This window comes from Perna viridis, chromosome 3 (genome assembly GCF_037379345.1).
Source record: "Perna viridis isolate PV_CMFRI_1.1 ecotype Kerala chromosome 3, ASM3737934v1, whole genome shotgun sequence".
Lineage (NCBI taxonomy): Eukaryota > Metazoa > Mollusca > Bivalvia > Mytilida > Mytilidae > Perna > Perna viridis.
Window position 1 is genome coordinate 45,251,458 of NC_142447.1, and position 144,179 is coordinate 45,395,636.

The following is a 144,179-nucleotide window of genomic DNA, read 5'->3' on the forward strand; positions in this document are numbered from 1 at the left end:
GTAGGCGGGTCTCCTGGTTGGTTAGCCATACCATACAAGGTGACACATTGGCAGAAAAGTTCAAAACCAGTCTTATAAGCTGCTGCTGTATTTGCACTAATAGAAGCGTTCCATAACCATTTCTTCACATCATCAAATCTTTCCACTGAATACAAGGTGTTTGAAATTGATCTGCCCGTGGTGCTAGCTGTCTAAATTTTGCAGTCTTTGTTTATAATCGCTACTGTAGACATGCTGTCGCAATGAAATACTGTTCTATGCCTAGCCCAAGTACTACCCCACAAGGCTATAGCCATAGCTATGGGATATAACTCAAGTAAGGCCATAGAAGCTTCTTTGTTGTGCAAAATCTGTGAAGGAATCCTCCCTTGAAACCTCATGGTACCATCAATACCCCCAAAAGCGCAGTCTGTAGCATCAGTGAATAAATGCAAATCAGTTTCTGGAGTAAGATTATAATTTAGAAAGAAAGAAACGCCATTCCACCCAGACAGGAATTTCAGCCACATTTGTTTATCCAATCTACATTCTTTGGTAAGATAAACATGGTGATGCAGTTTTTAACAGTTGAGAAGAGCTTAATTAGATACGAAATAAATGAACGTCCAGTATAAATTAATCTGCATGCAAAATTGAGATGACTCAATAAACTGAGTAATTGTCTCTTTGTACATGATTTTAAAGTTAGACATTTCTCTATGATTTCACAAATCCATTCGATTTTTCCCTGGGTAACTGAGCTTCCATATATTCGGTATCTAATATTACACCTAAATATTCCAAACAATGAGTCGTTCTAACAGTCTTATGGGGTGCAATTGGAATGTTCAACTTCCTGAATAACAAAGTTAATATTGTCATAGTTCTATCAGTTTCGTAATTTGGCGGGTCAATTGTAAGGAAGTCATCTAACAAATGTAAAATGTTATTCACTTTGAATACATTCTCAGCTATCAAGCATATTGCAAGAGATATTTGGTCACATATTATTTTTGGACTTGACCGACTACCAAAGACTAATCTAGAATAAAAGTAATATTTATCTCCCAATGAATACCCTGAAATGGCCATAAATGCTATTGGCACTAATTGAATGCGTCAGAAATATCGGTTTTGCATAGCCATTTTATTTTATTTTTAAGTAGGGAAAAAATTCGACACGAGTATTTTTGTGTTTTCTTTTCTCTTTGCGTGGTTTTAATACTTCGACAAACTAAATATTGTTAACAAATGTCTTGATACAAAGGCTTTCATGGTATAGATATTGAAGCATCATAGAAATATATCACAAGATTAATTCGTTTTGCTTAGTTGACTTACATTGAACTAACTTTATTTTGCACTTACGGTTTCCGTGATATGCATGTAGGAATTTTAGAAAAGTAAGCATTCATCTCAACAGCCGTATTGTTTAAACAAATTTATTCTCAGGGACGATTTGATAGACGCCGAACATACAACTTTGAAATAGAAAAGAGGGCGATGCACCTCATAATATGTGGTTATATTAAACCACTGATTGTTGAAATCTACAAACCTTTTATTTCTTAAAAAAAACTTCAAGAAGGTCAAAACATATCAGTTAATTTATGCATTAATTAAACAGTGAAATGCTAATAAAACTTGAAGGTTCGAATGGGAATTCCAAATCTGATTTTCTTAACATTTCAAAAGAAATACAAACATATCTTACACTAGCAAAAGTGCCATACATGAGAATCATATGGTTTGCATCATATGATTATCATGTTTCGGTATACATATGATTATCGCATGATTATCATATGATAATCATGTGTTTTTCACAAACACATGATTGTCATATGTTTTTAAGCCCAAATTACCATATGAGAATCATATGATAATCATATGACTATCATATGTTCAATATCATACGATTGTTATATGATTACCATATGATTATCATATGAATCGAGCATCATATGATTATCATATGTGACACATTTGGCAGTGTAGAAAAGAACAGTGGCGGATCCAGAGGGGTTTGCAGGGAGTTGGCACTCCCCTTTTTATTGGAAAGTTTGTCATTTCCTTGTGTAAAATATACAAAAATGGCAAATAATGTCCTAGCACCCACCTTTTTCTGGAGAACCTCGCCTGGCACCTCTACTTTTCAAGGTGTCTGGATCCGGCCATGTAGAACACACGTAACAGGAAGTTGTATATTAAACGAAATAAAAAATAAATTATGATTAAGCAATATTCAATGAATTAGATAACGAATGTCCTACTTGTATAAGGTTTTAAGGAATACAATATATACAATTGTAATATAAGCAAGTTTTTTAGTGTTGAAAGGGAAACAATTTTTGTCACGCCACAGTAATTAAAATTTAAAGGAACACACATATAGCAAGCAAAATGGCAAGTATCTCGAAACAGGCAATAACTCAAAATTCATTATAATAAAATCAAAAAGATGTACTTAAATATGAAGTCGTCAAATGAAATGTAGGAGTGATAACAATGACAAGTTATAACAGAAAACATGTTCTATAACAACAAAATTACAATAAAAAACAAATGCTGAGTTGGCGTACATGTCATGTTTTTTCAAATTATATCATGTTTTTCTCTGAAAAAAATGATACAGTTGAATAAATGACAGACAGTCTTAAGAAAGGTACTTGTAAAATCACTGCTGTTCAGAATCAATTAATTTCAATCTGAACCATTTTTAATCAGTCATCGCAGAAAATAATGACATTATTCTATCATCTTCGTTGGATCTGTGGTACAAATATAATTACATAACACAAAAAATGTGAAATTAATTTGATATTAGATTGGTGAAAAAATCATTAAAATTAATTTGCAGCATATTGATGAACATGATATAAAGTTGGATAAACGCAGCTTTATCCTATTCCCTCCGATCGTAAATATGTTTGTACTAGTTGCTTCTCAATCAGTGTCCGCAAATCAGTGTCTTAAATAAAAAAAAAAGTTCTTGCACTTTAAGACAACGTAGCTTAAGATAAAGTAATATATAAGTCATAGTTGACTTGTACGCACGAACATGCTATAATCATGCAAGTAACAAGTCATAAAAATGCTTGATGCAACATTTATTAGCCTATAATCTGTAGCAAATAAATGACTGAATTGTACATCACCGTTTTGTGTGCAGTACTGAAAGTTGAAATAGCTGTTTCAGCTTTCATTTTATAAGAGGTGGTCTGTTTTAAAATACGCGTAATGGAAAAGAAGTTGTTGATTTCAATAACGATTATTGACACATTCCCCGTTAATTATGGGAACCATTTCTGGCCAAAATACTTACATACTTCTTTGATTTTGAACGGCAAAATTTGAAGACCGGCATTTAATAAAGCCATTTTAACCAGATATATTGTCATGGAACAATCACGGATTTTGCAATTGTGTAGTATCAAAAGTCTCTCTGTTATAGTTGTTTCGCATTTTAATTGGCATATATTTATTTGATCGACAAACGCGACGAACTTTGAATTTTCCAACTCTCATACATGAACTACTGACAAATAACGATTAATTACACAAGAAAACGGACTTGTATCAAATATGAGCATTTTGTCTACTTCTTTTGATGATATCCATCCATACAAATACAGAGCTTGCAATTCAGACGCAAGGATTTTTACTTTTTTATTCAATCATGTATTACTCGTGTTCCTTAAACTCTGTTTGTCTCTTTGTAAATTAAGGAAATAACAATTAACTTCAATATTTTAATACGTTTCAATTGAAATATCAAACTAACCATTGGAAAGGGGTTTTCAACTTTCTTCTGTTAAGGGAACAGATTACTATTCCATTCAGTTGACTTTCTTGAAGAGCAACCGTCATAAAGGGAAAGTTATGCTTGCATGAAATGAAGACTCCTGTCCTGAAGTATCTTCTATACTTGTTACATTGCTGCTAAGGTTGATTAAAACGTTTAAGCAGACGACAGTGACGATGTAACATCAGGAAGCTCTTGAATATCGAAACGACAAAAATCAATACACAGGAATACATGTGTTTTTACCCCAAATAAGAAGGAAATGGTACTTACATGTATATGGAATGTAAGTCATCCCTCGTCACATGTAAGTTAAGATTCTTTGTGTCATTTAAATATCAAAACCTGATTTCACACAAAAAAGAACAAATGTGACATTTTAAAATCATAGGTGATTATCAAAAATGGTAAAGTTCTAATAGATCAATAGGGGGAATGCATTTTGGGCTTACTCTACTTTTTGTGAAACTGACAACAGAACTTTCCTAGTTATTTAGTGCAATGAAGGATAAACACATAAAATATTTCAAAAACACAGATGGGCTAAATCAAAATCATTTCATTTTCAAATAGTTAAATTTATTTATAACAATACATCTTTTATAAAATGATATACATCAGGCATTTGTACAGTATGTGTATCACAATCTTCAACACAAGAATTCAAATCCACAGTGGTATGATTATAGTTCTTTCATTTTCAGAATTCTTCTAAATTATTCATTCAAAGTAAGCATTACAATATGCTTGCATGTGAGAAGACAGTTCTGTGAACCCAATATTTATGACTACTGAAATGTTGGTCTAACTTCATATATTAAAGTTTTGGCATAAGGAGACAATAAGATAGTGTGGGAGGTCTTACCAAACAAAAATTAAGATCCCTTTTTCTACTCAATGTCAAGTAACCAACAAATACTTAACATCATATTTGTATAAATGTATAAGATTAGGTTTATAGATGTGAAATGGTAAACGTGCAAGTTTGACATGCAAGGATTGCACACAATTTTGCAAATTTATTTTTTTTTTCTTAAATTCAGTAAATAATAACCACTGATCATTCCTACATTGGGCTTAGGAAAAAAACACTGCCACTAAACTTTTAACACTCATACAACATTTAAATCTGCAAAAGATACAAGCTGGGCAAGCCAATCTATTATGCTCAGTCAAACCATTGCAGCAAAATGCATCTTAATCTAAATTCAATAAATACTATAGTGCTCTGTAAACAACTGTAAACTACTGACACTCCTATTATAAACATTTTAGAGGTGTAATATATTTAGAAGATATTTCAATACTTCTTTTTCATTGAGTACTTCAAATAAGGACAAATTTATGTCTCTGGTAATTCATTCTTAACCTTTATATTTTTCCAGTGGTTTCTTTCCTGGAATATAGATGTCCTTACATTTAACATGATCAATAGCCTCTAATTTAACACTTATTTTCTTATATTTCATTAACACAAAGTTTATATGTAAAATAATGAATGAACATGAAAATTGTTACCAAGTGTTTCACACAGAAGTATGTAAAGGAAACTATAGAAGCAAGGCACTATACAGCATTAAAGCAAGATTGAAGCTTTAACAACAAACACTACACCATAATACTCCATTATTTCACATCCACAATTCATACCACTAACACATTTAATTCAGGGGTAAATGTTATTATATAATAAATAATGCTGGATTACATAATTGTAAACAAGGGATAATTGTTGTCATATCTGTTCTTCAAATCAGTAACATATAAAAGGCCTGGAAACACAGTCAAACATTTCCAATCAACCCCAAAGACTAGTCTGAAGGTATGTGTAAAACAAGAGGTGACAAAAATAATTCTGCCTCAAATCCTTATATGAATATTAAGTTGAAGTAACAATAAAGAATTAAATATGGTTAAATCAGCAGTAAAATATTATACACCAGAAAAAGATATTTTGTTACAATTCGAAAAAAGGACTATACTATTGGTGTAAAAATACTTGAAAATTAAAAAAAAAAACAGCTTCTAACCATTTGTTCTTTGATGGAATTCTTTTTTTCTTTAATAATTCTAATCTTAAATTATATAACTCAAGTCCATATTTACCAAATGTATACTGACATGGTTCTTATAAATATTACTACATACACCCCCACACTTTGCAAGTAGAGGGTGTAAAAATGAATATCAAGAATGAAATTTCCAACTAAACTATTTGCAAGATAATTCCCAACTGTTATATGAAAGTGTATGGTGATTTTGTATACAATCTTTTATGCTAACATAAATTCTGTGCATAAGAAGAATAACAAACAACCTGTAGCTATGAATGGAGAGAGACTAAGGAAGGAATTCATGCCAATCATATTTTGCTTATCTTTATTTTTTCATTCAGAAATTTAATGAAGTTTTTTCACTGAATGAACTAGCATATAACAGATTGAGTAAATTAGTTGTTGAAAATAAATGTTTTTCTTTTCTATATGAAAGACAACCATGGAATTCTACAGTTAGAAAATGAAACAATGTGTAAAAAGACCACAATGATATTAAGTGATATTATAAAAGCACCACATTGTTACTAATAAGCACTTATATGGAATAGAACAACACTGGAGTTTACAAGAATATTTGAAAAAGGAAAAAATAAATTGAAATTCTACTTCCTAGTCTAGCTGATAGATTTTATACTTGATTTGGTTGATATTCTTCCAAAATAAAATGAATGGCTACTAGAGCTGATATCACGGTTAGCGTCACAAGTACGAAATGAATACAAACATGGCATACACTAAAACAGTATTCTTTCACATAATCATGCATCCAAATAATACAAGTGTATAGTTGAGAGTCATTATTACATGAATATATTACAAATATGGGTGGGAAAAGCTGTCAACTCATAGGGAATTTTAAATGCATCTTAAAAGATCCACACAAAAATAAAATCAGCATCATAAATTCAATCACTACTGCAATTAACTTATACTTGCATTACAAAATTAAATTAAGTGCTTCACATAAGCTTTTCCTGATGTTAAACAAGTAAAAGGAGACAATTCATCAACATAATGAGACATTAAGAGATGAATCACAATAGAAGTACATATTGGAATTTCACTGATCTTCATGCAGTTCTATGTACATTAAGAAATGCACCAAAATATTTTCTAAACTTAATCCATTTGCATCCATACTGAAGCCACTAACATACCTAACAATAAAAAACTTATGAAGCATTAGAATCATTTTGAATGATCCATTGCTTTCCCTCTTCTCTTTTTGCTTGGTTTTCAATGTTTTCTGGGCTTCAAAAATCTTAAATCAAATTGTAATGTAAGCCCTAGTTTTGACCTTTGACAAAATAAACACTATTTTACACCTGTATACATTTTTTGTCCTATTTTCTCTGTGACCAGGTCAAGATTAAAAAAAGAAGTGAATTAAAACAAACAAGTACTTATTGCTAGTAAATTGCCTTATATTTCAACACTTTCAAATGTACAGTGTAATCTTGACCAAATTTGCCTACATTTTTGCAATTATCAAACTTCAAGGAGAAGACCATGTTATTGTGCAAGTCATAAATATTGAAACTAATATGTTAAATGTTCATGAAAATTAAATTTAAAAAAAGATAATTTCCTGTTCCTAACAAAGTAATCACCATTTATAATAAGAGACTTTGAATTTCCCATGCCTGTGGGCATCATCCAGGTCATTTGAGCAGTGACGTCACGAAGTTGGTTTGTAAAGTGAAAGTGAAAAGGTAATTGAATAGGATGTCTGAAGAAAGCGCAAATTTGGGACTTTTCTCCTATAATTTCGAACTAAAATATTTAGAAGAAGAGATTGAGGCACAATGTGTAAGCAAATGTCAGTCAACATTGACAAACTGAAGGATTTGCAGTTAGAAAGCTAACTTATGTCTGAGGAAAATCTGATGAGTGTTCGTGAAACTTTTAGAATATATCTCTATTATCATTTGTGCATTCGTAGGCTTGACAAAACAGCATGTTTTGGTGAGAAAAAAAACAGGAACGTAGAAATATTTACGGAATATTCTTTGTATACACATTACATATTATTTGTGCAGTACTTGTATCAGTACCAAACCGACTAAGTGATGCCACAAGCCAATTCTAGGTATCAGTAAAAATCAATGAAGCTTGCATATGATCTTCCTTCAAAAAGAAGTCCTGCAAGATGGCTATCCACATATATTTCAAAGATTTCGAATTTTGCATAGCTTTGTGCATTATACGAAAGCACATTTTACATTAAAGGTCAATTATTTTTGTGAACGTGGGTATGATTTATCATAAGAGCCCAACTTAATGCAGAGGTGGTCTTTCCCTTCAAATATTGCACTGATATATTGGTTGATATAACACATTTTGTTTTTTAAATAACTAAAAATTTCTCATAGAGTTTTACTGATGCATATTGTAACATTATTTAAATAGATTTTAATTTATTTCAAAACATTAAGCCATTCATTCAGTGTGGGATTATTTGTCATATTTTGATATTAACAAATTTAGTTAAATGAAATATAAATATTTTACTAAATGTGTAATACATAATAGTAAGTTTATCCTTTTTGAGTATTAATATTATTTTCAAGAACAAAAACCAGCTTCTTATGCTTGTAAAAATCTCCATAAGAGTTTAAAGAATCACAAGTTTAAATAAAAAATAATGTCTCATAAACAAAATTTATAAATAGATCAAAACAATATAAAAACATCTTTTATCAGATTTCTATAACTCCCCATATAATATTTTCTAAACTTGTCATTCAATTCACAATTCTAGAAAAAAACTTACACATTTGAATGACATTCTCCAGCACAAAAAATCAAATACACAAAAAACGTGTAAAAAATAAAAAGAACAATAATTACTATACAGTTGTTGCCCGTAAATTGTTCAATTTTTCTAGAACTTGTTTGAATGTAGGGCGTTGGTTTGGTTTGATCTCCCAGGCATTTAGCATTATTGTGTAGATTTCCTGTGGACAACCATCTGGTGCTTCCATTCTATATCCACGCTCTACATGCATTACAACATCTGATAATGGCTGAAAAAAAAAAGTGAAAACACTGTTAGCAGAAAAAAGGAAATGTTTTAATTTATTGCAATATGAAAATGTTTAGGATACACAAAACCTTGCAGAGTTTAAAAAAATCATCCAACAGGAAGTTAAAGCCAAACAGAACTGAAAAATATGGACAACATGCAAAACACTGACACCATATTCCAACCATCATTCCCCACCCCAAAAAAAAACACAAAAAAAATTAATTTTGTGTCATAGAAACAATGATGTAACAAAATGGTTCAGATCTACATATTCTTGTAAGTATGTCCCATCACAATGGCATATCAGGACACTTCAAACATATCATGTCAAAGCTGTGTTAATATATATATAGCTTTGCTAAGTGCAACATAATACGACCACAGTGGTCAAACCCTAAACAGTTGGGGCAAGTGTGGACACAATATTAGTTTTTTACACACTTAAGTATAGGGACTTACAATTCATTATGGACACCACAACTGGTTTGGAAACAATATAGCACAAAATCTAAAATTCAATTAAAACAAAAAAAATTCAGGTGTGGCTCCTTTAACCCCTTACAACTCGAAAACTGTAAAAGATATCTGTAAATATGATAGAAAAACACAGTCAAGGATTTTCAAGAAATCCACCAAAAAAAATTCTCAAAATCGGACCAAAAATATACAAGTTACTGTCTTGACTTCAGGAAAATGCATGTTTCTGGCCCCCCTTTTTGGTCCTTGAAAAGTAAGTCTTTACCCCAAAATTAATCCAAGTCTCACCATTGTGGTATTGATTATTGTGAAACAATATCAATATCATTATCACCCCAAAAATAAATACCAACCTTCCTTTTGTGGTTTGAATTTTAAAAAGATCAACTAACTAGTTATTGCACGAAAACCAAGTGTCTACAGGCAACAATGACAACGCAACGCTATACCAATATAAGACCACCAAATTTTTGCTGTCATATAAAAAAATGATTTCATTCTGTAAGAAGTGTTATCTAAATCATTAAATTATTTTAACAGACATACAAATGGACCATTGAGAGTGCAATATAAAAGTCAGCATGATGCGAAAGAAAGTGTTGTCTAACAGGAATGTCCAGCATGATGTGAGCGAAAGTGTTGGCTAACAGGAATGTCCAGCATGATGCGAGCGAAAGTGTTGGCTAACAGGAATGTCCAGCATGATGCGAGCGAAAGTGTTGGCTAACAGGAATGTCCAGCATGATGTGAGCGAAAGTGTTGGCTAACAGGAATGTCCAGCATGATGTGAAAGAAAGTGTTGTCTATCAGTAAAGTGAAGCATGATGTGAGCGTTGGTCAGTTGGTTTTCTTTTTCTTATTTATATCATTCATTGTTATTTAAACACTCTTTATTTTGAGCTAAACATTACCTTACACTATGGACTTAACCATTTATTTACTTACTATTCTTGGGTATGGCACTCTACCAAATGAGTAAACTTCCCAGAGCAATATTCCAAAACTCCACATATCAGATTTATTTGTGAATTGCTGCAAAAAAAAACAACAACAAAAAACATGATGAAATGAAAATGACTAAACTTCCTGGACAAAAATTTGTTGTAATGTCAAATGATATGGGATTTAGTTGAAACCTTCAGAGTACAAATATCATAATTGATCCCTCAATTTTTAAATGCACGTGCAAACATCATTTTACAGATCTAAATTACAATTTTCATAGTTAAAATTCAACAGTTTTAATTGATTTGTTGTGTTTGAGATAAAATCTTTTTTTTTATATATTTTCAAAGCAAGGTTTCTACATCTTCCAGTAAACTTAATATCAGAAATTAATGACCTTGGTCAAAACAGAAGAGGTAACTAGCAAGTATATACACAGTAAAGAACCCTAACGGTATATCTATATCAAAAATCAGAAATCAATTTTAAAGCTAAAGAAAAATCTTGTCTGCAGTTATCAATTCTTACATTATCTCTAAGTGCTTCAGGAGCAGTCCATTTTATTGGAAACTTTCCACCTTCAGCACTGTAATCTCCATACTTAGCTAAGCCAAAGTCTGATACCTACAATACATTCTTAATTAATACACAATGAATGACAAAAAAAGCTTTCTTCTTCAAAGACAAATGACAGGATGCAAACAAAGCAGAAATTGGCAAAACAAAAAAAAATACATTCAAAGAAAACAGTATAACATGGATTTAAAGATACAAAATTCCACCTTTATAGAAGAAGAAAATCATGTCTGACACCACTATCAGTTTAAATTAAATTATAATGTCCAAACTGCTTTTTTTAACAAGATTTGGGACTTTGAATCTCCCTTAATGACCTATATCAGGCTACAATGGCACATTTCTATTAATACTCAAATTTATAATATTACAAATCAAATAAAATGGTTGTACATATAAGTTCCAAATGTGTTCCAGAATTACTAAACAAGAAGTTATATTTCCTTGAATTTTAAATCCTAATCAGTGCTTCTTTTCTTAATTTTATTCCTTAATTCATAAATTTATATGGGTGATTGGCATCATTCTATATATAAAAAAGCCTATTTAAAAGGTACAAACACATTACTTGCTGTTTTATAACATTCAACATAATATTGAATAGGGGCCACATCCCTTCTAATCTGACTTGTTTTATGTTGTTACTGACTTACCTTAGCAGTATTATTATCATTAACTAAAATATTTCTGGCAGCTAAATCTCTATGTACTAAATCTTTACTCTCTAAATACTGCATGGCTGAGCATATATCACTAAAATTAAAAAAATATATATAGGTGTAAGGAGATTTTTACCCTTTCTTGTAAGTCATAACAATAAAATATTTGCAAAAAGCGCCCTAAAAACAAGAGTAAAATGTGAATGAATTACTACAATTTAAAGCTATTATTGAGTTAAGATAATAAATTTTTAAGACTTTCTTATCCCTTTTTTTTTCTCTCTCACTTCATTCTACTTATCAGTTAAATAGAAGGTTTTGGAAGGACTTTTAATTGCAGCTGCCTTTATAAGGCTCATCTCTCCTTGTAGACACTTATACTACTGTGAAAGTACTATTGTCCGTGGGGTACCAATTTTCGTGGGTAGGCCTAACCACTAAATTTGGCTCCCAACAAAAAGGAGATTTTCATTGATGTGTGAAAACTTCAAAACCACGAATTCAAAAATCCATGAAAAATGGTATCCACGAATTAAAGTACTTTCACAGTAATAAATATCTTTCTAATGCGCACCAACATATGATGCCTAAATTTCCTGCAAAATTTTATTGAACTATTTAGGAGAAGTCACACTTAACAAAATTCTCAAGTTTTATTATCTCCCTATGCAAGCATCTGACAATATTTATCATTATATTTAATTAAATACTACAATAATACACACATCTACATCCATCATTAATATTAAGTTTCATAAAAAAAAATATCTGACAAATATTGGCTACTAAACAGTGATTGAAATCCTGGTAAATTTTTTACTTGGCAGTTTAATACAAATTTGATATATCACTTAGATACTGTGATTACACCTTTTGTAATTAGGATACCAATTCTAGTGGGTCATTTAAATTCCAAATTGTCAATTTTCAAAAGAAAGCATTGCTATAAAAGGGCATTCATAGATGTATATAGTACACGTAAAAGGCTTCAAAATCAATAAAACTGAAATCTCCTCAACAAACATATAAATCTTACGTTGCAAAATTTATTTGATCCTTTTTTGTAATGACACTTCTTCCCCGTGAACGTAAATATTCCACCAAGTTGCCTTTACCCATAAATTCTGTTACTAACTGTATAGTGTCACCTATCACTACTCCAATTAACTGCACCAAATTTGGATGTCTCATGGACCTGTCAATAGAATCAGTAATACTAATATATTAAGAGTCACAGCTGGGACGATACGTATGTCCTTGACCTAGCAGGCCAGTAAAATTCAATTAGTTTTAATACAGACTACGGCTGTAAAATTTAAAGCTTGCATCAATGTTTACTTCAATGTTTACTTAAGGCTTCCTGAACAGAGTTACATTGCATTAAGATTAAAATCATCACTACAAATGTTTCCTAGTCACTTAACCCTACCAGTGTACCTTGTTCATACTCCTAGATTAAGTAGAACCTAGATTGCTCATTTACATATGTTTGTATGTGTATTGTTTTGCTTACATCATGTTCTTTGTTGTGTGTGTCTATTTTATTTATCTAGTCTTGTAACATGAATTGAGATTTTTCCTTTGTTCTTTTTCTCAAATAAATATAAGAGGAAGACCAAATATGCTTTAACTAGAAATCTTGTATATTGCATGAAAGGTCACATGTTCTCATATATAATTCAATTGGAAAACAGCCATGCAATATCCAACCTCATTAGCATAAATATTGCACAGGAACAACTCTGCCTCTGACAAAAATTGAAAGCCATCTGCCATGGTCAACTTTTAAATGCTCTTTAAAATTATGCTGACTGCGCTGCAGCAGCTAGATGTTTACCGCTTAACGAGAGCACAAGATACATGTGCTTGTATATTTCAAATTGGTAGTCAATTTATGTCACAAATCATGTATACCACTGCTTTGCTTGTTATCCAAATAGACTTCTCGCCCTGCAGGCTCAGAGTCTATTTGAATAACCCATAAGATTGAGCTATAAATATAACATAATTCCTGGAAAACGTGTTTTTTTATTGCCGTACGAATCTTGGTTCCCTTAATTTCCCTTTCCATATATTAGAAAATAAAAAAAACATCTTTTCCTGTCAATTTTACTTTGCAACCATAATAATCACATCATTTAAATATTATAATTATAAAGCCTTAAACAATCACTATGATTAATTTTGATTTAACCTAAACAAGTCTCAAGAGTCCCAATAATAAGGGATGGTAATAATTACATAGAGACAACACTTTATCAGGTCCTGCTTTGGCTTCAAAAATTCTGTCGCCAGCTGCCATTTTTTGTCACCAATTTTCAATAATTAGAGCCAGAGGGTGCCAAAAATATTATAGTATTAAGTCTACTGATAAATTATCTTGGTCAATTCATCATAATAACTTCTCAATATTCATGACATACATGCATGTACCAAGATTCACTATTGATGTATGTATAAAGCAGGTTTTTAGCTCTAGTATGTCACTTTCATATGCATAAAATGATAAAGTATTACTCCAGAAACAGGTATTTTATTTCTATCAAGGACTTTATATAACTATTCTCATATAGTCCCTGATTTTATAACATGTTCACCTTTGTCCTTTATGGTCTAATTTATCTTATAATATAATTTGATTTTTTTTATTTTTAACAAACTTGATTCTTTTTTTCAAGTGATAAAATTTCTAGCAAACTACATTTTGTACCATGGACCATTAATTTTGTCCCTGTGAAATTATTTTGATATCTGAGTAGTATTTCCTTAATTAGATTTTGGGAATCACCATTCTATTTGTTTATCGATTTTCCCGCCAAAAAAAAGTCACATGGCAAAAGTGTAAACAAACGTCATCCATTTTCTTTTATCAATTCTTTCATTTCGAAGTGTTTTAGACACTTCCTGATGGGATAATCATAGTTAATTGGATTTAATTTATTCTGTTATTAGGTAAGTCTGTTTCTGAATGTATCACAGGGCTGTGAAGCTTGTACATGTATGTAGCCACGTGCACATGGCCATAATTGTATTTCCCTTTGACCAGATGATGAGAGTTTTGATTGGCTCAGTAATATATTTACATATGATTGACACCTCCCATGAGGATATTGTCAGTCACAGTCGCCTGGTCTAATTACCTTTAATTGCCTTCAGTCGTTAATTGGTCATAGTCAGTTAACTCTGACCAGGTGTCAACACAATTGTGTAATTAGAGAGAATATCCGTTGCTGATAAACTTCCTGTCAATTTTAATATACAAAACCTAGGCGCCATGAAAATCGCCAACTGGTTATTTTTGTCGCCAGATAAAATAAAAAATCGCAAATTGCGACGTTGGCAAAGCCAAGGGCGACCCCTGCTTTATAACTCACGTCATTACAGAAGCCTCCTTTAGGAAAGCTTGACCAGCACGTTCTTTATCTTTCAATTCTTTTATTGCTACATCCTGGTTTTTATATCTGCCCTTATATACATCTGAAATTAAATATATACATTTGAAAATTCAACAATTGCCTAAAACTGCCTTTAATGTCTCGGTCAAAATACTATTCATAATAACGAACAACATTGCTTTGCTAAAATTGAAATAGGGTATTCTTCACTTGGGAACAACTTCTGATTTTAGCTCACTTTTCCTTCCTTTTATGTGTGGGTAGATTTAGATGTAGTCTTTAATACTATATCCAAACTTCAACAGATGAATTACCTTTTTTTTTCTTTTGGTTTTGTTATTCAAATTAGCCCTTCATTGTGAGATCTTTTTACTATCTACATATATATATAGATGAAGGTCTATTTAAATTAATCACAACAAACCTCCAAATTCTCCTTTTCCTATCAATTCAAAAACCTGTAAATCTCTTTTTTGGATGACCCAGCCTCCAGTCTCAAAATCCTGTACTGACACAGCGGAGAAACTAGATCCTTTCTTCTGTAATGGCTGAAGTAGTCTTGTACAAAGACCATCTGCATCTTTAGTATAATGCTGTCAGACAAAAAAATATGTATAACCATTTGGAATTTAGTTTCTAAAATGAATTTAAATATCAAAAACTTAATTCAAAATGTTTAATAGTAACAGTCCGTGTGCTATGTACAGCTAGCTGTTTCATTTACTATTTTTTTGCTTAGAGCTGTTTCAGAATATACTATGATTCCCCTTTTTCAAAACTTGTTTGTAGCTAATATATCTGTTTTTCAATTTATACATTCTTATATGGGGCAGTTTTTTCAAGAACAGCACTTTGTATTGTTCATCACAAATTAACACTATTCTTTTCTTCAAATATTTATACCATCTTCCATAGTTACACATAATGAGTACCTGTATTGACTATGAAAAGATTGAACAATATTTTTTAACTTTTTGCTTCTCATAAAATTCTTCAGGAAAAATTTTTTTTTGTTGTTCTACAATACTATAAACAAGCCAGTTTAGACCACACATTTCTACTTCATGCAGAACATATCATTCAATAATAAAATATAATCACACCCTACTTTCTACACATACATAGAAAATCTAACTGAAGAAATCATATCAAAGCTTTTCTAACTCAAACTTAGGAATAAATTTTTAAGAAATTTCGTCATTTAAAAACAAATTTTACAACAGAAAGGTATTAGGAGACAATATTTAGCCAACACCACAATAAATAATGATAATAAATATATACATGTATGTATCGCAGCAGGATAAAATATAATAACACCTTCTATACATTATTTACCATAACTGATTGAAGAAAAAAGCATGAAATTAAAGGCAGAAGCATTCATCAATCAAGTTTGTAATCCTGGTCTTTTATTTTTGACAAACAACTTGAGTGTTTAATTCATATTTTAGTAGACTTTCACTAGACTAGTAGTAAAATGAATCAAGCAAAAGAAATTAAGCATGAGACTTCACTAGACTGATTCTCACTGCTGTATTTCCTACCATGAATTTGAACCAAATACTTCAAGATATAATGAATTAAACAGGCAGGGTGTGGGCTGATGCTGCTTTGCTAATTTCTATGTTTTCAGGTCATTTTTTGGCTGATAGTAATCTTTACTTTCACAACTGTAATTACATTTTTAATTTTTTACATATATATCATTGAGATGAAATCCTTCTACGTGGGCCCCGCTGTGCTAAAAATGCTGTACATCAGCATTGTATAAAATCATTAATCTGACCTTGAGATCAAAGATCAAGGTCAAAGGTCAAAATCCACTGTATGTGACTGATTACCTAGAGATGATCTAGCCTCATGCCATATATATAATGCCTACACCAAAAAATTACTGCCCAGAAACAATTTGTCATTTTCGGAAGGACAGCCAGTCTGATTACAACAGGGCATCTGCCACATTTAAACTTCTTTGAAAAATTATGAAAAATGTATTAACACACGACATGAACGTAGCGGCTCACAAGCCGGCTGTATCACTTCAAATGGTAAACTAATAACAGTATGTCATCCATAAATAATACAAAAAGGAAATATCTACCTCTACTAGTTGTGCTAAATTTTCAAAATATGATTCCTCATCGATTGTCATTTTGTTGTGCTTGTAAATTATTCTATAATGTTCAACTTTTTGTTTATGGCAAACACTAAGAGTAAAGTCCCCTGGGTAGTTGACACTTTCACGGACAAGGAATAAGCCATCTTCTCGAGGTTTAAGTAATTCCTCTGAATCCTCACGTTTTATTTTACCATGGAACCATCTAAAACATAAAATTCATGCAGCGTGCTAAAATACAGAGTACACAAGAAAACAACAACACAAAAAAGTGTTGAAAGTGATACTGCTATAGGATATATCTAACCTAGATTAATCACAGTGTATTCATCTCAAACTTCAACATTCATATACTCCAACTTATCTACTTCTTAATAAATATAAAATTTAGAATTAACTCATTAATTAAGCTTATAATTCTTAATTCAAATGATTAACAAATAGAGAAATAGAGAATTATGTTATGTAATTGAAACTTCAAAAATTTGGCTGGAGTCAATAAATGTAGAAATTTGAAGGCAATCTGCTGTGAAAATTTGCATTGTTTTTAAAGATACTACTCAAGTCTGCTAGAACCAACTGCTGTGAAAAGTAAAGCTATAAAATTCAAAGCGTAATACAAATATTAATAATCATGTAAACTGTGAAGTTTGTACAGTCAGAATTTAAATTTTGAATAGAAGGGAGAATTTATAAGGTAAATTAAGGTAAAACAGAAGAATCTTAAAATACTGAATCATCCTTCTACCAACTATGGCTTTGAGAAAAAATAAAATAACTTTTGTAAAAGTATAAGTCCTTATAATGTATGTATCTGCAGGTAGAATTCTTTCTTCTTAATAGTTAAATCTATCCACTACACATGACCTGATATAATGTTGTGTTTTTTACTTTGCTAATGTTATGTTAACAAAAATCTTATTTTAAAAAATCTAAATCTTAAAAAAAAAACAAACAAAAACAATTCTATAGAATATTTTAAATATCTTAATAAAAACTTTTTTTTATAATAAATATTTACAAATATTTAAGAGTATCCTGAAATAGTTGACTAATTAATCTTCACAGACTATTTGGTTGAAGATACTGAATGTTGTTATAGTGTTTAGTTTTTTTTTTTCATAATTATTTGGAACAGACTATAGGAAAGTTAGCATCTGTAATAATAAGTATACTCTACATGTCAGAACGTTCACGTATTGTCAAAATCGAACTCGTTAACTAGTTCAGATATTTTGTAAAAGACAGAGTATGTGACAAAATTACACAAATTCCAATATTTATCTTAAAATAACTACATAAATAAGTTTTTTTAGTTTATTTTCGATCTGAGCAGGTAAAAGACTGACACAAACATCTGCTGAAGTTTGATAAAATGACCAGCACAAGCTTTCAAAATTTCCGGACCCTTGCTCTCATCATAACAATTACAAAGTAAATGACCAATTTTGCTTACTTAGTACATTAAATTTGGTGTTATGCAGATGATAATTTTAGCCAAACAAATAATCAAAATAAAATTTAAGAAAACATAGTTACATAAACCAACCACAACAACTTTGTTATCAACTGAACTAAAACTTAACTCCAGGAATGTGAACAAATTTGGAAGTAAAACAAAAGAGGGAAATCAAAGTTTAAATTCTTCATACTGTACAAGAGCAATGTGAGATTTCAAAGAGAAACTACATATTTATAACTGTTCATGCACTAACACCATTCATAGCTACACAATATCATTTTCAACACTGGTTAGATTCTGAAACAAGGAAAACTGAACTGGGTTTGTGAGTCTAGTGGTCACATGACAACATCATCCAATTAGAACCATCTCAAATTTCAAATACATTGTATATGTTATTTCTTCTTATTTTTTTTTTCATTTCGATTTCCCCCTTCAAGTATGGAATAGTTTTAAACAAATATTATATTTGAGATGATCCTTACAGTAAACACCATATAACTGTACACAATGCAGAAGAAAGCTTCTAGTAAACATAAGTATGGTAAAGTAAATCTTTTAACAAAATAATTTAATGTTTGTATTTTTTGTTTATCATCTAAAATCTATTGAGATTTTGCTCATCTATCTTACCAGAATTTAAAGTTAAATGAAATCAATACTTTCTTTTTTCTGCAATGTATTTTATTTGTACACAATTATACACCATCTAACAAATGGAAGCTGAAATATAATCCATGCTGGTCATTATACCTCAACCAGGTCAAATAAAGTGTCAAAACGGCAATCTCCGCCATCAATCTCCAACTTGTTTTGCCGCAATATGACACGATAATGCTCAACTTTGTTATAGAATACAACAGACAGTGTGTAATCACCACGGAAGTGAACACTGTCTCTAACAAGGAACACACCATCATCCTTGAACTGGAGTAAGTCCTCGGCATGCTCTCTAGTTATACTACCATGATACCAACTACAGAAAGAATTCTTCATTAGCATATTTATACATGGAATCATTTCCTTGTGTTAGCCCGGATTCTACTGAAAAGAAATTTTTCAACAATGCACAAAGAAAACTTGAATGATCTTCATTCAATATTTGCTTTTTCACAATAATTTTTCCCCAAAAATTGTGTTAATGTTCAGTCAGATAATTTTACACCTGGATCTTTCAGAAAGTTTCTGGACAAGAGTAAACATCATACAGTTGAAACGTAAAAGGGAGATATAAACCTGCATGTAAACTTCTTTAACTTTACTTACGGCATAGCATGAAGTTGTACTTCTTTACGTTTCTGTAAGTAGGTTGCAGGGACCATTCCTTCTTTCCCTTCCTCATTTTTGGCTTTATACCAGTTAACATCCTGTAAAAAAGACTCTAATCTAATCTCTAATCATATCAGTTTTGTCTAGAAACAAATCCTTTATTCTATTTTTTACACTTCAATTAATTTGTTGCCAAAATTAGACACAACATCTACTGGATCACTTTCTAAAATACATTTCCTCTCTTTTAAAAAACTATGTTCCAGAATCGTCAGGATTTTGATGAGATCTAAAAGGATGTAGAAATTTAAATGAGACTTCAAGGACAGTTATTTTGGTTTTTTTTTCTCTCATTTTCATCACATAAGCAACTACATGTATTTACAAGATCTACAATCAACTTTGGTGCCATTCAAATGTCTTGGAGATATTGGTAGCTGTATTCCAAGGCATCATTCAAATGTCTTGGAGTCAAGAGATATTGGTAGCTGTAACTACAGAGCACCATTCAAATGTCTTAAGGATATTGGCAGATGTAATTCTAAGGCACAATTAAAATGTCCTGGAGATATTGGTAGTTCTAACTCCAAGACACCATTCACATGTCTTAGGGATATTGGCAGATGTAATTCCAAGGCAATATTAAAATGTCTTGGAGATATTGGTAGCTGTAACTCCAAGACACCATTCAATCATCCTGGAGATATTGGTAGTTCGAACTCCAGGACACCATTCAAATGTCTTAGGGATATTGGCAGATGTAATTCCAAGGCATCATTCAAATGTCTTGAAGATATTGGTAGATGTAACTCCAAGACACCATTCCATTGTCCTGGAGATATTGGTAGCTGTAACTATAAGGCACCACTCTAATGTCTTAGGGATATTGGCAGATGTAATTCCAAGGCACCATTAAAATGTCTTGAAGATATTGGTAGCTGTAACTCCAAGACACCATTCAATTGTTCTGGAGATATTGGTAGTTCTAACTCCAGGACACCATTCAAATGTCTTGGAGATATTGGTAGCTTAACTCCAGGACACCATTCAAATGTGTTAGGGATATTGGCAGATGTAACTCCAAGGAATCATTCATATGTCTTGGAGATACTGGTAGCTGTAACTATAAGGCACCATTCAAATGTCTTAGGGACATTGGTAGTTCAAATTCCAGGACACCAATCAAATGTCTTGAAGATATTGGTAGCTGTAACTCCAAGACACCATTCAATTGTTCTGGAGATATTGGTAGTTCTAACTCCAGGACACCATTCAAATGTCTTGGAGATATTGGTAGCTTAACTCCAGGACACCATTCAAATGTGTTAGGGATATTGGCAGATGTAACTCCAAGACACCATTCGATTGTCCTGGAGATATTGGTAGTTCTAACTCCAGGACACCATTCAAATGTCTTGGAGATATTGATAGCTTTAACTCCAAGGCACCATTCAAATGTCTTAGGGATATTGGTAGAGTAACTCCAAGGAACCATTCATATGTCTTGGAGATACTGGTAGCTGTAACTATATGGCACCATTCAAATGTCTTAGGGACATTGGTAGTTCAAATTCCAGGACACCAATCAAATGTCTTGAAGATATTGGTAGCTGTAACTCCAAGACACCATTCGATTGTCCTGGAGATATTGGTAGTTCAAACTCCAGGACACCATTCAAATGTCTTGGAGATATTGGGAGTTTCAGAAACTGAAGTTTGGAAATTGCAAGATTTTTTTTTGCTTCTAGTCCATCTTTCGACTTGTAAGATATTGCTTATGGTACTTCCTACAAATTTAATATAGTTTAGGTATTTTTGGTTAATTTTATTGGCTTTTCAGAGGTTTTTTTTTCATATGGAGACATTAAAATACATTTTGATGAGTTTGAATTTGTAAGAATGTTTGTTTCCATTTAAAAGTGTTTGTGTGTCCTTCAACATGTAGACTTCCATATAGGATTAAACATCTATTTTCGGTCATTCATACATCCATGAACAACCGAAAATAGCTGTTTAATCCTTATAATTCTATCCCAACATTTGTGATTTTTTTGTTTTAAATGTGTTGAACCAGTTAATGTATTCATAGAATCTACTGGTAGTTCTGGGACAATTTAATTTGGGGGCAAATTTACTTGTGCATGTAGTTAGATTTTAAGCATTTATAAGTTTCTTTCCTTGAGCTGACAATTACTCTCTGTAAACAAACTTGATCGGTAAAATCAATGTCGATGTAATGAACTATTCTTATGGAACTACACGGCCGCCATATTGGTTTCAATCTGACCAGTGTCCATGCATGTATAAACGATCTGAAGAAGTTCATGCAAGTTTGAACTTTCTGGCAAAGACGTTCTTGACCAATCAAAAATGGCTATAAGCATGAAGAATCTAATGATTGGAATTATAACACTCTCATCAACATCATGAAAATGTTACATTAACATGCACTGTAGACTAATTAGCTCAGGACATAATCAAGAGGGAGAAATGAGCAAAATCTTCTCCTTGTTTGCACTCATTTCTCCCATTTGCATTTGACAGGGAGAAGTTTTGTAATAGATTTTATGGACAAATATGTAAATATTGTTATTTTTCAAACATAATTTACTATAACACTCCCTGTCTTCCATGTCTAGAAAAGGCCCTGTAACAAGCTTTGACATAAATATTACCTTAGTGTAGTTACCATTTTACACCTTTTATTTCCCAAGCAGACTAAATGGCTGATAAGTTAAAAAAATCTGAAGATTTATTAACCAGGAAACCAACGCTTTAGTTTGAGTTATCCAAGGTTTACATTAATAATATGAGAGAAAATTTGGTTCATTATATTGTGCTTCCATAATCTTGGCTACTCTAGCTATCGGAGGTCAAGCAAATGAAGTTTGAATATAGGTACACTTTGTTGAGAAATTACATACCCTGGTGGGTTGAAGGATGGTGAGAAGGTCACCTTTTTTGAAAGGAAGATCTTCTTTTGATGACCCAGGAAAGTTATAATTAGCTACCACCTGCTGGCCTTTCTTCCAGACTTCCTACAATGGAAATCAGTTAATTTAGACTTAATACATAGCTAATTCTAATACATGTATTATGAAATGGAGAATGGCAGTTCATCTATTACTGCAATGAATTTACTGGCAAAAATGTGAAAGTTGTTCTGTTTTTTTAGTGCAGGGAATTCAAGGACACAACTACTTTTCATAAAACATGTTGAGCTATATTGGTATTTTTTCTCTATACATCATTTGCCTTGTTGCATGAGTACAAAAAAGGAAACAAGAGGCTCCCAGGAGCCTGAATCCCTCATGTGGTTAAATTTTGTCTTTCAATGGCATTACATTTTACAAGAAGTTATCTAACAATTTTGACTCAAGAATACTTTGGTAGGACTTATCATGAGGATCATTTCAGCAATTAAAAGTTTTTATCTATTATAACTCAAGACTTTGGCTGAAAACTGTAAAAAAAAACAACATTTTTTTAAGAAGTAATTTATCGCCTTTCAATGACAATAACTCTTACAAGCAGTTGTCTGACAACTTTGATCCCTGGAGACTTTTATAGGCCTTATAATAAGGATCATTTCAGCAACTGAAAGAATTTGGCTAAACCAAACGGTTTTAGAGATATAATGTTAAAAAAATTTCTGTCTGACCCTTAGATTCTATTTTTAGTAATGGCAGTCATGTTTTTGGACGGATCAAAACAACTTTTGTGCAAGATACCAGAAGGAACACTCATACCAAGTTTGGTTCCAATTGGTCAAGTAGTATCAGAGAAGAATATTTTTGAAAGAAATAATATTAAAAAAAAGCAAAGAAATGTCGTAAAAGGACACAAACTCCAATATGGCTAATCAGATTAAAATGAAAATTTGACCATAGATAGATCTCATCATGCTGAACACTTTACCCAAGTCAGAATTTGGCTACACCCTGTTTTGAAGATATATGCGAAAAACTACTGTCTGATCCCTATGTTCTATTTTTAGTAATAGTGGCCATGTTTCTTGACGGATCAAAAATCTAAACTTAGCATTTGTGCAAGATACCCCAAGGAACATTTATTCCAAGTTTGGTTCCAATTGGTCAAGTAGTGTCAGAGGAGAAGATTTTTTTAAAGAAATATTATTAAAAATAGAAAAAAATGTAGAAAAAGGGCAGTGACTACTACATGGCTTACAGATTAAAATGAAAATTTGACCACAGATAGATTTTATCATGCTGAACACCTTTACAATAGATCAAAAATCTAAACACAACGTTTGTGCAAAGTTTCATATAATTACCCTCAGTAGTTTCAGAGAACATGTTTTCAAAATTACTAACAGACAAAGACGATGACAACGAGGACAACGACGGATGCCAAGTGATGGCATTAGCTCACATGGCCTTCGGCCAGGAGAGCTAAAAGTGCATCTTTCTAAAATACCACTTGTATTTTATATTTCACAAATGTAACTATTAACTCTTTAGTTTTGTTATAACTAATATTTTCCCTATAAGTGTGATCTCACACAGTGCTGAATGGTAAAGAACAGTTATCAAAATACACAATGTAGCACAGTTCTCTTTATAAAGGCAACTAAATGATTTTAGACAGTACGGTGCTTAAAAGTATAAAGCTTTACAATACAGCACAAGGATGGTCAGTAGCTTTTGGACTTGACTATGGATATTGAAAGTTTACCGGCTGATTGTTTCTGGGTGGTTCCATTGGCATAACTAGGCATTTATAGTCTGTAGTAACTCACAAAGGAAGGAAATCTGTAACAGAAAAGGGAAATCTTTTATGATATACACAACTTTTCAAACTACTCTTCAGGATACAATTCTGAGAACACTATTCTACCATACTTTAGTTGTCTAAATAATAAGAATGACATTAACTTGTCTTGTACATACTAAATCTTCATCGAACCTATTAAAACATAGAATGGAATGCCTGATTATCGTACAGACTAAATATGCAAATGTACAAAGTCTGTTAAATATCTATCAAAAGACTAAGGTTCTAGAGTGTCCACAAGGATTCTGTGGAATGGACTGAGATAGCATTGTAATATTCCTAATCAACCTTATTTGTGAAACAATCATAGCTTACCCAACTTAACAACTTCATATGGCATGTAAATACGACTATTAGACAATATTTATCGTCAACTTATTCAGCTCAAAATATCCCCCTACAAAAGTGCATTTGCTAAGTGTCATTGTAAAACTTCCCTTGACCAATATTACCCAGTCATAAAAGACTAAAATTCTTTATCTTATACCTGTACATGTAAATGTACATTGAATCAACAACTTTTCTATGAATATGAAAATATGTATGTATATGTATACAAATACATAATGTGGAATGTGATGTGTACCCTCTTGAAGTTGCAAGAAAACCTGACAACCAGTTTCAAGAATTATATATGTTTCCTTGATATCATGACTAAAATGGAATGAGTCATTTAACATAGTTTTTACTATAAAAGGGCATGAAAATGTACAATGTACAATGATTGTATATACAGTCCATTCTTAAAATACAACATATACATTTCTTATTGTATTATGTACAGTTCCACCTATAAGTATCATGCAAATTGGATATTACACCTAAACTTACTGTGAACTTACTAAAGGAGCAAAAATCAGCGAGAATCTTTCAGCGAGGTACGCCGATGATAAGACTATCAAAAGGAGTTGTATCTTAGGTATATACATGTAAGAAATAAAATTGGTTAAAATACATGAAGCTTAGTCAAATTTTATTTTAAAAAAATTGTCTCACAAATGGTTTTTTTTCCACTACAGATGATCTCTATGTAACCAGTCAATAACCGAGTCATTTTTATCTCTCTACTTTCTCAATCTTCATTAATTTTTGGTTCTCAAAAACTGATGCCATCATGGGACATACTGGATGCATTTTCACTCAACTGACAAAAATAGGTTCAAAGATTTTGCCATCAACTGTATGATCCATAGGGGAATCATAACTTATTTAATGTATCCATGGTAAAATTCTTCATTTCAAAATCATTCTACATAGTATTTTGTATTTAAGACCTTCATGTACATGTGCCAAGATATTTCTTTTGCACTATTCATTTTTTTCACATTTATATTTTGAGAGAAGAATACATGACTTCACCTTACAAAAAAAATGCCCCCAAAACAGCAATGCATGTAAGAAACTATCAGCAAGATATACACTACTTGGCAAGTATATTCCTTTTTAGATACCAATCTCCTATATCTAATTTTTATACATATTTAAAGAGGTTTGCATTTCCAGATAAACTATTTTGTACAATTCTTCCTCCTTTTCACAGTAATCAAAATCAATCATCAATCAAAATTCCTCCTAACATATGTAAATCTGACAACATCAGTTATACAACCAGCAAAAAATAACTAATTACTCCAGCAAACCATATGCCCTACCTAGAATGATAAACCACTGCAATTTGCACCCACTTCAACAAAAATACTTCTAGGCTTCAAGTGCTAACAGGAAATATCAATGTAGTGGTTGTCAACACTAATAGGATTTTCCAGACATATTCATCTCTTTCCTAAATTATATTCTAATTCAATTAGACTTAGAATGCCATAGGATGTGAAAGTCATTCATTGCACCGTGTACCTTGTATAATGGATACGTTCCACAAAATGCACAATGTGCAGGAAGTATTAACAATGAAAAGGCCTGATTGTTTTAATTGGAATATCTCAATCTGGAATTTTCAACTGACATATATATTCAAGGAGGTCAATTATCCTTTACATTACCCTTTTTTTAATCTTAAGAATAAATAACATAATATAAGGATCTAAATAATTCAAAATGAAAAAAATATTAACCCCCTCCTCCCTGTTATAATATGGTCTTTTTCCTGTATATTTACATGTACATTTCATTTAGTTTATCCAAGTTGTACAGATAACAGTTATATAAAGTCTCAGACCTGCAAATCTATTACATCACTATTTTATTTAGGAAATACATGTTTGAATAAATATTTTCAAAAATCTGATAAAAATTCTTTGACATTTTCCATATGTTCATCATGACACCCACACAAGGATGACTACAAAATTAACAATGCATAACAAACAGCCTAAGGTTACATGTTAATTACTGATCAGATCAAATCACACACACAAAATCAGGTGCCCCTACTTGTACACATCCCTCATATATACAGCTCTGAGTTATTTTTATATTACAAACTTTTTTTGTCAAATTTCAAATTGGAGAAGTTAAAGTATCTGCTTTGTTCAAAAGTTATTATTCATTTCACTTTGTATATTATTATGTCCAACTCAAAAAAAAATATTTTTAGCCTTTTCTAGCACAGGTCAAATATGGTAAGTGTGAACAATGAACAAATGTACATTAATGATTACAATATAATTTCCAAAATTGTTTGTTGAAAGATGACTTACAATGCACCAATCACTATCATTGAACCAATAGCCAAAATAGGTATTAAAGAGGTAATGGCAATGAGACCTCTAAATTTGCCAGAAAACATCATGACTAACCCATTAAAGATTTAAATGTGTTTTAAGAGGTGCCATAATCTAAAAGAAATCTATGATCCATAACTGATCTACATGTATGGTCTAAAATGAAATGACTGCAAAATGAATTGACTTAATCATTTCCCAATCATACTTTTTCATACAATGCACTTCACATCAGATGAAAGTTTACAATTATACAATCACAAAATTTTAGCAGTCATATGAAAAATCAGAATGAAATATCTACATGTAGTCAAAATTATGGTAACTCCTCATTGGCTGGTACAGGTGGTGTACATAGTGTTGGAGCATAGTGCATTGAGATATCTTACCAAAACAGCTTTGAATAACATCTCATTTACATTTCCTTATAAATTCAATTCACCCAATATATAGACAGGCACATGCATGTATATGAGCATAAATTTGAATATAACCAAATGTGTGGTGTTTTCTGTATCATTTGCAACAGTGCCAACTCTCACATTTCATGTGAGACAGGTATTTTGAGGATGATCTGGCGGCAATTTCTTTGCATCATAGATTTTTGCCTATGTAAGTTTTTCAAACTTTTTCCAAATGATCTCACACACAATGTAAGTACTTCGTGCACATTTAACTTTAACCAACAATATTACCTTAAAAATGAAAACCTTCCACAATTTAGGTTTGAACCAAGGCTCTGGAAACGGTAAAAAATGTGGTTCATTGACTGACAAATTTCGCAAATGACCGATAACCATTTTCCAATATCCGACATAAAAAACTGTCAACCGTAATGAATTCCAGTCTGCACAGTTTTTGTTAGTGTCTAAACACCCTGTCTACCAAATGTTTATTGGAAATCAACTGACAGATATGCATCAATTGCAGTTACCTGTGATCGTGATTTACCTGTTACTGATTAGTTGATTGCATGATTACATTATGCTACACATGCCTTCGCCAAGGCACATTACGTCAACAAATGTATTGAAGTCACATGGAATAATTTTTAAAAAATATAGAAAGCATCCTTCGGGAATTATTTTATAACCAGATTTTCTACTGTTGAAACCGACAACTGACTTGTATTAAGTTTATACCTACAGTTGAACTTAACTCCCTCGACCTTGGATGGTTTGAACACCCGGGATTTCTCAAACACAATTCAAAGTACCAAAATTTTCTCCTATATAATCAATATAAATAACCTTGGATTTCTCAAACACTCGAACTGACTAGTCAGTCTGTTCGGTAATAAATCTTAGAGAATAACCCTCACTAACTCGAACTTGTCAGCAATTTGTCAGCTTTGGTAATAAAAGGTGTGAAAAACTGAAACCCTACCATTAATCAGTGTCATTTTAGTTAGTTACAGGTAAAATTGAAGTCATCACTAATTAGGTAGTTTTGATCTTTAACATATCACTGATTGAAGTTCGAGAAAGTTCCGAAGTCGGTATGATAAAAGAATGAAAGAAAATCGGATGAAAACAAATTATTGACCAAGGAACTCAAACTCTGAACTTTTTTAAAAGCGAACACAGCATTTTTAATGTTCACAAATCAACATAATCTTCCAAAAGCGAACGAAAAAGATCCACGAACTAAGACAACTTTGTAGGAAGTAGGTAATTTCTAACGATAAAGTCGAACTCAGACCGGCACCGAAAAAAATCCAGAAATATACGAACTTCAATTTCTCAAACTCCCGATAACTTGAACACATTTCAATGGTCCCTTGGAGTTCAAGCTACCGAGGTTTGACTGTATCATACTTTCAGGTACTTCAAATGGGAAAAAAAATGTACTTACATGTGTTTATCAGAATTTTCTACCTTGCTTTATTACCTAACTTATTATTGTGCAGATGTTGTTAAGTGTCATATTTGTCATCCCTGTATTTACAAGTAAGAGGTTTTCATTCATAAAATTGCAGACTCTATTCAATAAAAACCATTCTGTGGTTCTTAATTGGAGCTTGGGTCACAAGATGAGACTTACAAGCCCTACTGAATACCGTTTTTAACTTGAGCAAACGAGGTCCAATTGGCTGTATGACAATGAAAAATATGTTATAGACATCACATCAGAACTAGAATGGTCAGACTTATCATGCAGAGGCCTTCGTGACACTGTTACAAGTACATGCATGTATACACAAAGGGATACATATACATCTGTATCAAGATGAATTTGGTAGAACAACATTACATAACAAACAGATAACAACGTCATGGACACAGCATCGTTTCAACGATAATAAAAATTCCTACCAAGTATTAAAATTCTGATTAGGAAAAAGTAAATGGTGCTCATTCACAAAAAATACAAAAACCATGCAACTTCATACAGTGATTGTTTACAAATAGAAATCCTATGAACCAATCTAACAGGGTATAAATAAAGAAAAAATAGACCAAAAACCACTCATAGAAAAGCACATCAATTTAAAAGTTCTGAAACTTTACCTATAAAGCCATAAAAACTCGTTTTCTCAGACTTTGGTCGAACAGGAAGCAAATCGGAGCTGCCATTTTCCCAGAAAAACGCCACCTGTGCAACAAGGAAGATAACTCTAAATTCATCGGAGAAAATAGGGGGGATAAATACATATTGTAAATTACTACCGGGTGTAAAGGAACTTAATTTTACATTATCCATATCGAAAATATTCTTGCCAATAATTCAAATTTTATACTTAAAGTTTACATTTTACACATTTGCATCTTTCAACTTGCCACCTAATTCACGACTTTCAGCATACAAGCCTATTTTAATCAATCCGGCTTTGCTGACTGCTGGGTCGGGACCGAATATTTCAAGATTTAGTTTTAAAAAATCTGTTACCTCCTGTGTAGATTAAAAGTCTGTATTTAAAAAAAAAGCTTCCATGACATATCCGTGATTTTTATTACACAATCACTATCAGTCTCTTGCGAATATTTAAAAACTTTTCACTTCCTCAATTCAGGTGTATTCACATATGTATATCAGGAAGATGAGGTCATGTGGTATCTTAGTGGAAAACGTTTAAACTTTCGAATAAAAACTGTGAACACATAGGGAACTAAATGAAAAATAATGTTTCCACTTGGTCGGATACTTCGCCATTAATCGATATAGAGTTACAAAAGCTTCTTAAATTTGACTATCTCCAAAACTCATTTCTATTACTGTTCTCCAACTCATTTTTCAAAATGGAAAAAAGAAGAACAAATCCAACCAATCTTTTGCCTATTTCACCATCTTAAAGTAAAATAAAATAAAGTGCCAAGACAGTGACAGATCCAGACGCTTTAAAAAGGGGGGTTCAGGTCGGGGTTCCTCAGAAAAAGGGGAGTACTAGGACATTATTGGCCATTTTTGTCAATATAATTATATTACACATAAAAACGATTAATTTTCAAATATAATGGGAGTGTCAACCCCCTGCACCCTCCCTTGGATCCATCACTGCAGGAACACTTTCAGTAATTCACGACAACCCAAACTTGAGATGAGTATATTTACTGCAATGTAAAACTGTGTTTGGGCATAACCATCTTTATTTTCATTTTCAAGACTATGTTTTGAACGGAAACTTTTGAATCAATAGAGTTAAAAGTATAATTATGCATTTTATGTTTAGTTTCACAACAAATGCTATATCTGCCTGATTCATAAAAAATCAGGTTACGCATGACGATCGTAGAACTTTTGATAAAATGGCAATTTATCCTCGTCTTTTTTTTGTTTTGTTTGTTTTTTGTTTGTTTTTTTGTTTGTTTTTTTTTTTTACAAAATTGGTGTAATGTCCGCAAATTCCATTACACCATAAAAAACATTGTAACTATTGACATGAATTCACTCGATACGCTGGAGTAGCTGAGACACATAGGAAAGTAAAGGTAAAAAGTAAAAGTCGTCGTGGTTGTCCGAGAGTTTTGTCAATTTCGAAATGAAGGTAAAGATGAGAGGCATTCTTCACTGCGTCTCTTATTTCAAGCTCTTTTAAACATTATCAACATTTTCAATGCACATGGGATAATTCGAATTGAATGCGAATTACGTGTGAACCCAGCGACAGTATACTGTATATGTTGCGTAATGTATCTTTGTCTGGTTCCAGATTAGACACAGGTTTACCATTTTCTTCTCCGGGGGAGAGGGTCCTGGGAATTTTATGTTGAGTTAGGAATTCGCACAAGCGCAAAAATAACTGTTCTTAAGCAGCATCTTGAGTCAAAGAATTTTATTTGTAAATCTACATTGTTCAGTAATGGGGGAGATGTTGAATCATATTTTTCTTCAGTCAAAAACTGATTAAAGGCTAAAAACCACTAATTCCACTTCCCATAGGCTTCTATGCTAATTTCACAATATTCAATGGCTTCTCTGGACTTTACCTTAACCTTAACCTGCAGAGGACTATATATCAGCATGATTGTACATATGTCAGCTCACAATCCTCAGAATGGCATGTGGGGTTAGCAGACTTGCAGTGCAGTACTGGTCACCGGAAGTGAAGTGTCTATAAATAGCATGGGAAATACCAGTGTTTTCACAAGATAGGGATATATTTAGAAATCATTATGGAGATTAGGCTTCACATCACAAGAAGCAAACTGCACCTATAAAATGTACAGAAATGCTTCCTTTCAGAAACTGTTTAAATTTTTTAAATGAGATGAGAACTTTTTTCACAGCACTATGAGGAACAGGGGTAATTTCTGCGTAGGACTATTTTTGCGTACGTTCCAAATGCTCATTGGTTGAATTGGTGGTCTGTAACCTAAAGAGTAATCAAGGGAACCAAAATTATAGCGGAAATCAAAGACCAGGGACAAAGATCAGACATGGAAAACCGACTTACACAACAAAGGGCATAAAATAACCAAAATAATACATACATGTATAAACAAAGTAACAAAAGTAAATGAGCAATTCGGCTTCCAATTAAAACTCGGAAGCATGGACCAGGTGCAGCGGCAAGGTAAGCGTCCTCTGCTTTTTTAAGAAACACCCGCCGAGTTTCTCATAAAAAGTTCAGGGTAGACGAAAGAGGAAAGGAAGAACAGATCAGTTTTCATGGTGCAGATGGATAAACCGTAACGACCCACGAGTTCATGATGACGACCATAAAACAACTGCATAGTGATAACTTCAATATTGTAGCAACATAATCATGTTCCAGAAGCCTAATTGTAAGAAGTCTACAGCGCGGTACTAAAAGTCCGCGTAGTTACGGCAAGCTCTGGTATAACGTATGAGTTGTGATATGAAAACTCAATACGCAGGTGCTGAAGGGATGTTGCCACAGATGAAAGGAAAGTTGACAATATTAATACGGAATGAAAAGTCATCGCGTTTGTCGTATAGTTTGGTCAATAGTTTTCCTTTACCATCGCCATCTCTAAGTGTAGGTCAAGATATGATGCTGACTTCACAGTGACAGTAGTATCCTTTGTCTCAAGTTCTTTTGGAAAGATGCGATGTGTCAAATCCCCGAAACTAGGTTAGTTTAATGATAATACGTCGTCTATATAACGGAAACTGAGATTAAATGATCTAACTAAACGATGTTCCTTCTCTTGGATCAGATCAGCTATCAACTCAGCCTCATTATAAGAGTTAAGGAATAGGTCAGCAAGTAGAGGAGCACAATTTGTTCCCACTGGAATGCCGAACGTTTGTTGAAAAACGCGTCCACCACACTAGACAAATATGTTGTCGAAAAAAAATTCGAGCATTTTGAAAACATCTTCCTCGGTATATTTGGAAATGATTTGAAATTATGGTTTACAAAGTATGAGGAATCTCTACCAAGAACTACATATTTGTATTTAGATGTAGCGTCTTTTTATCGAGTTAAAACGATGTAAAATGTTTTTGAGTTGAGATTTTAACTGCGTATGGGGAATAGTATGACAAGCCAAAGTGGACAAAAATGCCTATAGATAAATATTTATAAATAATTATAAATATTTATAATTCAATTATAGTATTTATAATTGAATTATAATATTTATAAATCCAAAACAAATATTAATATTTATAATTCATTACTAAATGCAATTATAAATATTAATAATTATTATTGGGAACATGGACAGGTGCACCGGTAGGGTAAGCGTCCTATCCTTTTCTAGAAACACCCGCCATCTTAATCCCTTTTGGGATTCGGCGCTGGAGATATTTTTTGGTTTGACCACCACCGAAAAAAGGGATTACCGCCGGCTCTAATAAAAATGGAATAAAAAATTCCAAAAATTCATATGGGACATGGTCATCTTTGTCGTTCCACCAGAGAGTCTGTAACTATAGTAAGTAGATACAGTTCGGAAAATATATGACTTGCCCGTCACCAGTCGTATATTACCAAATGTTTGAAAGAACGACAACTCTAATGAAAAAAATGCCACATCGATTTTTTGGGGTACTGAAATGTTCTATTCTTCATCTGATAATATTTGGTTTGTCATGCAAAGCAGTTTGTTAAATTGTCTCATAATACGGATAAAGTGTCTCATGCTATAGGCTGTATTTAAAGATAATGTTGAGGATTTAATTATGACTTATCGTCAGACGTCTGTCTGTCGCAACAGTCTACATGAAAAAAAAACGTAAATTGCTCATTGTCAAAGTCTCGTGTTATACCGCAGATTAATAATTGAAACCTGATCTCTTTACATAGATCAAAAGAGAAAGGCAAAATATGTCATTAACTTGAACCAAAGCAAATGTTCTATAACTAGTATATGTATGATGAATTTTTTATTGCAGCCAGCTGTTGCCCAACTCCAAAGTTCTAATTAGTTTTCATTAACAAGCTTGGTACACTCTACATTTTGATTGCTATTCAATGTTTCAAAAAGAATAAGATTTTAACCAGAATTTACCCCAAAATCAATAACAGCCCCAACATCTTTTGTCCTGCTTCACATCACCTTGTGGTACATTTTCGTAGAAATCCATACACATATACTCAAGTTATTGTCCGGACATCAGGTAAATGTTTCCTGGCCCCTTTTTGTCACATATAATTCCTAATAAGTTTAAGTCATCACAACAACTAAATATCAATCCCAGCCTTCCTTTGATGATATGGCATCTTATTGTACAACTTCAAATTGATCAATACCTTTTACTAAAGTTCTTATCTAAACATATTCAGGAAAATGCTTGTTCTGACCCCTTTTTGGCCACCAATTCCTAAGTGTTTCAAGTCAAAAACCCTAAATTAATTCCAGTCAAATTTTTTTGTGGTATGGCTCCTTTTGTTACCATTTCAAAGAAATTTACTCAAGTTATTATCTGGATATCAGGAAAACAATTTTTCCCCCTTATTCCAAAACTTAATCAGAATAAGTCACATTTTCCAAAATCATGTGCAGTTTCATATACAAGGGTACATTTTATAGATCTATACACTTGTTGATACAACAAATGCAATGGATAATGACAACAATGCCATGCCATTATAACCTCATTTTTTTGCTGCCTTATAAAACTTCTAGAAAATATCTTTTTTTCAATATAAAGTTCCCTTTCTGCATTTAAACTATGCTTAAAGCAGAATTAAAACTTTTTAAGTCAATTTTCTAAACCATTCAGTTTTGCCTGAAGGCTGGCTGGTAATAAAATCATTCTTAGTTTAAGATGATTGGGACTTAAACCTTAGTAATATATAATTATTTAGATTGTTTTTTCATTACTTGTATATGTTGATATCATTTTATACTTAGACTTGCTACAAGTCTCTCTGTAATATATATTTTATTTGATTAAATATCATTACTATCAAATATTCATTCACTATCCAACTGCTGTACAGAGATATCCTGGTATTCTTGTATGGACTTTCTTTAAATAATGTACAACTTGATATCTTACATACGATTTACACAACTGAAAAGAAAGAAGTTTATCTCTTATAGCATAAAAGTAGTCTATCGTTCAACTCTGTCAAAGTTAAGTTGATGTTATAAACCCTTCCAAACAATATAGAGTATGGCAACTCTGACAACTTTCAGCTGCACTGTATAATAGTTTCAAAACCTATTGCTACAACATAGCTTGCCTGATTCTACTTAAGAAATTTCTATTAAATCTTTTTTCTCATAAAATTTAATATCAATAAGGCTATAAAGACAAATTTCAGTTATAAATATCAAGAAATGACCAAGGAAGATATATTTCTATTCAGTCAAAGTTCTGACATTATTTGTTTTTGGTAATTGATTAAGCATTTCAAGATCTGGTTGAATGACCAACATGTCAATTCAAGATCAAATCATCGAAGTTATCGATACATGTATGTTTAATATATTCTTCAGCATGCATTATAAGTTGTTTTTTATGTATGTTTTCTTTTTAATTTTCAGTGTTGTTTTATCAATGTGAGAAATGGTGACTGTGCATAAGTTTAAGTGGCAGATTTAAACAGAATGGACTTTAATGATTGGCTGGAATCTACTAAGGAGATTTTTTCATCTTTAGATGATCAAAAGAAAAATGAGACCATTCAACACTTACTGCATCTTTGTGGCAGTGAACAATTGTCTTATTTAGTGCAAGTGTACTTACCAAACACATGTCAAATTGATTTCCTTGCAGCTCTACCAGAGGAGCTCTCATATAAAATCATAAATTACCTGGATGTTGAATCAGCATTTAGTTCTAGATTGGTATGTGTAATATTTCTTAAATTGAGAGTAAATTGTCAATTCCTTTTGAGAATTAAAAACAATTTCAAGACTTGTAATGGACCAATTTAGAATCTGTATGTAATTCTTGGATTGGTGACTTCATAGAGATGTATAAAAAATACAGTTCTGATAATATTTAAGTGCACTACCATTTGAAAAATATTTGAGGCCAAAAAGCTAAAAATGAATTAAAAAGCAAATAAAAATCATTGATACCTGTGAATTAATTATATCAAATCAACATTATATCAACATGGTCATAACCAAGGTGTTAAAGAAGTACCAGTAAATTTTAAATTAGATGAAAACATAAATAAATTGGATTATAAAATTGTTCTGAAGCTAATTTTCCCTCCACGTCCTTGTTGCATGCAGGGGACAACACCTTCAGAAGTGAAGGAATGTCTAAATGAAGAACTGCAGCACTTAAGTGCCTAATGCACTAAGATTTTCTTAAAATCAGACCCTCAAAAATTATTTTGAATAATTTGACTTTCCTTAATCAAAACTTTTTGTGTGCTAAAGGTGAAAGATTCTAGAGCAATATATGGGCATTGAAACCCCCCTCCACTGTATCACATGGATATATAATGAACATGACATACAGTCAGAAGTTGTATCACATGCGGTAACAACCATAGATCTATATCAGTCCTCAGGCTGGTGGCCCATTGGGACGATATAGGAGTCTCAGATTGATAGGTATGTGATACAGTTCCCAGTATGTATTATACAATTTACCCCTTTCTGATAGGCAATTAAGGATGAACCTCGACCAATATCATCTCATCAAACTTGTATTTAGATGACTGCACAGGCATCAATAACACTAGAAAACCAGACACAATGCAAGATCTCTTTATTTACCATAAAGCAATTGAAAAAAATATACTACTTTTTTTAAAAAAACAAGTGGACAATTTGTTAATGGTTTATTTGAATATACTTCATGAATGATGTATATATGCCCTTGTTCATGAGTTAGGCTTCATGGAGCACCTCCAAAAGTAACATGTTAGTAATTAAATATTTATAACAAAACCCATTGTAAAGGTGGTACAACACTTATTAAAACTAACACACTATTGTCACAGGTGCAAGACTTTAGTTTGAAAAATATATATCGAATAAATGTAAATAGTTTGTGTTGAAAACCTGTCCTTCCCCCTTTAGTATAAAACAAATTAATATAACAAACCATCACATGTGAAATCTTTCCTATTGTCTTTTAAAGTTTACAGACTCAACATTCAGTAAAGAACTATGTTTTAGGTAACACAGAATTGGAATAGATTGGTGACAAATTGTACATCTCTTTGGACCAGACTGATATTTGAAGCAGGGCTCAAACAACCATTGGAAATCAGAAAAAGCCATGTGCACACCTTAGCCAAGAGAATACATCAGAATATTCAAATTATTGACCGTAGTTCTATTAAAGAAGTGGAAGTCAAAGCAGCTAATGTGAATGTTACTTTTGTATACCTAAAGGGGAACATGCTCGCTATTGGTAAATTTTGTAATTAAAAAATCATGCTCATTTTTTTTTTATACATATGCAAAAAATTAGTGATATGTATAATGTTATGGCACAGTCGTCATCTGGGGACACTCTGTGATAACTTTAGTTTTGATTGACCATTCTGGTAAACAAATGTATCAGCAGATTTTATGTATTGTGGACCATTTTAAAATTATAGGGGGTCTAATTTGGGAAACACCAAAAAAAATCAGCTTTTTTATTTTTGGTCCGATTATAAAATTTTTTTTTTATTGGATTCCTAACAAAAATCCCTTAAAAAAAACTAATATTGTGTCCACACTTGCCACAACTGTTCAGGGTTTGACCACTGCAGTGGTATCATGCTGGGCTCTGTAAAGCTTTTTTTATATACATGTATGAGTGGTATATGTTAAAAAAATATTTGTCTTTTCTATGACCAATCATTTAAAATTTAAAATTTTAAGACTTAAAATAGGGAATCACATTTGGTACTGAGATATTGTTTTGTGAAATAATGTTAATATGTATATTTATAATGCACCTGCAGTTAAATCCATACAGGAAAAAATATTTCTCGGACAAATTTTCAATTTTAAAATGTTCTACAAAGATTAATAATCTTCACATATGACTAGTGACATATTTTTTCATTGTTTTATTTCATCAATCAATGCTAGAAGCCAACACCTTGCATTTCAGCTGGAGAAGACCGTTTTGTATACATGTGGAATGTCAGGAAAAATAGTATGGAGAAAATGATTGCAGCTCATAGTATAGCTGATTTAAATTTTGATGAAGAATATTTGTACACAGCATCATATGACAATTCTGCAGCTGTATGGAGTTTTTCTACTGAGAGCATGTACTGTCTCTATGCAGGTCACATCAATGGTGTGATGAGTATTGATGTAAACAGGGGAGATAACTTAGTGCTTACTGGTTCTGCTGATTATACTGTAAAAGTTTGGGACTTCCATAGTGGTCACATGCTTAATTCATTCTCTAATATTCATTGTGGTTGGGTGAAAAAAGTCAAGTTTTTAAAAAAATTAAAAGATGACAGACATCTAGTGGTGTCTGCTGACACCAAAGGGAACATATTTATATGGATATTCCAATTTGAACATAACTGGTCTAATGAAGTTGATATTCTCAAACACCTCCATAGCTTCGTTTCACCAATAATATTTGGTGATAAGACATTCTGTGTGGTGCTCAAATCTTCTAAGCCTACTAACTGTGCCAATGAAAGTATAAATTATTTTTCAATTGAAAACTTAGATTCTAGACCGACATTTAAATTATTAAAAAGTAAATTGATTAGGAATATAAAGGACAAGGTACTTGTAGCAGCTGGTCGACGATTTGCAGTGTTTATGGTGAATGAGATGGATAAAATCAATACACAGACATATTTTTATGTGTATGATATAGACAGGGAGGATATACTCACAAAGTTACAAGTTCCTAAGGACAGGTTAGTACAAGTAGTGAATTTGTTTAATTGACTTGGAATTTTTTTGTCATTTCGTATTACATGTACATACTTTTTTTGTGAGAAAACTAAGTGTTTTAAAATGTGAAAGCCATAATATTTGAAAAGGAGACATAGTCATTCAATGTATTGTTAAAGCATGCCATTCTTTTGAAAGAATAATTCTTTCTAAAATAAAAAATAGCTCACTAAAATATATTACCCTCTTATGGTAATCTAATGTAAGGAATATTTAAAAAAGTTGAATGTTAATGTTATCATGTAAGCATTTAATATGAGGATAAAAATTTATGGTAGGGTAATTGTTGATTATCACTATTTTGTTTAAAATCCCTTTGATCTTGCTATACAATAATTTTCAATCTCATGTCAGTTGAGTGAGAATGAAAATTATTGTATAGCTGCACAACATACATGACATCACGTAGCACTCCGCCAAAAAAAAGAAACTGTGCAGTGTTTATAAAACTTGCATATTTAGGTTAGGAAAACTGGAAATAAAAGAAAACTAATACCTTACACTTCAGCAAAACAACGATAAACTGATTCTTTAATGTTTTTTTCAACTCGCAGGAATTTCTAATGCTCATCTCGTATCACGGTGAAGCCACTTAATAAGATGAACATGAGAAACTCCCTTTTGTTGAAAAAATATGAAATAATCTAATAAGATTAGTGTATTTTTTTCTTGAACTAGCTTGTGTACTGTGTGTGCAATACATATACATGTACAACAAGAGATAACATTCACTCAATATATTTTTTATACATGTACTGTAAGAAAGCTAAAAGTTTTGTTAAAATGTCAAGCTGCTGTCTTATAGTGAATTAGGTGCTGTATTTGCACTAGTTCAGTATGGGAATTTAGTATATATTGCACTCACAGACTTGTGCAGAATAAAGCACTACCCTGGGTCAAAATTTCTAAATATTCATGCAATAATTCAGTATTATTACAGGTACTGTGTTCTTTTGGTTGTTTTCTGTTGTCATTATTTCCTAACTTGAGTGATGTGTTTACAAATATTATTTTTTTTACAGATGTGAAGGTGTAGCACCAATACCTATATTAGGCGATTCTGATTGGCTGGATGGATTTACAGACAATAACCAACCAAAATTGTTATTTATATCTGTTGAAAGAGAATTTGTTACTTTACATTATTTAAGTCATAATAAGAATAAACTGTGATCAAGAGATTCTTCAATTTTTTGTGTGAGTCACAAATATCAATAGGAATTTTCATAAGGAATCCAAAAAAAAAAAATTTCAAAAATGGACCAAAAATAAAAAGTCACTTTGTTGGGATGTGGCCCCTTAGACCCCTTACATTTTTTTAAAGCATCTTAATTCCTTTTGTTTCCACACAGTTTTTCTTCTTTCTCTAGCAATCCTGCCAGTTAAATGATAATTGACAGAATTTGTTATTGTAAAAATGCAAAAAGTGCAAATTTGACTTTATAGACCAAAAATCAAGGTCAGAGTTCAACAACCAGGTACATGGTTTCTGGAGATCATCTTACCAGCATACCTTATAAAAACACCTTTCTAGAAACATAAAAATTACAGCCTGAATAAAGTTTGGATGGATGGAAGGATTGACTGCTTGCTTGGGCATTTTTCACTTTTAAAAAGGAAAATAAAGGGTCTTGAACAAAACATAGTATTTTGCCATCAAATTTCTGAAGGTTCAAACTATTATAAAGAGCTTTGTGGAGCACAGTATGAAAAGACCTCAGATTTTTGACTCTGTTCACTTTGGGGCAAGTATGAACACAGTATTTGACACACTTCAGCATAGGGACTTACATGTTATTTTGCCATTTTTGGACATAACAAGAGGGCCTGGTACCACAAAAGTTATAAAATACTCAAGTGAAAATAATCTTAACTTCCTTGGTATCTCCAATCAAAGTTATTGAAATTAATGATGGTCACAAACAGTTGAGAATTTTCTCAGACTTAAATAATTTTTCAAGATTTGTGGCACTGGGGAACAATAAAGCACAAAACTTGAAATTCAATTATTTATGGAGTGTGGTCCCTTTGACCCCTGTTGACTCAAAAACAGTAAGCATGGTAAGAGACATGTGAAATATGATTGAACAATGCAGGCAGGAATTTTAATAAGAATCCAGCAATATGTGAGCTGAGATAACCCCCATGCACCCAAAAACTTATCAACTCTTATATGACTTTCAGGTACTCTAGTACCTTCCATTTAAGAATCAATTTGTGACCATGATATAAACTGAAGCATTAATGTATTTTTTCTTGCCACGTTTCATACCTGGTGAAGGCAAAAATCCAATTTTGTTTTTTATTCTTCAACCCTCTACTTTTTGCAAAAAGAAGTAAATTGACATTTATAGGCAGTAAAAGGCAGCCCAATATATCAGCTTTCAAATGGTACCTCAACAGTTGGGGTTACAATTTCGTTAATTGAGTTACTTGCAATATATGTACCCCCTACACCACCAATAATTTCCTTAAATTGACACATTTTGTAATGTCAAAACCCATGGAGTATTGATGTTTCAGTAAAAAAAGGCTTATTTAGTATTTTCGGTGTAGTACTATCACAATTGATACTTCTGAAAGAGTATTCAAGGGAACCAAGGTTACAGCGGTAATCGAAAGATTTGGAATCAGGTTCTTTTGTAGACTTGTGACGATTTTCGAAGAATTTATCTGAATTGGCTGAAAAATTGATTTTCGAATCTTTGCGAAATATCCTTTCTAAAGGTCCCAAGTACCGTGAACCACGCTCCATAAATTGGAATTATAACTTTAAAATCCTTATGGATGCCGTCGTGGACTATGCAAGAAAATGGATAAAACCAGAACAAGAAGACCTTGATTTTCTGTCAGAGTGGTTAAAGGCCATGAGGTCTTTAATTTTGAAACGAATGAAAGTTTTAAGTAGGTCAATAAGTGCCAAGACTACATCGGTTTTCAAAGACCCCGGTGTAGCAAAAACATTGTCTACTATACATGACAAGTATGTTGTCGTACCAACAGACAAAGCCCAAAACAACATTGTTTTTTGTATATCCAATGTTTATTATCAGAGGTAGACGTAGAAAATAATAGCAGTAATAAGACCTATACTGCTACCACACTCTCCAAAGAAGAGATTGTTGAAAACCATAAATCTGTGCCATCCTCTTTGGTCTCTCTACCAAGGACGATTGTGATTTAACGTCTATGTACTGGATTCCTAAACTCCACAAGAATCCATACAAACAAGTTTCATAGCTGGATCTGCAAAATGTACCACCCAACCTCTTTCAAAACATTTAACTTCTATACTCACAACTGTCAAAGAGGGTCTGCAGTCTTACCACAACACTTGTTACTCCCGTAGTGGTATTAATTCAATGTGGATCCTGAAAAATTCGAAAGACAATCAGTTCAAGACTATTATCTGAATATAATAGCATTAAAACCTATGATTTTTCAACACTGTATACTTCTATTCTCCATACTCAGTTGAAATCCCTACTTTAAAACATTATACATCGTTGTTTTTCCAAAAAAAGATGGTACACCTAGATACAAATATATAGTTCTTGGTAGAGATTCCTCATACTTTGTAAGAAATCATTCCGAATCATCTTCCAAATATACAGAGGGAGATGTTTTCAAAATGCTGGAATTTTTAATTTGATCTGATCCGAAAGAGAAAATATCGTTTGGCTAGATCCTTTAATCTCAGTTTCCGCTTTATAGATGACGTATTATCTTTAAACAATCCTAATTTCGGGGATTTGATACATCGCATCTACCCCAAAGAACTTGAGGTAAAGGATACTACAGACACTGTGAAGTCAGCCTCATATCTTGCCCTACACTTAGAAATCGATGGTAAAGGAAAGCTATTGACCGAACTTCACGACAAACGTGATGACTTTTCATTCAAAATTGTCCACTTTCCTTTCATCTGTGGCATCATCCCTTCAGCACCTGCGTATGGAGTGTTCATATCACAACTCGTATGTTATGCCAGAGCTTGCTGAAACTTAGCAGACTTTCTGTATCGCGCTTGAACTCTTAACAAATAGGCTTCTGGAACAGGGTTATGATTTTATACATCATGACTAGCATGGATCTTAGTCGGCGTTCTTCTAAGTTACCCATTGTAGCTCCTTTACCATTGATGTAACACAGCCAGAAGTTCTGTCGTAGTAATTGTCCTTGATGAAATTTGATGCATTTCGTTGTACATTCTCTAATGACTGTATGTGAGACTCTTAATAGGGATCCCAAACTATGGCTGCATATTCAAGTGTGGGTCTAACCATGGTTCTGTAAGCAGAAGCTTTGATGTCTGGTTCACATCCACATATATCGCGGCGTAGGAACCCTGGCTCTAATGTCGTCCATAATTCTGGATGTTACATGTAAATACCCGAGATCGATGATAAACAGTTGACTAAGTATTCCTAGTGATGATGTTTTTTTTAGGTTTTTGATCTTTCAGGATCAAAATACCTTATATCATCGGTCTACCACTGGAACTTCCCTACCATTTCTGAACACTACACAAAAATATAGTACACTTGTAATTCCTTTTATATCATTCAATACCTCTTATAACAAGTGAATATGTTTATTGCAATTTATCAGCTCAATTATATTCTATTATTTATGCAGATAAAATTAAGATCTAATCTTCATATCAACTCAAGATTTGAGGGACTTCTTTTTGGCCTCGAAAGATATTTAGTAAATAAATTTACATTTAGGGAATTTATTTCTTGCAGTAATGTGTCTAGAAGGATAAAATGAGTTAAATATTTTCATTTTAACACACTTATAAAGCAAATTATCCATCCTATCATTAGTATTTTATTATGTATAAACAAACGTGAAGAGCGGTTATTTCAACCAAGTAAAATTGGCGGGAAAATTCATATTGATAAAAGTGTCTAGTTTTTTTTTAATTCTTGTGTTAAGGAAATTATTTTCTTTAACTGATATTGACTTTATTTCAGTATAACTGTTATGTAGGATAAGTACTCTGTTAATATAGCTTTTGAATGTAAATGCACAAAAACTTTTGGATAGTTTTAAAATTGTGGGAAAAAAGTGAAATGGAACAAAAATTGTAAATTTATGCGTATGAAGTTGCATCAGTAGTATAGATTAAATTTCAGTTTATACATATATTAAAGTAGGATAGTTCTTAATAATTTTTAAAATGCAATGTATGATCACAAATATGATCACATGCTACAATTTTCAAAAGAATCAAACACGCCAGTGCTACCAGCAGTTTTATTTTAGTTTAGACTTTCTATTTGGATCTCTCAAGACTAACTATTACCGTGGAATTTGGATAGTAACTGGATTAAATATTGGTGCATCATTGAATAAACCTACCATTAAAGATTCAAAAGAACGACCCGTGTAAATACCGAAATTATAAGTTCCAGCTGTTGACATTTCAAGATATTATATGGTCTTATATTATGCCGACGGCCTTTAGATTTTCCCAGATTAAATGGAGTTGATTTCATTTGAAATTGTTTCTTTACACCAGGATACCCTTCACAGTTCACACCTAGCAAATATAACAAGATGCACGCTTCAAAGACAATTTCTCTGAGATCGTCATTAGATACCTTTTGAAGTTTTTTTGAATGAATGAAAATGTATTTACGGCTATCACAGTATTTTATTTAATAGCCGTCCGTATGTACGTTCGTGACTTCGTCAATGGCTACTAATCAACCTCAGTTGTTTGTTATGTCACATGCAGTGACTAAAATTATTGATTTTTTTTCGTACATCGAAATGCAGCAACATTCGTCGAGGGCAATTACTACGACAGAACTCCAGGCTGTGTTACATCGCCGACTAAGATCCATGCTAGTCATGATATATAAAATTAACCATGACATGACAGATATACCGGCTGCATCTACTTAACAACACTGAGGTGATGCCAGAACTCGGTTGCACACCACCCAAGACACCTAAAAATTCTCGTTCTTTCCAGAACCAACAGGGACTGGAACAGCCTTCCAGACAGTACCAAACATGCCAATACCATCGAGGCATTCAAGGGGCAGCTAACCAACACCATAGCTGCCTCTCACCAGCCATAGACAGCAAGAGGCCATGCTTTTATCCTGTATATAATTTGGTTTGAAAGTTGTAAATACAAGGCTTTTATCTGTGTCCCAGGTGCTACAATGAATTTACACTCTAAATGAGAAAATAGAAGACATTCACTCTGCCATGGACATGAATCCTTACATACATACATATACATACGTTAATCTTGGTTAATCCTTTTTGAATATTTATCGCTGTATACATCTAAATATTTATTTCAAGTACTTATATGTATATGTAGCTACAATTACGTACATTTATTTTCTCCGTTCCGTTTTGTTTCGCATTTTACAGTTTCGTTTCGCACTTTATATATTTCGTCTCGTTTCGAATTGTTTTGTTTCATTGCGTTTTGTTGCAATTTCGTTTCGCATTTCATAGGTACTCATTGACTTCTCTATGGGTATTGCTAGCGTAAAGGTTAGCCGATAGAGGCATTTTTATCTCACCTGGTCAAAATGCCAGGTGAGCTATAACTATCACTTGTGTCGTCCGTCGTCGTAAATAATTATCAAAATTCTTCTCCTCTGAAACTACCTGACCAATTAGAACCAAACTTGTTATTAAACTTGGACCTGATGTGGGGATTTTTTATCCTTCGAAAAAACATGGCTGCCGTTACTAAAAATGGAGCATAGAAGTCAGACAGACGTTTTTCGCATATATCTAAAACAAAAAGAAAAGAAAAAACATAAGGTTTAGCAAAATTCTGTAAGAATTCAAATGTTCAGCAATATGAGATCAATCAGAGGTCAAATTCGTGTAAATTTATGAAGTCATGTTGGGGTTATTGCCCCTTTTCGAAGTTTTTTTGTCTATTTGAACATTGTTTCTTTCAAAAAATTTCTCTGAAACTACTTGATTATATAGAAACAAACTTAGTATGAATGTTCCTGATATTATATTAGAGTATTGTGCGAAGAACGGATTCGGGGATTCGGACTGATCTGTCGAAAAACATGGTCGCCGTTTCTAAATCAAAGTACTGAAGTACCGAGTCAATGAATGCCTCCATAGTTTGCTCTGTTCACATTTCAAATCATAAAAAATGGATTGTATAATATTTAAATAGGGAATTCGCATCAGAAGGGGTATACAGTTTTACCCTTGTCTGTGTTTCTTGTTTATTTTTGACTATATTATGAAAGTTGAAATTTTCGTAGCACTTTTCTAAGCATCTACTCATCACAGCAGCTTGGAATTTTCATATATTCTTCCTGTAGTTATGCCATATGGTGGGATCTATATTCAGAAATTCCTGTCTACCGAGCACTTTGCTTATTTTAACATTATATTTTGCAAGTTGAAACTTTCTCAGCAACTACGCATCAGAGTAGCTTGGGGTTTAAGCACATTGTATTCGTACTTAGGTATGCCATATGGTACGATATATTATCCGAAAAATCGACAACAACTTCCTGTTAATCGAGGACTTTATTCTTGACTCTATATTTTGAAAATGGACATTTCTGTCGCGCTTTTCTCGGCAACTACTCATCACAGTAGCTTGAAATTGTAACACATTTTTTTCTGGAGTTATGCTTTATACTGGGATCCATTTTAGGAACATTCGACAACAACCACCTGTTTTCCGAGGAGTTTGTTTGTTTTTTTCTCCCACTTTTGACTATATGGTAGGATCCATTTTGAACATATAAATCGACAACTTCCTGTTTACCGAAGACTGTTTATTTTCCTTAGAACGTGGTTGAAAGCCGGTGCATCACTAGTGAGCCATCTTTCACAGATTTCTTGCTGAATTTTTACTCTGTGAGACACAAAGCTTTTTTCAAAACAAGATTATAAACCGAGCAGTCATGACATCTAGACAAAACAAATGGGAGAAAAATTACCCACAACTTTTTCAACTTTTCAGATACATAGATTTGATGATACACATTTAAAAATATACATGCTAAATCAATCTCCCATGTTTTTTTTCTGTTTCGCCAATTTCACTACAAAGCATTTGCTTCTGCTTACCATAGGATTGAACCGAATTTTATTATATGTATGTCTAAAAGGCTTTAAAAAATTAGGGTTATCCCAAAATCTTATAAGTGCATTGTAGACTTTTGTAGCTTAACATCTATTGAATCCAGTCAAAGCATGCCAATTTCCCTTTTTGCTGTCTAATTGCCATCAATATGAATAAAATGGCCATACAATCAGGCATGTATCAATACAGCAGCGCAAATATGATATCTGAATAACGAAGCAAGATTTCTCGTGATGCTGTCGTGGCTTCATTGACAAAAATAGAATAGGGGTCAGACAAAAGTTTTTGCCATATGTCTCCAAAACTTAAATTTAGCCATTTTCTGATCTATCAGTGGTCAACTTTTCATGTACATCTGTGAAGCCATGTTGTAGTTATAGCCTTTTTCGACATTTTTTTCTTCCAAAAATCTACCAGACTAATGAGAACCGAACTTAGTATGAATGTTCCTTAGGATGTTCTGCATAGAATTGATGTGTGATCTGTTGAAAAACGTGGCTGCAGTTACTGGAAACAGAACATAGGGTCAAACTGAAGTTTTTTGCATAAATCTCCCAAACCGTTAAATTTTGCCAAATTCTGACAAGTTTAGAATGTTTTTCTTCGGTAGGGGACTAATAAACAGACCGGAACAATAGATTTAACTTGATCTGTAACTTGCCATTGTGTAGCATTGTACCAAATATCGAATAAATATCCGCAAGCATGACAAAGTGTGGAAACTGATCTGACAGATGGACGGACAGAGTGCAAACCTGAAGTCCCCTCCTGCGAAAGTCGCCCGTATGAAACCAATCAGCACTGGTCCTCCATCTGGCTTCAATTCTAGGAGAACAAGAGCAGTGATAAAGGATCCAAGATATAGATCTTCATTTAGTTCAAATGTAACATGTTTGAAACTCATTTACTTCAAAATTAATAGATGTTTTGGTAGCCACTCAATATTTCATTAGTGCAAATTTTATTCACTAACGCTAGAAAGCAATTAAGATCTTATTCATACAAACAGTTTATAGTCCTTGACCTTTTGCCAAATTATCCTCAGTCAATAGATACCTTTTGTCATTCCTCATACTTTGACATGTGAAAGTTTCATTCAAATCAATAAATGCAAAATAATAACATTTATAATGTCTGTGCACTTTTTATTTTATTCACTTATAACAAATTTCTTATGTCTGCTTGGACTTTTAGAAAATTTTAATTTTTTATTGACCGTCTGCTTGTGAATCATTAAAACAATATTGAGTTGTACAGTTTGGTCAAATAATTAAATGAACTTGTTATATGGATAAACCAAGTGGAAGTGTCTACGTGTTGTCCTGTTGCCCCACTGACACGAAGAACTGCCGGCTTGCCAACTTGCCAGCCTGTTGACCTGACCATTCCAGCTATTATTTTAAAAGACCCAATCACTCACCAACAAAAAAACCTTCCTTGTGAACTTGTGGGACTGAATTAGTGATGGAAAGCTAATGTACAAATTCACTACTGCATCCATGTACAAAGAAAACAAGTGATGTGTTTACTTGGTCTGTTTTTAGTTCATTTAAAACTTTTACAAAATTAACTTTATGTTGCACAAAATTTAAAACTTGAAATTACAAGTACAGGTAATTCATACCGCACATATATAAATTTTCTTACAAGTGACAAGAAAACACAAAGTCAAGCTATTAATGTTTATTTTTTTTTCTAATATCACAGTCAATTATCACAAGAATGTACAGGAAACATACTTTCTTTAAAGTAAAACGTGTATTATTGGTTTCTTAACAGATCAACAATAAGGTATACCATTTACCTGACTATCTCAATACTTTAGTATCAGAAGATAGGAATTTGGAATTTGCTAGCATCAATGTGTGCACATCATATGCTGTATTTTACGATGTTGTTTACATATTACCAACATTTTTAGTGAAACTAAAACCAACAATTTCTTAAAAGAATACTTACTAGTGACTTGCATGTACTTTTGCCCTAACTATAAACATTAAGCATTCACTAATCAATACAATTGTACAAACTATTTGGACATAAATCATGTGAAATAAGGCATGAAAGTCAACTTAAGTATAGAGCTATTAACTTGAGACTGTCAATGAAACTTACCTGAAAACGTAAGTATTTTATGTATCAATTCAAAGTTAAGGACTTCTATTAAATGCATATAAAGAAGTCTTATTTCATGATACTTACATTCTTACGGACAACAATTACAGTTTCAACCAACACTATTCTTAAGTCAACCTATACTTTTTTCTTCATTCCATATTTTTTTCCCATTTTTATTTGAAGAGTAATATAATAAGACTTGTCTGAATAAGGAAGGAAGGAATACAGTTTATGTAACACAATAGAGGAAAGCAAAACTGTATAGTGTTTAATACTTATAGCTTTCTTAACACTACTCCAATCCAATGTGTCCTCTTTAATGGGGTACTTATATGATCCTATTAATCTAACATTTTTACTTAGGTACCACTTTGTAAACTACATTGAAAATTAATGCATTCAACTGTAAGAAACACTTTTTATGTTAATGTGAAAAGCCATCAATTTTTCACTCAATACTCCAATTTAAAAATTAACAATATATGTACATTGCATATCAAAAGCACTCTTGGGTAATTACAAGTTTAATCAAAATACATATGTAAATCCAATTTCATTTTGTGGTCAAATTTCTACTTTTGTAGATACAAGCTGCTTCCCAAGACTTCTAAATAAAATCTACACAAGCATATTTCACTGGATCGAAGGGAGAGATTTCTATCTTTTAACTGTAAAAAATAACATTTTTCCAATGTTGTTTAATCTTTTTTGTCCACTTAGCTTTATCAAAAATTCTACTTTGTGATACATGTATTCCCTTTCTTAATATGCAAAAATTAAAAAGAAAACTAATGACAGACTGTGACTAAAATGGAAGACAGAAAGTTATATTATTCTGCAAAACAAACATTGCAAAAACCACTAGAAGCAAGCTATTCTTTTGATATTTGCACAAAATTAATGAACACCATTGACCAAGGTCAATTTTCTATCATCCTCGGTAACAGCTAGGTCTTTGAGATCACTAGTACATAAATCTGTCATTCCACATTGGTCTATCTTCTGAAGTGGTCTTCTTAGGAGGTTTTGGTGGCTTCTGTGATTTGTGCTGTAATTAAACGTAATACTTTTACTAATTACTGGTAGTGTCTAACATGAATAACATATATATATATATATATATATATAAAATGTTTACCAGTACAAAGACCTTAAAAGGGAATAATCACTATGTATCTACAACACTTTTCAAGTGAAGAGGGGGTCTAATAAGTACATGATATAAAGTTCTGGTATTCATTTTTAAAGAATCAAGTCTGGTCAAAATAATGTATGATGAATTATTGTACTTTCTTTTCTAGAGGGCCATGTGGTTATAGGCCATTCATACTGTTGTGTAATTGAATACTGTAACAGGATTGGGGCTGATTACTTTCAAATGTAATCAATTACATGATTACATTGGAAAAAAAATGTCATTGATTTCATCACAATTACTCATAATTTCAAATGAAATCAATCATATATGATTACTTTTGTCAAAGTAATCATAATTACATATTACATCATATATTTCCACACATGAATAAAAGAAAATAAATTTTCTTCCTTGGCATAGGTAATATACAATGTAATGACATATTTTGCAAAATAATTTTAATGTATTATTTTAAAGCAGAAGAAATAATTTGTGTATTATATACATAATTTCAAAGTATAGTAAACATGACTTTTGAAAATTGAAGCAAAATACAGTACAGCTTGCAGCATAGTATGATAAATACCTGGCATACCAGGTATGAATCCTGTGAAATTGATTTTGTAATTTGTAACATGCAATGTATAACTCACTAATTGATTAATCAATTCTTGTGTCGCAGTTAAAATTTACGGTCCACCTGGACAGCTGATAGTAGAAAATCAGGTCAAATGTTGTCTTTTATTTAGTGCTTGAAAACATATAATCTTCAAACGCATCAAAATTTTCAAAATTGAAAAATGTCAATTATACAAGATCATGTAGCTTGTTTTTTTTTCCCATGGATACAATAAATGTTATTTTACAGTTTGCATGTTAAATTATTCCTTAGAATAATATAATAAATTTGAATAAAGAATATGGTCACATTCAGACTTTTTACAAGTAAACAAAGCCACTTTTACTTTCTCTAACACATGTCATTTCAAATTGAAACCTTGATTTTAGTTGAAATCAAACTGTAATTACAATTTTGTAGCTAAAGGATTCTTGTTTATACCTTCACATAATCACATCTTTTTTTAAATTCAATCTTTAATACTCTCTATAAATGAACTTTTCGTTCTTTAAAAGATGTTAGATAAATAAAAGACACCTGCATATGTTTTCTGTACATATCCTCACTGGTAGAGAGTCAGACCTTCAGAGATACATGTTTTATAGGCTTATATCAACACCATAAATTTGTGGTTGAATATATAAAAGCAATAGATATCACTTTAAAGACATTTAAAGGTAGCAATCATCCATTTTATGTGTCCAAACACACACATATACACCTTAAGTAATGTATTTTTTACAAATGGTGAGAAATTTCTGCATCAATCACTAATCTCCCTCTAATCTACAGTTATTTGTGATATCTAACTTGTTATTAATGATTCATCAAATTATACCTGTTTAAATGTCTGTAATGCCCATGCATAATGAGACTGTTATAATGTAAAGGTTGTAAAGTCTTAGTCTTTAATCCTATCAAAGAATTATAGAAGGATACCATCCAAACAATGTTAACCATTGACACTGTTCAAAACAATTTTGACACATTTAAACTTCTAGAAGTAAATATATATGTACCATGTAAATATACAATGTAGATGAGCTAAAATGTTTCGGGGAGATTATAATACCAAAAAACCTTTAAAAATGTACAAAAGTACATGTAGCTACAAGCACAATCCTGCATTATATTATTTTCAATTAATAGAAATTAAGCCTGTGCACCAGCTAACTAATTCTACAACTCAATTTTGAAAGAACAAATGTAGTTAGTTGTTTTAAGTCAATATTATAGAATAAGATGATGGCATATATATGTTGTATCATTTTATTTAGGTAAAGCGATGTGCAATAAAAAGGGGAGGTGTACAAAAAGGTTTAAAGGCAAAAATAATACTGCTGGGACTACCTCAGCCTCATAAAGGTTAAATATACATTGTACCTTCCTTGAGATTGAACTTGACACTAAAACACAAATGAATTTTCTTTTACATGTACACATCCATAAAATTTGATTTCCTATATCATATTAAATGATAATACATTAGTTTTTTAGTTGGTAACATCAGATTGTATTTACATGAACCTGTAAGATAATGTTCATATACAGTACAATGTATATCTCATCTTATGAAAATGAATAGTCAATGTCATCTGCATCTATACAAAAATTAACATGCAAGTATAACTTTTTTTTAGTATATCCTGTAATGCAGTGGTTGTGAAGGAAATTTTGAGAAGGGGCCACTTTCAGGTTTTTTCAAGGATTCCCAAATTTAAAGGGGCCATCTGTTAATGAATCACATCAATTTTTTTTTTTAATGCGAAGGGGTCATTTTCTGTCAGAAGGGGCAAACGGCACATGGCCTCTACCTACCCAACCCCTGCAATAGCAAAAATTTAGTTTATAAATTAAACTCATATTTAATGAATCCTACATGGATGTATCATTCTTCAACGTGGCAGTGTTTTGAAGACAACAAACTGTGCTATGTTATTCATTCAGTGCAGACAAATGTAACATTCTCATGCTTTTTTGTGAATTATATGTGCTATGATGGTGGCTACCAATCTTTCTGCTTACACACAGAAAAATGTGTGTTAGCAAAGAATTGAACCAAGGCTAATTCAACTGTTTGCACAAAGAAACATGTCCACCAAAAAATCAATAAGAACAATTACACACATAGGGAAAGCTTGCAAGATAAACATAACCAATATTATTCCAGTATAAAAAGCAAAAGCATCCTGCACTCAAGTCCATCTTACCAAAATAAATGATTATAAATGTATCATTCAAAATACCCCTGAAATTAAGTGATTAAAAAAGTACAATATTTGTTACTGCACTTAAATTTCAGTCTGTCCCAAAATCTTTCTAGCCAGCACTATCCCAAATCTTTTCAACATAATTTTACCTACATGTAATTTCATTTACACATGTAGACCTACTAAAGTCTCTGACATGGCAAGTGGATAATGGCACAGACTGAAATTACATGTACAAATATCTTTTAAAGTCTCTATATACATGTAACACAACACTAAAGTATTATTGTTGTTTCAAAGGGATTATAATACATCAAAGTACAAAAAAATGATCTTCATTTGGATGATTGATCCTTCATATATAGAAACAAGTTGTTACACTAGTAATTGTATTTTTTTTTTAAAATCTGGCATTTTCATATTGTCTGTCTTTCAGTTTGGAACTGAGTTTGGAACAAAAGTTAAAAGGGACAACATAAATTGCAATCATTTGACTCATAAAGTAACCATTGTAAGTACTTCCTATCCTCTTTTGCTATTCAAGTTGTATTTTTAGAAGTTCAAGACATTGTTGTAAGTTTTTCTTTTAAAAAAATAATTATTGGGGACGCTTGTTACTTTGCATTCTCTCTGTCACTTTCAAACATCCAATTTTTTTCATCATTTTCCACCCTGCTCACTTGCATGTGCAACAGTATTTTGCTAGTGAGCTCTTTGTTCTCGCTGCAACTCTCCTAGCATGAGCTGTGCTCACTATTAAAGCTTATTAATCAAGTAACTACATGTACATGTAGATTAAGAGACATCTTAAACAAGACTTCATTAATAATTCAACTTGCAAACCATCAAAATGTCCTATATAATTTCAATTTATATTTGTTGTGTTAATCATTAAATTAGTTATGGTTTATGTACTAGTATGTTAAGAAAAGACAACAAAATTAATAAGTTATGAGTATCTAACCATCAACTAATACCCTTTTTAAAGAGATACATGTACAAAACAATTATGTTAGAATACCTGCCAACATTTCAAAATGCTCATTGGGGACTTAACACCATTAATGACTTTAGGTGCCTTCAAGTTATCAAATTGTTTTACTGTTGTAAATGGAAGACAAAATCTTGTGGGGAAATTAACTGCAACTACATAATGCAGTTACATTATACAGTTGGCAGGTATGTGTTACTGTTGGTAATGCTTAATATGCAATTAATAACTTAAGTATTAACCATTGCAGCTGATGGATTCCTTGAGCCTGGTTTCCTTTCCACTGATGAGAAAGCACTCCTTTTTTGACTAGCATTTGATGATGCACCAGATGGTGGAGGCACAGGCCTTTGTAGTTTCGCACTATACACAGCAGAAGGAATTCTTAAATTAGGACTTGGCCCATTAGAAATAGGTGGAAGTGGCTGGGCCTTTGAAAACTGTCCTCCTCTTTGCTTAGCTGAATTACTCCTTGAATTTGGGACTGAGTCTTTCTTACTAGCACCAGGAACAACTACAATGTTCGACCTTTTAAGTGTTGCTGGATCAATATTTTCCCCCTTTTCTTTCCTCCTCAAAATTTCTTTTAACTTCATATTAACATTGTATGCCTCTTGTAACAATACCTCAGTGTCCTCCTCTGATAAATCTACGTTTTCTAACATATTAACAACCTCATCAGGATCAGTCAAGTCAAAATTGAATAATTCATTAGGTGGAATAACAGTTCGTTCAGTTGACATAACTGTGTTTTCATCGTCGGTCATGCCGGTGTTTCCCCTCGAGGCAAGATCAATGCCAGATTCTGGTGACATATCTCTGTTGTTGTGATTTTCATTCTCGCGAATCCCAACATCGTTTTCTGCCTGTGGCTGTTCTGTTATTGCTTCTTCGTCGCTTGAATCGGGCGAGTCTTTAATTAATTCCAAAGGTGGAATTATCGGTTTAAGAGAATTTCTAGATGAAGACATTTTAAATTACGCTCTTAATACATTTTATTACTGAATCGTTCACTTTTACGATGAAAAATATTTAAAAATTCCTCCCAACGACAAATATTCTAAGCGTCATTCGATACGGAAGTTGGTAGTTTTCGTCCCGCCACCTGGATCAAAGGGAAACAAACCCTGTCTAGTTTTTTTTTTAAAAGTTTGTTCCCGCCTGACTTCAAATTCAGGTTTAATTTAGTTTTGAATATTTATCCATTGGTGACATCGAAAAAGGTATTTTCTAGTCGTTATTTTAAGCAAATGGCAACATGTTTAGGTTAGGGTAGAAAACTTCAGACAAAGCCTTTTCAAAGCTTGTTTGCCCATGGCTGTGCCTGAGTATCATGTCTTATTCATGACCAAGCAGGGGAACAAAATTAAAAAAAAAAAATTTTTCCCAAAAAATCTACCCCAAAAATTTCCTGATTACACTGCATTCTAACCTGAAATTCTGGAGTAGACCACAGTAGAAAAAAAGAAATTGTTCATGCCAAAAGAAAAAGGGTTGACAAAGTTGTAGCTAAAATTAATTATTTATAGCAGATTTTAAACAAATTTTCATCCATTCTTAGTAAGTGCATGCCTCGAGTGAATTATTACAGTTTGCAATTTCACAGTGAGGGCATAGGCAACTCAGGCCCCTTGGATCCACCTACAATCATTAAAAGGGCATTTCAACTGGTGGGAACTGTTTCTTGCAAAAGACCAAGTTCTACAGTTTTTTTGGAAGTAATTTGGATTTTATTATATGCTTGCTTTGAAAGTCCAGCATTGAAAACTACAACTACAATAAAATATTAGGCAGGACTCACCTGCAAAAGTACAAAGCATGTTATAAGCTAGAGAGGCTTTAATAATAGATATGTCACTTATTTTGATTTGGGACCGAAGTCCTAGATCCAAGTATACATGGGAATCTTCATATTCAGAAGTCACAGCTGATTTCAATGTGTACCTTTCTACAAAGGTACATATCAAAATCAGCCGTGGGTTTCTGACGACTGTGGGGAAGACTTGTCTGTAGACCGAGTTTTTTTAAATTTGTTTTGTAAAATATTTTGACCTCAGATCACATCCAGAAGTTCCTATCAGACTAAAATCAGACCTTCCATAGTTCTAAGGTCATAGGTTAATTTGTATAGAGGGCTTTATCCATTATCACTCATAATGCTAAAGTTTGGAACCTTATTCATCATTAATAAAAAAGTTTCTGCTGTCTTCAAATTTTTCACTTTCGGGTTGGGGTGGTATAATTATAAAGACACAATAAAGTAATATGGTTTTTTTTTAAATAAAACTACACTTGATTGCATAAAATATTGGTGCTCCATTTGTGAACATAATCCTGGTATTATTTCATTATGCTGCCAGGATTGATTTGATGATTTATCTTATGTTAAGTTGGTTTATTTTTTATTTTTTAAAATATGCTTAGACTAGTTCTAAGATGTGCTCACTGATGAACAATTTTGACATTCACATAATTTACCTGTTCACTCCTACTTTACAGATCAGGTCTGGTAGGTTAGGTATTCAGTGTATACATTATTGTCATAGTTGTAGCTTCTAACTTTATTCAAAATCTGTTTATCTTTTTAAGGAAAATGGAGACCATAAGTAGACATGAGCTGGTACCATTCACAGCCTTGATGAACATGATCAAGTTTAACTACATGGATAAGAAAGAAGTCTTCCTAACATTATTAAGTGTTCTTGGAGACTATGATCCAACTGATGAAGAAAACAAGAAGAGGGTAATCCTTTTCTATTTCTTTGATTATTTCTAACTACAAGTATAATATTGTGCTCCCACTAATTTTCCTGTTCCTAAGACAGTTCACTACATAAATTTTGTGTGTTTAAAAATGATTCAGGACATGGTATGTAAGGAGTAAGAGATACAAAAAATGTACGAAGTTGATTCAAGTGTTTTTAAGCCCTTCTCAACTAAAAGTTGGGGGAAATTATTTTACCCTTATCCATCGATCTGTCCGACCTGATCAATTAAAGAAGATCCTATACTTATGTACTGTTGTTCCCATCCCTTTAGTCTATTTTTAGTAACTGCAGCCATGTTTGTCCATGGAACAGAAATCCAACATGGCATCAGTCCTAGGCAGGATACTCTAAGGAATATTCGCACCAAGTTTGTTTCCAATCGGTCGGATAGTTTCTGAGGATAAGACTTTTTGAAATAATTATATCAAGAAAAAAGCAAAAATTGTAAAAAAAATTGCTAGTTCTGGGGCCATAACTGCAGTTATGCTGTGGTCTCACCACTTCCATGTTAAATGGCCACCACCTATGTAGTACCAAAAATACACTGAACCTAGATATATGCATTGTAAGTGCATTATTTGTGTGTATTCTGATCAAAAGTAGTCAAAATAAAGCTGAAAATGTGTACTTTCAAATCATATTTATAATTTACTACAAAAGTGTATGAATATTGTTTACATGTGTGAGTAATTTGCCTCCATGCTGTCAGATAGCAGAAAATGTAAAAATTTGGATTTTCAGTATTATTTATTCAAGTAAATTTTGTGAAGAATTTCTACTATCATTGTACCACCAGCATTATGATTTTGAAAGCCTTATTTTCCAAGCCTCGAAATGGTATACAACTTTGAGATGTCAATTGTCCTGGGAATTCACAGCAGAACTTTGAAAATTACTTCAACATGTAAAATAATGGAAAAATTTAGATGTGGTTAGTGAAACCAGTTCAATTTTTCTAAAATTCTGACAGATAGGTCATATCCTCTTCATGATGGGGAATTAATCTCTCAAGAATCAGTGGAGAAGATTCTTTTTTTTAAAATGTTAATGACGAGTGAGATAATTTTTGTTATGGTATTTGATCCTAATAAGTATTGTGAAACCAATCCTAATTTTTAAAGTAAGACTTCTAAAAATATTTTTATCTATTTGTGTTCTTCTTCATGCACATGCATATGATTATTGATGATTGATAGAAAATCTACCTAACATCTAAGCACAAATGGGGTATACCAGGGCAATATCTGCCTTAGTGTCTGTCTTTTCATTGATCTACTGTCATACTGTTAAATATCTGAAGGTATTCCAAGATATTTACAACTTAAAACCATACAATACTGTCAACTTTGATTATGGTGTATATTGCTTTACCATACAGGAATAATTATATTTACTGTGCATATCATTAAATATGCTTATCTCATTGGATAATCAGCTTCATTTCATGAGTCAATGAAACACATCTTAAAAAGGCCATGCCCACAATTAAGTGGATTACTTTTATTGATCACTGAATATTGTCCATTTTCTATGTATATCTGAAATGAAACAGAAAAAAGAAAAGAAATAAATGAAATTTAATAACAAGAATTAAATGTTTCGTTTTTTGATGTTTCATTGGTGTGACCACTCACACATTTTGAACATGAAGCACTACCGTGAAAATGTGCATGGTCAATGGTTTTACATGCTGATGAAACATTGAAAATGTGTGAGTAGTCAACACTTTTACATGCCAATGAAGCAAAAAAATGAAATATTAATTTTTTTAAGTAAATGCTCATTTGACATAATAGGGATATCTGTGATTACCCTATTAAGATGCTGTCCAGGTAAAAATCAGGCAGACCCTATGATATGAGTGGAATTGGGTAAATTTTATCCCATTAACTTTTTTGTTCCAATGTAATGGATTTATCATACATATGTCAAATACTTTGTAGTACAAAGATTCTTTAAAATTGACAATGGATAGTTCAGAAATGATTGTAAAGCAACCAAATTTTGCACAAAATAAAAGAGTCATCTCCCTTTTTCAATGAACTTCAATGCCTACTATGTAATTTATATCTCTTCAGCCATCACATTTACCATTAATCAAAAATCAACATTCAACTTTGAGATAGGATGTATTTGCAATATGAAATAAATGAAATATTTTTAGTACAAAATTTGTCATGTACTGCCTGGTTTTTGCATGTACTCCCTCTCAACTTTTTCTAGTATTCTTTCCTTACTTTAAAAAAATGTTCTAACTGAAGGATAGAACACATTAAAAATGGAATTCATTTCCCTATGCCATTTTTTTATTTTTCAACTTCTCACTTCAACTTTCCTGCAACAGGGTTTGAAAGTAATTCATGAAACTGATGCTCATATTGTAGCATATATACCATCAGACAAATCAAAATACTCATGTACTGAATCAATTTATATAGAGCGTTTGAATTTTTACACCTCAAATAATCGTCAAATTGCAAAAATATGAGATAAAAGAAGGAATTAAAGGAAAGTACAAGGAACGAATTCAAACGTATCTAAACACAGGCTTATTGTTGTAAATGTTGTATTTAACTTTTTGATTTATTTTTAAATTCACCATTTTGATTATGAAGGACATTTCATAAACACATAAAAAAAATTGAGTTGCATCGTAGCATGCAGTGCACCAGTTTTCGAAAAATTCAGGATCGATGATGGTTTACATAGAACACCTATATATGAATTTGCACAAAACATCCAACATACTGTATAAATTAACTACAAACTACTAGTTGAACTTTACCAGTTTCTAAATTTTCAATTTGAAATTCAATTTAAAAATCTTTAAGTCGAAACTGTCAGTCAAATCATTCAAACTTCAGCCACAATCATTGAAATAAACCATGTCTTTAGATACATGTCCCTCTTAACAAGTTACATTTGTCAGTTGATAAGCTATATAGCTCAAGTCCTACAAGTTATCGCAAAGACAACTGTATGTCATGTAAACATGTTTAACATGAACAAGGACAAAACAGAACTGATGCTTTTTGCTCCGAAACATCGAGTGAAGGATTTGAAGGATTGCCATCTCACGTTTAAAGGAAACATCATTACAAGTTATGACTTTATAGAAAATCTGGTCGTTCATTTTGATAAGACTTTCAATGCATCAACAAGTCAGTTCAGTTTCAAGACCATGTTTTTATCAAATTCGAAACATAGGCCACATACGTCCGTACATCAACAAGGATGCATGTAAAACTTTGGTCAATTCATTAATTATCTATCAATTAGATTACTCTATGGACTATACCAGCTTGTGTCATTCAGAGACTACAGGACATTGCTGTGTGAGTGGTAACAAGAAAAAAGAAACTCAAACACATTACTTCATCACTTGAGTCTCTTTATTGATTGCCTGTACATTACAGGGTGCAATACAAAATTATGTATTCAAGTACATGTACATGAAACAAGAAGCGCCACTATATCTAAGTGAACTTGTAAACTTATACAGGTCATCAAGATCATTAAGGTCTGAAAACAATTTAACACTTGCAACTCCTATTGTGCGATCCAAAACCTACTGCAATAGAAGGTTCGATAAAGCGGCAGCCACCCTTTGGAAAGCATAACCAAAAGAACAACATAATGCAAAGTTAGTGTTTATTTTTAAAAAGAAGTCAAAAACACTTTTTCCGACAGCATTTTTAAATCCTTAACTTTGTTTTTTTGATACATAATACCATAGACGTTTGCTTGCTTTTGATTATTGAACCTTTGTTTTAACTGGTGGTATGTTTCTGTTATAATGTGTACATTGTATGTTTTAGTAGCACATATATTTCTTTTCAAAATTATTGTTTTGCTGGTAATAATTAATTTTGATAAGATTTCAAGTTTTTAAACTTCTATTTGATAATTTTTAAATAGCAAACTTATTTTAGACTTTTTACCAATTCATTCTATATATTTTTACTTAATTCGCCTATGATTCATTTATATATATTCTTGTTTTTGTAAATATTTCCAATTTATTAACTTTACTAAGTAACTAGACAAGTTTTACTACCCTGACATTTTTTGTGTGTTAATGTATTATATTTTTATTAGTATGTATATTTTAAAATATGCTTAATCTAAAACAATATTACTTGAAGCGCTATAGAAAAATTGTTATAATAAACATATCATAATGATAAATAAATAATGTAAAAGCGTTGAGTTTCTGGGCACCTAATTCCAGAGACACGTACATTTACATAAACACCGAAGTATAATGAAATTTCAACAATTGTGTCTTGTGCGGGAAACACTAGCAATGCACTTTTAAGGCCCTGAAGCACCTACAGGTCTATCATTATAATACATGGCCAAATAGCAAAATAGAATGATTATTACAAAAAAGCTATATCACCAGACCACAGGCTAACACCATTCCTTAGAAATGTATTATCGAAATATTCCTGCCATTGTCTATAAGCAGTTTCATTTTATCTGTCATCTCTGTAATGAAAATACAAGATGCAGTAAGTGATAGATCAGGATAAGGTTTGTTAAAAGTTTAGCAAAAAATGAGTGATAAATATTAGCCTTGAGCAAGAAGTGTAGTTCTTGCCTGACGCCTGGAACCTCTTTATATAAGTTTCTTGATCGGAACCACTGTCCCCTTTTTGATAATACTAGTATATGGATCCACCAGGACCTGCATGAAATTTCTGTAAACAACCATTCCAATTGGCATTCAGCATTGCTCTTTTTCATTTCTATGAGCGATTACTATTTATAATCTCGCAAGGTTTTTATTTCTAGCTTAACATCAAATGGTTTATTATATGCATCTAAGAATATTGTATTTGTAGGCGACATATTGAATATAATATAATGAACGATTGGTTTATTCTGATAAATGAATAGAAATAAACAGGTACTGGTGAGGTTAGAGGTAAAATATTTTTTTATTGGATTGTTGTTAATACATACCAATTAATCATCATATTTAGTTCGCAGTAAAATTTATTTATTGGGTTTGTTTATTGGCATAAATAGCATAAAATTAAATATGACAAATCAGAAATACCTATAAAGTGGGCCTAACTATATGCATTTGAACCTTAATGGAGTATGCCAGTGGGACTATTTTCCTGCGGTCGTGTAAGATAATTTTAGATGCTAACAGGCTTTACAAATCTAGTAGCTCTGGCGACTGCTATATCAATTCTGATCTTCAATCTAAACTGATAAAAACTGTGAGCTTTTCGTTAAATTTTACCATCTATAAAACAGAATGAAACAATACACACAATACATCCATATTTTCAAAATGAACCAGAGACATCTTTTCTGGATTCCAAAATTAAGTAGCTCATATACAATATTTTATACTGTCTTTCATTAAACATTTCATATACTGGCCATATTTACAGTCTTAAATAAATATATTACTTTTTTCTCTCTTTTTTTCACAGACAACAAGATACATAGAGTTGCTGTTATCTGATCAACAAGAACTAGCAGAGTATCTTGTATCTTTCTTACCCAATGGATTGTGTATTGATCATATTGGAATGTCTGACTTAAAGGATGACACCAACAAACTTAGACTGAAAAAGTAAGATGTGTTGGAAACTGTCCAATTTTGTATTTTTTTAAGAAAAAATGGAAAAGTAAGAGCATGTGAAATATATTAGTATACATTGTGTATTTGTATTTTATAATCTTTGGTAGAACTTTTACTAATCTAGCAGATTTTTTTTTTTACAAAAGCTAATGTTAAAAACTTTTTACTTTGTACTTTTTTAAATCTTAAAAATTTAGACATCAACTACAATTATTTGTTTGCCCTTTCACCTTGTCAAATTTATTTTCTCACCTTCCAGCAAAAACAGTTTTTTTTTATTTTAAGTTAGACATTTATACTTACGACATTTTCATCCCAGTGGGGTTGTTGTCTCTTTGCCATATTCACAATACCTATTCTTGTTATATTATAATAGATCATATCTATTACTGAGCATCTTTCTCAGTCATCTTGCAAATTTATATAAATTCATGTACTTACATGTATAGTATATTAACCAATATGTAAAAAATAATGATGAATCCTTTTTTTTTGGTGATTTCTGATTGATCATTTGATGTATGTAATTCTCAATGCTTTAGAATTTACTTTTGTTTCTTTTTTTAATAACTACAATTGGAACTTTTATGATAATTGTAGTTACTTCATATCTAATTTGTTCAACTTAAAATTCAAAAATTAAATAAATAAATTGCTCATCTTTTACTTGACTTCATCCAACACCACTTATACACTTAATATTTGACCTTGAGCCTTTTTCATCCAGGTGGGATAGTTGTCTCCTTGATACATTTGATCTCCATTTTTATTCTTGTTTTATGGTTATCATTCAGTCATTGCTCTGTCAAATAATTTGACAGACCAATTAAAGGGTTTGGGGCTGCATATATAAATCTTAATCCATCTGCATTCATATAGCAACATGAAGTTGCATGCATTGTCATGCTAGGCATACCCCACATGCACAGGAAGTTGATATCAGAGACTAAAATCCCCTATGTTTGTCTCATATATATGAAGCCATACACCAAACTTGAAACAATTCATTTATTAGGACCTGAAATTTTTGTGACACAAATTTTTTCATCATTCTATATAGTGAAAAATGGCAAAGTCCCACTGAAAAGATGTTGATATTGGTCAGCACAAAAAATTGCTAACAACATATGCCCCATCTAATCTATATGAAGCCATACATCTGATTTTCAATCAATCCATCCATTGGGAGCCAAGATAATTGTGACAAAACTTCGATGGACAGACAGAATAAAGGACAAATAAGATGATTCCAATGTATTAGATAGGGAACACCTCATAGGAATGATTTAAAATTTTGGCATGTAAACTCAGCAAAATAGGTCTGTGTGACTTGTATCTTGATAAATCCTGTTATTAACTTTGTCTGCTCAATTTTCAGAACCTTTCATGGAAATAATTTCAGTTGCAGAATAATAGGTCGATTACAAGATTAAAAACTTATAAAAATATGAGGTTGCCCGAAAGCTAAAAATTTAAGGTTCTCTAATATTATATTGTTTTAACTAGTCCAGATGGAATAAAGGTCCTTTAATGATATGATAACCCAAGACATTTACCACATTGTTAGTTTGGGTCACGGAAACTTCTTGTATCATCTTTTATACTGATGTTCTGTTTGACGGACACCTATCTCTGAGTTCATTATTTGGAACTTGGTACCTTAACTCCCATGTTCTAGTATTCCAGTCAAAATGTATTTTAACTTTAAAATATTTGCAACAGAAAATGTTTTCATTTAAACCTATAACATTATCCCCAATATTTACTACCAAAAAAAGGTGAAAAACTCAAAACAAGCATTTCAAAATTTCTATTAAGATATACATTGGAAAGGCCCCGTGCAGGTACGGGTGTTAAAAGAATAAGCCTGCAGCAGCGCTAAGCGTGTCGTAAAAGGCGACTAAATAGTGCTCAGAACCTTAGCTGGGGGCTAGGACGCTCTGCCCACAGAGCAACTGGGATGTGTGCCCCAGGTGGTGGAATGGGGTACCCCTGGGGTGTTACATGCTGGGGTTGTCAGGCTATAATACGGAAAACCTGACCGCAAACCATAGTGGTGCACCGTGTTGGGAAAGATGCCACGTTTCTCGCACGTTAAAGAACCCTACTGTGGTATTCTCCCGGAGTAGGAACCATAGGGCTCTGCCACAGGAGGCTAAATTGCCTGACCCTACCCACCTCTCCCTATTTCCAGTGGCAATCAAAATTTGTCGATCCCATTGTCCTTGTGTCCCATTCCTTTTCCATTTCATCATCATTTCATGTTCATTTTATCATCAATTTCATGTTCATCGTCTGAATATAGCTGAAATATTGCTGCTCGGACGTTAAACCCCAACAAACAAACAATATACATTGGATAGGGGAGATAACTCAATAAAAATAATGGTTTGTCAGGTTTTTTTTTTCTTGGTTCCATTTTTGTCAATTGCATGTATAGTATGATATTTTGACGGAGTTATTTTTTCCTTATTAATCATGTAACATATATGAAACAAATGGATATATCCAATTTTTTTGGGGAATTTTTAATGACTAAAAATGCTTACCGGCATTATCTGTCATTTCCATCATTTAAATCATTTTGAAATATATATTTTTTAAAATGGGTACCGGTATTGTTTATATCTGCAAACTATTTATCAACAGCTGTAATTTTGTTTTAAAAAAAAAATTTAACCGCAAAAATGATGAAGTAGCCACAAAAAGAAGTGGCTGCTTCATCATTTTTATCCAAATTCGAACTTTCTTTATCTTGAAAAATGAACACATGGCAAACTCTTTAGGCAAAATAGAAACATATGTACTTCCTATTTTCCTTAACATCCTATTATAGAATACCCTTAAGTTTATTTTGTAATTTTTTGAAAAGCACTCTTAAAGTCAGAATGGTTCTCCTGTAGAGTCAGTGAAAAAGAAATAATCCCTACCTAGTACCTGCCTATCCTAAAAAAACTCTTCATAAGTTGTATGAACTTCTAATTAATGCTAAAATGTTTACCATCCCTACATCTTGTTATCAGATAAAGCATAATAATGATTTACCATCGACTTTAACTGATATTTATTAAGCTATTTGTACAGTTATCTCCCCTTTAAATAAAATTAAACAAGATACACATGGGCAGAATGATTCCTATATGGCAACTGCCACTTTTTGTCGCAAGGCCCTTTTTAATACCATAATCTATTAAAAAAAAATTCCTAAAATTTGCTTTTGATTGACCAATTTTTGAAAGACTGACTCTTCTTAAACCACTGACACTTGTGGATAGTTGTCCTAAATGCCCTCTACAAACAATATTCTTTCTATTTGGCTTTGGTTGGCTGCTACCATTCAAATTTGCCATTGACACCCTAATAGACATGGTGAAACACATTTTGGCCATGCTCTTACAAAACTGAGCCAGTGGTAATTGAACTTGAAAGAAAAGAGAAAGTGTAAACATAGTTTTGGTTCTGTTTCATTCAAAAAGACGGTCCCAGAGGCTTTCTTCAATCTGATTTGCCAATTTTAAGATATCAACTCCACTGAAACCATTGGTGACAATGTTTTGAGACTTGATAAGAAAGTTAATCTTTCAAATGCTCCACTTTTAATGTGGATCAGATAGTCGCAGCTGCTAAAAGTTTTAATTATAAATGTTGTTGGAAATATATTTTGGCATATATCTTTGCGTATGATTATCCAAGGATCAGTAATCTTGACGGGAATGATGAGAAGGAACCTCTTTAAAAGATTTTATTTTTGTCCCACTTGATAAAATGATATGGCCACATTATTTCGGATTTTCCAGGTGAGAGTAATAGGCTCTTTAGAGCCTCTAGTTTTCAACCAGGCCAAGGTATAGTTTTTCTCCCTTTAGACAATTAACTGCTTCAGAGAAAATGTTCACTTAAAAAATTCAAATAATCACAGAAATTAAGTCCAATTACTGCAAATCCAATAGAATCAATAGAAATGGAAAAATAACCTAAACAGAAGAGAAAATTGTAGACAAGAAAGTTTTTTTTATAAGCTATGGACATGTAGGACTCAAAAACATATCCATAGTATGTCACATAACTCCGAACTTGTTTACTTGGCAATTGTTCCCACAAACGTACTCTGCATTGCATAATAATTAAGCTACAGCTATTAATGCCCTAAGAACACATTTCAGGACTGCAAAATGATGAATATGAACCATGCATTTTAGTGGTCACACACAAATATGGGGAAGATATCAAAGAAATATTGTCTCTCCAATCTCCAACAAATTGAAAAAACTTACATATATTGTTTTGTTAGAAAACTGTAAATCTGATATTTTTGTGTGATGGAATTAGACACATTTGTGAGAGTGACTGCACCATAGTAGTATGTAAAATGATTTGCAATATCAAAGACTGTAATTGACATCACAATATGATCAGGCCTGTTTGTGAAATCAGATATGTTTGAGGCACTGGACATGAATCAGAGTCTTATATACATGATACGAAAATTAAAGAACCTTATTGAGCCCACTCACATATCCCACACATCCACATATTCTACTATCTAATAAAAAGTATTTGAAGAAAAAAAACAAAGCAAGTTCAGAGGGCCTTAATACATAGAAAATCTCAATGAAACATAAACTTTATCTGTTTCTCATCATGGTACATTGTAGGCTCACATGCCAAAAATCAGCTAAATGTCTGAAAGTGCTGAGATAAAAATTTGGAAAACTGTTAGTTTAATGAAATTTGAAAGTTCAAGACCTTTTATTTTTAAAGTATAAAGTAAAAATCAGCAGATTGGAACAAGAAGTAAACTTGATCTGTAACTCATCTTGGTAGACTCACCAAAAATCAGTTCAATATCTGCCATTATTTAGAAAATAGTAATTTCAATAAAAATTAACAGAGCAGAACAAAACATATATTTGATCTGTAACTCATCAAGGTAGACTCACAGACCAAAAATCATCCCAATATCTGCAAGCGTTTATAAAAAAAATTTCTGGAAAACCATTATTTTTGTAAAATTTGCTATGTCCAAGGCTCGTAATTTTGGTAAAAATCAGCAAAGCAGAGCAAAACATAAACTTGATCTGTAACTCATCATTCCAGACTCGCATACCAAAAATAAGCAAAATACAGATGTGTTTAAAAAAAAGTTAAGAAAACTAATGACGGACAGGTCAAAAACATACTGTCCATGGCATGGGGTATACGGTAATAATCATTCACATTGTGTGCTTTCTATTTTTTGGTCTTTAGCCGTTCAGTCATTTAAATGGTTCATCTGTTATATCATTCTATCATCTGGTAGATAATTTTTCCAACTTGCATTGCTTGTTCCTTGGGTTCTAAGTAACTCATTCACTCATAGGCAATGTGGACCTAGCAATTTTCACATCTGAAGGCATGTCCATGTTAACTCAACATAACTCAGAGCAGATAACAAACAAATGTTTGCAATAACATTGAGATAAATATTATCCAACTGGATGGGTCACACACCTGGCATGCAAGTCCTTAATTCACCTTGCAAGAGGAATATTAAAATGTTTAACAATGCCAAACACTACTTGGACTCAGTCATCAATATATATACTTATAGACTTATTTCTTGAAACGTGTTTATTCCCCTGTGGGTCATAGGTCATTGACAACTCCTGTTCATCTCACTAATTTGCTAATTGTTGTATGATGTTCCAGTTGTGTTCACTTTCATTCATTTTTATCAAGTACTCTCAGAGTATATAGTAGTTCTGATAAGGCTAAATAAAATTATACCTTTGTTTGCCGTTACCTGAGCAAGTTATGCCTTGCCCCCCCCCCCCCCCCCCACTCCAACTGACTTATTTTCAAGTTAACAAACAACGAAAAGTACCATCAAATGACCTAAAATTTTACAGGTGGTAGTCAAATTTTGGTTTCCACATATTTTGGGTGGTTAATAAGACGTTTCTTGAACTTGTTTTCTATGAAATTTTGGGAAAAAGTAAGTAAATTAAATTAAATTAAATCCTGACTGACAGAATAATTTTTTTTTAACATTTAACAAGAAACAGAGATATAATTTTATTTGGCCTAATAGTTTCTGCTATTGTCTTGGCCTTAGACTTTTTCAGCTTTGTTTATTTTTTCCAAATTACATGTAAATGTATTTTTAAAATCATATTAATGTTTTCTTGTTTTTGTTTTTTTTTAAGAAAGAAACAAGTGAAGTTGTATCAGACATCAGAATCATCTGCTCCAATGTCAGTTAAGCATGAAGAAAGTCAAGTGACAGATCCTGTCCAACAAACATCCAATTCAGATTTATGTAAAACTGGAAAGACATCTCAGCTTCAAACTGGCCTCAATAAAGAAAAGCCCATCCCTCAAATTTCTAGTAATGATAATTCTAGAACAGAGAATTCCAAAAGAGAGAAGCCAAAAATTCTTGTAACTAAAGCAAACAAAAAGTCTATCTTAACATTTTCAAAGCAAACACTATCTACAAATGCAAAACTTTATACAAACTCAATGAACAACAGCATTCAAATTCAACCACCACCACATATACAATCAACCATTCAAAGTTCAGAAGGTCAAAGTGTGAAGTTAAGCCAATCCAACCTGACCCCAGTATGTTCAGTTGTACCATCATTGAAAGTCCATGAGACAGCTTCAGATGGAACAACAAAGAATTTACACTGCAATGTCAATCCACTGTTTACTGCCAGACAACATTTAGGTGAATGGATACCTATAGCACCAGAAAACTTGACAATGTTAAATGCTGGTCAAAACTTAGTTTCTGCACATCAAAATATTGAAGATGTACCGAATAGATTCTTAACCAGTTATGTCAATTCTCCTTCTAATATTATAGATATGGTCTCCAAATCAAGACTTGTTCATCCCTCAGGGGACTGTTTAGATGCTTTACATGATGTCTCATTTCAAGTTTCCAGGCAACCTGAACCATTACTTCCATCTATTAGGTTCCCAATGCATTCCACTCCAAAGTCAGAGGTTTCAGTAAGTGTTGCTAGGAAACCAATAGGTCAAGACCTATCATTTGAAAATCTGCAAAACAATGAACACATTAATAACTACCAACCAAGCTCAGCCTTGATTAATACTAATTCAAGCAATGTCAACCATTTTGCCAATTCTAGAAACTTGTCTATATTTCCATACACACAAGAATTTATTTTCGAAAATGGAAAGACACAAAATTTGCATGTCAATAGATCTGGACAAAGAGAGTTAATCAACCAACCTAAAACCATCCACACAAACATATTAGTACCTTCTTATAACCAACACCAAATACAGACTCATAGACAACAAAATCCAATAATACACATTCCAATGAAAAGTGTTCCCACACACAACATTGTAGGCTCACAAATCAGTACACAGGCAACTTTTATACCAACTAAAAATCTAACATCACAAAACATACCCATACCATTCAACTTTCATGGTCATGTCACTACACACACTATAACACAAAGTCAAATGTCTACCACAACATTACATACAAGACATGCTGCAGGTACCTTCCAACAAGTTTTACCACAACATGGTCTTTATCAAACTCCAACACAAAACTTACTACGACCAAATTCTGCAAACAGCAGGGCAGAAATTTCTGATTTCATGACTCCTGAACAATACAATCAAGAATCCGTTGTTGGAAATCAAGCTCTATCAGAAACAAGTCAACAAAATACTGGTACAAAACCAAAGAAACTCACCATGACTGCTAACTCTGCAGTCAGGAAAAAATTGAAACTAACACCAAACAATCACAACCTTCAAATGTAATATAAAAGTTAAAGTAAAAATGTAGGTGGTGAAGTATGTTTACACACAAAAACTGAAAGCAATATCAACTAGTTACAGACATTTAATTTTCTTCAACTACATGTAAGACAATGTCTTGTTTTAGATACATGTACAGAATCACTGAATATAGTATTTACACTATATATACCAACCATGTAACATATATAGTGTATCATTTTTATTTAATATTTATCTTAATTTTTAACTGTACAGCATATGATAGATATATTTTTCCCCTTTTTCATTATTTTTACATTTAAACAACATGTTCAATCTTCATGTATAATTAAAAAGAGATGAATTAATTATCCCTACCTTATTGTGATTGTTATATGACTCCAAATTACTTACTCTTTCTTCCAATTTTTTGTTTTTGTTTTCACTAATTAAGCAGTCAGCAAGGAAAGTCTTTTTTATCCTCATTTAAAACCAAAAATTCTATGATAGTCAAAATAAAGCAACTTAAAGAATCAGTACACCACAAGTACATTATGGTATTGGGAAGTAAATAAAACTATCACTTTTTTGGAAGATACAATCAGAAACTAGAGACTCCTAATGAATGATAACTAAGTTATACCATTGAGAACCTGTTATTTTGATTTTCTAACTATCCAAAACATGGATATTGCAATTGACTCAGATAGGAGGTAGGGCTACCCAACTGGTATCTATAACTCTTTCAATGACCAAAGATTTTTTTTTAATTGTTGATGTGCATAGATTAATTGACCCACAGTGTGACAATGTATCAATTTTTGTCCCATTAGATTCCCTATTTTTCTCAAGTGCTTTGCCAATAAAAAATCATTTAAAGAACAAAAGAGGGAAGAAAATTAAGAGGAAATATATGTTTTGCATGAGTAGTTCTGAAAATGAAAGTAAATAATTTGGAGCTACCTTAATATAATTAGCAAACCTTTTTATTGATATTCATTCCACAGTGCATGCTATTTATTTGACCTACAATTATGTTTATGTAAATATTAAATTAATTATTATTAACAGTGCTATTCTATGGAATAATACCTTGAGAGTAGTTGAACTAGCTATTAAGTGTAAGTATTTGTAAGGATCTGGCAAAATGGGAAAAATCTGAAACATGCATGTCAAAACTCCACCGATCTGACAATATAATTTCACTCAAGGATGCTTTTCTCTATTTGAAAAGACCATTATTTGATCTCTGTATCACTAGATTAGCTCAAAAATTTTTAATAGAATGTTAGAAAAATGAGGTTTTTGCCATAGTTATCTGCCCTTGATATGTTCATTTACAGTGCATTTCAATGAAATTATATCTCAATTTACCAAAGTGATGTTGAAAATCTTGCTTTTTTTCCTTGATTCTGATGGTGCAAGTAGTCAAATTAAACTATCAAACTGGTGGGTTTTTTTCATACCATGTTTCACCCACTGCCAGATTCTTACAGATACTGATATTTATTATATTCTCGGGTACTTTTTCCTACAATAGTTCTAGATCAATTTGTTTTTACTTGTAAATAATAAATTATTTATCATAACACATACAATGTTTACTGTACAATTTTAGTAGCAGGAACTTTTAAAAGTTTGTTATATATTTTATATTTTTCAGTTTCATGAAAATTAAAAACAATCAGTTTCAAGAATTGTTTTTCTTATTAATAGTAGCCTCAATGCTTTACCTTGATGTATACAAGGTAATCATAATTTAAAAATTTGACAGAATGATAACATTCGGCATGCATAATAATAAATAAGTACGAATCTTATAAAGTGGTATAAATTAGTAAAGTGGATTTATCAAAACTTCATTGAAATTTAGCAATATGTCAAACGTCCATCTTAACTTATGAAAAAACACAAAAATATCTTTTAACTTGGAATTTTTATTTCAGTGGAAATAAATAAGACTACGATTTTAAGCAAAGGGGAGTAACTTTCTACATATTTGTCATCTGACAGACTGGTTTACTATCAAACTGAACAATGGACAGCAGTAGACTTCAAATTCAATATTCAATTTATTAGAGTCCTGGTAAGTACCATTCAAACCATTCAGGTACTTATGGTAGTGAAAATAGTTAAAATATCCAAGAAAAATGTCTACTGTTTTCCCTTTCCCTAATGAGACTGCCAACCAGATAGTCGGGTGTTGGTGGGTTAAGTTCCTTTGAAAAACTTTCTAAAACGGCTTGAATTCTTAAATATGAAAAATGACTATAGTGCTATATATCTTAAACTACATGAACTGTGAGAAAAACTCACTAACCAAGGAAAACCCCAGCTCCCAACACCAGTAACTATATGGTCAAAGGACATCCCCAGCTCCTAACACCAGTAACTATATGGTCAAAGGACATCCCCAGCTCCTAACACCAGTAACTATATGGTCACTGGACATCCCCAGCTCCTAACACTATAACTATAAGGTGAAAGGACATCCCCAGCTCCTAACACCAGTAACTATATGGTTACAGGACATCCCCAGCTCCTAAAGCCAGTAACTATATGGTTACAGGACATCCCCAGCTCCTAACACCAGTAACTATATGGTTACAGGACATCCCCAGCTCCTAAAGCCAGTAACTATATGGTTACAGGACATCCCCAGCTCCTAACACCAGTAACTATAGGACATCCCCAGTTCCTAACACCAGTAACTATATGGTCAAAATATGACCAAAGTCATCAAACAGAGGGCTGATGTTGCTGGAGTTTGAAATCAATCCAATGATACAGCATACCAATATCAAGCTTATGGCCAAATAGAATGTGTGTGTGATAAGTAGTGGATGTACAGCCATGATCATCATAATCACTATATCCCTAGCAATGCAGGGGATTTAAAATTATTAAAATTTAATACCTTCCAAGGCTTTAGATTACCATATCACTTTTTCACCATCTTCACTTTCTCTTGTGTAGCCATTCTTCCAGAGCGAACTTGGTACCAGTACTGACTCTTTCACCATCAGAAAAATCTCCAGAAACTGTCATCAATGGTTCTGTGGGTAACATGGTTTCTTCTTGCTTCTTATCCCCATTTACAACAAAACCACTGGAAACAATTTGCGAGTACATAAACATGCATTTATTTAATAGTTAGAATATGTATGTGAAAAGTATCAAAGCTTACACTACATAGCTTAGAAAGGTATCACAAATAACTGCTGGTACTGATACTAGTTGCAATATTTTAAAAGATATATTTAACTTTTTAATTCTAACAAACTGTTGCCCACTACGTCATGGTAAGAATACCCCATTCAACCATTTCTGTCAAATCTGGTAAAAGTATACACATTATATGTTACATGCAGTATTCCCAATATCTTAGCATTCCCTCCAATAAATGCTGAAAAATCTGTTATGATAATTTCCATTATGTAGCACCTAAAAAATACTCAGTAGAATGGTAAACAGGATGTGAATTACTAAGGAACCTGAAAAGGAGAGACAAAGTACAAGTTATCACGCAAAAGCAATATACAAAATATATAAGCATTCCCTCCTATAGAAGCTAAGAAATCTGTTACAAAAAAGTGGAACAGACATACAGACAGACATACATGGTGATTGCAATAATTTGTGGAAAGTAATTGGTCTACATAAAAAGATAATAGTAATGATGGTGATAACCTCACATGCCAAAGACCTTAGTTTAAGGTCTTTTTTTTTCATGACTTTTGATATCATGAAGCTAATTAAACATTTCCTGACTCAATGTGAGTCTTATATTGTTTTGAAAGTAATATTGTGTGCTATACAAATATTTTACAGTCCCAACAAATTTCATGCATTATCTGACATCTTATGTACCTGATTTCCTTTGGCACATCAACTTTCATTTTTGAGTCTTCAGCTGCCTCTTCAGAGGCTGCTACAATGGCTTCCACTACTGGCACTTCCAACCACGCAGCTGCTCCTACCTCATCAGGGCAAAGCTTCATCTTCCGGTTCAATTCATCAGAGGTTAGATTGGCTACCAGTTTCGCATGGAGGTACATAACCACATGATGCCTCTTTGGCTGGCCCATTGATAATTTGGTAGGAAATACTGACTGAAAATAGTGGTTTTCACAGCTATACTTGTGCCATACATGCATAGTATCATTTGATCAGATAGATTTAAGAACATAGACATTTTTTGCTGACACTATCTTTCAAAGATCAGGCCATTGGATGAGTCAACAAAGTCTATTGTTCTTTTAATGGGTAATTTCATTCCTTAATACTTCAAAAACATTATTTCATTGATTTCATAATTAGAACTTCAAACAAATATCATAATGAGTACAAAAAGAACCCTATCCCAAAAGGGGATAAAATCTACACCAGGTAAATCAACACAAATAACCATCCAGCCACAAGGATAGAACCTATACCAGGTAATACTAACACAAACAACCTACCTCCCACAGGGATAGAACCTACACCAGGTAATACCAACACAAACAACCTACCTCCCACAGGGATAGAACCTACATCAGGTAATAATAACACAATCAACCTACCTCCCACAGGGATAGAACCTACACTAGGTAATTTAACACAAAGAACCTACCTCCGACAGGGATAAAACCTACACCAGGTAATACTAACACAATCAACCTACCTCCCACAGGGATAGAACCTACACCAGGTAATACTAACACAATCAACCTACCTCCCATAGGGATAGAACCTACACCAGGTAATACTAACACAATCAACCTACCTCCTACAGGGATAGAACCTACACTAGGTAATTTAACACAAAGAACCTACCTCTGACAGGGATAGAACCTACACCAGGTAATACTAACACAATCAACCTACCTCCCAGAGGGATAGAACCCACACCAGGTAATACTAACACAAACAACCTACCTCCCACAGGGGCAGAGCCTACACCAGGTAATACTAACACAAACAACCTACCTCCCAAAGGGATAGAACCTACACAGGTAATTTAACACAAAGAACCTACCTCCCACACGAATAAAACCTACACCAGGTAATTTAACACAACAACCTACCTCCCACAGGGATAGAACATGTACTTGCTGGTCTTCACATTGACTTGGTAATATATGGAGGCCTGTCTCTTCCTCTAATTCTCTAAGTCCTGCTTGTATTAACTAAAACCCAAAAGAAATGTTTTAATTTAGAAATCACTAGTTTTCCTTATACAAATATGTATTCTAAATAACCTGTCCCATATTTATTGATAGTTGTTTCTAACATTGACTTAACATTTTAAAGATTTTAATAAATGTTCCTGCACTGTACTGTATGATAAAGAACTTTATGTGTGGTTTAAATCTAATAAATGGCAAAATAAAGTGACATCATCTAAATATAGCAAAATAGGCTTTATTGACCAATGGCCTTGCAAATCAGAAAAGATAACATTTTCAAAAAAGGCTGTAAAAATCTATTGGATGTTAATTGAAGAATGTTCAGAAAGCTGTTATGGGAGACTGGTAAGGAAAGCTTTACTATAACTTTGCCAGCAGAGACAAGAAGAGGCTCCCAGGAGCCTGAATCGCTCACCTGGTTAACTCTAACAAGGAGTTGTCAGACAATTTTGACTCCATTTGATTAATTGGATGCATTTGTAAGCCTTATAATAAGGATCATTTCAGCAATTGAAAGCTATTGGTTAAACCTAACAGATTTGGAGATGTATGCAAAAATCTGCTGTCTGACCCCATTGTTCTATTTTTAGAAATGGCAGCCATATTTTTTTCAACGATCAAAAATCTATCATTTCGTTAAGGATACCCTATAAAACAAAAATGTCAACTTTCATTGAATTCTGTAAAGCAGTTTCTGAGGAGAAGATTTTTTAAAGTAATAACATCATAAACAGAAAAAAACGTTTAAAAAGGGCAATAACTCCAACATGGGTAAACAAAGTCTCACCAAAATTTGACCACAGACAGATCTCTTCATGCTGAATAATTTTACTCCATGTCAGATTTTGTTTAAACCTAACTGTTTTGGAGATATATGCAAAAATCTGCTTTCTGACCCCAATGTTCAATTTTTAGTAACAGCAGCCAAGCTTTATAAACAATCAAAAATCCAAATGGTCATTTTGTTAAGAATGCCCTTTAAAACAAAAATACCAACTTTCATGAAATTCTGTAGAGCAGTTTCTGAGGAGAAGATTTTTTAAAGTAATAACATCATAAACAGAAAAAAAAAACAGATTTTCACCAAATTTTGACCACAGATAGATCTCATCATGCTGAAAACTTTTACTCCATGTCAGAATTTGGCTAAACCAAACGGTTTAGGAAATATATGCGAAACACTACTGTCTGACCCATATATTCTATTTTTAGTAACAGCGGCCATGTTTTTCAACACATCAAAAATCCTGACAATAGTTCTATGCACGATACCCCAAGAAACATTCATACCAAGTTTGGTTCCAATTGGTAAGGTGGTGTCAGAGGAGATGATTTTTTGAAAGAAATAACTTTCAAAATAGCAAAAACACGTCGAAAAAGGGCAATAATTCCAACATGGCTTAACATATCAATATGAAAATTTGACCGCAGATAGATATAATCATGCTGAACACTTTTACCCCTGTCAGAATTTGGCTAAACCTACGGTTTTGGAGATATATGCGAAAACTACTGTCTGACCCCTACGTTCTATTTTTAGTAACGGCGGCCATGTTTTCCTACAGATCAAAAATCCCCATTACAGTTCTATGCAGGATACCCCAAGGAACATTCATACCAAGTTTGGTTCAAATTGGTCAAGTAGTTTCAGAGGAGAAGAGTTTTGAAAAAATCGTTGACGACAACAGACGACGACGGATGCCAAGTGATGGCAATAAAAAGAACATTTTAACCCTACACTCTAGAATACTGTACATTGTAGTATGTTAGATTGCTTTCATTTAAACACTTACTGTTTCATTCTGTTCTATGTGTCCACCTTAAGAAAAAACTTTATATTAGAAATTGTTTTGTCAGGATCGGCAACTTTATTTACATCTTTATGTAAATGTACATAACTTGTGTAAATGCAATATGGCATTTCAACAAACAGACCTGTAATTTTACATGTTAATAAGATACTAGTACTACCATGGACATTTAACTGTATATGAATGTATAAAAGTACCTGTCATTTTTAAGAGTTTGATGAAATGTGAATATTAAAAATTTATGTAGAGTCTATGTATTGCCAAGGTTTCTCTCCCTTCCCAACTAAAAATCAAAATGGTTTTATTATCAATGAAGATTTGTTTATAAAATTGCAAATTCTTAAAAAATATTTAAAAATAGTGTGCAGTATATACATGTACATTGTACAAGCAAAAATGTATCTTTAGTTGCAATATAATTACCTGGTGGGACCCAGACACCTGGAAATGTCCGGAGTTTTATAGACCTTCTTGTTAACAAAATTTTGTTGTCCCCTGACTCCAATAGGACAGCAGCCCCAACATCAATACCTCTATGTTTAATTTCATCAGGTAATCTACTGTCTTCTAAAGGCGAAAGGTGTTTTATTGGACAAAAAGAAGGATGCTGGAACATAAAAATAAACATGCAATTTTTTTTTCCTGACCTAACAACAAATGTAATTTAAAGAGGTGCTATAGAAGTACATTTGTATGTTTAACCAGCATTTAGTTTAATACATACATTTATATATAAATAGCCAGCTTATTGAACTTTGTCAAAGTTTTCTTTTTAAAACTGTAGTCTACAAATCCTATGGGACAAAATTGTAGATTGTACCTAAAAATTAATTCTATAAAAGTTTCAAAGATACATGTAGAACAAAACTATTTTTTAAAATTGCAGATTAATTATTTCAGTACATGTATGAGTTAAATACAATCAGTAGGTTTATTGTTTTGACAAATCAAATCTTATAAGAAGTGATTTACCTTGATCTTCACTGGTGTTATACCTTCCAAATGGTCAGAAATAATTAGTTGGTTGTTGACTAGATATGGACACAAATAAGTTGTTAGTTTTGTCTTGTCATCCTCAAAGTAGTCTATCACACACTGAAACAAACATTAAATTTAAAGTACCAGTACATGTATTTGTATCTGAATAAACAGTTTTAAAACTAGGTGAACTATCTTTTGATTGATTATGGTTAATCATCCAATGGTAGATATTTTATGAATACCATTTACCAATCGTACAAACATTGCTTTGTACTAGTCGGACACTCTGAGACAAATTTTTATTATGCTACACGTAGCTCACATTCAAGACTGTTAATAGTGCTTCATTGGGCAGCATGATGGGGTTGAAGACATGGCATGGTGCAGCATCATACTGGATAATTTTTTTTATACCAGAATTGCCCACAATACTGCAAGGTATACCAGTATTGTAATTTCATCAAAAATTGATTTTTTTTTAAATTCAAATGAAACAAGTACATACATGCCTTAATATTATATACTTGTAAGGTTTCTTGTCACTGTACAAGTCACTAGATAAAGAGCAATACATTGAATTCCCATGGGGACCGATTGTGCATCACTTATTGCAGAATCTTTCTGTACTGTTATGAATCACAATTTATGACTGGAATAAAAAAAAAGACCCTTGCAAACAACATATGGTAGAAAATTTTCATAGCACCTTTAGATACTTGGAAGATATTTTTGCTCTGAACAATGAAAACTTCAAAATTTATACTAAAGATATATATCCTGTAGAACTGTTTTTGAATAAAGCAAATATTGATAATAAAGAATGTTTGTTTCTTGATCTTATTATTCATATCAATAATGGAAATTACTACATCAAGGTTTTTGATATTGCAAGCTCGTAAAAACATTCACAAAATTTTTCAACCAATACAAGGGACTCATTCTCAAATATGGATGTACTTGTAAACACTTAATGCGTATGGGTATCTCTCACCCTATATTTTATGACAATATTCTATACAAAGCGTTGAAAGCTCAATACTCACCCAATAAGTTAACTAAATGGTTTAATAGAGTAAAGAGGGGCAACTCTTTTGCTATACCTGTGCATAATGATGTTTTGAGGCCAGCTGTAGCCTGCCCTGTGGCATGAGGTTTTTTCATGGTTCATTGAAGATCAATAGGTGGCCTCGGGCTGACATTTTCACCCTATTAAGGTTTTTGTCTTAGACATATACACCATACCTATTTTCGTTATATCATTCTTAAGGGATATATATAGTTATGATATTGTTGTCAAATCATTAAAGGAGTATGTTTTTGTATTTACATTGATTCTCTCATTGGGTCTCAATGGAACTCCTCAGCTTTTCTAGTTACAAAAAAAGTAATGGTAAAAATTCAACCAGTAAAACTATAATTTTAGACTAATCTGAATTTAAAATTATAGTTTTACTGGTTGAATTTTTACCATTACTTTTTTTCCTAGCTCCTCACTTCATGCCAAAGTTTACTAAAAGTTTTTGTCTTTATTTCTAGTGATATCTACCCAATTTTTTCAGCTCTACCTGGTGAATAGAACTACTTTGACTCATGTAGGACTACAAATTGGCAAATTTTTCAAGAAGAAATTCTTCTATCTGCATCCGAGGTTATTTTTAAATGTAGCTTACATGGCAGAGTGGTTCCGACTGATAGGGTCTTACATAGAAATTAAAACACTATATTTAAAGCAGTTATTGGCATGACAAAGGTTGTGTCCTTTTATAAATCCCGTAAAACTGTTTTTGAATGAAGCAAATACTGATCATAAAGAATGTCTGGTTTTTTTGTTTTTTTTTATCTTAGTATTCATATCAATAATGGAAATTACTACATCAAAGTTTTCGATATCCCAAGCTCGAAAAATCATCCACAAAATTTTTCAACCAATTTAACAGAGTATATAGCAACTATAAAGGGCAACTCTTTTGCTGTACCGGTGCATAATGATGTTTTTATGTGTATTTAATTGCGTAATATTTTTCCACAGTGGCAAGATTTTTACGGGGGAGGGTATGGATAATATAAATCTTCATGACTCATGTACAATAAAAGTTTATTTCAGATTTACACCTTGACTCTGAATATGTATTCCATCAACTACCTGCGTAAATCTAGCGACATAAGCCTTGGAATCAACACCTTTTCGCTGTAAATGAACCAATATCCTGTTTGGTGATGCCATTCTATCGGTAACACCAAATGTAATTTACAGTATATTGGTTACACGCACATGTAAACAAACTGATTAGTTCCCTTTTCAGCTTTTGTTTGGAAATTTCGCGGGAATATTGTAAAGTTTTACCCGGGTGCGAATACTCTTTTCCGAATATACATACCTCACTTCTGAGTTTTTTTTTAAAGTATAAAGATAAGCTCTATTGAGCTTTTGGCAGACATAATATAACAACAAATCATACAAATGAATAATGGACAATACAAATGATACATAATTATACAGGTGTGTAGCTGAGACGTTGCGCACGCTATTGCGGCTGTGTTGAAAAAAAAACACACCTGCAAGTCTCGTTCTAGTTTTATTTTCTTTACCGGAATTTCGGATGTAGAACGTATTGAAAAGACCGCTCTGCATTTTATTGTTCACTTCCGGGTACTGGAAACGCTGTATAATATTGCAAAATCTTCTATTTTGTGTTTTATCTGAATACCTTTATCATGTAGATATAGATATTTGTTATTTTTTGTCGGTATTCTTTACACAAAAAGATGCTTTGTCCTTAACACTTAAATCAATGCTCTGTAAATGACAAATCTCCATGCTTTTGAATAGTAGACTAGGACCCATTCCCGTGAAATCACGGGGTCACATGACGAGACTTACATACCATATTGTTAACAATCAAAACTGCGATTATGTGAAAGCTGTATACTGTGGAATCAGGACAAATTATAATTTCTGAATATTTGTCGCACCTGGTAATTCCAATTTTTTATAATCAATTAAACTTTCCAAAAACCCCATCCTCCCAAGTCAAAGTTTTGAGTTCACCCTCGCTCTCTCGGGAGGATGAAAAAACCCATAAAAACGTCAAAATTCCGTATGTCAGCTGTAACACACTGTAGGTTCAAAAAAGCTACAATAGTGAATTGCGCTATTGCAGAGGGTACGAAACTAGCAAAATTTTGCATGGAAGAATAATTTCATACTTTCTTTTTGAGATAATTATCGAAATTGCGTTAATTTTAGGCAAAAAAAATATTCAATCCAAAAATGAAAGTGTTGGTAAATGGTCAGATTTCTAAAAGTGTTCAGTAATCAAATTCTGTTATTAATGTAAGAACTTATTTACACAATATTCTTTTCCGATTGATGTTTCCTAAAAATGTACATACTTTCAACAATTCTACGTCGGCATTTGATAAAATTTTCAGTACAAACAAAAAAGTTACGTCTTTTTGAAAATGTCTAGCGAAATGTCATGTCAAAATTTTCCGGGTTCGTAGAGAAAATGTCATGCTTCAACGCAATTCTACAATCAATTGGCAATTTCTTCTATGAAATAATGATACTTTGTAATTGTACATACACTTTGGAATACACATATTTCATTTTTTATGGTTTAAACTGTTTAAGACGGATAAAATTCGAACAAAACAAATGTTTAGCGATTTGTCGAACTTTACTTCTTGAACGTTTTGAACGTTTTCCGTCGATCGGGTAATGGGGAAATAAAACGGAAATAATTTCCGCTTTAGATATCTAGAACTAGACACTTATACTCGTCTCTGCAATTACATATATATCTTTATTTTTCAATAAACCTCTTTACAGTGGTATAGAGAATGTAAATTATACATAATATATAACATTGACAATAATATATTCACAGTTTTCATACATTATTTTTAGGTTACGAAACAGTAATCAAGTATAATAGTAATTTTTACTACATTGTATAAACAAATAAATTCTTAATTTACCCCGGAGAATTTAGTCGTTTAATTATAATATTTATAAACTTACATAATTTGCTAAGCTCTGAAATGTTTTGAGTTTGTAAAAGACCTCTCATTCTCAATATATTGGGTCGTGTTCTATATTTCACTTTAAGAAAATTTGTCCTGTCAATCTGGAATGCAGGGCAAGCAAATAAATAATAAAACTCGTCACCAATTTCGTGAGAGTTACATAAATTGCAATTTCGCTCATTTCTCTCAATATTTCTCCATCTACCATATTCAATAGGTAGATTATAATTGGTAGTCCTAAATCTACAAAAACTAATAGCTTGTTTGGTGTCCAAAAGTTTAAAATAGTTTTCGAATTCAAGATTTTCTTTAAAAATTCTGTAGTTGAGAGCTTTCGCTGAATTTTGCATTAGAGAGACCCACGACTGGGTAAATTATCTGCCAATTTCTGTTTTACTATCTTATAGAGTCAAATATTACTAATAAAATTTTGTGTATCCCATACATATGACATTCCACAATTGTCTAAAATAGACTTTACATAATGTACCCAAGTTATGGTTTTACCATCTAAGATTTTTCTTCAACATAAATTATATAGTATAACAGGCAGTTTCCTGATATTAGTTTTGACCAGTAATTGATCATTCTCAATTTAATACTAATTTCGAGTGGGTATCTGCCGAGTTCATCATAGATCATATAATCTGGAGTTGAGGTTTTTAAATGTAAAAGCATTTTGCAAAATTTTAAGTGAACTCGTTCAATAATACGAACATCTCCCGCTCCCCAAACTTCACAACCATACAAAAGTGTAGGCTGAACTACCTTGTCAAATAATTGAAATTGGGTTTCAAGTGATAGATTATGTAATTTGCCCTTTTTCAAAATGTCATACATGGCACTGGTCGCCTTTCTTACATTAACCTGTTTGGCCCGTAGGAAACTACCTGTTCTTCCAAAAGTAACTCCTAGATAATTAAATTCGTTTACAATTTCTAATTCTAATTCACCATATTTAAATAACAAATCATTTGGTAATCTACCTCGAGAAAAAATAATAATTTTACTTTTGTCTGTGTTAACCTTAAGTTTCCAAACATCACAATATTCATATAAGGTATCTGCTTTTGCAAGTCATCCTTAGATTCTGACATTAGAACAGTATCATCAGCATATAATACTGTATATAGTTTCAAGTAATGATTAAGTTCTACTTCAATGTCGTCGGAAATATGTGATAAACCAGCTACATTTTTGTTTTCAAAGAAATTGTCTAGATCATTCAAATACAATGCAAAACGTAGGGGTGAAAGATGTTCACCTTGTCTAACTCCAATATTACAGGGAAAGAAATCTGAAAATTCTGTACCATTTTGTATTCGTGATTTAATATTACTATACATATTAACAATACAGTTATACATTTTTCCGTTTATTGAGTTTGACAAAAGCTTTCGCCACAACCCTGGACGCCAGACCGTGTCGAAAGCCTTTGCAAAGTCAATAAAAGCACAATACAGTTTTTTCTTCTTTAATTTCAAGAGATCAAATAATAAATGTAATATGAAAATACTATCTGTTGTCGAATAACCCTTTCTAAAACCAAATTGATTTTCATTTAACACAAGATAATTTTCGACAAAATTGGTAAGACGAGTGTTCAAAATAGAAGTAAAAAGTTTTCCCAAACAACTTAGAATAGTAATGGGCCTATAGTTTTTGGGATCCTTTTTGTCCCCCTTATTTTAATAAAAAGGTAAAATGTTACCTTTTAGCCAACTTTCTGGAACATTTCCAGTAATAAAAATGATGTTGAAAAGTTTTACGTAAATAGGCATAAATATATGAGACGTACTCTTTAAATATTCATTTATAATGTGATCATCACCAGAAGCTTTATTGTTCTTCAGTGCTTTAATATACTTTTCTATCTCATTTACATTTATATCGCAATTAATGATCTCATTTAAATCTTCAACTTGATCATTTGGTGTGAAATCATTTTCTGCAGTATCTTCATTAGCAGAATTCAAATCTCTAAAGAAATTGTGTCATGTATCAATAGAAATGTCATTACTGTTACGCTTTTGTTTCTTGTTCAATAAGTTCCAAAACTCCTTTGAATTACTCTTTCGTAGATTATCTATCTTCTTTCTCATATTTCGTCTATGCACATTTATTACTCTATTCATCTCGCGTCTATAATTACGTGCTGCACTAATCTTATTTTCCTTGTTAATATCGTTTCTATTCTTTCTATAGCGCCTTTTAGCTATTCTAAATGCCTTACGTTTTTCCCAACATTCTTGATTAAAAAATGGTTTATTTTCTGTTTTATGCTGACATTTTTTACCTTCATTTACAATATATGTGCCAAATACACTCTCAGCAGATTCAGTAACAATAGAGTTAAAAGAATTAACTAAACTGTCTACATTTTCAGGAGATATAAATTCATTTTCATTCATTTCATCAATTTGTTCTTGTAAATTGTTCACTTTAACCAAATCTATATTTTCTGCAAAATTATTTTTCTTATTTGTGTCCCACTTTTTGATCTTTTTTTCTATTTCCATTTCCATTTTTGTCATGATAATCGTTAGATGTTTCCCTTAATGTCTGTTCTAAATATATTTCTAAAATCACAGCACAGTGAACATCTGAATACAACTCTGAAAATTCTACAATATTTAAACTAGTAACAAATTGTAACAGATCATAAGAGCATATAAAATAGTCTACAACACTCGCCTGTCTACATGTAAACAATCAAGACTTATCACCATTTACTCTCCCATTCAAAATAAACATATTATTGTTTCTACAAAAATCTAATAACCTATTTCCATAGTTGTTTTTTTGTTACATCTTTATTATTACGCTTGTACAACATATCAAACTGTAACAATCTATTACCATAATCAGTGAAAGCAAAATCTACAGAACAATTTGCATTAATATCAACTTCAAAAGAAATCTAAATCATTTCTAGTTTTGCTATTGAAATCTCCATTTAACAATACATATTTATGTCTATTTGATAATTCTAGAAATTCTTGTTCTAGTTCGTTTATAGCATCATCAACTCTATAGACCGAGTTTTCCGGTGGAATATATACGTTACCAATAATAATATCTTCGTCTGTTTGAAAAAGTTTTTTGAAATTTTGATCCAGTATACTAATTTACTGGTGGTCTCGATGGTGTTCACAAACTTTTCAAAATCAGACTTAAAGCCAAAAGCAAAACCACCTGACTTAATTTTTGAATGTTGTTTTCTATTCTTCATTTTAAAGATATTGCCTGGTATTTCAATTGTATCAAAATCGTCTGTTTTTGTTTCTGTTAAACATATGAAATTCTGATTTTGGACCAACTCTACAAATTCTGGATATTTCATTCTATTCAAAATACTACAACAATTTAGTGTTAAAATGTTTATTCTCTGAAAAACAGTTATTGTTCAATCTTTTCTTTTCGTTGATTTCGTTGTGTCCGTTGTGCGTCACATTTCTTTCTCCTCGGGGTCCCTATCGCGGCGTAAAAGATAAACGCTTCCGTTTGCCTGTCGTATTGGGGCGACGGTTTGGTGTTACCCGTCTAGATGCTCCATTTCTTGTATCGGTCTTGCCCACCTCATCGTCATCTGTGTCTAAATATTGCTCCTGATATCCAAGTCCATCTACATATAGAATATCACGTACTAACTTTACATGATGTCCCTCGTCTCGCTTTTGTTTCATAATCGGGTATAAGGTCATCCGTGCCCGTTCAATTGCTTCAGGAAACTGTTGTTTGATACCAAAAGGTTATCTCTTTAAGCGATGTGCATTGGATAGGACATATGCAAGATCTTTACGGTAAATAAACCTTGCTACTATATTTCTGGACGTCCTTTTTGGCCTGGCCTAGCCCATTTTCCGAAACGATGAACATTTCCGAATTCAATACGGTGCTTAATGTTCAGTTCAGTTTCGATGAATTGCCTCAGTAATCTCTTGGTGTGTTCGTTTTCTGGTTCTCTTAGGCCGGTGAAGATTAAGTTATTCTTCATCGATCTACACTTTAAGTCCAAAATGTCGTTCTTTAGTTCCGCGTTCTCTTCTCTCGCATCACTGATCGCCGATCTGATCTCCTCCCTAAGCTCTAAGTTTTGATCGCCTAAGTCGTTTGCTACTTTGCTAACTGAGGTTTTCATTGTACTTAATTCTTTCTCATTCGATTCTTGCTTTTCTTTGTAGCCATCCATTAAGTTACTTAAACCTTGCAGATCAGAGTGATTCTCGCGAAGGTTTTTCTTTAATTCGTGCACATCTCTTCCCAGTTGACTTTGATCTGTCTTTACTAATTTTATTTCACTCTCCATATCGTTGCATTTATTTTCTAGTTTCCTTACTGAGCTATCTATACCACCAACTTTGCTTGTCAAATTTACTACGTCTGTCGTTAGGTTCCTAATTGATTTATATAGTTCATCTATGCTTGTCATTTTTTTCCTCTATTTTCGCAAGTCTAGTGTTTATACCCATCAGTAATTGATACATATCCCCCATTGTAACTGGATTTTCACTGTCAACTTCTCCGTATGGAACCTCTCTACTTTCTTTTAAGTGATCAGACGTTGCCATTTTATTCCCATTCGTATAGACCCTCAATAAAAAAATGAAAAAGCTATCGATTAGTATTCACGGATACGTGAAGGGTTGTTCTCGGACTTTAACCATTTCAAACATGATGTTTCCCATTTCATGATTCACATTTTCCAGTTGTTTAATGTAAACTTTGTCAAATAATTAAAAAGTCTATGTTTTTCAAATAATTTCTGACGTGGCGGACAATTCTTCAGTCCCAGTATAAGCTACGTAGTCAGTTCGTATAGTAAATAATACGTTGTAATTCGAGTAATTAAATGACTTATCTTCTATGAGAAATTTTCACATCTCCATTCCATTCCATTCGTAACATCAGTAAAGAACATGCGACTGAAAGAGACAAAAATCAGAATCAAAGGGATATAAAAAGACTAAGAGTATCTGTATTTTGTGTTATTAACAAGTGTTATTAAACCAACCATTAAAGAATAAACCCCCCAAAAAAAAGAATAATTTTTTATAGTTAAGGAATTCGATCGGAGTAGAATGACCGAAACGCAAAATAGGGTGACAGAACTTTAAAATTTGTAGAAAAGCAGAATGCTAATAGATAAAATGAATGTAGAAAAGGCAGTCATAAACATTTTATTTTATTTTGGAAAACGCAAATGAGCAAATGAAAAGAAAATCAATGAGCGGCTATCTAATGGGTGTTGATGAAAGCCCGATTTTCTTATTGATAGAAAGCTCTTTCAATCGAAATACTAAGTCGTGAAAGGTCCAAATTCTGTATATCAAAATACACATTTTAACTTATCGCAGGAGAAAGTTGCTATGTTCCCTCTCGAGACAGACAGAGTGTGCATATGTGTGGCGGTTGCAATTCCACGCTGCGGTGCACATGCATGTGTGAATTTAATTGACCGGTAGTACTGATAATCAAATTAATTAATCTTTTCGATTTTCTAAGAAATGTTCAAGATATTTTAATTGCTACCAATAAAAAAAATATTGTATATTTTGCTTTACTGTACCCGTGTTCCAATAAGCAAGCAAGCAAGAAACGGAAAGTGTCAATAAACGTCGAATTCTGATGTTACCGAATGTGCCGCAATAGTGTGCGTGACGTCTAAGTGGAAGCTCGGAAGATTGAGCTTCCACAAAGTATTGTACCAAATATTCATGGATGCGATTTCACATTTTGGCTGCCTTTCCTGTGGTTTTTAGCTCTTTGAATGATCTGCAACAAGATGGTGATGCTAAGGCATGTAACTACTACTGCTCAATCACATAGTATGACTTAATCGTTGGCACAAAATGTCCGATTATCTGCCAAAAACCAAAGACTTTAATTTTATTCCAGCAATTACAGAAGCATATGTCGTTGTATCTCTGTTGCAAGAAAAGCGAGATACTGACCTGATCGGGACTCTATATATAAACGAGCTGTTGCGATCAGAAACAGTGTAGAAGTGATCCCCTGCATGTGTCCCTTGATGAGCTTCAACAGTTACACCGTGTGAATGTTCCGTCAGCAAACCCTGATTAGTATTAGAAACGGGCACTGTTTTTCCATTAATTGACCATTATTTCCAGGAGCTTTGCGATAGCCTGATCAAAAACGAAGATAGTTTCCTTGCTCAGCATATCGTTCGATCATTCAATGATAGATGAACTCTGGGGGCGCATAAAGCCCCACTGGTACCAGGGCAAAGCCCTGGTGGGGAACAGTGGGGAGAAGTCCCCAGGAAGCCCCGTAATTTTCGTGAATTGGAGACAAAAAATTAATATTCAGAAATTACCAGCATAATAACGTTCGTTTGTCTCTCTTTAAACTAATATACGCTAAATGAATAATAATGGAAATGAGAAAAATAACATATACTGCATGGTTCACCAATAAAGTTACCTTTCTTGACTCAATTTAATACACAAAACATATCATATTAAGAATGCGAAATTGACACGCACGGTGACAAAGATTTTTTTTAGGCGGGGGATAAGCGTAAACTGTATCTGCATGGGTTAAGAATACTTTCAATATTGAACTGATGTGACTGAGGTTTCTTTATCTCAGACGAACAAGAGCTTATTGTATTCCGAAAATTTAACCCTAGATAAATACTCTATAGCCATTGTACGCATCCTTCGGATCTTAAGCGATGGTACTTTAGCTCTATTTAAAAGTTCATCATATGTACTCTCATAATCTTCATTTATAAATCGCAAGGCTCTCTCTTGTATTTTTTTTTTCCAATTTAGAAGAATTACTTTTAGTGCAAAAAAAAATGCCATGCCAAAAGGCAAAAATAAAAGTTCGAAGGAATAATAGTGTGAAATATGATAAGTTTATTTAATTTGAAGAGGTAACAGCCATTGCACTTCAGCACACTGAGTTGCTGTGAGGACTTACGACGTATGTGTTTATATGTTGATTGATAGTCTATATCGATCCTCAGTAATCGTCACAATATAGTATAGCTGATTCCATATTAAAAACAGGATTCATGTCATGTGTTTTACTACCTATAGCAATAGCCTGAAATATTTCAGGGTTGGCCTGCATACAATTTATTTTGAACCATTAGATATCAATACAGTACTTTCCTTTAAAAGAATGGACATTAAATTATCAGACGTAATCAGCATTACACAAATTGTTATCATGTTATCAAGTACCCTGCTCCATAAAACAAAATATACCACGTATAGATATGTTAAAAAGCAAGGGACCGAGTATAGAACCTTGAGGCATACCCTTAGTGATGTCAGCCCATTCACTGACGACTTGGTTTGCTGCTTACGACCTGTTAAATAATTACCCAGTAATTTCACAGATTTGGATGATAACCCGTAAGCAGAGAGTTTACTTAAAAGAATATCAGGTGGTAGACAATCAAACACTATTGAAGGGTCCATTAATATAGCTGCTACATGCTGGTTTTTATCATTTCCGATTTACAATCTTCAAGGAGCTTCGGCAAAGTGGTCTGACACCCATGCCTCTTTCTACAACATAAAAAATAAAGAAAATGTTTTCAAAATAATTTGTCAATTGATCAGACAGAATCATTCTATATCATTTAGATATCGTTGGTAAAATACTGACAGGACGGTTATTTTTCTTGTTAGGTTTAGCCAAACTCTTTCAATTGCTGATATGATCCTTGTTAAAAGGCCTTCAAAAGTCTTCATGAATCAAAGTTATCAGGCGAATCCTTGTACTGTTTGGAAATTTACTATTAAAAATAGTATTATTCATTAAAGATGTAATATTTTTGTTAAGAACAGGAGTCTTAGCATATATTAGCTTAGATGAGATATCATCAAAACCTGTAGCTTTCTAAATTTCTTAATCACCTATAGCAATCTGCCTTTTATCCTCGAAAATTTCGGTATAGAAACAATTGGACTGAATCCTTAAATTCTTAGGCCAGTCGGAATTTCTGGATCCATCACTGGTAAGTTTTTGTCTTTTACAGTTGGTTTGAGCTTCAGAACAATGTACCTGTCTGCACAATATCATGATATATGGTTTCCTGGCCTTTTTTAAGATATATGTTGCTTTTTCAAATGTGCATTTTGATGGTGCTTTTCTGTTTTTTTTTTTTGTTTTTTTTTTTGTTTTGTTTTTTTTGTTCGCGTGTGTGTGCTACTCATTTGACAATGAGCGTGTGCTCATATGTTGCTTTGTGTGCTATATGTTATACTTCGTATTTATTTAGTGGACTAAAACCTCTTCATTTGCTTATATTATTTTCATTTGTATGACCGACTAAAAATAAAACTTTTATACTTGTCTGCTACACTAGAAAGTATAAAAATCGTAGGTTTTAACCCAACTTTTTATAAAGGTCTTTCGGAATGGGACAACAGCTCATGCTGTTAGTATGTGTTTATCCAAAAACTAGCTTTGAAATAAGTCACTTGAACTCGAACTCATTTGAAATTTTCTGAAAAACATTTGGTTTTCATAACTGTTTTATTTTTTAAATAGAAAAATGGGACATAACACAAGTTAAGCAAGCTTTTCCCATTAATTAGTTTTTTGTTAACAATAACAAAAAAATAAGATAGATAGATACTTGTTCTTAAAAACATCTGAAATATATATTTCTTCTGTACAAAACCTCAGGGTCAAGATTTGTCTGCATGGATGAAATTTTGACTTGACGTAATCATTGTGGGCAACCACATCAGTTTTACCAACTGTTGACACCTTTGGTCTTTTTCTGCTGTACTGCCACACCTTTCTGTAATATGATTCTTCATTGATAACAGATATAATGTCCTAAACTTTTACTCTTCATGTTGTTATGCAATTTTTTATTTTGTAATTGTGTTTTATTTTTCATCTTTGAAATTCGTCTTTCATAAATGACATTTGTTTGGAAAAGGCTTCATCTTCTTAATGACTCAAGTCTAACGAACAAAAAATGGTAGTTCTTGTACATATAACAACGGTTAGATTTTCAAAGTAAGTATGGAAGCATATATTTTGATGTAATGTCCTCTTGTGGGGCACTTTAATGGATTACTGATTATATTAGACTTGGAAATGTGTTCAATATTTGTCCAATTACAATTATCAACTCTATAATTAATTGTCAAAAGCCAATTTGACATTGGTACAGAGATATACATATACACAGAAAATTAATACACATCAGATTACACAACTGAAGTAACAATCAGTCTTTTTTTTTTGTTTAAGTGGTGAGCTTCGCAAACGATTATAAGAATGCTGCCGGTTTCGTAGATCACCGTACCAACTTTTAAATTTTTATTTTTAGAACAATATACTAACAAAAGGTACTTTTCTTTTTCTTCGTGGATGTATGTGTGTCCAAAAATAATTTATATAGATTTACTTGTTAACATAGATTAATTTATTATAAACCTAAAGTGTGTTTTGATACAATTGTAATCATTATAATTATACATGTACATGTATTATACTACCTCTCCTTACGCATTGTAAGAACATGATAATTTTCTTAATTGCTCCCACATTTACAGGTTAATTCTACAGCACTTTATAGAATAAGATTTATTTTTTTAAACAAAACAAAACAAAACAAAACACTTCATGTTTATATAGACCAGTTATTAAAATTGGGAGAAACAGGGTGTCGCCAATCTATAAGTACTTACATTATCAGTAAGGTGACTTAATGTACATCTATATAAAGTATCTACTGTAATGAATGTAACACAGAGTTTAAGTCTTCATTGTAAAGGTGTAAAATGACAGGATAACAGGATTCTATGAAAGTTCCTGATGATAAGGAAAAAAATTTAATCAAGAAACCATCTCATTGTTATAATTCTACATGTTACATCCCGTCTCAGAGGCCGTGAAAAATAAATTGATTTTATTTGGTTTTGTCCATTGTCACGTACATGACTTGTGTGTATCACCGATATGACAAAGTTTAGCTATTGTTTTTCATCTGCTCCACCATTAGTTTGTACTGATCTCTTTCTTCTTCGGCTATTTTTCTTGCCCGTCTTTCTTTTTCTAACTCGTCGCGAACATCTTTTCTCACGCATATATTTATTGCTAAAATATAGAAAAATGGTGATGATTGTAAAGGTAAAAGCAGTGTTAAACTTTAACTTTGACACATTTTTCTAATGAAAATCTACGAAATAGCCAAGTATACCATATATAATGTTTATACTTTTCATAAAGTTTTTGTTGACAAAGATGTGTGCATTATTATGTATTCACATTAATTGTCATAGTGTCAAGCAAAGCTTTCCCTTAATGATACAATTAATATAACAGAAGCTCATAACGAGCAAAAAGATTCCAAATTAATTAAATTAGTTGATGAAAAAATATATTTATAATTTTATAACCACAGACGTGTCTCACCACATATCAATTTGAAAAATCGCCATAACCGGAGTAGAATCATCAAGATAACTGCATCCCTAACAGCGTTACTGACAGGAGAGAAGGTTAAGGCAATGTCAAGGATAAGCGACAGGAAAACAATTGCGGCGTCAAATATCTATAGAATGAATAATACAAATATCATTAGTTTGAAGATTTGCAACCTGTATTGCGTGTACGTCGTACCATCAAACATGCTGTGAACAAATCTGCAAAAACAAACAGTTGTATTACTTTATATAGACACGTAAAAAACAGACACAAGCACATCTTATTGAACTATGTGGTCCATTTTAAAGAAACAGAAAATTGTTAGATATATAAGTCGAAACTTTTGACAGTGTGCAAATGTTCAAGCACATTACCAAAAAGGATTTACGTCAAATGAATTAAGCTTTTACATGTTAGTGAAATTAATGTAAACTGACATTATGACAGAGAAGGGAAACAACAACACGATTCGCCACGCGATATCTTCGATCTCGTCACCCCGAAAACTTTTTCGACTTACTACGTACAAGATAGATATGAGTGCGAGTTGAAATTGCTTCTGACATAGGCTAATTACGGCTCAACGCACAACTTAATGTTCTCGTGTAACTACCTTGTTTAAAACATGTATATGCTAACTGCATTGATATTGTACCTACATTTAATTTTTGTTTAAAGAAGTCTACTCCATCTATATATATTAAAAGGACGATCTGAAAAATATTAGTGTAAACATTATTTTATTCAGTAATATTACATATCAATAGCAAATGAATATAAGCAATATTGGGACTCGAGAACAAGTGTCAAACACTTTTACAAACTCCTCTCCCAGAAAAACATAATCAGAAATGGTTATAGGGAATTATGTATCAAACATTTCGAAATAAGTGATAACCAAGCACTATTACAGATATACGAAGTATTGAAGTCACATGCTTGCAAGTTCATTACATAGATTATGCCACACAAAATATTATAATAGATTTTATAAACTTATGCTTATGAAGTAAACCTTTTTGTATTTAAAATGTATCACAATGAAATTGTCAGAATTCTGAAAAATACTGATAGATATAACACAATTAACACTTTTCGCAAAAATAAACGCAATAATGGATAGTATATTGCTCTCTTGATCAACTTCCGTTTCCTCTAGACACCTAACATCATTACTGACTTCTAGATTATTTTTGTTTTGTTTATTTTTGTTTGTTTCTGTTGTTTTTATGATATTTTGTTTTACTTAACGACAATTTATAATAAACTTCTATTACATGTGAGTAAGAAAATTTGCAATCAGTCCTAAAATGGGTAATGAGTATATATAATTATACCTCAACGACGAATATACAAAGCAATGAAAGACCGGCGTAATGTAGACTGTGTTCAACTTTCTCTTTATTGTTATGCTTCTCCTCTGATGATTCTCCTTTCACTATATAAATGAAAGTGTAATGAAATTAATTTCCATTATTTTCTAAAAACCAAGTTCAGTTTTACAGCATAGGGAATGCATGATAGGTTTGCTAAATAGTACAACTGTACTTTACAAAAATGATCTTAATAAATGTGTGTTTATTGACTAATCTACTCTGTTATCTTCGTCCTTTTTCTGATGTTTCTTCATTCTTCTTAATTATAATTGTTTATCTGTCTGTCCGTCTGCCTGTCTGTTTGCTTTTTAGCTAAGTACTACATGGCAGATAATAACTAATAAGAAATACATTTCCCAAATGTCTCGAAGTCAATAAATGTAATATCAAAGTTGATTGATTTAACACTAGGTAGAAAGATATTACTAATTACTAAAAGATTTCGAAGACAATAATGACTTACTTGGAATAACATCAAGATCTATCAGCAGCATAAACAGTACTAGTACAGCGTCGATCAAAATAAGCGCTAAAATAATGCTGTGGAACTTCTTGTTGTGCAACACCTTCCCAACGCTTTGTTTACATCTGAAATAAAAAAATATATGTATGCCTGGTTCGACGTGTAAAATCAAGTTAAGAAGTATGTATATTCATCTTGTATTTGTATTTTCTATAAATCTCATTGTGTCATATTGTTAATTTACAAAATCATTGAGAGAAAATATAGGCAATAATTCGGTTTGTCTCCAAATTCTGCTAGCACGAGCTTGATTAATCAGTTTATCACATGACTTTTTACTTTGAAAGAGTCTTGTGAAAAATTCCAAGAAATTAAAACGCTTGTTCGTGGTAGCTACAACCCAGCACTGTACAACGAGTGTTATCGACCTGGTTAGGAAATTGAAGAAGGGAGTAATAATTTACAGAATTCGCGGTCATTCGTGAGCAGTTTTGTTAAGGGTGGGTAGTAGAATAAAAGAAATAGTCATTAAACGGTAGGCTCTTGTACAAACAAATAGTAGTAGAGATCAATAAGATTCCATTATTTTTTTAGAGGAGGTATCTAATAAGGCCAAGGCAATTCATTACAAATTGAAACTTGAAAAGCTTACCCCGAGGTTGTATTTTGTTCCGTTTCCTCGTTTTCGTCCATGTTTAATTTGGTATGGATTTTGTCAGATAAAATACACAGATTATTTATAGTTGCACCCCATACATGTTCAGCAGATATATATTTACAGTGTTTGATAAGGGGTGATTTATTCCCTGGTAAATTTAAACATGGTTTTAAATCTGAACAAAATATAACTTTATCTAGAAATAATTAAAATATTGTGGGTGTCAATGATAGGAATACCTTCGTTGAAAAGAGAATGCTTCAGTTACTGTGTATTCTTGGTCTGTTTATCTAGAGAGAATGATCGCAAGAGCACAATTTTCAGTATTGAAAAAGGGGTTTCCATTTACATTAGGGTTTAAATGGCGTTTGCCTATCATTGTGTTAAACGTTAGTTTAAGTACACGCGGGAAAAAAAATTCTAAAATCCATGGTAATCATACAACTTCCGCCTTACCAGGTGGGGTAAACGCTAAAATGCATTTAATGGGTTAAGTTGAGCTATATGTTGCCCTTTTATTTGCGAAACTAATGATATCTTCATTTGTGCTAGTAAAGTAGTGCAATTCGATCATAATGTGTTATACACGTCCTTTTTTTTTTGGGTGGGGGGGGGGGAACATTTATCAATACTATTCATGTGTATTTCTAGAAACAGGAATAACGTTCACTGTCCATCCATATAGGAATAACCTGGTGCCCTTGATCTCTTTTCTTCCGTTAAATACTTCAAATATAGAAGGCGGGCTTTAGGAAGGCTATATAACACTTTTGTAGGAAAATTTTGTAAATTTCGTGCATTTTGGGATAAGAATTACCCATTATAGCCTGGAACATCTAGCTCTTTCTGGATCCACGATCGGTGCTTGACGGGACATTGCCTTTAGATTTAAATTAGGTAAGACAAACATAAGGATAAAAGACAAGACAATATACTTATTATCCTCAGACACATACGTGTACAAGAGGGCACAAACGAAATAAAAACACAACCAATCAATAGGTGAGTTCGTGTTCCCTTTTTTCCAATATTATCCAAACTCAAGTAAATCTAACAAATACATTTACCAGAAAAAAAAATTACTAGGTTATCAAAATCAATATATTGATGTAATTTCTTTAACTGATTCGTTTACACAACACATCTCATTATAACTCAAAATAAATTGAGTACTATGGACGAACAAAAGAGGATTTCTATGACACTGAATATTCGGCTTGGGTGTCATCAAACGGATAGAGACCTGTAATCGACAAAAGTTCTTGGCTTGGGTGTCAGAGAGGGGAGGCTTGGGTGACAGGCTGTACTGATTAATCATGGGTCATAGAAGATTAGGGAGTACTCTCCGAGCTTGGTTGGCAGTCAAAACAAATCTATCAAAGAGTCATTCTACATTTTGATATTGAGTAAAGATGAGAATACTAAATATATGAGGGTTTTTTTTTCAAACAAAGGTCATTCTGGAATCTGAGATCGGCGAATCTAGTAAGTAGTAATGTATATTACAGTCCTTTTCTTCTGTCTCGAACACTATCAGATCAAGCTATGTGAGTTTTCTTAAAACGTGAACGTAGTTCATACAAACTATGTAAAAAAAAAAAATACTATTTTAGAAAATAAATGTAGGCTAGATATAATTAAAAATAAATATGTTGATCATTGAAAAGGCAGCAAAAGCCATGCAAATACTTTTACCAATTATACGTAGAGCAAGAAAGGAAAAGTCCTCTAAGAATTCAAGAAATATAGAAGGAAGTTTTAGACGCAGGTGATTTGGATTGGAACTTAATACATATAGGAGCACTTTTAGTTTTGCCAAAAACTCATCATTACAAAATTTTCAATAAATATGTATCCATCGAATTTTGGATACTAACGCTTTCCTTTTTTTAATGTGATCTATTAGAAACCGAACTATGTATAATTTCTTGTAATGAAACAAAAGAAAGTTTTATACATATTTTTTTGTGAATGTATGTAAAGCAGGAATATCTGGATTGCATTAGTATCTTTTTTTAAAGTCATGCAGTTATTAAAAAATATATGTATATTTTAGCCTCTTGTTCATATAAGTATTTTTTTTTTTATGCAGTGGCTACTTTTAAAGTAATATCTACTGTGTCTGGTGTTATAACAAACTAGTTCATGAATTAAAGACGGAAATAATTTTTGAACTGCCTGTCTTATTGTAATATCGTTTCATTGTAATCGTTCATATTTTTCTAAAACCCGTCATGTTTTAAAGATGGAATTAATTTATATTATATTTTGACAATGTATACTTTATTGACCAAAGTGCTATCTAAACACAAAACAAGACACGACTTGGCAAAATTTACCTGAAGTGTGAAATACATCTTCCATGAATGGTCAATTATCTTTATTTATGATTACTACTTAACTAATTAAATACCGATAATCTGCATGTAAACTTCAAAGACAATTAGATACAGGTGAAAACCACTGTCAGCAGGTAGCTTTGTTTGTAATAAGGATAATCCTGTCAATGACATTATCATTTTAAGATGAAGTATATCATAATTTTATTGATATACCAAAAAAAACATAGCATCGTTGGGACTGATTGATCAGGGGAAAGAATCGGTAGTTTCGGAGGTGTGAAAGGGAAAAGTACTCAATCGCTATCTTAATACGGTTACAGTTTATCACATCTAAAATAAGCTCCCTCTCGATTCTGTGTCATTATAAGGAACTGGAAGAAGGATAAATTAAATGAAAACGGTAATTAATTCTTCATATATTTTTTCCATATTTTGACGCCTGTATTACCAGTTGGTAATTAAATGACTTTTAGTCTTTATAGAACTGATCTCTTGAACGAACAATATAAAAAGAAAAAAATAATGTACATGTTATATTTCTGTTTTAGGTATCTATTGAAAGAATTACACTGAAAATTAACATATTTGACTGGAAGGGAAATTAAGAAATCGTTTACGGTAAGTTTTAAGTTTGTTATGTGTACTTACACTTTTTGTTGCAACTAAAGTTAAAAGACACTAATATGTGTAGCTCGTTTTTAAAAGATGCACAGGTACATCCGTATTTAATCTTCTCTGCCTGTCTTTGACATGCATGCATAGAGTTAAAGTCTAAATCTCTTATTTAATAGTCTGATTTTGTACGTGACGCTGTCCTGATAAATAGGTCTTTTGATCAATAAAAAAAAAACCGCATAATTTCCAGAAATTTAACAACTTAAAAGCATCAAAACACAAAGTCTGTACACGAGACGATTTAACTGATTCACAACGTCAGTAATGTATAATACTTGTTCTTCATTAGAATCTATACTTGTACTCGTCTAAATAAATCTTGCTGCTAAGTTCTCACTTCGCTCACGCAAAGATGGCGACGCTGTGGTATTACAATGTGCTTATTGATGTGTAAATATTTTTTTCTTTTTTAGATGACACAGGAAATGAACAACGAAGGTGTCCAAGTACCCGATATTGATGTAACAGCCATAAATACTATGCCAACACATCACGCATCAAGTCCATCTATTGAAACAAAGCGGTACGATTGTTCGAGTTGTGAAAAAGTTTTTTCATCACCAAGTTGCCTTAAACGACATCAACAATATTTCCACGAAAGCTACAAACCGTTCCAGTGTAATGTATGCAAGAAATCGTATACACAATTCTCGAACCTTTGCCGCCACAAGAGAATGCACGCTGAATGTCAACAGAAACTGGAATGCTTCCAATGTGACGAGACATTTCCGAACTTATCAACACTATCAAAGCATCGCCAAAACTGTTCTATAGGCTCTGGAAATATGAAACTGAGTCGTGAGAAAAGTGTCCAGTCTACTTTCGTGCCCATGACCATACATCACAATCGTAATTTTCCTCAGTATCATCCAATCCCGCTGTTGCCTGTACATGGGAGTCCTGACCTCAGCACATTTACCAATGGTATGAACGATAAAGCATTACCGTCCTTGTACAACTACCAGATAAACTATTTCCAGCGGCAGTTTCAAGAGTATAATCGGCCAGTTTCAACAGGCAGCGACGGTAACAGATCAATGGACAGCTCGGGGATAGTCTCAGATAGAAGTTCCACACCTAATAGTATGTCAAGTGATAAAACGGAGACAGATTTTGATAGAAGTGTTTCTTCAGACTTCCCTGATTTTAAGTCATTTAAATCAAACGCTTGCAAACGGCTAATTTCACCATTAAGCTCATCGAGTGAAGTTAAACTTGTAATTGACGAGGATTATGGACGCAGTGCTTCTCCAGATATAGACGTCGAAAACCTCTCAGAAGTTGAGGATAATTGTGATCAGGCAATGAAACAGGGTAGTCACACTGAAGCAGATATTCCATGTGATCTGACAGTAAAGAACAATACAGAACATCTGCAGATACATCATTGTGAAAGTATTGCATCACCAGTTGACTTATCTCTAAACAGAAAGCCAAAAGATCAGAGTAGAAAAACCCACATTTTTGGATCACAGAAGACATACCCTGTATTTGCTCATCTGGACCATTACACGGCGAACGCCCACCTGATTCAGAATCTAACAAACATGGCAGCATTACAGAAAATGATGATGCAAAATGTAAAGAAACCAGTCGACAACTTTATGGGACACATGATTCAAGCAGAGAAGAAATACCAAAGTCCAGCGTCATATCCGCCAGCATCACCATCACATCAGAGCCTCGAGAAACCGAAACGGTCTGCATCTCCACAAGAAAGATATACCTGTAAGTTTTGTTCTAGAATGTTTCCACGTGCTGCTAATCTCAATCGTCATCTCCGAACACATACAGGAGAACGACCATACAAATGTAATCAATGTGAGCGTTCATTTAGTATTTCATCAAACTTACAACGGCATATCAAAAACATTCACGACAAACAGAGACTTCACCAATGTCTCAGATGCAATCACAGATTTGCCCAGCAAGCCAACCTTGAGCGTCACATGCGAATGCATTTATCCGAAGAAGTCGGAAGTATAGATTCTGTACACGACGCTGTAAATGATCAACAAAGTATGGTTGAATCTTCTCCATCTGTACCTGCACGTGTCGCTGAGTTTCATGGTCTTGATTCAATTAAGCACAAGAAAAGAAGTATTTCTGATGTAATTAGCGAGGAGCGCGATTTATACCCTCCAGAGAAACGACTTTGTTCATAGATAAGTTATTCCGTGGCAATAGTTGTTTTAAATTTCTTTTATTTTGTTGTGGTTATTATTTATGAATTGTACAGCAATATTTATATGTAAATACAATGTTTATTTTAAACATGCGTCTTTAATGTCCGCATACTTACGGCAATTGAAAAGAAAATTAACAATTACAGGGAAATATGCACGCACGAAAAACATACATCGAAGTGTTATGGCAACATTAACATACAATTGGCATTAATCACGTCTCCAACTCCAAAAGAAAAAAGACAAATGGTCAAAAATGGGGAGTGAAAAAAGAGTAACCAAAAACTAAAAACAGCAAATAACAAAAAATAAATAAAATACACAAAAAAAAGAAAAAAACAATATAGTAACCAAGAACCAACCAAAATATATCTGAGTATTTATTAGATGGTGTTAAGGGTTGGCATTTATTCAATATCATATGACTAGTAGCCTACAGAAAACTGAGATGAATGAAAGCTAACTGCCCCGACATGTTCATTTATGGCATTGGCCGTTGTATAATAGAAAACATACCATTTTTTAAATATTAAAACATAACTATGGGAACCTTTTTAAAGATGTAAAAATAAACTCATAAAAATGTCCGTGTTCAACCATTTCGAAAGATATAAATCTACACTGAAAAATCAAAACATCACTAGACCAATCCAAGGACAAGGACCAGACAGGGAAAACAGACACACACAAAAACGATGAAAGGAAAATTAACAATACGGAATGAGAAGTCATCGCGTTTGTCGTATAGTTTTGTCGATAGTTTTCCTTCACCATCGATCTCTAACATCAAGACATAAGGCTGACTTCATATTGTCTGTAGTGTCGTTTTTGGGGTATATGCGATGTGTAAAATCCCCGAAACTTAGATTGTATAATGATAATACGATCATCTATATAGCAGAAACGGAAGTTGTGTTCTAATCTTTTTAATATTGCGGTTAGAATCCAAGAATCCCAATCGACCGTTAAACCTTACATCGTTGTGAATGTTCCATAATAAGTGTATCTTCAGCTAACTTAAATATGACTTGCTTCAAACTATAAGTACATGTACCCGATAACCCACAAGTAACCGGATGCAAGTGAGTGTTCTATGTTATACATAGAACTGAATGCATGGCCTCTCGCTGATGACTTGTATGACAGGAAACGATAGAAACCTCTACAGTTCATACGTACCCAAATATTCTTGTTTTTGGAAAGTGTAGTTGGAACTTCATACATTCAGTCATTTATTTACGATTGATAGATATGTTCATTTGAGCTAAATTGTGAATTTCATAATAAAACATCTAAAAAATGATATAATTCTCTATATAAAAGTCTTTTTTTTATGGTTTTAATTCTAAAATAAATTATCAGTTAGGTAAAATCTTGTAGCCTTAAGCACGATAAAACTGATGTCTTCCTTTAGTACAACAAAACTGATGTCTTCAGTAAGCACAATAAAACTGATGTCTTCCCTTCTATTTTTCATAGTTTTTCTAACATCTTTCTTAGGATTGCCCTTAAATGGAAAATTAAGACATCTATATGTGCTTCAACCAGGAACAGATTGATTGATTGATTGTTCTTGTTTATTGCCGTTTCGGCGACCAGGGCCATATCACGGCAAGAACATTTAATGCAAGGAAAATATTAAAAGCAAGATCAAAGTCTCTTCATAAAATAATGAAATTAAAACAAACAGCTATTTACATATAAAAAGGTACATAAAAGGTGAACCTAAGACATAAAATACATATAGAAACATTACTTCGATGAAACATTTAAATTATTGAAAAATCAAGGAAGGTATCCAATTTAGATTTTATTAAATAAACCGATGTCCCGCAAGAAATCGATAATGTTTTTAGATGAAACGGTCTTGAACAAATCAAACATATTGGCGCAGTCAAAATAATTTTGCCTGATGTTGGCAAAATCCACACAATCCAGAAGAACATGTTTGATAGAGAAAGGGCAATCACATGGAATACACTCAGGTGGAGGATCACCAACAAGCAAATGGCCACGTGTAAATCGTAAATCTAGAATGTCCAATGCGACATCTAGTCATGACCACTTGATCTTTGTGATTGCCCGACCCGGATTGATGAACGCCTAGATCTGGTTTTATGGAATTGAGTTTGTTGTGTTCAAGATCGTCCCATCGGTCCTGCCACATCTTTAAAATATATTTCCTTATTAAAGGTTTAAAATCGGTGTATGGCAAACTAACGTCCTTTATTATTTCATTTAATGCCTTCTTGGCAACCCTGTCTACAACTGAATTCCCTTGAATACCAACATGACTGGGTACCCATAGAAAAACAATCTCTATATCAAATTCCCGAAGTCGATGAATAAAATATAAAATTTGTAAGATAAGAGTGTTTTTCAGTTTGTGATTCTTAATTGCCAAAAGACAGCTCAAAGAGTCAGAACAAATAATAAACTGTGACAGATTAGATTGAGTAATCAATTTAAGTGCTAACAAGATGGCTCGAGCTTCAGCTGTGAATATGGAAGCGCTCGATGGCAACCGTTCAGTTACAGTTCTGTCACCATGGACAGAAGCACATGCAACGCTATCGCCATCTTTGAGCCATCTGTATACACCGTCGAAAAATCTGGATAATTTGCTTTAATTTCAGAAAAGTTTTGTTGTAAAAATTAAAGGATTGGTATCGGACTTTTTATATTCACGCAGATCAAAAATGAAAGATGGGTGTGGAAGCTCCCATGGAGGGCATTTCGAGGTAACAACAGGTGTCACTGCATTGGTCTCCAGATGAATTGCTTCCAAATGAGGTTTTATTCGAATTCCAAAAGGAGGGGTTTTGCTTTCATGTTTTCGATAAATGTCGACATAGATAGGATTAATGACACAGTCGTAGGCAGGGCTATCTGGGTAGGCCATAAGTTTACTTACATATTGAAGACCTAATTTCAAACGTCTGTCTCCAAGGGATGGTTCATTTGCCTCGGCATAAAGGCTCTCAATAAGAGAGGTTCTGAAGGCACCAAGGCAAAGTCGCAACCCCTGGTGGTGAACAGTGTCTGAAATTTTAAGGTAAGATTTTTTTGCGGAACCATAAATAATAGATCCATAATCAAGTTTAGACCTAACCAAAATCTATATAAATTTAATAAAATTGAGGTATCAGCACCCCAATCGGTACTGGACACCATTTTTAAAATATCTAGTGCCTTAAGACACCTAGATTTAAGTAATTTGATATGGGGAAGAAAAGAAAGTTTACTATCAAAAAGTAATCTAAGGAATTTTGTTTCTTCTACTATTTTGATTTTATTACCATAAAGAAAGAGATCTGGGTCCGGATGCAGCTTTCGCTTTCGACAAAAGTGCACACCAACAGTTTTAGATGTAGAAAACTTAAACCCATTCTCCAAAGCCCATTTTTCAATTCTTTTGAGGCAAAGTTGTAACTGCCTTTCAATATTACTCATATTTTGTCCCCTGTAGCAGATCAAAAAGTCGTCTACATACAAGGGACCGTCAATATTGTCCTTCAAAACTTGGGCTAAACTATTAATTTTAATACTGAAGAGAGTGACAGAAAGAATCCTTCCCCGTGGAACTCCCATTTCCTGTTCCTTCTCCTCAGAAAAAGTCGAATTTACCCTTACATTAAAATGACGATCTGACAAAAAATTAGACAAGAACAGAGGAAGTCTTCCCTTCAACCCCATATCAAATATATCAAATATATCTTTTAAAATACCATATTTCCACGTCGTGTTCCAGGAACAGTGTTGTGATCATATGATAAATAAAACTTGTGACTTAACAGTGTCTGATGTATTACCTTTACAAGGAGCTCAGTTTGTTAATTGATAACAGTGACTTCCTTGTTGGGGTGGTATGGTGTGAGGGTGGCGAATTGCTATCCAAGTTTTGTAAACAATTACGTACTACTTTTCAGAAATATGAACATCTGATCAGGGGTAGCGTATACCACTGAGGTGTTTTTAATTTACAAAAAATGTCTTCAAAATCTACTTTCATTTGTTGATATGGAGAGTGAATTTGTTCAGTGGGTAAAAATTTTAGATCAGGGAGGGGGGTTACAAAAAGATTGTTTGGTTGTGTTTATATTCCACCTGAAGGTTCCAAATATGCAAATGAGGAAGCATTTGATGATATTGAACATTGACAACCTTAATTAGAAATAGTCCGAATATGCATTGTGCACTTGTAGGAGATTTTAATGCTAAGACAGATACACTGAGTGATTATATAATACCAGATGATACTTTATTACAGATCTTTGATTTAGATCAGGATGATGATATCCTCAATTATATGGAGGATTACAAAAACTTACAGGCCTTAAATATTCATTTACAAAGAGTTACTCAATGTAGCTGTCCACCAAATACGTGTGGGTATAAACTGCTTAATTATTGTAAGAGGCTAAATATGTTTATTGCTAATTTCAGGATAGGTCTTGACCGAGGAATCGGCAAGAAAACATGTAAAAATGTAAGTGTAATTGATTATTTATTGCTATCTTCCAGTTTATTTCCTTATGTTTGTCATTTTGATATTGATGATTTTGACCGTGTATTGTCCGATGTACATAACTCAATACACATTTCTCTTCGCATTAATTCACGTAGGGTGAATCAAAAAGATAACAACTCACCCGTTCCAAAACCAGTCAAGTGGACAGACAAAAAAAAACAGGTCGAGTTCACCCAATGTTTACACGGTAAACAAATTGAGTTGACAGATATTGATAATTTACACCCTACCGGTGCACCTGGTCCATGCTCCCGGTTTTTAGTGGAGTCCGAGTTGCTCATTTACTTGTGTTACTTTGTATGTATGATTTTAGTTTCTTTATGTTCTTTGTTGTGTATGTCTGTTTTCCATATCTGGTCTTTGTCCCTGGATTACATTCTTTTGATTACCACTATAACCTTGGTTCCCTTGATTACTCTTACACATGATCGATTATGTTGATCAAAATGGCATGGATAATGTCATTGGTAAGATTTGTGGAGTGTTTCAATCAACTAGACAACAAGTATTCAATAAAAATAAACCCCAAAAAATAGATTGAAGTCCGATTCAAAGCCATGGTATAATACTCAATGTTATGACCATAGAAAAAAGTTCCACAAGGCTAGGGAACGATATAACGAACACAAGAGTGAGCCAAATCGGCAGAGTATGATTCGGTGCAGTAAACTGTATAAAAAAAGTCACAAGCAAGGCATACAATGACTTTCAATTGAAATTTGAGACAAACATTTGGAAAACTGCAAAATCAAACAACAAAGAATTTTGGAAGATACTTAACAATTGTCTGAAAACAAATAAAAATAACCCTAACGATATTGATTTGAAGGGTTGACTGAACATTTTAAGAAATTAAACCAAAATGTACATGAGGATGAGCGTGTTGATGTTGATATTAATGTAAATGATATAAAAGAGTAATCAAGGGAACCAAGGTTATAGCGGTAATCAAAAGAATGTAATCCAGGGACAAAGAACAGACATACACAACAAAGAACATAAAGTAACTAAAATCATACATACGAAGTAACAAAATTAAATGAGCAACTCGGACCCCATTAAAAACTGGGAGCATGGACCAAGTGCAGCGGTAGGGTAAGCGTCCTCTGCTTTTCTAGAAACACCCGCCGAGTTGCTCATAAAAAGTCAAGTCCGGGTTAGACAAACGAGGAAAGGAAAACTATGACCCGTTGAATAAATCAGTTTTCATGGTGCTGATGGATACACCATAACGATCCACGAGTTCATGATGACGACCATAAAACTTCTGTAGTGATGACTTCAATCTTGTAGCAACATAAGCCTGTTCCAGAAGCCTATTTGTTAGAGTTCTAACGCGATACAAAAAGTCTGCGTAGTTTCGGCAAGCTCTGGCATAACGTATGAGTTGTGATATGAACACTCCATACGCAGGAGCCGAAGGGATGTTACCACAGATGAAAGGAAAGTTGACAATTCTTAATGAAAAATCATCACGTTGTTCGTAAAGTTTGGTCAATAATTTTCCTTTACCATCGATTTCTAAGTGTAGGTCAAGATATGAGGCTGACTTCAGAAATGGATGAGATACTCAACTCTCCGATTACTGAAGTTGAAATTCAAAAAGTGGTAAAATGTTTGAAGAATGGGAAGTCAAATGGAACAGATGAAGTGTTAAATGAGTATATTAAATATTCCATTGACGATATGATTCCCATTTATGTTTCTTTACGTAATTTGGTTTTAGACTCAGGGGTGATACCGGAGAGTTGGGGTGAAGGTATTATTATCCCTATTTTTAAGAATAACTCGTCGACATCTGATCCGTCATGTTATAGAGGTGTTACATTAAATTCATGTTTGAGTAAACTATTTTCAGCAATACTGAATAACAGATTGAACACTTTTTCAAAAGAATTTGATCTTATAACCAATGCACAAGCAGGATTTAGGAAAGGGTTTTCAACCATTGATAACATTGTCATTTTACACTCTCTTTTATCTATTTATTTTTCACTTGGAAAAAAGTTATACTGTACTTTTGTAGATTTTAAGGGCGCTTTTGACACAATATGGAGAGTAGGTCTATGGCAAAAGATGCATAGATCGAACATACAGGGAAAGATATTTAAGGTCATTTATAATATGTACCAAAATATCAAATCTTGTGTAAGAAAAGAGGATGACTGTTCGGTCTTTTTTGGCTGTGATATTGGCGTGGAACAGGGAGAAAATTTATCGCCTTTCCTGTTTTCTCTTTATCTCAACGATTTAAAAACCTTTTTCACAGAAAATGATGTTGATGGTTTAGAAAGTATATCTAATATGTGTTTAGATCAGTTGGGAATGTTAATTAAACTATTTATCAATTTCGTATCCTGACGATACTATTATTATGTGTGAATCAGTAGAAGATATGAAAAATGCATTTGAAAAATTTGAAGAATATTGTAATGTTTGGAAGTTAAAGGTAAATACTCAAAAAACCAAAATTGTAATTTTTAGCAAGATGACATAGATATTGTAGATTCATATTCTTATCTGGGTGTGTTATTTAATTATAACGGAAAGTTTTGTGCAGCAAAAAAAGAAGTTAACTGATCAAGCTACCAAGGCTATGTATACCTTGTATAGAAAATTGCAAAATTTTCTATACAAGGTGGATTTACTGTTAAAATTATTCGATTCTCTTATCAGTCCCATTCTCACTTATTCTAGCGAGGTTTGGGGTTTTGAAAACATAAAAAAGATTCACTTACAATTTTGCAAAAAGATATTAAAGATACGAAATAATACACCAAGTTACATGGTGTATGGAGAACTTGGACGTTTTCCCATGGAAATTATTATTAAACTGAGAATGGTTAATTTTTGGTTTGTTTGTTTGTTTGTTGGGGTTTAACGTCCGAGCAGCAATATTTCAGCTATATTCGGACGATGAACATGAAATGGATGATAAAATGAACATGAAATGAAAAAGAAAGGATGGGACACAAGAATAATAGGGTCGACAAATTTTGATTGCCACTGGAAAAAGGGGGGATGGGTAAGGTCGGGCAATTTATCCTCCTATGGCGGAGCGCAAAGGTTCCTACTCCTATCGAATACCACAGCAGGGTTCTTTAACGTGCGAGGAACGTGGCATCTTTCCAAACACGGTGCACCACTATGGTTTGCGGTCAGGTTTTCCGTATTATAGCCTGACAACCCCAGCATGTAACACGCCAGGGGTACCCCATTCCACCACCTGGGGCACACATCCCAGTTGCTCTGTGGGCAGAGCGCCTAGCCCCCGGCTAGGTTTCTGAGCACTATTTAGTCGCCTTATACGACAAGCTTAGCGCTGCTGCAGACCTATTCTTTTAACACCCGGACCTGCACGGGGCGTTAGTTTTTGGAATTCTCTTTTAGAAGGAAATAATAGACTGTCAAGTATTATATACAGTCTTATGTTAAAGCTGCAAAAAACAATATTTTTTCATTTAAATGGATTAATTTTTTAAATCCATATTTGATTGAACTGGGTTGAGTTTTATATGGAATGACCAGTTGAGTGTTAAGAAAAATATGTTAAAATCAGTTGTAAAACAAAAATTGGTTGATCAATTTATTCAGGATTGGTTCTCACAACTAGGTAATTCTCCACGGGGAAAGTTTTATGGATCTTTTAAGACTGAATTTAAGTTAGAGTCGTATTTGATTAAGCTGAACACGGCTGATCGTATTTATATGGCTAAATTTAGATGCTCTAATGTAAAACTTTCTGTTGAGACTGGGAGATGGTCCAGCATACCGATACACTAACGAATATGCAAATGTTGTAAAATTTTGGGAAATGAATATCATTACCTATTTGTTCGTAACCATCCCGAAATTTTGGAAGCTAGAAACAAATTTATTTCACAATATTTTACTCGTAATGTGAGCAAACTGAATGGGCTATTAAGGTTACAGACCACCAATTCAACCAATGAGCATTTGGAACGTACGCAAAAATAGTCCTACGCAGAAATTACCCCTGTTCCTCATAGTGCTGTGAAAAAAGTTCTCATCTTATTTAAAAAATTTAAACAGTTTCTGAAAGGAAAAACATTTCTGTACATTTTATAGGTGCATTTTGCTTCTTGTGATGTGAAGCCTAATCTCCATAATGATTTTTAAATATACCCCTATCTTGTGAAAACACTGGGATTTCCCATGCTATTTATAGACCCTTCACCTCCGGTGACCAGTACTGCACTGCAAGTCTGCTAACCCCACATGCCATTCTGAGGATTGTGAGCTGACATATGTAGAATCATGCTGATATATAGTCCTCTGCAGGTTAAAGTTAAGGTAAAGTCCAGAGAAGCCATTGAATATTGTGAAATTAGCATAGAAGCCTATGGAAAGTGGAATTAGTGGTTTTTAGCCTTAACGTATTGTAATGTTCGTGTATATCTTTCATATTTCATCAAAAACATTATCAAAATTGTTGCGTCTATGTAGATCAATTAAAGAATATGCATTTTAATTTCTATTATATAGTAATGTACTTACACATTTGAACCAATTTTAATCCATTCGCGTTAATTTTAAAAACCCACGTGAGGAAGTCTGTGAATGAAGTCACGTGGTGTAGTAAGCTTGGGATGTATACACAAACTCATTCATTAACTACCAAATACTATTATGTCACCTTACCTTGCCTTAGTTGCTATTGTTAGATGTATGTAAAAAAAAAACTGATTGACCTCTTGTACACCTCGGTGTCTGAGGATAAATAAAGTGTTTGTTGTTGTTGTTGGTGTTCCCTGATATCAAGGTTGCCAGGTCGATCGGAGATGAGCTAACTTGATATCTTTAAGACAGAATTCGTCACTGTAAGACTCCTGCAGTAAAATGCTGTACATCAGCCTAAATTGAACTTGATGCAATAGTTCAAGGTCACCAAGCATGATAAGCTACACATAAAAGCTGACGTACTCTCATGCCCAATATAAAAAGCATACACCAAACGACAAATGTCCGGATATAGATGTGTCATGAAAATCATTATCAAAATCAAAGGTCACCAACGATGATTTACATCACGTTGACTTGAAAGGATCTATTCTGATGCTAAATATCAAAAGCCTAAACCAAAAGACAAAAAGTTAAACCCAGAGATGAACTGATACGGACAAATGGAGATTGATCGCTGTAGGGCGTCCGCCACTTCTCGTAGCAGAACCCTAAAATAAAACATTTGGCATTTTAACTTAGTTTTATCGTTTCTCACTTTATCGTCAAATTTGAATTACAGTCATTCAACAAATTTCAAACACTGAGCATTCTACACCAAAACAATCTGGTACTACAACCTTCACCATCTGAACATATTTTTCTCATTAATTTGATATACTGATTATGCTTTAACATACCAAGTTTCACGAAAATCCATGTGGTAGTTTTTTTTAATAATTTATAGTGTTTTATTTGGAAGGCAAACAAAATGCCTACAAAATTCTAACATCTGACATTCATGTCAAAAGTCAGGGTCAAATGTCATCAAAATTGTGCATTTCACATTATATTATCCAAATGATATATCCAAATATCAAGGACCTAGATCCAAACACAATTTAAGAAAGGTTTGGTCCGGACAAAAATAGTCTAGAACTCTCCTTATTTGACTTTTAAATCAAAGGTCAAGGTCAAATGTCATCAAAACGACAGGGGACACAATGTCTCCAACATATTAAACATCAATTGAAAAATGATGGTCCAAAAATGCCTTAAAAACTATTATTTGACCTTCGTATAAAAGAACATGAACAATGGTACTCGACACACCGTCTTATCATGGTTAACACATATACTAAATATCAAAGGCCTGAGTCGAAAGACAAAAAAACATGGCCCGAACAAACTTTGTATGAGAACCGGAAGAAGTATTCACACCCAAACAATATGTTCCCCTTCTCGATAGGAGAGGTATAATTCAAATTTTTAAAACACGCATCATTACAATTATTGAAGGTAGGCTTCAGTGCAGATAGAAAAAAAAACAATTTACTAATTTGTTGTATCAATTCATTAACTTGTTAAAACAAACGTATGATTTGTTATAACAAATTACGTAAAATTGCGCGATGTCCCTAATAAGCTTCCGTACATGGCTGATTGTAATCAAAGTACTAATGTACTGAATCAATTTGTATCGATTGTTTGAATTTTTACCCATCAAATAATCGTCAGATTGCAAAAAAGGATAAGCTAAAAGTAAAGAACGGAAATCGACTTGAAACATATTTAGGCACAAGCTTATTGTTGTAAATGGTTAATAACAAATTCTTATTAGATTCACCATACAGATTACGAAGGACATTCAGTTAACCAAAATTCACGTGGCATCGTAGTAGTGCGCAATTGCGTAATATTCAAGTTCGAAGTTTTTTTAATAGGACACCTTTATGAACACAAACCTCTCCTACATCCTGCATAATTGAAATACAAACTTCTAGATGGCAGGTCCTTGCCAGTTTCTAAATTTTCGAGGTCGAAATTCAATTTATCGACTTTCAGTTAGAAACCGTCAAATCATTCAACCTTAAGCCACAATCTTTGAAATAAATCCTGTTCTTAGATGCATGTACATTTGTACTTCTCAACTAGCTACAACTATTTCTGATGAGCTATACATGTTTATCTCAAGTCCTACAAATTGTCGCATAGATACCTATTTGTCACTTAAAAGCGCTTAGTTTCTGGGCACACGTACAATAACATGAACACTCAAGTATTGACCAGCATGTCGGTCTAATGCACAGAAAGGCTCCATATTTTATAAATGCACGATACACTGGGTGATACATCAAGATGGCTTCGGGGGTTTGGCTACCCTTTTGTTCAAAATATGACAAGAAAAAACAGACACACACACACAAACGAGAGGCAAATAATAGCCTAGAACCCCCTTTCAACAAAACTCTACCCAATTACGATTATTGAAATTACGATTTCTTTTTTTTTTTGCAATTACGACTATCACCGCAATTTTTCATGGCAATTTTCGGAAGTAACCAAAGGGAATTATTTTCCGAAACGACACATATAGGCCAGAACAAGTTAGCGGAACCATGTAGCTGAGTAACTCTTGTTCGAGAAAATAAACTTAGTCTTGATTCTGACATTGTCATGATGAGATCGCCTTTATTGCAATCACGATCATCAGTTTAATACCAGTGTTATACGTGTTCGGAATGTAAATATTTGGATCCGCCTGGGCCTGCATGAAATATATGAAGATTGCTATTCCAATTGGTACTCAGCATTTCTTTTATATTTCCTTTCTAGGATGGATGACTATTGTCTCATAGGTTTAATCATCAAATGGTGTATTGTGCGTTTAGGAATAAAACATTTATAAGCAACTTGAATATATCGACAGTGAACGACTGGTTTATTCTAGTAAATAAACAGAAATGAACGACATGCACTGGTATGAGGTTAGAGGTCAACTATTTTTAATTGGATCGTAACCCGAATAATTCAGATCTTCTCCGGACGGTTGTAAATTCGAACCTTATAGTTCGCAGTAAAAGTTGTTTAAAAGGTTTGTTAATTGAAGAAAATGACATAGGACACATTAAAATACCTACAAAGGTGACCTTAATTACTATCTGCATTTGAATCTTAACGGGGCATGTAAATAGAACTTATTTTCCTGTGGTGGCGTTCGAGATAATTACAGATGCTAACAGGCTTTACAAATCTATAGGCTCTGGTGACTGCTATATCAATTCTGATCTTCGATCTAAATTGATAAAAAGTAGTTTCCCCTTTTGAAAGAGTAATCAAGGAAACCAAGATAATAGCGGTAATCAAAAGAATGTAACCAGGGACAAAAAAATGAATGTTTAGTGTCGTTGTTTAGTATGTTGAAGATATAAGCTGCTGACGTCATAATGAACAACACACATGGTCTTTAATAAATACCCTGCATGGATTAAGAATGTCTGCGATTTCTTGGCAATGTTAAACAAACGCAGTCATACATGCACAAATGTATATTTGTTATTTACAGTGATATAAGATACCAAATAATAAATAAGCACTTTGAAGAAATAAACTGAAATATCAGCATATCAAACCAGAGTTTTTCAAAATAATAAATCACTGTTTCTGAAATTAGCATCACTTACAAACACTGACATACAGAGCAATGCAATTTTACAGACTTTCTTTGTGGTCGACGTTCAACATTTTTTTGGTCCTTGTTTTTCTTGGTTCCCAGATTTTTCATTCCCTCCAAGGTTTTGGGGTTGTGTTTTATTTCCGCTGTCAGGTGGCTTAGATGTATCGATTGGCTTTTGATTAACATCTTTCTTTTCATCTTTCCCCCCGAACTGCTTTACTGGTGACCTGTTCGTTACAATCGACATGATCGTGGTATTGGTCGGTTTCTTTGGTGACAGCACTGTTTTCTTTGTAGGTGACCGTGTTTTGTTCTCCTTTTGTTTGTTAACGCTTTCTATTTTTGGACCCTCATCGACTTTCTTTTCTATTTTAGGCACTTCATCAGGTTTCCCTTCCACCTCTTTTGTCTTTATCTCCTTAGGTTTTACGTTCTCCTGAAAGAAAAAAAAATGTTTGCTGCTATGAGGGCTTATTACAATGTTCTATCTTTGTTAGTTTAAGTATGACATTTTAATTATTCGACAATATTCCCAACATAATTTACTATAAGATAGGGGAAAGCTGTCTTTTCTGTCACAGAATAGTCTACAATACAAGTGCAACATCAAACTATTTCCTTACACCGGTAATATAGATAGCTAGAATTTTATTTTAAGTGCAGTCTGATATATGTATAACATGCATGACATAATGATACGTAGCATTGATTACATAATCATTCTTTAAATTTCAAACCTTACACACATCATCCAGCCTTTAGAGGCTTATGAAGCACTATCAATTATAAATAATAAATAATTATAATAAATATCGTCAATAGCGATTTACTTATCATGTAAAGTGTATTGATTTTCGCGGTTGTTTAATTTTTCGTCAAGACATAAAAACCGGTATCACTCTTCGCGGTTTTGTAAATCATCCGCGTTTAGAGAGTAAAAATCAATTACGCGATATTTAATCACAACGGAAATAGCGAAATTAGTAGACCGCTTAAATTAATCCCTTCACAGTAACACGTTCGTACCTTCTCCTTTATCCGTACCAGTCCGTCCGACTCTACAGTCTCAAAGTCACTTTCCTCCTCCTCTTCGTCTGTTTCAATACTCACGTCAGATTCGGAATCATCTGTTGGCTGCAAAATTAAAAAAAAAACAAGTTTATCAAAGCCGAAAGGTAATTAAAATATGAAAATTAAAAATATAAACTGTAATAAAAAGTATGAAGAAAACTTTGATATAGCTATTCAAATCACATATTACTCCTTGAGAACAGAGCACTCAACTAGAAATAATAGATACAAAAAGTAAACAAATCAACAAAAAGGTCAAAGGTAACCAACATTTGTATGAAGTGTACCGACGTGCTAGTTATCAAAAACATGATCCAGACAGGCGGCCAGATTGACGGATTCCCATCATATTAAGTCGGGTTTTCTTGTAAGTAAATACATTCTTCATGTAGTAAATATGTGGAACTATTTAAGTTTTATAAAGTTATAATAATACTAAGCCACAGACAACTTTCTTCTCGAAGATGGACCTGGGATTAAATGTTGAGTATTTTTTTTTTTGATTCGCACAAGCGTTAATATATTTTTTCAGCAGCAGCCGGAATTATACAAATTTATTTGAAAATCTACATTTAAGTAATGGGGGAAGTATTGGATCATATTTTTTTCTGGCCATGGCTCAGAAAAAAGAATGCATAAATATGGAATAATTTTCATTTTTGCTTAAATTTGGAAAAAATTTAATTTTTCAAAATAATCCCAGCCCTCCTCAGTATAAAAATGGTTGGTGTCTAGACTAGATCTCTATTCTATATATCCTAAGTCTATTTGGTCACGATGGTTACCTCATAGTCCGGATCTTCATCAGATACATAGTTCTTCAGATCCATATTGACCAGATCCTCGTCATCCGAGCTTGCTTCTGAATCAGACAAAATGTCATCATGTTTGCGTTTCTTTTCAGTATCGTCTGCTGACACAACGGGGGAAGTGTTCAAGGATTCTAAAAGATTTGTGATAATCATTGTTAACCTCGCTTGTGCTGACAGTACTACCACCGGCTTCTTGTTGTCATTGATGAAATACTATGTTTCTCAAACTTCCATACAAAAAAATTTGTCCTCATGGTATTTGTTTCCACATATCTTGTGTATGGTTTGTCTCTAGGAATTCCAAAATTAAATTAGATATTCTTAAACAGACTTCCCTTACTACGCATGCGTACAGGGCTTTCCAAGATACATTATAATAATGATGGTTTCAGCCATAATAATACGTATAATACAATGTCAAACATAAATGTACGTATTTAAAACCAACAAGTATAATACATGCACGTTTTTGTACAAGTTATAAAACTAAATCTTACTGTGTTTACTGCATGAGAGGAACTGTCTAATGTCCGTCTGTTTAATGTTAGTTGCATCAAATCCAAGCATTCTGAAAGCTGCACTTTTAATCCCACGGAATAAGGAAGAGTTGATGCGTTTCCTTGGTGACACCTACGAATATAAACTTTCAAAATTTCATACTACCTAATTTAATAAAAAGTGGCATTACTGATGATATTAGATGGTGAACCACTCTTCCAGGTAAGCCGTGAATATTAATTAGTATTCTGATGTTAGTGGTAAGATTTTTGTAATGCACCAAGACGTTTTTGGAAAAAAGCATCGATTTTTTATTAGATGAACATGAATTTATTTTAAGAAATGTAGATTTGAACTTATATATTTATGTACCTTTCTTCGAGCCTCTATCTCCTCAACCTTTTCAGGGGAAAGAGAAGCCTCTTCCGTTTGAAGTCTGACGGACTTTCGTCGCTCAGTTGACATCCCAGCGAGTGCATGCACCTTCTTTTGGAACAACCGTAATAGGTTCAACTGAAAGAAATTGTACTTTAAGTAATAAAACAATTTTATTTGAAGTCGGCACATACATACAAGTTGATATATAAAACATGACCCCTAAAGAGCTTAGTATGGAAGTCTATTTGTGTACTTCAGCTGTATTATAATTCCATATTTGTGTTTTGTCTACTTCAGCTGTATTATAATTCCGTATTATTGTAACATACTAGTAGGCTAGAATACTAGTATTTTCTTTTAACTCGATAATATACCTTTTCATTGCCCAAGACAAATCGCAAGTCCTGTACTTACCAAGAACTCTAGAGGCAGCAAGAGGAAATAAGACAAGGAGTAAGCAGGCTGCTTTTGCTGTTCATCATCGCGAGTCTGGAAACAAAAGAAAACAAAACACTGCACCAATGGAAATTTCATATTTCAAACATAATCTGTCGAAAAGAAAGTGCTTCAGCATATACGATTTAGCTTTCTGCATTCAATATACACGATCTGGCTTTCTGCATTCAGTATATACGATCTAGCTTTCTGCATTCAGTATATACGATCTAGCTTTCTGCATTCAGTATGTACGACCTGGCTTTCTGCAGTCTGTTTTGACGTGTATGTGTTACTTTTTTATAGTTTGTTATAGTTCAGATAAGTATCCAAAACAATGGCTTATTATTGTATTTGAAGTTAGCTTTAAGCATAAGAATAGCAAGAAAAACATACAAGTTTTTTCACCCATTTGTCGTCCGCCCCAGTAAGTTTCGTCTGCTGTCCACGACTAGTTTTCGTTGGAGACATTACTTCCGTTTGCACATGTCGCTCAGATTTAGACATTTTTCTTGCTCTGGTGTCGTGTCTGAGCCGTCTGCAGGTTTTGTTGGTTCTTTCAGTTATGGAATCTACCCCAGCAATGAAAACTTGCCCGACAGAGCTTCTCAGAGCTGATCTGACTCGTCGTTCAAAATATCTCTTCGTTCTCTGCTTTATTTTGCGGTAGATCTGAAATATTTGTCGCATCATTTATGGAATGAAAATATAGAATTAACATAAATGCATGTTATCAAGATAAATTTTATAGTTTTATAGTCGTTGACTTGAGATCATTTTCTGCATATTTTGTATTGACAAATTTATATACAATTAGAATTTTGCGTAAAGAAATTTCGGATTTTATAGAAAAAACTTTCTTATAGTATCGTCAGCTTTCCTTTCATCTGTGGCAACATCCTTTGAACACCTGTGTATGGAGATTTCATTTCACAACTTATACTAATGTCAGAGCTTGCCGAAACTATTTTTGTGTACCCAGCTAGACTTCCAGCAATTAAGCTTCTTGAGCTGGGTTATGTTCTGCCAGATTATAATCATCACTGCAAAAAATCACTGTGGTGTATCCACCTGCACCTAAGAACCGCTTTATTCACTGTGTCATAGTTTTCCTTTCCTCTTTCGTCTACCCAAAACGTGACATTTTATGAACAACTCGGCGGGTGTTTCAAAAAAAAAAACAGAAAAAAAACAGGGCGCTTACCTTACCACCTTACAAGTCCTAAATGTACGGTTAACCCCATGTTTGGACTACTATCCTTCATACAGTATTTTTTACCGTTATAAAAACGTAATGTTTGTGTAATTTTTAGTAGATTAAGCAAAGGAAAAGTATTTTATTTTTAATATTCAAAAGTTACAAACCCAAGCAAAATACAACTTTTCAAGGTCTGCAACTTTTTAAATACTAAATTCTAAAGTGTAGTCTCTTCAGGGAAGGAACTTGAAATACAATAAATATTCCCACTTTGACTAAAATGACATTTTTCATTTTTTTTATTTTATCATGAGTGAAAGGCCCACCATATGAGTGGTAATACCCCAAACTAGGGCCCCTAATTTTAGGACTTGCTCCAAGCTTGATCAATATTTAATAAGCAAACAAAAAATCTGATTTTGATTGAATCTCTAAGAAGTAATATATACTTGGTGCTTACAAGACGAGCGGCATTCTTGGTGGTTGAAGTCTCAGTGTGCCCCCCCTTTTCCCCCCTAAAAAATTTGATAAACACAACCAAATCAAGTATTAACAATACATACATACTATTGCTTACCTTCTCCGGGGGTTTCTGTAAAAGTGGGTAGGACTCTTTGAAATTCGACACAAAACTACCAATAAAGTAATCTGCTGTTTGACCTGTAGGTATAGTGTTGACATAGACATATCTATTTTTTTCGTTTTCAAATAAGATTTGTTTTGGTATCATATATGCAGTATGCAAATGTCGAGAAATAATTCACTACAAAAATTAGTACCATACTTTTTAGCAAGGGATGTTTTACGAATAAAGATCTACAGGAGCTTGTGCATTCATATAAAACAATTCAGATAGATGATAAATGATAAAAAAATGTAGTATTGATGTGAAAAATCTATTGTAGCAGTCAAAGACGAAAGAGGTATGATTCAAGGAAAGTAAACAATGTATTTTTTTATGTGATCTGCAATCCAATTCCTTTATATTTTAGTACCATGCTTTGTGGAAATGTGTTTTTGTTTCAAACAAAATGTATACAATTTTACTCACTACAGCCGGTTGTGTCTAGTACTGTATCGACCACAAAGCCAAATCCTTTTTCTGCTGCAGAAAACCCAAATGTTAACACAGCATTTGCCTCTTTCGTTCGAGTGTATATACCTAATACGCTTCTTACAAGCGGTATATCTCCTAATTCCTGGACTGTTTGTGATCTAGATGTGTCCATAGTGCGAACCGGAGGACACAAGAGCTGTGTACAGAAACCCGCCAGAAAACCTATATTGAGTAAATTTTACCTGTCGAGGACGGTTCTAAATATACCTTTAGGGAAAGTAGGATAATTTGTACATGTAAGCGTCACATATAAAAGTGTTCACAAAAAGTGTGCTTTAGTTACATTTACCAGAGTACCGATGACTTAAATAATAATAAAAACAAGAATAAATTTGAAACTAATCAATATTTTTACTAAGATCGAAACTTGATGGCAAAACCGACCATAATTTTCCTTAATACCCTTTAGATGGTATCACCCTGTGTCATCAACAAGGAATTGATGAGTTCAATTCAAAACATCTAACTCGGATTTCTGTAAAGATAATCTTGCATATATACTCTTCTCGGTAACCCTCTGAAGTTATTTTCATATCGTGTTGGTTTTTAATATAAGAAAAAAATTTCGAAACACTGATCGTGGCTGAATGCAGAGGAGCTTACTGTTGAACAGGAATGAACTGACCTTATAAAACTTGCGTTTTTGGTCTTTGGGCTTAAAATCCATTCTTTTTCAACCGGGCTAAACCTTCCTTTTGCACAAATTTTGATTGGTGAAATGTTCACTGAACTGTCACACAAGTTCATTGAAAATTATCATAAGGACAATTCATTCCCTTAAAACCTCTTTGGAGAAAATAATAATCGAGACCGACTTTTCAAGAGAACATTAAATGGAAACTTTGTGTTAAGCGACTACCCGACCTACAACGATTAGGCTTAATATTGTATCACAATTTTTCTGACCTCCGTCACAATGACAAGCAAGGTAAATGACCGTGAACAGACCGATAATAGATGTCAAGTATTGCAGCTTGATCGTGAACATAAGATGTTAAGGTTCGTGAACAAAAGTTTTGTTACTTTTTGACAATATCAGCAAAACTTTTAAAATCAAAGTAAAAATATTCCCATTTGCAAAGAATATGTAGAAATAATGCACCTTTCTTTTTTGATAATCCATTTTTAGAAAGTGCAAAAAGATGTTTGGCAAATAGTTTGGCTGTATTGTACAACAAACAGTAAGATTTATTTCATATTTTATTTCTGACACTTTCAAACAAAAATATCACAGTTTTTCTCTATTACATATTCATAAAAATTAACGGCAGAAAAAGTTTTTAAAGATTAAAAAAATAATTTGACAATTTTCTTCTTCTTGTGCAACCTTGACCGCGTGCATCAACATTCAAAATATCTACATAAAATTCTGTATTTCTATGATTATTTTCCATGGTATGGCACAAAAGTTAAAACATGTTTTAAACAACAAATATCATACATTTTGCTGGTCAAAAAACGCTACTTCACGGTAAAGCAAGAACTATGTAACCAGCGTGGAAAGGACAAAACACGTTTACTAAAATAACAAATCATGTAAACAGCAGATTATTTAGCATGCATTATCCTAATTTGCGCATCAATGGTCTTTCAATAAAATAAGAGTTTTAATGAAAGGAAAAGAAATATTTTTTTTCGGCATTACTTGGCAATAGATTAAATAATGACAATATTACAATGAATGATAACTAAATGTTTAGAAAATCTATCCTTTATTCTTCTTCCTGTTTGCTGCTGGAGGCGGGTTTCCACTGGCAGCTGACCTCTGTTTATCCTTGCTGAATTTCCGAGTCATGTTTTGATTCTGAAAAAAAAAATTATGCACCATCCAAGCTTTAAAAAAGCATAAAAATTGTTTATGACGTTTTTTGTCCAATTTTAACTATCTTTTCCGGTGTTGAATCGTTAGATTTATTGGGGTTGTACGTCATATGGTATGATTTCCCATGAGACATTTACCCACTAAAAGCCAAACAACGAACAATTTAAACTCTACATGTCACCACATGGCAAAACCCATACCATAAACCAAGCTGTAACCCCACCACCCACCCCCTCCAAAATAAAAATGAAGTGAAACTACTATATTCACAAAAGACGAAAATCGACCCAATCCATTTAAAAAAAATGCAAAACAAATAACAATGAACATTGAAAACAACGACAACAACTGGACCACATGCTCCTGGCTTGGGACAGGCACATAAAGAATATGGCGGGGTTATACATGTTTTGAAGCGCTCAACACTCTCCTAACCTGGGACAGTGGTGGGAAAATACAGCAATTAAAAGAAATGTAAAAAATCAATGAATTTCAGGACGAGAATCGAACATGCTCTGCTTTGTACTAGTCCGACACGCTAAGCCGGATTTAAGAGATTTTTAGGGAGGTAGGATGAAATTTTTATCCTGTCTTTTCTATTTTGAGAAAATGCAGGTCCCGCCTTTTTATTTCTTGAAAATTTCAATCTTTCTTTTTTATTTCAAATTTCATCTTATCCCTAATGCTATCTCACAGAAGCAACAGTTCGCTTGTAGACGTCCATTATGTATTTTAATATTGCCACTCTCAATTAAAAACAAAAACAAAACAAAAACAACAAAAAACAACAACAACAGCTCAGCAGCCAACAACTAACATTCCGCTAAGTTTAGTTTCGATTGATATGGTGTTTTTATTTCTTCATTACCTTGACGAAAGTTTCATGGCCAGTTAAAGCATTTTCCAAAAAAGTATAAAGTAATCGACCTACGTATGTATGTCACTGGATCAATACTTTGTAAACCGAACTGATAACTTAAAAACACAGAAGTTCCACATCTGGTTCAAGGTTTTTGAGCCACAAAGCTTTAAAAATAAATCTAAGAATTTTCTCAAGTTCCATTGAGATCCTCTTAAAGTGACTATAGAATAAAAAAAAAACTAAGAGCATTCCCGAAATAAAGCGATTTTTAAAGTTCTATGACTGTGGCTCTGATGTGATTTCTTACCCAAAGATAGAATGCAGCAGCACCGTTACTAACACTCCGTATATCATCAATAGTAAAATCTTTCTGCAGCTGTTCAACCCGCTTACAAGTGTGCTCATCTAAGTTGACAGTATCTGCGTTTCGTATTTCCCTCATTAAGCTCTCTTTGCCATATCTTCCTAACAATATCTGGATATCGGTCCATTCCTACAGATTAAATAGTAAACTTTTGCCCATAATTTTATTCACACGGTTAAAACACCGATTGGTGTTTGATATAAAAAAAATCTCGTTTCAAATACTTAGTAACTTCTGGAGTTGGTTCACCGAACGAAACCACTTTAAAAAAACCTATCGTATAAATGAATTAATATATTTTCTACCATAGAGAATTTCCGGAATAGTTAAGGTAGTACTATACGGTTAGGTCAATTCTGAAAATTTGGTCTCATTTTTTTTAAATAAAACTGTATTGAGGCAGTCCACACAGAAATTTTAAGTGTTGTTTTTTTTTTCACTTTTCTAATCCTTGTTGCGTGGAGGATTATATAATTTATATGTAAATTAGTGATTATTGTCATAAAATCCAGTATCCGCAGTAACATTCTAAAAAAAACATAACCGAGTTTAAGTACAAATAAGACGTGCCTCTCCAAAACTATCAGCCAAATACTATATTTTATAAACTATTTACCATCATATATATATAAACAATATACCACCGAATTTCAACTTTTTATTTTAAGTTTTACAAAATTAGACCGGGTCAACTTGGTGTGCGAAACAGTACACCTTAATGTAATTGTTTAGTGCACCCTAGAGTTTCTGTGCAGTGTTTCTGTTCCGTTAGTTTCTCAATAAGAAAACCGATGATGGTAAACCGATGTCGGCAACTGAAGTGCAGTTACCTACCGCCCAACATGGCGGATGCAAAAACAGACAGGATTTATTTCTTTAAAATTAGCTTAGATGTATTAATCTGCTCTGTTAATAAAAACCTGTACATTAAGGCTCGAAAAATTTCAACTCAAACCCCTTATAAACATCAAGTACAAATTAAAATCAACAGGAAATTAAATACAAATTAGCTTTATATTTCTATTTGAAAATTCGAAATTCTAATGTTAAATTTTCGAACAGTCCAAACTGAAATATTGCAAAATGAAATAGATCAATGACCTCATTATGCGAAACTAGTTGAAATAGGGTATGTACACGTACAAAAATGTGAAAGAGACAACAAAAAATGCCAGCTCAAGGTTACCCTTGGGTCTTCAAGGATGACGAGAAAGCCCTCACACCACAGGACAGGCTTGCATCTTGTTTTCGTTATACAAGCTCGAGCAAGAAAAAAAATCAGTCTGACGAAGATGATCATACCTTTAATTTGGACTCTTCATTTCCTAGAATGAGGTACGTGCTGGTCATAACCTCCTTAACACCTTTCGGTGGTTGGTGATAACTGCGTATTTCAGAAACTGTTTCTTGTTCCATTTGTAAAATATCATGACTAAATCGGTTCAGTTCAGTTAAATGTTCTTTTAATTTTTTGGCATTTTCTAAATAATGCATCAATTCCGAACGATATTGTGATGACTGAACATTAGCAATGGCTTTATCTAAAATTCCAGGATGTCTTCTTAAAATGGCATCTCTAATTTCTGGAAAAAAGAATTTTCATTATCTAAGCACATTCTCTATTACTTATTTTAATTTATTTTTATCATTATCATAGCTTTTCTCTAAAACATCTATTAAGAAGTTATCATGGAACTCTTTTATTAGTGGACATAATGACTCAGATTACATGACTTACTAAACTGTCTCACTAATTGAGTGCTATCACAGAAGCAAACTAGAAATACTACATGTAAGTCCACAAAGAAAATACCATCCATTTCAAATAGAGTCAAATGTTTTGAGATCTATGTCGGATTATCTCCTTTTACAGGCGTTGAACAGAATGTATATACCTTCGTGTGCATCTACAAATTATGTCAACCTTCCTATACAAATCCATAAAAATCTCTTGAGCTACTTAGAAAGAGTTGTCCTTACGAGATTTGAACAATCATGTTAAACCCTTTGTTGAATAATCTTTCTTTGAGGTCTTCTGAAATTATGCACATCTACATTTGATGCCTTGAAATCCTATAAAGTTTCATCAAAATCACTTGAATGGTTTAGGGGGAGTTGTGTTTGTGATATGTGGACAAGTGAATGAACGGACAAAAAGACATGGTTCCGATATAATAACCCACCCCAAACTTTATTTGCTTGGGGTATAATGAAGCAAATTAAAATTAACAAAAAAGTGTAGCAAGAAAACAACAATTATTAACTAATTCGAACCGCATAACAAGGCATTAGACTCCTATCAGCATGAACACGTATAACAAGGCATTAGACTCCTATCAGCATGAACACGTATAACAAGGCATTAGACTCCTATCAGCATGAACACGTATAACAAGGCATTAGACTCTTATCAGCATGAACACGTATAACAAGGCATTAGACTCTTATCAGCATGAACACGTAAAAAGTAGAGACAATAATTTTTTAGATTATCCTTTCCTGAAGGTGAATCGATAATAAACATATTAACATAATTAAAATATATCTTAATCAGTTTATTGTGGATAGACAAACCCATTCATTCTCACATTGTTTTATTGTGGATAGACAAACCCATTCATTCTCACATTGTTTTATTGTGGATAGACAAACCCATTCATTCTCACATTGTTTTTATTGTGGATAGACAAACCCATTCATTCTCACATTGTTTTTATTGTGGATAGACAAACCCATTCATTCTCACATTGTTTTATTAACAAAACATTCCAATAAAGCAAAGAGTTTGTTGTAATTCAAATTGATTTTTCTACTGATATTCTGCGTATTTCATTTCAACCCTAAAACATTCTAGGACGAGACCAATGTATCAAAATGCAAGATAGCTCTCAATGATAGTTTTGACATCTTTTAAAAAGATAAGAATCCCGTAAAAAAACGGCATCGTTTGATTCAAACATATGACATGTTTGTTTTGAAAGAACTGTCTAATTGAAACGCAAGACGAGTGAGGCACTTCTCAATTGTTTTGGTCGTGCTGTTTTTACATTTAAAACCATTCTTTTTCTTTAATATAATTGAGATCATATTTCATACATATTTGACAGAATAATTGTTTAAGGGAATGTAAAAATCGATTCAAATCTCATTCTATTCATATAAAAATCGCTAAACAAATTTACACAGACAAAAGAAATCAACGAGATACAAATAAAATAGAAAATTTTTCAATGCCAATGTGGAGATTAAGTTTCTTATTGTCAAAATATTTTAAAATTTCAAAGGTAAATACTTTGAGGGTTGTTAAAGATTTAAACCCCATTTTAAAGGAAAACACTGTGAATTTGAAAGGGCAATGATCAATCTTTATACAGCATTTCGTATAATCTGTAAACAATCAGGTCTACTAAGTACTAGTGCTAAATGAGTTCAAATGACACATATACAGACTAATCACTAGCCGGCATGCGGAATATAAAAAATATATTGATTGATAATTATATAATATATTTTTATACCACACCCCATAACAACCCCAAGATACACGTATTAATCGGAGTTCGATAGTGTATATGGTATGTCATGTGGAAAACTAATTTTATGTTTATCATATGTTTCGAAGATACCACAATATATAAGTGTTACTTATGTTGAAACATATAATTAAGGCATGACAGAAAAGCTAATTTTAGTACAGAGGTTTAGTGAAATCGAACTGCTCATTGTGATTGATATTATTCTTGCCCACATTTTGGTCTGCATCAGCTCAATATATAGAATAAATTATATAATTTCATGATATATATACCTTTCCGTAAGTATAAAAATTCCAATCTTTCTTGAGCATCTTCTAGATCACCGTTATCTTCGAGTTTATTTTTCTCGAACAGTTCTATGGCATGCTCTAGCTCTTCGATATCAGATCCAGTAGCTGCTTGCCGAAGATTTTCTCGGATCCTTTTCTGGAACCAATTTGTAAAGAAACATTTAATCTTAATAGCAAGAAATTAAACACCAAACCCAAGGCTAACAATAACATATCGGCCAGTATTAGTCTTCAAAATAACTTGGAATCAACAGTCGAGTACAGAACTAAAAATGCATAAAACAGTACCGTACGGATCTAAATCCTACCAAAAATAGTACCGTACAGATCTAAATCCATGAATTTTCATTCATATTCTATTGTTATTGATGGATTATTTATTCTTTTAAAAAACGATGTGTCTATCGTTGTTTATACTACTTTGCAAAGATACATGTAAAAGACATGCAATGTATGTCCATACGGTCAGCAGTTAAATTTCCGCTCGCGGAGCCAGCAAATTCACAGGATGACACATATTAACGTACAGCACTCAATGCATTCACTTCGTATACATAGTTAGTGTCACGTTGTTTTGGTAAACCGTACCTTATAACCCTTTTCGTTGACTGGTTCCTTTGTGCCTGCATTCCGTTTACCGTTCTTTCGAGTATTTTTTGCATCTTTCGATGCCATTGTATTTTGACGGTTCCCTTTAGCGGCTACTTGGTTCTTTTGCGCCACAGCTTTTTTCTGAAAGACAGTAAAATTTCACAATGTTCTGTTTAAACTAAGATGAGGATTTGAGAAAAAAAATCATTTGTACTTTTATGACAATGACTTGAAAAGAAAGAAAAGTTACCTTAATATAAATAAAACAAGTAAATAGGTCGAAAGGCAGTGTCGTTGCATATATCGAAGAATTCAGTTTTCTCCGTCAAGTTTTACACTAAGATTTCATTACATATACATTCAAATAAGTTAATGTGAAATGCTTTAACGTTAACATTCTAAAAAATGAAGCGAATATATGCTTCTTGACATTTTTATTCGAAGGAAAGTGAATTTGAACAATATTTTTATTAATATAGTAAATGTAAAATTATGTAAGCATAGAAGATGCAACTTGCACAGAATATTCTTCACTGAAAAAGAGTGATAAATAAATATATTCCCAAAACCATCATATAACAACACAGAAAGCTTAATCATCATGCAAGCATGCGACTTAAAAACGGAACATATGCATGCACATTTTGTACACTCATACCATTCCCGTCCAACAAACTGTATATGTGTGAGGACTCCGGTTGTAACCATTAAAACATCTTTAATTAAACCGTAAACGTGTTTACACAAGTTAATGAAGATCATTGATGCAATGCAGACACTCCAAAATCATTATAATATTCAAGATATTTTTTACCCATTGCGAAGCTGCCATTCCGCCATATAGGGCCTGGTAATCACATAAGAAAAACAAAATCTAGCTCATTTTTTATATCAATGTCTCCTTATTTTTTCATTACTACCATGGAACATTTGAGTATACTTGAATCAAATACGTCAAATCGTAAAGTAGTTTATAATTGTTATTAATCCACTTCGATATGTACTTTTGGTTCAAACTTTCCAACATACCAAAGCAAAGTATTGACAATAACAACTTTACATGTGTGATGTGACAATTCTCAACATCGTCAAAACGACTCTCTCGAATATACCCGAATGATTTATGCTGACTAGAGAAAACAAAACCTGTCATATCATATTCACACCTGTCTAGAAAGGAAAACTGCTTTGATTTTTAGTGTAAATGAATCTGAAACTTAGTAAATAAATAACAATTGTATAACTTTAAAAGAAATAAAAGAAGGTTCGGGAATTCAACAAGAAAGATACTGGTACCATTACCAATTACTAAAATAGAAGACATTATTATGGATATTGACTAAGGTAAACTATAAAACAGGGGATGAACAGAATCTGGTTGTTCAAAGGTTTTTTGTTCTTCTAACGATTTCATATTTTAAATCCTTGTGTCAAGTCATTGCCTTATCGTTACGAGAAATTAAAATTAACGTTTTTACAAGCAAAACTTAGAAATTAAAATCAAGCACGAATTTTCAATAGGCCAATTTCGAAAAAAAAGATTGAAATATCACCTTTTGAACATACCATTTCGTATAACCAACTATACAAGTATACAAGTAAAGCAAGGTTAATGCATAAGGTTTGTTATTTTTGGCAGTCTTACCCCGTTTTGATTGGCTGACGTTAGCTTACCATCAGTAGATTGACTGTCTATTTCTGAAAGCTATTTAATAGTAAAACAACTCTACCATAACTATAATCTCTAATACGTGTTTTAAATACTATTGCATACAGTGGTCTGAACCAAAACTAATTGATCTGCTAAAACAAATGAATAATACAGGACTATCGGTATTATAATATGTCTCGATTTTAGTTTGCTTCTAGAATTATGGCATTTCATTGAAACTGGATACTAATTCTTTAAAAAGAGAAACTAATTTAGTAATCATCACCTGTAAATTGGCCTTGGAATGATTGGTGCTTTTGAGGCAAAAAAATATTCGCTCTTACTACATAGTACAAAAAGCCAATTTAGCAACCAAGTAAAACTAAAAGTTTTTATTTCCAAAACATCAAACTAAAAAAATAATAAACAAAATCAGAAAACAAAATTTGCTGAAATGCAGAACACCTTTTCTATGGTCTCACCGCGTGGTTAGGAGAAGTTTGGGAGTTATGTATGCTCCCATTTTCTATCTCATTTGATCCTAACATTGTTGGTTCGGAATTGACTTGTTCCTCGTCTTCCTTTGTAGTGTAGTAAATTAAATTCAAACATGGTAGTTAAATGCTTATCAGATATAAAGTTATATTAAGAAGCTATACAAAACAAATGATATGCTTTAACATTAAATATAATGTCTTACTATCAAGCCTATTCAAATTCTTTTAAGTTTTCTAAATCGTCTGAATCGTCTTATGATTAAAGCAATAACAATTCTTATAACGCATTTATTGCTACAAGCTTGCGGAATCGTCGAACACTTGATATTTTAAAATTATATATATGCCTAGCTAAATAATCCTACGTATACCAATATATGATCTCACCCTATCAAACTTGTTAGATCCCTTTTGTGTTGCTGGTTGCCCCCTGGGTGTTTGTCCCGAGGAAGACTTCGAATCCCCACATCCCATGACTGTATAGTTCTCGAGCCTATGAACCCATTACTCTGAAAAGAAAAGAAGAAATACTATGCTAATATAACATCAATTACGTTAAGATGAAAAGCAATATACATATCTGACGAAACGAATAAATACAGCTTCCTCGGATGCGATATACCGCTTACTTCTGCATGCATGGAATCTTTTAATGCAGGCTCAATTCCGACGGCGTCAATGGCAACACACGAACGTCATAGTATGACCAACATCAAAATTCAATAGGATCCTACAAAGCTAGTACACTAGACCTATACCCGCTCACTCATTTATTATGTATCACTCCGCTAGGTTCAGCTGTATGAAAATTACAGAGCACGAGAACTACTTATACAGACAATTCTGCGATATGCTGAACTGATGTACATAAACAAGCGCGGTTTAGTACTGAATGTGGCAAAGATGTAAAAGCTTTGAAATAGCGAAATTTTCAGTGTACTGAGGAGATCGGTGTACACTAAGAATCCTTAATCGAAGCGTTCATTACTTCCGATCATTTGAATCATTCAACCATACATTCCGGATGAAAAAATATTAAATTAAAAAAAAGTTCATGATTATCGCAATGCGTGCTTTATTACTAAAAATATTCCTGACAGCAATGTTATCTAACTGGCAATTACTGTTTTATACAAACTCGTTAACGCTTTTGCCTACAAGATGTGCGTTTACATGAAATCGATTCCAACAAGTCTTTATATCGATATTACCCTTGAATAAAAAGGTAAAGGAAGATTGTGATATTTTGATTTTTATTAACACTGTTATCTTTTATTAGATTGCGTTTGTTTATTTGAAACTATGGGAATAATTCCATCGATTCTGTAATTCCATGACGGCTTATACCATCAAAGACTTACTGAATTAATGATGATTCCAGAAGAGCCACTGATAGGCAGTTTATCGACAAGCAACTTTTTTGCATTCGAAGGATTTTTAGGTTATGTGTTATGCTGATAACACAGCAAAAAAAGTTCATATTGCAAAAGAAAAGAAAAAAAAATTGCAAAACAAGCGGTTGAAGCTCTATGTTAGTAAATCAAACCTTTTGTACATTTCTGTTGACTGATTATTTTTTTCACAATTTCTTTTGTATCTATGATTGTATATTTTGTGGCATTTTGGGATGAAAAAAAGCGTACGAAAAATATCAATCACTACAGTTTAAGACGCGCTGTAGTGAAAATGAAAGTGTCATTTTTACCTCACTGTCTACAAAAATAATACACCTTATATTTTTATTTTTGAATTATCGCTATTTTGTTTAACCCTTTCAGTGCCATGGCACATTTTCCATTTTTTTCTCTTCAGTGCCACGGCTTGTGTTTTTTTTTACGTTGCAATATCTGTTCAGTGACGTTAACAATGAACTAACGTCACAAAGCGATATCAGGGAAATGGCGTTTTCACCACAGATGCTTGCTCCCTTTCACATATGCAGCCCAAATATACGTGATATATACTAGTCAGGCTAAATATTTGAGAATGGGAGCAAATATCTGCGTTTTCACGCACTTATCGATTATACAAGGCACTTGTAAACATAATTGCAAGGTACGGTAGCAAAAAGATATTTTCATTGTTACTGGTTTCGGGTAATCGTATTTAATTGGTTGAACTCCAAGAAAAAGAGCCATACACACGACTAGAATGATTAACATAAAACCGACAGACAAGAAAAAATCTAAGAAGGCACACAGAAAAAAAACTGAAATACACCTAGAAAAACAAGAAGTAAACTTATAAACACGTTTTCCGCTAAACTGAACTTGGAGCCATCTTAGAGTTGTGAAAAAATATGACATATTCTTTATTTAGTATGATTTCATTAGAGCATTTAAAGTTGCTAACAGCTTTTTATCGTATTCCTTCTAGTAGTAGGTTATAGAATGAATTATCGCTATTTGGTTTAAAATCCCCTTGATCTTGCTTTACGATCATTTTCAATCTTACGCCAATCGAGTGAAAATGAAAATTATCTCCAGTTTCTATGTCCTCGCGTGACATACAAGCAACAGCGTACGAATATTTGACGATCCAAATAACCGTCTGTTTGTTTACTGCGTATGAAATAATAGCTAATTTGTGGCAATATTTTCTATTCTACAATGGGAAATGATTAAATTCACTAACATACCAGATTAAAATTAATAAATCCCAAAATTATTTCACAAATTTTAAACGCGACCGTCATAGTTTACCGATTTTTTTTAAATGATGTGCATCACTGCTGCACAACATACGTGAGGTCACGCAGCACGTCGCCGAAAAATAGTCCCGAAAGGAAATTTGCAGCGCTTATAAAACTTTATATTTAGGTCAGGAAAACTGAAAATAAAAAAAACCCTTACAATTCAGCAAAACAGCGATAAACAGGATTAAATATTTTTTGGAAATATTTTTTCGGCAAAGCCGCTCGACGAGATAAGCATGAGAAACTCCCTCTCGTTAAAAAAAATATCAAATAATCTAATATTATCGTATGCTATTTGTTAAAATTTATATTTTCAACTTCTTCACAATCCCTTGATATCGACCTTTGCTCCGTGTTATATATGTGGCTTCCTTGGCTTGAACAGTAATTTTATATTTTGTTCCACTCATTCCATTTTTAATAAAGATGCTTTTATTGATGACAAAGTGGTCCAAATCGTTTAAAGAAAAGAATACTTACAAAGAGCACGTACTAATAGTCCTAATCCTTGTCAAAAATGTCATTCTTGTTGATGAATAATTTGATTAACATATGTTCCATGTACACAAATATCGTTTTCAATATTCAAGTCTCGGGTTATATATTGATAACACTTCACTTCTCTCTAAATTTATGCAAATGTTCTCAAATGTTTAGAATTAAATCCTGATAAATCTTAGATATATGGCTTGGCAAATAGAAACGACCTAAACATTAGACATTCTATCACCAGTTACACACGCTTTATGCTGGTTGATATATCGGTGTCAAAAGCGGAAATTTCCGTTAAGCTGTTGTCTGCATGATTGGTATCACCGTGTATTGATAGTTGTAAGTGCAGTGCTAGCTTTTCATTCGATTAAAATCCTATGTATACAGTGCCGCATATTGGCGTATTTTTTAAATTAATGGGCTGTTGATTCAAACATGAACTAATTAAATGTACTTTAACTTATTTCATATTTCATACCTGTTAATATATTCCATTCTAACTCTATCATTTGCTTTTATAATTGAAAATTTCGATTTTGTTTATGGAGAGTGTTTCAATATAGTTGTAACCGCTAATTGCTTTTCTGATAGTTATAATGCACTAAAATGAAGTTTGAATGGTTCAGCACCATTTCCTATATACAAAGGGTTTCTTGTGAGTTTTTAAGTCTATACTTTAAATTCTTCCCTTTTGCGACAACAGTTATAATTAAGTTTTTCATTTTGTGGTTGCGCTTTTGAGAAAAAAAAATATATAGATTGTACATGAAATTGGCACATTGTAAGAGTTATCGTTCTTGATTTGGTTGATTTTAGTAAGAGATGAATGTATGATTTTCTAAAAAGTACAGATTTGAAAACAGACAGGATTATCGATATTTAAAAATATAGTATAGACTTAAAAAGCATTGTTTGTTCGTTGGGTTTTTCTACACTATGAATCATTTGACCATGGACAGTTTCCTATAAGAAATACTTTGGATATCAAATACAAATTTATTTACTGTTTGTTTTCACATCTGCAACATCGATAATGTATAGGTTACAGACAGACAGACTATTCATTGGTATGTTAACTTTATTTGATAGTTATATAATAGTATAAATTTTCTAAAGAGAAATATAATTTCAATAGATATCTTTGAAAAAAATATTTATATATTTTTGTCATATTGCATTCACGTTGCATGTGTGTCTCTTATTGGATCAGAACATTTTCACGTTTATTTAGAAAATTGTTATAAAATCCGGTCTCCTGATGTCATGTACACGGGAGTTACAACGAGATTTTAGATGGACTCGACAGTTGGATAGCATTTCTTCAGATACACTGAAAGCACCACTCTTCTGCATACTTTTGCATTGTGCTCCAGCAAGTTTTCGTCAATTGAGGCTGGGCTTTGTTGAGTTTCGAAGAAGGTGTGGGACCATCTTTTCGTATTTAAATGCTACGAAGACCATAAGTGTTTATTCGGGAACATGTTATAATTTATAATAACTCATAAATGGTAGCTTAAACAAATATTTACACATTATTTAAATTCATGAATACGCCCTTTAAATGGTATAATTGAGTGCAATTGAGAAATTTGACTTTTGTAGAGTATATTTAAAACTGAAAGTAAAACATCTGATACTATGACCTACATTTTTCCGCACTTTTTAAAGACTTATAAGTGAAGAAAAACGGGTTAACAAGTATTTACAAGACAACAAAATAATATACAATATTCAGTTAACATTTACCTTTCATTATACACCTTGAAGTAGCTTGCTTCGTTGGGATGTAAAGCGTAAATATAAAGAATTATGTCATCTGACGACAGAGCATTCAAACTTGCTTCCCCTTAAAGGTCATCATTTTTCTAAGGGAATCCCGATATCACAAACTAATGAAACAGTCTTAAGAGGCTCTGTCCATGTTGAAACCAGGCAGACCATGATATGGGCACCATAAAGTAAATTTTATCCCACTATTTTTTTTGTTCCAGTGTTACGATAAACATATGTATAGGGATTTTTCCGTATCAAATGCGGGTGACTCCGAAAACATTTTCAAAATTACCTAACAAATCAACTAAATTATGATCAGTTCAAAGAGTAATTTCCCTTTACTTCAAAGTTGTGTTTTATATGCAATTTATTTATTTTTACCATTAATCAACTTTCCTTTTTTTTTTTTAGAAAACATGATTTTCTAAACTCAAATAACCGATATGTTTTTCCGGAAGTAAAATTTGGCATTTGCCATCCACTGCCTGGGTCTTGATGTTCCATGTAAACCCTTTTAATGTGACGGGCAGACGGAAGGAAACAGAAATATGTAATGAATATTGGGAACATACTTATATATTTTAGGTTCAGTAAAGCATCAGTTTTTTTTTTAATTTAATCAGAATAAGGTGAAATACACGAAAAGGTCTGTACATATATATTACCTGCATTAAGACAACTCTAAATGTTAAATATCAATTGAAGCAGACATGGACAGCTTTGTAAACAATATGCATGCAAGTAATGATAAGATCGGTTGTAAGACCGTATTACCTTTCACAAGTAACTCCTTAGTACGGTTACGTACTAAACTATCAATACTATCAGCAATAGTTACAGGCTATCTTGTTCAACCTTTAAGATAGCGTGTAAACAAAGAAATCTATTATATTAACCATTTCTATCCCATAATTTGAAACCATGTTGACTTGTGGCTTATGAATGCTTCTGAACTTCAGTTTTCAAGCTTAAAACGGTTTAAGAATATTTAACAATCAAATGATTCCTGCGTAACTTATTTAAAATTTCTGATTGTCAAAGTTTATGGAAAGTTTACAGATACACTTACCGACACGCACAATATACGTACCATCAACGGTCTTGGTATCGTGTGCAATTAATAGTTGACTCAACTGTTTATTATAAGGATAACACAGTTTGTACGTATTTGCATTGATCCGGCAATATTACACTAAATAATGGGCCTCTGCGACAGACGTAATTGTAAAAGGTACCAAAGAACATGCATAACATCAGGTTATTACATAAGACCATATGAAAATATATAAATAGGAGATTAACTCTCAATGATACGGCTATGCAATTTTGTGAATTTTTTTTACTTATGTATTTAATTATATGTACCATTTAAACTTGTAATGCAGCTATTTTAATTTCATTTACGCCATAATAGTAATTTTGTGCTAATAAAATAAATAATTCATGAACAAGTAATGAATATAGTATTGGGACGTGTCTTTGAGTATAAACGTACAGTATGCACTGTTTTCGTAACTGTTGTGATGGGACGTCAAGAAAACATCACATGCTTTCTTTAATTAATTTTTACAGGTGTACTTCAAAGGCTATACAGACCTTTAGATCGAAGGTTTATTGATTGCAAAAAGATTTCATCGCTTTCACCGTAGTTCAGGATGAAGGTAATATTGAAAATAAAATGAAACTTTGTCTGGGGGTGTTTTTCGTGCTTAATATACCGTAAAATTAAGTTCAGTGACTAAATGGTATCCAGCGTTTACAGGATTATTATTTAATACTGAACTTCGATCCAATTCACATTAAGTCGCTGTTGAAAATGCCTTGATTTTTAAAATCACGTTCTTAAGCTGGTGTAACGATGAAAAGTCATTCAGACAGACGGTGCATTGAGAGAGTTCGTGTACACGTTGGTGGCAAAATCGGAAATTAGAAGATATCCTTTCATTTTCGTTCTCATTGTTTCATTTAAATTCATGACCAAAAAAACTCAAAGATATAAAACATAATATATTTGTTTTATCTAAAATGCTCGACAAAAACCTTTTCTATTCTTAAAGTGATCATATTTTATTTGTTTTGTTTTGTTATTCTTCAAGATTTTGTTTTGCTCACCATGACTAGCGGAGTAAATGCAGCTATGGTTTATTCATATTCCATGTTTGAAAGAAAACCAGACACAGTTCCCAGTATACCCCAGCATATTTCTTATTTTAAAACATATTCGAATAACAAAATATGTTTGAAATAGCATTCAATTGAAAGTAAAATCGAAAGCATCCACGATATACTATGGTAACAACTAAATTACCAATGATTTATCATAAACATTCGGTTATTACCCCCTTTTTTTTCGTGTTGTGAAATTTGCTTGAATAGCTTTAACATTCCTTATACAAACACTTTTTAAAAAGAATATTTACTAAATACAAATTACTTTCACCATAAAAATGAATATTTTAATGAAATTTATATCACAAAGTTTGGCGTGACTGAAAAGAATGTTGTTTTTTTTTTAAATCTATTCCGGTACGGTACACAATTATTTTCGTTTTACGAGCTTCTAACAGTTTTAAAGATGAGTTAAAGCAGGTCATATGATGAAAATTAAAATTATAATACTCTTTTCTCAGCACTTTTGTATATGACAAATTTTATCAAAATGATTTGGTCTATTCAAACCCGTTTTCGTGTTTCTTGAAATTAAGAAAATGTTCATTGTAAACAATCTTATTTTTGCCCGTCATTGAAGACCATGTGGTGACCAGTAGAAGTTTAATTGTTCGTTGTTTGGGTTTTGGTTGACGACTGTCTCATTGGAAATCATATCAAATTTCCCATTTTTATCTTATTTGTTAATTATAACAAAAATAAATAAAAAGCATTAAGATGCCACAAACATGTTCAGTGCTTCACGTAAGTCGAAAAATTACCATACGAATTAAAATGACACCGTCTGTTTAAACTTATTATGTAAAATATATAATTGGCTTAGTCACTTTTAAATCAAATAAAATTGGTTTTAAGGATATTTTTTAAGTGTGGTAAACTAACTTACCTCTCAATCAAGATAAATCCTTTAGATTTAACCTAAGTTTTTGATAACTTTCTTTCAAAGATTATAATTAATCTTTGATATTTAACTTTACATCTGGTCAGATATCAATTCCATATAAATCCTGACTTAAGTTCAAGAGGAATTTAGAATGTGTATTCAATTTCCCTTCGCAACCAACTAACAGTGATATCAATGAAAAAAGAGAATACGTTCGGATTACATCGGACCTAAAAGAATCAATCGAGTGTATCGAACTGTCAATGAGACTTTCACCGACCTTTTCATAAACGGAGTTTTTGTATAGATTTTCATACAAAGAGACTAAACGCAGAACATTTAGAAATCTTTGTATAGATGTCACGGGGTACAAAGTTACGTATAAATTTGATTAAATATTCCCTTATTTATTTTAAAAAGATGGATCGATATTGTTTGAACGGAATTGTAAACATAAAATACCATTTGTAACTATTTGATAATTTTAATCAAGATGTAGCAATAAAAAGTCGAAGGGTTGACGAAATTAGTCAATAAAAATCGTTTACAGAGACACTTAATATCCCATTAGTAACAATAGTGTTTGTTTGGTTATGGAAATAGGTACATGAATGTTATCGGTTATTTTGTGAAGGTAAAGTATATACAATATCATATTGGGAGCACATAATTCATTGTCACCGTCGAATTTATTTCTACTATCGACGGTTGCTCATATTTCTACTATCGACGGTTGCTCATTCTTTCTACTATCGACGGTTGCTCATTCTTTCTACTATCGACGGTTGCTCATTCTTTTTTGCCCACATTCGTTTGATTTTGATTCTAAATGCCAAATTCACCTAAACTTCAGGCACTAGCAATGTTGAGGTTATTCATTAACGAAGAAAAACCTACTGAACATTTTTCAATATACATCTACTTACACCATATATTTACTTAACTATAGTCCTCTCTGCTCATAAATCTGTACTTTTTAGAAAACTCATTCATCGCCAACTTAAATCAACCAATTCAAAAAACGACGATATTTCATGCAAGGCGCCAATTTCAATTACAATCTTCTTAATTTATTGCAACAACAGAATGAGAGAATAATTAATACTGGTCATGTGGTCTATTACTGTTTCTAATGCTGGTGATGTGGTCTATTACCGTTTATAAATAAAAAAAAAACAGTTTGTGTGAATTCGGGGGGTTTTGACAAGAATCCCTCCTGTCTAATATTTATAGACACTACTACTTAAATAAGTTTGTGTAATCTAATTATGATCATTAAATGTACAAGTGTATGTACAGTGAAGTACTAAATGTTACGTTGATAACAGTAATGCATCTTTTTCCGAAATGCTCAAAAGTTTTTTAACAGTTATTTTCGAAATTAGAAATAACAACGGTGAGTGTAAACATGATTGCTTCGATTTTTAACTTTATATTATTTTTGTTTTATAACTACCGAGGTTGATATATTATTATAACATTGGCATAAATATTTTGTTTCATACAGTACTTGATGTGTTCAGCAAATGTTTTTTTTTTAAATCCTAGGTAGTAATATATTGTACGTTTGTGCAGTTGTCATATCTTTTTTCTTTCAAATTTTGCTTTCCAAAGCATTTTAACTTCAATAAGAAATACAATCTCACACATTTAAAAACAACACGTTTGAGCAATATCAGATCTGTAAGACTGATTGCCCCACCAATAACTTTTCCTGTATAGTTATAAATAATTTACTTTGTTTTCGTAGAAATCTATTTTTGAATCCTACAGGTAAGGTATTGAAAACTTTGAAGATGTTCCCAATGAAGTGAAAAAGAGAGTTTAAGCAAGCGTTTTAACAAATGTTGAGAGTACAAGTAACTCCATGTACCATGAACTCAAGTTCCGGCGTCTTAACTTTTATTAAGGCTAAAAACCACTAATTCCACTTCCCATAGGCTTCTATGCTAATTTCACAATATTCAATGGCTTCTCTGGACTTTACCTTAACTTTAACCTGCAGAGGACTATATATCAGCATGATTCTACATATGTCAGCTCACAATCCTCAGAATGGCATCTGGGGTTAGCAGACTTGCAGTGCAGTACTGGTCACCGGAAGTGAAGGGTCTATAAATAGCATGGGAAATCCCAGTGTTTTCACAAGATAGGGGTATATTTAAAAATCATTATGGAGATTAGGCTTCACATCACAAGAAGCAAAATGCACCTATAAAATGTACAGGAATGTTTTTCCTGTCAGAAACTGTTTAAATTTTTTAAATAAGATGAGAACTTTTTTCACAGCACTATGAGGAACAGGGGTAATTTCTGCGTAGGACTATTTTTGCGTACGTTCCAAATGCTCATTGGTTGAATTGGTGGTCTGTAACCTAGAAGTTCCCCTTTGCTGAATGTTTTGTGTAGAGTTGCCTAGTTTCCACTGTATATTATTATACTCTAAGAATGAACTGATGTCCATTCGGAGCTCCCTGGTATTTAACGGAGTTCGTGCTTTTTTGTTTTTTTCTGTGTGTTCTTTTCAGTTTCTTTTTATTATATAATTTGTTCCCTATGTGTTGTCCTTTCATGTGTTCCCAACTTTGTTTTGTCCTTCGTTCGTTCTTTCATTGTTGATGTTTCTATACATTTTATCAGTCTTTCTTTGGCCAACCAGTTCGGGATCAATGTTCAGGTCGTTTTAAACTTGACAAGTTGGTTTTGCCATCTCTTTGTAACACTTCAAATCTCTTTCAGTAAACTGCCACTTTATTTGATATACATTCAATAAAGTACATCTTTATTATAATACAAAATCAAAAATACAGAAAGAGCACCGACATATTTTAACAAGAAAGTGAGAAATCCGTACATGTTGAAGTTAATTAGACTAAGTAATAATACTAGTTTCTATGATTTTATTTCTTCTTTTTCTCTTCCTTCCTTTTCTGTTTATTGCCATTTTCTTTCCGAGAAGGTACTGTTGCCTTGGTACTTCCATACTTACGGGAATTTTTGTCTGTTAAAAAAAATGTAAACATCCCGCAACTATATCGCTAAAAAGTCATCCAAAAGTTTCTGTTTTATTTCAAGAAATTCAAAGCTCTCTAGGATTTTCAGAATTATTGAAATTGTTCAACTAGTAAGTACCTGGTGACTATACATTTCTGTTATATGAGTCTTCATTATCGTATGCAAATCACCATGTGTGTAGATTTTTGGTAAGTCTTCTTTAATAATACACTTCTTGTATTAGTTTTCACTGATTTTTATTTGTAATGAAGGTATATCACTTCAATTCTAACAAGAATCTATGTATTTTACTATACTGAAATATGTCTCTGTACTTTGTTTTTGGTATTAATTGTCTCACCTCTGTAATAGGTACCACTTGTTTCATACGAACGTGCGCTAGCGTTTCTATCAGCAACCGTCTTTTTCTGAAAGTAGCATTCACTGAAGTAAGTCAACAAGGCATGTAAAAACTCAACTCAATAATACGTGTTTATTTCCAATCTTTGTAGTTTAGTTAAAAAAACAATATAGGTATAGAACGCACAAAATCGAAAGTGTTTCTATGTTAAAAATCTAAAAGCGTATTGACCTCATTGTACAAATGAAAATAAAAATCACAGATTTAAGGTTTCTAAATACTGCAAAAGTAATTAGTCCTTGCATGATGGACTTTTTACTATTTAAGTGTAAAGTAAGGAATATCAATTTATTACATTTATCAGTGCTAATGATATTTCTTAGTGTTTTAGTTAAATCTCATAAAAATATACATACCCACTTCTGTGCCAGCACTCCTCCGTACAAAGCCTATAAATATAACCGATTATAGCTTTAGTATGTAAATTGATTGAAAGAAGTTTTCTCTACATTTCTTAAAACCATAGTCTTTTGGAATAACAAAGAAATAATATAATGAAATGTCGTATTACTATTGGAGTATAACTCCTGCATATGCATTTACTATGAGACTGATGCTAATGGATAGCAAAAAATGAAATAATCCCTTTCTGATATCGTGCTTCTATGGGTGTTTACTTATGTTTTAACATACTGTGGTGATTTATCAAGTAAAACTCGAATAAACTATATTGATGTTTACTTGTAAAATTTATGATCACTGGGTGAAAAACTCAAAGGATTGCGTTTTGATAAAGACATTCAAAGAGTATTCCGATGATAGGGGTTTGTTGCAATTTTGAAAAAAAACCTAAAATTTCCACATAAAAAGTTATGCAAAAACGTAATATGATTGATTGAATAATAAAACAATTTTCCTTAAAAAAACTATGTCTTTAACGGCGCTTTCTTTTAAGTAAATGCGGATATGCAACACTCTCGGAATGTATTCTTCTGTGTTTAGACACAATGCATATTTGACCTACACTTAGAAATAGATGGTAAAGGAAAACTATTGACCAAACTTTACGACAAACATGATGACTTTTCTTCAGAATTGTCAACTCTCCTTTCATCTGTGGCAACATGCCTTCAGCACCAGCGTATGGAGTGTTCATATCATAACTACGTTATGCCAGAGCTTGCCGAAATTATGCAGACTTTTTGTATCGCACTAGAACCTGAACAAGTAGGCTTCTGGAACAGGGTTATGTTGCTACAAGATTGAAGTCATCATTACAGAAATTTTGTGGTCGTCATCATGAACTCGTGGATCGTTATGGTGTATCTGCACCATGAAAACTGATTTATTCAACGGGTCATCCTTTTCCTTTCCTCGTTTGTCTACCCCGGACTTGACTTTTTATGAGCAACCGAGCGGGTGTTTCTAGAAAAGCAGAGAACGCTTACCCTGTCGGTGAACCTGGTCCATGCTCCCAGTATTTAGTGGAGTCCTAGTTGCTCATTTGCTTTTGTTACTTTGTATGTATGACTTTAGTTACTTTATGTTCTTTGTTATGTATGTTTGTTTTCCATGTCTGGTCTTTGTCCCTGGATTACATTCATTTGACTAACGTTATAACCTTGGTTCCCTTGATTACTCTTTTACTCAAACGATAGCATTTGATAGAAAGTTAAGACTTGTACAGAGTAGAAGAGCAATAACCACTGATGTTTATGGAACATATGTCGATTATTTTGTTTTCAAATTAACATTTTTTTCTTGTAGATTTTGCTGGTTTTTAATTTTTCATATATTTGATGCTTTGAGTTTAGGATTTCGAAAACGTTCTGCAAGGATTATTTATATCAGGAATGTTATAATTTTCGAGGTGGTTATACTTTATACCTGGTTTGCGGCAGTTCACACTGGCGGTTTATTAAAAGTGTTAACTGTCCCAACCCAGGTTATTTCCTATAACCTATTCAAAAGTTAAGAACATTTTCTATTATTTGATTTCTAATGGATGACAGTTCAAATTGATTCGTAAAATAAACATCTTTTTTTAAGTGGTACCCGCATCTCGGACTAATCGACGTTAAAGACGTCACACTATCAAGCTTGGTTTTAAAAATAACCTTGTTTGCTTAGAGAGAACAAACTAATCAGAAGACTTGTTATAAATCAAATTGAATCATTATCATTTCATATCTTTAGCTCACTCTGTACAGTGCTTGTTCGGTCGTTGTTGACTCTTTTATTTGGGGTTCTAGATCAGGTTTTGTCGCTCCACATCCCATGACTCATTGCTGTACTGTCCAAATATTTAAATCATCATCGTCTGCATAAAATTATATTCTTTAGAAAATAAAAACAAAGAATGTGTAAAAAGAAAGAAATAACAGTTTTTAAGCCACACAACAATGTTATGTTTAAGAGCATAATAGGTATCATTACCGTAACAAAGAGTAATCAAGGGAAGCAAGGTTATAGCGGTAATCAAAGAGTAATCAAGGGAAGCAAGGTTATAGCGGTAATCAAAGAGTAATCAAGGGAAGCAAGGTTATAGCGGTAATCAAAGAGTAATCAAGGGAAGCAAGGTTATAGCGGTAATCAAAGAATAATCAAGGGAAGCAAGGTTATAGCGGTAATCAAAGAGTAATCAAGGGAACCAAGGTTATAGCGGTAATCAAAGAGTAATCAAGGGAACCAAGGTTATAGCGGTAATCAAAGAGTAATCAAGGGAAGCAAGGTTATAGCGGTAATCAAAGAGTAATCAAGGGAAGCAAGGTTATAGCTGTAATCAAAAGAATGTAATCCAGGGACAAAGAACAGACATGGAAAACAGACATACACAACAAAGAACATAAAGTAACTAAAATCATACATACAAAGTAACAAAAGTAAATGAGCAACTCGGACTCCACTAAAAACCGGGAGCATGGACCAGGTGGACCGGTAGGGTAAGCGTCCTCTGCTTTTTTAGAAACACCCGCCGAGTTGCTCATAAAAAGTCAAGTCCGGGGTAGACAAACAAGGAAAGGAAAACTATGACCCGTTGAATAAATCAGTTTTCATGGTGCTGATGGATACACCATAACGATCCACGAGTTCATGATGACGACCATAAAACTTCTGTAGTGATGTCTTCAATCTTGTAGCAACATAACCCTGTTCCAGAAGCCTATTTGTTAGAGTTCTAGTGCGATACAAAACTCTGCGTAGTTTCGGCAAGCTCTGGCATAACGTATGAGTTATGATATGAACACTCCATACGCAGGAGCCGAAGGGATGTTGCCACAGATGAAAGGAAAGTTGAGAATTCTGAATGAAAAGTCATCACGTTTGTCGTAAAGTTTGGTCAATAGTTTTCCTTTACAATCGATTTCTAAGTGTAGGTCAATATATGAGGCTGACTTCATAGTGTCTGTAATATCCTTTATCTCAAGTTCTTTTGGGTAGATGCGATGTATCAAATCCCCGAAATTAGGATTGTTTAAAGATAATACGTCATCTACATAGCGGAAACTCAGATTGAAGGATCTAGCCAAACGATATTCTTTCCTTCTTTGAATGCGTGATGCCGACCATTAAGAAATTTCGAAATGAGTTGACTTCTTTGATTTGTATAGAGAGAGGAAAACACACTGCGATATCAATGTGCAAATGAAACAAGAGGCTCCCAGGAGCCTGAATCGGACACCTGGTTAAATTTTTGCTTTTCAAGGGCAATAATTCTAACAAGAAGTTGTCAGACAATTTTGACTCTATTTGATTCATTGGAGACTTTTGTAATAAGGATCGTTTCAGCAATTGCAAACTATTGGCTAAACCTTACAGATTTGGAGATGTATGCAAAAATCTGCTGTCTGATCCCATTATTCTATTTTTAGAAACGGCAGCCATGTTTTTTCAGTGATCAAAAATCGGTCATTTCGTTAAGGATACTCTATAAAACAAAAATGTCAACTTTCATTGAATTTTGCAGAACAGGTAATAATATCAAAAACAGCAAAAAACATACAAAAATGGCATTACCTTTAACATGGGTCAACAGATTTTCACCAAAATTTAACCACAGATAGATGCAAAAATCTGCCGTCTGACCCCTATGTTCTATTTTTAGTAACAGCGGCCATGTTTTTTAAAAAAAAAATCCAAAATCCAAACGGACATTTTGTTAAGGATACCCTATAAAACAAAAATGCTAACTTTAATTGAATTCTGTAAAGTAGTTTCCGAGGAGAAGATTTTTTTAAAGTAATAACAGCAAAAATGTCCAAAAAGGGCAATAACTCCAACATGGGTCGACAGATTTTCACCACATTTTGACCACAGATAGATCTCGTCATGCTAAATACTTTTATCCATGTTTGAATTTGGTTAAACCTAACCGTTTTAGAGATATATGCAAAAAACTGCTGTCTGACCCCTAAGTTCTATTTTTAGACGGCCATGTTTTTTTAACAGATCAAAAACCCAAGCAATCATTTTGTGTAGGATACTATAAGAAACAACCATCTTAAGTTTCATCCAAATCCATCGAGTAGTTTCAGAGGAGATGTTTGAAAAAAATTGTTAACGACGACAGAGAACGACGACGACAACGGACGCCAAGTGATGGC

At 32.8% G+C, this 144,179-nt stretch overlaps 8 protein-coding genes and 1 long non-coding RNA gene across 41 annotated transcripts in view; 3 read left to right on the top strand and 6 right to left on the bottom strand.

The window, feature by feature from the left end:
* Positions 1–4,323: 4,323 nt before the first annotated feature.
* On the bottom strand, positions 4,324–30,294 carry LOC148622456 (tyrosine-protein kinase CSK-like). Of its 3 annotated transcripts, none has more exons than XM_088572383.1 (12): positions 30,136–30,294; positions 24,467–24,543; positions 22,696–22,809; positions 19,769–19,869; positions 19,256–19,478; positions 15,346–15,514; positions 14,901–15,003; positions 12,563–12,721; positions 11,521–11,620; positions 10,820–10,915; positions 10,292–10,378; positions 4,324–8,867 (listed from the first exon to the last, which is right to left on the bottom strand). In XM_088572383.1, the coding sequence occupies exons 2-12, from the start codon at positions 24,497–24,499 to the stop codon at positions 8,691–8,693; spliced, it is 1,362 nt and encodes a 453-aa protein (XP_088428509.1). In that variant the 5' UTR covers positions 24,500–24,543; positions 30,136–30,294; the 3' UTR covers positions 4,324–8,690. The 3 variants fall into 3 exon arrangements, with proteins under 3 accessions (XP_088428509.1, XP_088428510.1, XP_088428508.1); XM_088572384.1 differs by lacking the exons at positions 19,256–19,478; positions 30,136–30,294 and adding exons at positions 17,026–17,245; positions 29,757–29,861; XM_088572382.1 differs by lacking the exon at positions 30,136–30,294 and adding an exon at positions 29,757–29,861.
* Positions 30,295–33,620: 3,326 nt separating this feature from the next.
* LOC148622457 (F-box/WD repeat-containing protein 2-like) lies at positions 33,621–40,174 on the top strand. 2 transcript variants are annotated; one of them, XM_088572380.1, is made up of 5 exons: positions 33,621–33,703; positions 35,652–35,954; positions 37,248–37,485; positions 38,179–38,956; positions 40,016–40,174. In XM_088572380.1, the coding sequence occupies exons 2-5, from the start codon at positions 35,715–35,717 to the stop codon at positions 40,164–40,166; spliced, it is 1,407 nt and encodes a 468-aa protein (XP_088428506.1). In that variant the 5' UTR covers positions 33,621–33,703; positions 35,652–35,714; the 3' UTR covers positions 40,167–40,174. The 2 variants fall into 2 exon arrangements, with proteins under 2 accessions (XP_088428506.1, XP_088428507.1); XM_088572381.1 differs by having other exon boundaries at positions 33,668–33,740.
* An 8,591-nt stretch (positions 40,175–48,765) lies between these two features.
* LOC148622458 (m7GpppN-mRNA hydrolase NUDT17-like) lies at positions 48,766–80,566 on the bottom strand. Of its 7 annotated transcripts, none has more exons than XR_015920655.1 (9): positions 80,405–80,566; positions 78,253–78,375; positions 77,704–77,887; positions 77,263–77,288; positions 75,368–75,469; positions 74,169–74,410; positions 73,216–73,407; positions 53,183–53,220; positions 48,766–50,263 (listed from the first exon to the last, which is right to left on the bottom strand). XR_015920655.1 is itself a non-coding variant. In XM_088572387.1 (8 exons), exons 1-7 carry the CDS (start codon positions 80,483–80,485, stop codon positions 73,257–73,259), a joined length of 909 nt encoding a protein of 302 aa, XP_088428513.1. In that variant the 5' UTR covers positions 80,486–80,566; the 3' UTR covers positions 48,766–50,263; positions 73,216–73,256. The 7 variants fall into 7 exon arrangements, 5 of the variants coding, with proteins under 5 accessions (XP_088428513.1, XP_088428515.1, XP_088428517.1 ...); XR_015920654.1 differs by lacking the exon at positions 53,183–53,220 and adding an exon at positions 56,652–58,479; XM_088572387.1 differs by lacking the exon at positions 53,183–53,220.
* LOC148622459 (uncharacterized) lies at positions 55,259–71,995 on the top strand. The gene is made up of 4 exons (XM_088572386.1): positions 55,259–55,396; positions 56,763–56,916; positions 62,395–62,537; positions 68,732–71,995. The coding sequence occupies exons 2-4, from the start codon at positions 56,767–56,769 to the stop codon at positions 70,338–70,340; spliced, it is 1,902 nt and encodes a 633-aa protein (XP_088428512.1). The 5' UTR covers positions 55,259–55,396; positions 56,763–56,766; the 3' UTR covers positions 70,341–71,995.
* Positions 80,567–92,107: 11,541 nt separating the features above from the next.
* Positions 92,108–95,362, bottom strand: LOC148622460 (voltage-gated hydrogen channel 1-like). The gene is made up of 6 exons (XM_088572392.1): positions 95,210–95,362; positions 94,558–94,682; positions 94,056–94,156; positions 93,378–93,431; positions 92,707–92,845; positions 92,108–92,388 (listed from the first exon to the last, which is right to left on the bottom strand). The coding sequence occupies exons 1-6, from the start codon at positions 95,248–95,250 to the stop codon at positions 92,261–92,263; spliced, it is 588 nt and encodes a 195-aa protein (XP_088428518.1). The 5' UTR covers positions 95,251–95,362; the 3' UTR covers positions 92,108–92,260.
* A 3,518-nt stretch (positions 95,363–98,880) lies between these two features.
* On the top strand, positions 98,881–100,554 carry LOC148622461 (uncharacterized). The gene has a single exon (XM_088574047.1). It carries the CDS (start codon positions 98,907–98,909, stop codon positions 100,395–100,397), a length of 1,491 nt encoding a protein of 496 aa, XP_088430173.1. The 5' UTR covers positions 98,881–98,906; the 3' UTR covers positions 100,398–100,554.
* A 12,389-nt stretch (positions 100,555–112,943) lies between these two features.
* LOC148622462 (uncharacterized) lies at positions 112,944–118,755 on the bottom strand. Of its 2 annotated transcripts, none has more exons than XM_088572394.1 (9): positions 118,530–118,755; positions 118,056–118,138; positions 116,677–116,952; positions 116,260–116,334; positions 115,840–115,980; positions 115,467–115,599; positions 114,943–115,019; positions 114,113–114,220; positions 112,944–113,522 (listed from the first exon to the last, which is right to left on the bottom strand). In XM_088572394.1, exons 1-9 carry the CDS (start codon positions 118,705–118,707, stop codon positions 113,148–113,150), a joined length of 1,446 nt encoding a protein of 481 aa, XP_088428520.1. In that variant the 5' UTR covers positions 118,708–118,755; the 3' UTR covers positions 112,944–113,147. The 2 variants fall into 2 exon arrangements, with proteins under 2 accessions (XP_088428520.1, XP_088428519.1); XM_088572393.1 differs by having other exon boundaries at positions 114,943–115,100.
* Positions 118,756–119,777: 1,022 nt separating this feature from the next.
* LOC148622463 (uncharacterized) lies at positions 119,778–136,449 on the bottom strand. 22 transcript variants are annotated; one of them, XM_088572403.1, is made up of 9 exons: positions 136,224–136,446; positions 128,596–128,717; positions 127,706–127,765; positions 126,875–126,907; positions 126,058–126,201; positions 125,452–125,605; positions 122,946–123,226; positions 121,587–121,772; positions 119,778–120,399 (listed from the first exon to the last, which is right to left on the bottom strand). In XM_088572403.1, exons 2-9 carry the CDS (start codon positions 128,680–128,682, stop codon positions 120,301–120,303), a joined length of 1,044 nt encoding a protein of 347 aa, XP_088428529.1. In that variant the 5' UTR covers positions 128,683–128,717; positions 136,224–136,446; the 3' UTR covers positions 119,778–120,300. The 22 variants fall into 22 exon arrangements, with proteins under 22 accessions (XP_088428529.1, XP_088428533.1, XP_088428531.1 ...); XM_088572407.1 differs by lacking the exon at positions 136,224–136,446 and adding an exon at positions 134,259–134,277; XM_088572405.1 differs by lacking the exon at positions 136,224–136,446 and adding an exon at positions 134,238–134,257.
* A 2,502-nt stretch (positions 136,450–138,951) lies between these two features.
* Positions 138,952–144,179, bottom strand: part of LOC148622464 (uncharacterized) — a 5,422-nt gene continuing 194 nt past the window's right edge. Inside the window, exons 2-5 of one of the 2 annotated variants that reach the window (XR_015920876.1) lie at positions 141,777–141,895; positions 139,992–140,024; positions 139,576–139,642; positions 138,952–139,221 (exon numbers count right to left, since the gene is read on the bottom strand). This is a non-coding gene — a long non-coding RNA (uncharacterized LOC148622464). Of the gene's footprint in view, positions 139,222–139,575; positions 139,643–139,991; positions 140,025–141,776; positions 141,913–144,179 lie in introns of both variants that reach the window. The other variant, XR_015920875.1, reaches the window with a different exon arrangement.

Bases quoted from the DNA above. Each gene is read 5' to 3' on its own strand.
- LOC148622461 (XM_088574047.1), top strand. From the start codon at position 98,907: ATGCACGCTGAATGTCAACAGAAACTGGAATGCTTCCAATGTGACGAG.
- LOC148622463 (XM_088572395.1), bottom strand. From the start codon at position 128,682: ATGGGATGTGGGGATTCGAAGTCTTCCTCGGGACAAACACCCAGGGGG. The intron at 126,202-128,193 runs GTGAGACCATAG...ACTGTCTTTCAG, and splicing joins AAACTTCTCCTAACCACGCG to AAAAAAGCTGTGGCGCAAAA. The intron at 120,400-121,586 runs GTAAGAAATCAC...TTTTTTTTTCAG, and splicing joins CTGCTGCATTCTATCTTTGG to AATCAAAACATGACTCGGAA.
- LOC148622462 (XM_088572393.1), bottom strand. From the start codon at position 118,707: ATGGACACATCTAGATCACAAACAGTCCAGGAATTAGGAGATATACCG. The intron at 115,600-115,839 runs GTACATAAATAT...TTATATTCGTAG, and splicing joins AGATAGAGGCTCGAAGAAAG to GTGTCACCAAGGAAACGCAT. The intron at 114,221-114,942 runs GTAACCATCGTG...TTAATTTTGCAG, and splicing joins ATGAAGATCCGGACTATGAG to CCAACAGATGATTCCGAATC.
- LOC148622460 (XM_088572392.1), bottom strand. From the start codon at position 95,250: ATGGACGAAAACGAGGAAACGGAACAAAATACAACCTCGGG. The intron at 94,683-95,209 runs GTAAGCTTTTCA...TTTTTATTTCAG, and splicing joins GAACAAAATACAACCTCGGG to ATGTAAACAAAGCGTTGGGA. The intron at 94,157-94,557 runs GTAAGTCATTAT...TCATTTATATAG, and splicing joins AGATCTTGATGTTATTCCAA to TGAAAGGAGAATCATCAGAG.
- LOC148622458 (XM_088572387.1), bottom strand. From the start codon at position 80,485: ATGGCATCACCAAACAGGATATTGGTTCATTTACAGCGAAAAGGTGTT. The intron at 78,376-80,404 runs GTAGTTGATGGA...TGTTTGTTTCAG, and splicing joins ATGTCGCTAGATTTACGCAG to TGTGTGATAGACTACTTTGA. The intron at 77,289-77,703 runs GTAATTATATTG...TTTTTTCTTAAG, and splicing joins AGGTGTCTGGGTCCCACCAG to GTGGACACATAGAACAGAAT.
- LOC148622457 (XM_088572380.1), top strand. From the start codon at position 35,715: ATGGACTTTAATGATTGGCTGGAATCTACTAAGGAGATTTTTTCATCT. The intron at 35,955-37,247 runs GTATGTGTAATA...ACTATGTTTTAG, and splicing joins CAGCATTTAGTTCTAGATTG to GTAACACAGAATTGGAATAG. The intron at 38,957-40,015 runs GTTAGTACAAGT...TTTTTTTTACAG, and splicing joins TTACAAGTTCCTAAGGACAG to ATGTGAAGGTGTAGCACCAA.
- LOC148622459 (XM_088572386.1), top strand. From the start codon at position 56,767: ATGGAGACCATAAGTAGACATGAGCTGGTACCATTCACAGCCTTGATG. The intron at 56,917-62,394 runs GTAATCCTTTTC...TTTTTTTCACAG, and splicing joins ATGAAGAAAACAAGAAGAGG to ACAACAAGATACATAGAGTT. The intron at 62,538-68,731 runs GTAAGATGTGTT...TTTTTTTTTAAG, and splicing joins AACAAACTTAGACTGAAAAA to AAAGAAACAAGTGAAGTTGT.
- LOC148622456 (XM_088572383.1), bottom strand. From the start codon at position 24,499: ATGCCAATGGAACCACCCAGAAACAATCAGCCG. The intron at 10,916-11,520 runs GTAAGTCAGTAA...AATGTATTGTAG, and splicing joins ATGATAATAATACTGCTAAG to GTATCAGACTTTGGCTTAGC. The intron at 8,868-10,291 runs GTAAGTAAATAA...TTTTTTTTTCAG, and splicing joins GAGTGCCATACCCAAGAATA to CCATTATCAGATGTTGTAAT.